The sequence below is a fragment of the Antedon bifida genome, chromosome 5 (assembly GCF_963402885.1).
Source record: "Antedon bifida chromosome 5, ecAntBifi1.1, whole genome shotgun sequence".
NCBI classification, from domain to species: Eukaryota; Metazoa; Echinodermata; class Crinoidea; order Comatulida; family Antedonidae; genus Antedon; species Antedon bifida.
In genome coordinates this window covers 4,643,041-4,750,700 of record NC_136230.1, presented here as the reverse complement: position 1 = coordinate 4,750,700, position 107,660 = coordinate 4,643,041, and the positions used below count along the sequence as shown (strand labels likewise).

General features: G+C 32.7%; 6 protein-coding genes across 8 annotated transcripts; 4 read left to right on the top strand and 2 right to left on the bottom strand.

The window, feature by feature from the left end:
• The first annotated feature begins 404 nt into the window (after positions 1-404).
• LOC144842386 (potassium channel subfamily K member 13-like) lies at positions 405-31,739 on the top strand. Its single transcript, XM_078698833.1, has 2 exons — positions 405-1,310; positions 30,177-31,739. Exons 1-2 carry the CDS (start codon positions 941-943, stop codon positions 30,797-30,799), a joined length of 993 nt encoding a protein of 330 aa, XP_078554959.1. The 5' UTR covers positions 405-940; the 3' UTR covers positions 30,800-31,739.
• Positions 31,740-42,899: 11,160 nt separating this feature from the next.
• On the top strand, positions 42,900-64,940 carry LOC144843189 (serine/threonine-protein kinase PAK 1-like). The gene is made up of 13 exons (XM_078699961.1): positions 42,900-42,984; positions 46,515-46,732; positions 52,527-52,615; positions 54,255-54,414; positions 54,906-54,967; positions 55,083-55,308; positions 56,281-56,393; positions 58,388-58,525; positions 58,638-58,730; positions 59,079-59,178; positions 59,616-59,812; positions 60,164-60,301; positions 61,081-64,940. The coding sequence occupies exons 2-13, from the start codon at positions 46,540-46,542 to the stop codon at positions 61,162-61,164; spliced, it is 1,593 nt and encodes a 530-aa protein (XP_078556087.1). The 5' UTR covers positions 42,900-42,984; positions 46,515-46,539; the 3' UTR covers positions 61,165-64,940.
• Positions 64,941-65,710: 770 nt separating this feature from the next.
• LOC144843194 (UDP-glucuronic acid decarboxylase 1-like) lies at positions 65,711-75,470 on the bottom strand. Its single transcript, XM_078699968.1, has 13 exons — positions 75,245-75,470; positions 72,646-72,685; positions 71,917-71,962; positions 71,742-71,785; positions 71,371-71,431; positions 70,892-71,072; positions 70,210-70,374; positions 69,831-69,952; positions 69,281-69,444; positions 68,974-69,034; positions 68,724-68,781; positions 68,450-68,553; positions 65,711-67,999 (listed from the first exon to the last, which is right to left on the bottom strand). Exons 1-13 carry the CDS (start codon positions 75,327-75,329, stop codon positions 67,892-67,894), a joined length of 1,239 nt encoding a protein of 412 aa, XP_078556094.1. The 5' UTR covers positions 75,330-75,470; the 3' UTR covers positions 65,711-67,891.
• Positions 66,356-89,722, top strand: LOC144843170 (structural maintenance of chromosomes protein 4-like). Of its 2 annotated transcripts, none has more exons than XM_078699904.1 (24): positions 66,356-66,374; positions 76,256-76,438; positions 76,869-77,063; positions 77,489-77,668; positions 78,238-78,402; positions 78,822-78,949; positions 79,400-79,540; positions 79,970-80,120; positions 80,466-80,630; positions 81,259-81,437; positions 81,688-81,796; positions 82,150-82,281; positions 82,580-82,741; positions 83,288-83,328; positions 83,649-83,836; positions 84,037-84,269; positions 84,606-84,729; positions 85,093-85,282; positions 85,656-85,843; positions 86,341-86,471; positions 86,713-86,895; positions 87,307-87,539; positions 88,162-88,345; positions 88,744-89,722. In XM_078699904.1, the coding sequence occupies exons 2-24, from the start codon at positions 76,280-76,282 to the stop codon at positions 88,906-88,908; spliced, it is 3,726 nt and encodes a 1,241-aa protein (XP_078556030.1). In that variant the 5' UTR covers positions 66,356-66,374; positions 76,256-76,279; the 3' UTR covers positions 88,909-89,722. The 2 variants fall into 2 exon arrangements, with proteins under 2 accessions (XP_078556030.1, XP_078556029.1); XM_078699903.1 differs by lacking the exon at positions 66,356-66,374 and adding an exon at positions 75,701-75,794.
• A 399-nt stretch (positions 89,723-90,121) lies between these two features.
• On the top strand, positions 90,122-95,252 carry LOC144843196 (zinc finger protein 330-like). Its single transcript, XM_078699970.1, has 11 exons — positions 90,122-90,214; positions 90,615-90,753; positions 91,047-91,066; positions 91,458-91,528; positions 91,888-91,967; positions 92,344-92,470; positions 92,829-92,933; positions 93,456-93,502; positions 93,751-93,868; positions 94,138-94,248; positions 94,461-95,252. The coding sequence occupies exons 2-11, from the start codon at positions 90,634-90,636 to the stop codon at positions 94,655-94,657; spliced, it is 996 nt and encodes a 331-aa protein (XP_078556096.1). The 5' UTR covers positions 90,122-90,214; positions 90,615-90,633; the 3' UTR covers positions 94,658-95,252.
• Positions 95,230-107,406, bottom strand: LOC144843185 (uncharacterized). 2 transcript variants are annotated; one of them, XM_078699953.1, is made up of 20 exons: positions 107,296-107,406; positions 104,952-105,073; positions 104,149-104,205; positions 103,371-103,450; positions 103,165-103,276; positions 102,597-102,665; positions 102,020-102,182; positions 100,609-100,691; positions 100,236-100,372; positions 100,008-100,085; positions 99,828-99,888; positions 99,147-99,264; positions 98,794-98,858; positions 98,473-98,541; positions 98,066-98,120; positions 97,786-97,829; positions 97,338-97,589; positions 96,676-96,729; positions 96,340-96,429; positions 95,230-95,993 (listed from the first exon to the last, which is right to left on the bottom strand). In XM_078699953.1, the coding sequence occupies exons 1-20, from the start codon at positions 107,378-107,380 to the stop codon at positions 95,844-95,846; spliced, it is 1,944 nt and encodes a 647-aa protein (XP_078556079.1). In that variant the 5' UTR covers positions 107,381-107,406; the 3' UTR covers positions 95,230-95,843. The 2 variants fall into 2 exon arrangements, with proteins under 2 accessions (XP_078556079.1, XP_078556080.1); XM_078699954.1 differs by lacking the exons at positions 97,786-97,829; positions 98,066-98,120.
• Between the last annotated feature and the right edge of the window lie 254 nt (positions 107,407-107,660).

Sequence of the window (107,660 nt, the reverse complement as noted above, 5' to 3'; positions counted from 1 at the left end):
ATCAAAGAGAGAAATTACCTGCGCGGAAATTTAGTTCCAATATAATATATTTCCAAGTTAAATTTTCTGCCCGATGTCATTACAAACGATATGAGGATGATTTGTAGTATTTTTTGCTGTAATTTTAGTCAGCACATACTAACAAGATCATGGTTGGTTAGCAGTGCGATGGATATTGGGTTTATCGTACGTTATCATAACGATGGCAATGTTTGATAATAATTCGTACAAAACGTTGTCGTTCGCTTTTACCCAGCGCTACAACATCATAATGTGGGTCGTCGTTGATGACGTATTGTTGTAATTACGAAGTGAGAATTGGATGTATTTACGAACGCAAAGCACTATGCCTTTATCTCGATCACCATCAATACATATTCAGTCTTACGCATTATCATAATTACTTCGTCTTCGTACTAAGCGTAGTCAACAACTGCAGCCTACTATGCACCAGAATTTCATTCTGCACGGCGGCCGTTGATGAATACTCTACCCGTCTTTTTTGGAAAAGGACAACCCATTGGAGCAGATGAGTTATCACTCTTTGCATAAATACTATGAGTAAATTAGCTACGTAGTGATGACACTTTGTGATAATAATAATAGCTGGTCGTCTGTGATGGTTACAAGGATTCTTTTTGTTATAACATGCCGCTGCATGGGAGTGGGTCTATCACACGTGATGTGAAAGCTTAGCGACAACACTACACACCAACCAAGTGCGGCTGTATGTCCTTTGTGTGTGATGAGGAAACCGTATAGGAAAGATGCTCATATTTACGAACTCGAAAATTATTATTGATCGAACAATTTAGCGTGACCTTGTAGAATTTTTTTTTGTAATTTTCAAAAGAGTCGTCGCCACTGGTTTTGTTCTGTTTCCTTAAACTGTGCAGGAAGAGAGGGACCATACACGTTCATACACGCATCTTACGTGTGTATGCTTCTATCTCTCTCAATGTCGGAAAATCGGCGCGCCCCTTTTATAGGCTGCCACAGTCAGCAGTCCGAAGACACAGCTAGATTTGTTCTATTAGCGTTTTGTATATTATGCTACTGGTTATTAGGAGCGACTGTCTTCCATATTTTAGAAAGCGATTGTGAAAAAAACGAGCGATTAAACTATACCGATACTATTGATAGGTTTTTGGATAAGTACGTTGCTACGGGGTTGGTAAATGAAACGGAACTAGAAAGACTCTTGCAGAAGAACGCATACGCTAGTAAAAAAGGACTTGTTGATTCTAAACGTCCAAGATGGGATTTTCCGGGATCATTTTATTTTGTAGGAACGGTCGTAACAACAATAGGTATGTTAATTGTTATTCTTTCATTGTGCGTTGTCACGTGAATTATGTGGTGTTCCGTTTCCGTCGTGGCCGCCGCACAGGTAGTAAATTGCAAATCACAATGGTGAAATATGTCTGTAGACACAATGTATGATGAATGTACTTAATTACACCGTTTATATGAGATTAAATGTTCACTTTGTCCTGAATAATACTATTACATGAGTACTTGTACTGCCGTCCACTTGATTATCTATTGAATCAGAGGCATACTTATAAAATAAGATATACGATAATCATCCTTATTGTGTTAAGATTGATTTTTTTTTTTGCACCTAAAAAGTGTTTTAATTTATAAAATAAAATGAGAATATTGTCTGTACAACTAAATATTACATAACATACAAGCGCAGTACACTTGCACTTTTAACCAATCAAATGCCTTAAGTCGTTATACCTCATACATTATTCATGAGGATCAGTTCATTATATTGGGAGAGTGTAATCCATTTTTTGATGTGCGAATATCCAAATCCATCTCACCCCGGCGGGCCGTGCTCGCTGTCCCTCTTTTTCCCTCTGAAATGTCGAAGAAGAAAGTTAAAAATGTAAGATATTTAATCAATAGTTTTTTTAAAATAAAGTTTGTATTTTAGTTAGACCTTTAGACACTCAGTATTTACTGTTATAAAGTCATAACATAGGCCTACCCTCTAGGCCTAAAATAAGTAAGTCTCAGCATCATGGATGGGTCTCACTCGGCATGGGCTTGGCTAGACTATCTAGATAGAGTACCGTTGTAAGGCGTAGGTAGGCCTAAAGTAGTAGTAGTAGCTATAAGCCTAGTTTAAAGATGGTAATTGTCTATCCATTAGTCAAACTTATCCTTGTGTTGTACTGTAGAGGCCCTGGAACCTCCTACCTGGACCACCTAGCTCAACTTACAACTTAGAACTAGCTAGTCTATAGTACTGTATATAGATAGTAGAGGAGTATATTATAATAATACTAATACTGTAGGCTATCATCTTGTTTAAGGATACTTAGATAATATTCATTATATTTTTCCATACATTTTTTTTATTGATAGGCTATATCTATAGGTAGCCTCACATAACACGTACACTCAAATCAATATGTGTGATGAATATGACAATAATATAGAGGCCAAGTTGGGTGCAATTTACAGAAGGCTGCAGATTCTTCCGAATCGCTTAATACTAACAGATATAATTTAAAGCACAGAATCTCACGTCTCCGTAGATGTATAAAATATTTAAATATCAACTTAACCCATAAAAATCGCTAGTAACGACGAATATTAATAACTAACAAGTTATTTACCCTAAATTGAACCAGCAGTCAGCACATAGAACTGGAATTAATCCTCATGAGATACTATCCAACCAGAGTTAGAAAATTCAGAAAAGGCAACGTCTGCCGAGTCACGTACCATAAAGCGTATATTTATAATTCTAACACGTGTATTTAACATTATACAACGGCAATAAAAGAAACGGAAATAACGAAAACGGCTATAAACAAGGTCTATAGAGAATTTCCAATCTTCGAAATGAAACTTATAATGTACAGCACACTGTGTTTGCATGCTCAGAATATCTTCGCTATCAACGTTTAATTAGATTTATAAACTCATATCTTGTTTATAATCTTTTCCAGAGATCTAATATTTTAAAGGCCTTACTTTATTATCCATTATAAAGCTTGGAATTGATTTCATTCAAGTTGAAAATTTAGATAAAACATGAGATATATACTTTAACAAGACTCTTGGATATTGTTAGTGTTCTGTATACCTGCCTAAACATACAGTATTCAACATTGATATTTATAACACACCTGATTGTATTCTTACAATTTGATTGGTTTATTTACGCATCATGTGTCATTTGGAATTGATATAAAATTGATATCTAATGGTGATAATGAATGGTTCAGCTTTCTGTAAACATTTTGAGAACTTTTGCCATGCGACGTTGACTGATCACGTTCAGAAATAAAGTAAAATTTGTTTTCCGCGCCACCTATATAACTCTTCTACTCTCTGCGTCTAAAGCTTGTACAATGCCTATTTTAATGGCTTAGCTTCTCAGCCTAGCATTCGTCAATGATTTACCATGGATAGTTTGAATAAAGTAGGTGTGTAATAAAACAAATAGTTTTTTGTTGGTTGAATGGAGACAGAGAATATTTTATGAGTTGAAAAATTGACTGGTCTATTTTTCAACTAATGAAATATTCTCACCATCCAACTCATCAACAATCATTATTTGTATCTAACCAAAATCAAAACTATTATCATTTCAAAGTCATCATCACTATTTTCATCTACAGATTGATCACCATCTGGTGAACAATGATGGTTACCATATGTAATATTTAAAATTGATTATTATTTCTATCGGATTGAAATTACAATCCCTGTTGAATAAATAACAAACTAGATTTTTGACTATGAAGTGCTATTATGGAATATACTCCATATGGTATGGCTGCTGTCTGCAGCTAGACCATATGGAAATATTGTTATTTAGTATTTCATTTTAATATATTAAACTGAATTTGTATCATCGCCATTACTTCAGGTTATGTTCATTGCTAAATGTAACCTTCCTCAACGTCCAATATATTTTTTTGATGTCATCTCCTTACCTCTATGAGCGCTCACTAGCTTAAACCTAGGCCCCAGAGCATAAACAGCCCCAATGCAAACTACCCAGTGTTGAATGGCCTCTTAATATAATAATATAAGCTCTGTCTATGTATATGAACAAAAAATGTGATATGCCAATATATGGCCATGATGATGTCATATCACTACCATATTTGGGCACATCACACATTTTTTGTCAAACTAGTTTTAGAAGTGCTGACCCTGGGGCCTTTTCTCCTGCGTTTACGTCACTGCACTTTTATTTTTACTATCATCCTCATCTTCTTTCGGTTCTTGGTTGCCACAAACCGCATCACTTTATTTCTTGTGGCTACACCACTGCTATGTCATTCACTATGATGTAACTGGATTTATTTGTACTGTCACACAAATACCATGTAATGTAATGAATACCTTTTATGTTAAATTACATAGTTATAAGTTATATACAGTATACTGTATATATATTTTTTTTCTTTTTGTGGTACTACTAATAATACTGTATATATGGTTTATAAGTATGTTAAAGAAGCTATAGGATTACTTTATATATTCAGCTAGCATCAAATTATTCTTCAACAATACTTGATACAATAATTATATACTTAAGTCAAAAATGATTGATGTATTTCCTTAAAGGCATTTTTTATTTTCTAATTTTTATAGAGAAATATTAAAAAAGAGATAATAATTAAAATGTCAAAATAATGTGTAGGTGTGCAATAATAAAGTCTTTGAACTGTCAACATTGACTTGTGAAATGACGAATAGCTAGCTTGTTAGCCTTTGAGACCGATTTACCCTAGGGAAAGACTAGCTTAGCAGTGGGAGGATTTGTAGAATGATAACCCCAGAAAAAATGTCTTCAAGTCTTAATACCGAATATGTCAAAGATAAAATTCAGTAAAAAGACAATTTTGGAAGAGAAATAATGTTTATTTTACCTCTTTACAAATTGTGTAAAGAAGTAATGTACATTTTACCTGTGTAAACACACATCCTGAAAATTTGGATAGAAAATGAATGTACATTTTACCTGTATGAACACACATCTTACAATTTGGATAGAGAATTAATGTACATTTTACCTGTGTCAACACACATCAATTTGGATAGAAACTATTTACATTTTACCTGTGCAACACATATCCTGAAAATTTAGATACAGAATTAATGTACATTTTACCTGTGTGAACACACATCTTACAATTGGATAGAGAATTAATGTTTATTTTACCTGTGTCAACACACATCTTACAAATAGAGAATATTTACATTTTACCTGTGTAAACACACATCTTAACAGTTTGGATATTGAATTAATGTATATTTTACCTGTGTAAACACACATCCTAACAATTTGGATAGAGAATTAATGTATATTTTACATGTATGAACACACATCTTAATAACAATTTGGATAGAGAATTAATGAATATTTTACCTGTGTAAACACACATCCTAAAGACTTGGATACAGAACTAATGTACATTTTACCTGTGTGAACACACATCTTACCATTGGATAGAGAATTAATGTTTATTTACCTGTGTCAACACACATCCTAAAGATTTGGATAGAGAATTAATGTACATTTTACCTGTATGAACACACATCTTACAATTTGGATAATGAATTAATGTACATTTTACCTGTGTGAACACACATCTTACCATTAGATAGAGAATAATTGTTTATTTACCTGTGTCAACACACATCTTACAAATAGAGAATATTTACATTTTACCTGTGTGAACACACATCTTACAATTTGGATAGAGAATTAATCTACATTTTACCTGTGTGAACACACTAATTATTGTGATTATCAGTAGTTTAAGGTCAAAGACAAATTAAATCTTGAGACATGCACTTGTGCACTTTGAAACCATACTCATAACAGTGGTTGTAAATTATTTCAATTTATCTAGTAGTGTAAACACATCATAATATGATGATCAATTACAGATCTAAAAATTCTATTTCGCTTGTGCGAGTACACATATTTTAATTTTGACCTATAGATCAGTCCATTTGACCTTTGTGGACACTACGCTGGACAGTAAATTTACTTAATAATTTTCTATTGTTATAATATTATTGATAATTACTACAGACCTGAACTGAATAAATTATTACAATTACTTGGGCTGTGTAAACACACATCATATTGATAATGATTTTCCATTCTAAGATTTGTCCTTTAAATGTGAATGCAGTTATACATATCAATAATAGTATTACTAGTATTATGGTTGATGTTAATTAAATGTTTTGACCTTTATGGCTCGTTGACAAGACAATGCTCCTTTTTATGTACTGAGTGTGAAAACATGTTATTGAAGGTAATTTGCAAATAAGTATGTTTATTCACAACTGTTTGCATTAGGTTCAGTTACTGGTGTGAACATATGGTAATCTTGACCATGTGAACATACTACTTACTGTAGTTTAATGTTTTTAATGGTCAGAAATTATTGTTACGAACACATACTGTAATTTGATTGTTTGATCAGAGTTCACAAAAATAAAAAGACAATTTGGCTAGAGAATTAATGTTTATTTTACCTCTTACAAATTGGGTAAAGAATGAATGTTTATTTTACCTGTGTGATCACACATCCTAAAGATTTGGATAAAGAATTAATGTACATTTTTCCTGTGTAAACACACATTTAATTTAGCATGGAATGCACTGAATATAATATAAATCGACAGGCACAGAACAAATTCTAAACCACCCTGTAATATACTGAAAATTAATTAATTTAGAAATAAAGATGAAGAAATCTGTGAGAATAGAAAAAGTCGTCCCAACCGAGATTCAAACTCAGAACCTACTGCTAGATATGCAGATGTCTAAACCATTAGACTTCCAGAGCTTTCATGATATTGTTCAAATTTGATTGGATAGCAAAGGATAGTAGTAATATTATTTTCAATTGTGTGAACACATGTTATCGAACTGTCAACACATAACTATAATGTGGACACACTTTAAAGGTCACTTTATCTATACTTAAAGAAACTGCGATTTGACCCGATTTAACTCACTAAGTAAATCAATATACCTTTCCTGTATATTGATAATAAACCTAGTCATTTCAATTGTGTGAACACATGTTATCGAACTGTCAACACATAACTATAATGTGAACACACTTTAAAGGTCTAGTCACTAAATCTATCCATACTTGATAAATCTTTCGATTTGACCCAAGTTAACTCACTCAGTAAATCAATATACCTTTGCTGTGTACTGTAATAAACCTATTCATTTCAATTGTGTGAACACATATTATCGAACTGTCAACACTTACCTATAATGTGGACACACTTATAGCTATCACCAGTTTGTCCTTAGTTAATAAATCTATCGATTTGACCATTCGCACAGTAATGGCTGTATTTCTGAAGTACCAAACTAGGTTGTGATAAATACCTATTCATTTGAATTAAAATACATAATTGAACCGATTCATTTCGATTTTGTGGACACATCAAACTGTCGAATCTTATCTACAGTATTAATGTGAACACACTTTAAGGTAATGCCGAAAACACTGTTTATACTTACTAGATATACAGTATATAATTTCACCAGATTCACCTTTAGTAGTATGAAGCAAAATTTAATAGACTGTATTTTTTAAATCACTAAAATAGAGGCAGAATCAAAATCTTTAGTTTATACAATATATCAAACATAAATTCAAAATACTCAAATGTTCTTAAATATTTTGTGAACACACTTAAAGCCAGTTTACTCTGTCCATAAATAATAAACCATTGATACAAACTTTGGTTTATAGAATATTCAACAAGTTTATTTTTATTTATACTTCATATTTTTACTATTATTATATAGGTATTATCCTTTTTGTTCACTTTGACCCAAAAATTGGATTGAAAAAAAATATTTACTCAATAAACCATAATATTATTCACAATACTTAAAATTAAGAAAAATCTCCTATCTAAGTAAATACAATTTAAGGGAAATACGTACATATTTATTGAGTTAAGTGAAATACTTAATATTTAAGGGAAAGTGTGTGAATGCAACCACAGAAGCCTATTGTCTAGAATTTTTTTTTCTGTATTAGTAAAAACATTTCATTCAGTTTAACAAAATGGCCTGGTATTAATCTAATTTGCATATTTAAAAAAACATCATATTTTTTTGTCGCATTAATTTGATAGTGTAGACAGAGCTTAACATGAATATATTTCAAGTTAGCTGGTTTACTCTGTCCATATTTTATCATTGTGGAAGGTTCTATGGAGAGTTGAAATTGATATTGATTTCTTTAAAGTTTATTAACTACAATGCCAATGCTTCATCACACTCTCAGGGTAATGGCTTTTGTTACAATTAATTAAATAATAATTAACAATAGAAATTGTGCTATCTTATATGAAGAATGCACCTAAAGAAATTTTGATTTTATTTAGTTAAACAGGTCAAAAGTCTAGATAATTATTTCTATTATGCATGGCTTCTTCTTTTATAGAAATTATACGATCTCATGGATATCAAATAGATGCCAAAATCAGTAATATTGGGTGTATACAGATAATTATTTTTTTATTAAATGATTCAATATCAAAATGAAAGTATTTCTTCTTTCTTCTTCTTTACCAAATTTAACTATCTCCCAAAAAGTTTTTTTTAAAAAGTGTAAACAAGTGCGTTAGTAATACTATTGCACGCCATGTGACCCACAATCGTCCAATCAAATGGTGATAATACCAGAATATCTACATAGGCCTATGTAGTACAATAACAATTATGACAAGAAATATGATGATTGAAAATTCTTCGGTATTTCATTTGGATTATCGTTACTAATTATTCGCGATGGAGATTTGCTGAGCTGTAAGCCGTTGAATCAAAACCAAAGTTGTTGGAGATGTATCCAGGCAACACGGAACATTGATTCTTACGAGTTGAAAGAGTCACTGATAAAAACGAGCGGAACTCGTAACAACAGTGCTCTAACTCGATGCAGGTGATTGTCCACAAAGAAATCGTATTTCTCATGAGAGTCTTTTATTGTGTTTTTCTTCCGTGGATATTTCCGTAATGTGTCGAAATCAAAAGCACTTGTATAATTAATTATTTGAGAGGAAACCTTTTGAAAGCTGTTTGTCTGAATATGACATGATAATTTTCTTTGAACCTTTTAACTGTGTAAACAAGTTTAAGATGTATGGACAGATTTGAAGTATATTCAATAAAACTGAATGATTACGAGTGTTTGGATTGTCGTGTTCTTTCGTTGATTATTAACACTCCTTGCCGGTAGCTATTTTGTCTGTAGTTAGATTATAAATATTGATTTTGATTTGTAGAGTGGGTTTTGCCGAATGCAAAACAGCTGTTTTGAATTTGAAAAGTAAATATGAGCATTATTAATTATATATACCCAGTCTCTCTGTCTAGTGATATCACATTTGCCCAATTCATTTCTGAATATGTATTTCATATAATCATTGAAAAATCCAAACATCTCTGATGTTGACACAAATTAGAAATCTGATAAATTTCTTTTTTTTAAAGAGAAAAAATGTTTAAAACATAAAAAAAAATATTAATAAACATGTGGAAATTTAAGAAATAAATTTGGAAGTTTAGCTGCATGATTGTAACCAACCCATGTGCGACTAAATACTCAAATGAGGTTCTGCACAGTGTAGAAAGATGATGTGATGATGAATCTCCTGAAATTAGAACAATATAATAACTTTGAAAACATCTTTACTGTACTTTAATCAAAGGGCAACATTCATAAAGTTTAAATCAACTTTCAATGAAAACAAGTTTGATTGACATACTGGCATTTTAATATCAAATGCTTCAATTTGCTGGCGGCACTGCCAGCCAATTTAAGAGAGAACATCCGTAATGTTATTTTTGTATCTAATTTGTCTATTGTTAATTGAATTTATAATCGTTTAAGCCAATACACTATAGTATATATTTATATTTCCATTTTAATGAGTAAACTAAAGTAATAGATTGTGAGTACAGAGGTAATAGCTGGTATTATGTGACTTTCCAAGTACCAAATGTGAAATTATATTTAACAAATGAACTAATAAAAATATTAATAAATTTTTTCTAAAGTCTTCAGCTAACTTGTCCTAGTGACGAGTTCTATTTGATTTAGAAAGATTAAAGTATATCAATATTTTGTATATTTTCTGCCTATACTTTACCAGAACAAATTGACAATAGCCTCTCTCTATGAGGAGAATATATATTTATGAAAAGAAGAAATTTAGTTTTATTGTAAAATGGAACTGTCCATGATTTTAATGAAAAAGTTATACCTTTTTAGGCTAACCACTTTATATTTTATTGATAATGATAGATAATTGTGACTTTCAACAATCTGTATTTATTATACTGTTGCATCATCGTTATATAATTTTCCACCTATTTTTTATCTGATAATAATTATTTTGTTTGCATCCAGCTTTGTTTACAATGGTGTATGTGCAATTTATCTTTTTTTTCTTACTTAACTAAAGTATTATTACATGTTTTGTGAAATTTATTTAAAGTTGAAAGCTACTGTTGAGAGTTATTCTTTACAGTAAAACGCAAAGTATTATTCCTTGTTTTTATTACATTTTGTGTTCATTTTGAGAATGAATTTATTTAAAGTTGAAAGCTAGAGAGTTATTCTTTACAGTAAAACGTACAAAGACGAGAAATGTTGACAAGATAGCATTGTAAATGTCAAAGGCGATCTTGTTTATCGTTATGGTCAGAGCAAGAGACCTAAGGATTATCGTCTTTTACGGTATAAATACTAATCCGTAGTAACGTGCTCAAAAGATCACGATAAAATATCAGAAACTTCAGTATAGATTTGAATTCTTGTTGTTCAGTTGTGAGATTAAATTTTTAACCAGATTGCATTTGAAAAATGTTATTTTATTTCACTACTTCCTTTACTATAATTATGTATATCCTTGCCATTTGATTGGTTAATTTCATATTCTGTGCCATTCATTGCAACAGTTCTATTGCACTTCCAAAGTTCTAATTTATAGTTCTATTTAATGGTTCTATTTAATGGTTCTATAATGGTTCTATTTAATGATTCTATTAATACATGGAAGGTTTTTGTAAACATTTTTAGACACGAGGCTGGTGACTATTCAAGTTCTATTGCGTGGCTAAAATTGGAACAGTCAATAAAATATTCTATTCAACTCAAATCATAATTCATCATTGTATAATTACACTGACCAACACATGGACTGAATAGTATTCCCTTGAATTATGCATATAAATACTAATAGTACAATAATTATTAAGTAATGATGGCTATTATTAATAAGGTTAAAAAAACATGTATTTGTTGATGAATAAAGCAAAGTTTTGTATTTGGAATTGCTACTAAAATAACTGCACATAGAAAACTAATTTCATTGTGTGACCTTTTTATTAAACATTTTATTGATGTGTATAATTTATTTTACCATTTATATAATGAAAAGGTAGCAGCAGAAGTACAACCAACCTTATATAATCTATTTCTTTTCTTACATATGTATTTATACTATTAGAAATTTGCTTTATATTATAATTTATATTGCGCTTGATTACATGAAAATATTCCCATATCTACATAGTTTCTTAAAAAGTATGTCTTTTTGCTTGTGTGGATGATCAATGATTTCATAAATTACACAAACCAACAGTGGTGTTGGCTTACCTGGATAAACCGATAATATTTACAGAGAGGGCTTTTCGACAATATAGCCCTCTCTCTAAATATTGTCGGTTTATCCAGGTAAGCAGGCACAAAATAGACTACATACCCTTTATATTATTAATATATGTGAAGTCCTGCTAATAATTAGCTACTATGTGCTATAAATTAACTTGTGGTGTAGCTTCGGATGTTGTATTGAGGTTGTTTTTTTTATTCTTGACGATTGAAATCTCTTCATATCCTATGCATTAAGCTACTTCAAACTCGTTATTCCTGACTAATTTTCTAAATCATATTTTGACAGTTCTTAATCTCCTTCTAAATTCTGTCTTATAGTGCTAATTTAAAAATTCTTTTCATTTCTAAAATATTCCTAAAAGCTTTGAGTAGTGCAAGGAGGTTTAAAAAATATTATATCTCTGTAAAATATTTATTGTAGCCTATTTACAAATTTTAAGAATTTAATCCACACTTTCAAAACAAAACTATAAAACTGAATATTTCACTTATAAAAGCCTTTTTCTAATAAATTTAAAATATTATATTATAGTATTAAAGATACATTGTCCTGAAAAAAATGGTTTTTTTTGTGTTGAATATGCCATTTTGATGTTCCATTAAAATAATTCACTTAGACCATAAATTGGATGGAAAAAAAAAATTATTTACCTGAAAAATTGTAATTTAAAGCAAAAAATAGTCAAATTGGCTGCCAGCCAATGGGTTTTGATTGAACTTCAGTGTTTGTTTTTTTTTTTTTATAATTAAAACCATTTTTTTTCACAATTTTTTTTCTGCGGAATTGATTAACTTTATTAAAACTACAAAATGGCCGATTTAAAATCTGATTTAATTTTTCATGATTTTGGGGGACAATATATCTTTAAACTTTCTAATATTTTGTATTTTGTATCTATTATTTTTCCTTTTTGGTTTTATTTGCCGCATCATATTTTTTCATTAATAATTTCTGGCATGACATACTGTAACATCTTATGTAAAATATAAACCATAAACAACTTGTCATCATCTTCATGTTCTAGGCTTCTATTAAATCATTTCTTTCTCCCTGGAATACTTTTAGCGGCAGCTCTATTAAATTTCTACGTTCTAGATCTATTTAACGCTTAATAACCGTCCTCATTTTATTTTTCTATCTGCATTAATTCTAAGTTAGCTTATTTCAGGTTATTATGATTTAATCTTTTGCATTATATTTTGTTCTGTTTAATCAATTTCAAATATCGAAAGGATTTGTAACTTATTCCATATTTGGAATCAGATGTTTGTTTGTCAAATTTTTCAATCTATTATGACATTCTTAAGGCTGGAGTTCTAAAATGGTAATCTTTTTCTTCTTTTTCTTTCTTCTGGATTACTAATCCATACTATATTTCCAATCTATAGCCTACTTGAATAAATCAAAATCTATGTAGTAAACTAGTGTGATGTGCCCAAATATGGTAGTGATATACCTAAATATGATGATATGACATCATCAGCGTGTCCATATATGGGCACATCACATTTTTTGTCACATAAAGTTTGATAGTGTAGACTGATCTCTTTAAATGGTTTGCACTACTCTGATGTAATTGAACTGAATGTTCAATACTGTACATTTAGAAATTTACGAAATTGCAAGTAATTTTTTGATGGGATTCGAACCCATGACTTTTAAAGTGCTATTGTTATGATGTTTCCATCTATATATGCTTGCCTTCAGAATCACCATTTCTCTTTACCACTTTTAAACCGGAAAGTCTAAAAAATGGCCTACCGGATCACAATTTTCTACAAAATGCTTCTTCTTTTCTCTGTTATTAATCAAAGAAACAAACATTTTAATTTATACCATTAGTCTATTTCTATTTTTTTATTACTAATTATGCAAAATATACATACACATACCTGTGCCTTATTGAAAACATTTTTTTAGCTTTCTGTGTGGGTATAGAAATCAGATAAAATTGTTTTTGATCATCTCTTACTTTTTTTTTCAAAATTCGTACAATCTGTTTTCCACAAATTACTTAACATACCTTTCTCTTAAATCAATCAGAAGTGGCTTAACCATAACATCTATCATTAGTCTATAGTTATGATCTATGTGCTAAAATTAATCATGATCATTGTACCGTAACATCCCTGCGAGATTGTATATTACTGAAGTGAAAGTCACAGTATAATAAAACCAATGGGCTGTGATGCAAAGCATTTCTACAGCATTACAACCATGTGTTATTAGCTGTACTCTTCAGTAGATACAGCTTAATTAACATAATACATAATTTGTTGCACTAATTATGTTAATGAAAAATTAATCAGTGTCGAAACGGCTTAATCTGTTCCGGAAGTGATACGTGTGGTTGTCTACATATTGGTTGATTTATCACTGATATATTCAGACGATGTAGGATATAAATATCGAAATTTATTTTTTATCAAACAAATGGAAAAATACGAAATTAGATGGTAAATACCTTCTTCATTCAACATTATTACTAAACAGATGAACAATGATGTATGATGTTGTTTTCAGAAAAATCTTTCCTGTATTAATCAATAAAAATAAATTCAATGTTTGTAGACCACCTGCATTTATAATATTATACCATCACCTATAATTATCTTTTATTTGTTTACTGATAATTTACATTATCAACATAATTATCATGAAAACTCTTTTTTTCTCATGCCATCTTCGTCCTTTCTACTGTATCTATTCTTTTTATCTTCTCTCTGTCAGGAGATAACAGATTTTGTTCTTTACATTCACCTTTGAGACCCTAATGAATAGCACTAAAAATAATGTTTCATAAATAGCAGTATATTTTTAGGATGCACACATTCAATCTGATAATGTTTAATTTCTCTCGATGTTCTTTCCTGTAATAGGTTTCCTTTCGCCTACAGTAATACATCACTATATTTAGAAACATCAACATCGTTATCAAGAAAACTCTTTTTCTCTCATGCCATCTTTTTCATTTCTACTATATCCTCTTCTATTCTTTAATCTTCTCCCGGTCAGGAGATAACTTTTCATAAAAATATGGCAGATTTTGTTCTTTAGATTCACATTTGAGACCCTAATGAATAACACTAAAAAGAAAATTTCATAATAGTAGTGTATATTTTTAGGATACACCGTACAATCAGTTTGATAATGTTTAATTTCTCTCGATGTTTTTTTCTCTAATAGATTTCCCTTCGCCTACAGTATTACATCACTATATTTAGAAACACTTTTGAACATTAAAAAGGCTCTACATAAACAATTAACATACATATTCAGAATATCTTTCACTGTTCTTTTCCGTAATAGATTTCCCTTCAGCCATTATAATATTGAGAAGCACTTACCTAATGAAAAGCACTAAAGTACTAGTAATTAACACATAATATTAATATCTATGATGCATAAACACTAGTTACTATGCATTATCAGAATGATTATATCCTTAATTGGTTGTATTTTTGCCACCTGTGTTCTGGAACACACCTAAGTGCATCTGGAATCTTCCCACCTCCTTCCTCCCTCAGAAATTCTCTTTCCTCCCTCAGAAATTCTCTTTCCTCTCTCAGAAATCCTGCCACCTCTTCTTCCCTCGGAAATTTCTCCCACCTCCTTCCTCCCTCAGAAATTCTCCATACATTTTCCTCCCTCAGAAATTTTCCCACCTCTTTTCTCAGAAAATTTCCCACGTCTTTCCTCCCTCAGAAATGACTCCACCTCTTTCCTCTCTCAGAAATTTCCCAACCTCTTTCTTCCCTCAGAAATTCTCCATACATTTTCCTCCCTCAGAAATCCTACCATGTCTTTCCTCCCTCAGAAATTCTCCCACCTCCTTCCTCCCTCAGAAATTCTCCCACCTCATTCCTCCCTCAGAAATTCTCCCACCTCCTTCCTCCCTCAGAAATTCCCAACCTCCTTCCTCTCGTAGAAATTCAATCCACCTCTTCCCTCCCTCAGAAATTCTCCCACGTCCTTCCTCCCTCAGAAACTCCCCCACCTCCTTCCTCCCTCAGAAATTCTCCCACATCCTTCCTCCCTCAGAAACTCCCCCACCTCCTTCCTCCCTCAGAAATTCTCCCACCTCCTTCCTCCCTCAGAAATTCTCCCACCTCATTCCTCCCTCAGAAATTCTCCCACCTCCTTCCTCCCTCAGAAATTCCCAACCTCCTTCCTCTCGTAGAAATTCCCTCCTCTTCCTCCCTCAAAAATCATGCCTGAACTGGTACACTCAAGATGGAAAGGTACAGTATTATAGCAATTAACATAATAACATCTGAAAGCATTGCTCAAGGCCTTTTGTCATATAAATGACTTAAGGTTAGACAGCTCAATGCAATGCAAATATAAATACGGTAATATCATTTCTTATGCATCTGAAAACCCTTGATTAATGCTGACTGTACTTTTCAAGCAATGCCAATATCTATTTTACATAATTCAGTATTTTATTACTCCAAGTGAGGTGAAATATTTTTATATGCAACTGTTAAATTATTTTTTCAGGTAGGCTATGAATATTTATAATATAATTTTATGATATAGTTTAATCATTTTTATGTTCATATGTTTTTTGTAGAAATAAATTCCGTATTTTATTATTCCAAGTATTTTTGTAGTATTTAAACGTCTTTCATCTGTCAACCATTGAATTATTTCTTTTTTATATATTTTTGTGTATAAGTATAGATTAGTTGATTGCCAAGTGTTTTAGGAAAAATATTTAGTTGGATTAGAAAGCACCCTCCTTTTTATAAATCTTGGATACACCACTATTTAAATTGTATTCATATTATCATACTCTGTACATAATATTAAAGCTAGTCTAGGTTTTAGACATAACAGTGGTTTTAATACATACATACAGTGAGACTTGAGGCGGGCACTGAGATTATACACTACTACACTATTGTATGCTTTCCACAAGGATGCCATGCAAGAATGCAAGCCGCATTGCGAATGAATTGACCAATCAAAAGCCATTGATTATTCCAACTGTCGTTTGTGATTGGTTGCGGCTTACATCCTTGCGTTGCATCCTAGTGGGAACCAAGCTTTAAGTACTAGTAATGTTCTTCAAAGTTTAGGTGGTAACATTTCAGCCGCAAAGCATTGTAATTTCAGTTTTATTCGCATTGTAAATATGAATGCATATAATATCTAGACAAATATGCCCACAGGGTGCTTTAGCTAAATAGGTCAATTCATCCCGTGAAAGTAGTTAATACATGATGTTATGCAAATTAACTGCGTTCTTTATGTTTCGTTTGAGAGTAAATGCATAGCAAATGTCAACTGACGCTTTTAATTATTCATAATAATGATATTTGAGATGTAACGGGGTATTATGTAGCATAAATGCGTGTGCTCTGTTGTGCAATATTGAAAATTCATTATTATTATTCAAATTCACATACAATACAATATTCGATAAAAATCCTTTAGTTTGGTTCCCACTTATACCAAGGCATGAACATATAACAATAATTTGACCAATGATGAGGAATGTTTTGATTCGCATTGGTCAAATTATTTCTGTTTTATTAAGATCTGTAGTCTTTGTTGGAACCATGCTTGAGGACTGTAATAACATGCATGTTTCTTAATGAATAAAATCCTCGTACTATAACCCAGTTGTTAAGATTGACTTCCATTATAAGATGTAATGAACAGGATTTGATTTTGTGTAAACAACTTAAAAACTCTTTTGGAATGAATGTGGTTGGTTTTCTTTATCTTTTAATTAGGCTTTCTTCCTGACATACTTGATCTCAGTACTAACAGCTATCGGCAACCAACATAATATTTGATCTGATAAATTCATGCTTCTATTGCAGAATTTCATTCAATAAATCTAGTTTAAAGCAATGTCTACACTATCAAACTTTTTGTGACAAAAAAATTTGATGTGCCCATATATGGACGACGACATGATGATGTCATATCACTACCATATTTTTGCATATCACTACCATATTTGGACACATCACATTTTTTGTCTCATAAAGTTTGATAGTGTAGACAGAGCTTTAAATTAGTTGCTTTACATGTGAATAAATCAACCCTGTTCCAATTTCTAAAAGGCTGTTTATAAGCCTGCAGATAGAAATCACCTTTAAACATTTTATTTTTTTTTTATCCAAGGTGTAAAGTCTGAAATATCAAATTACATATGTAATATCATTTCTTCTTAATCAGATGATGCTGTTGTTAAGTCACGTGACTATAATTAAAAGCTCTCATTGGTTGGAAGCAATCATGCATATCTAATCACGATTTTTGTAATCATTCCCATGTGTCTACTTCCGATGAAATAAAATTCTGTAATGTTAAAAAAGAACATTTTTAGATAGTAGATTTGAAAGCAAAATCAAAAATGTTACTGTATGTGTGTCAGTGAGTTGAGTGTGATGATTTTATCTATGTATAATAAATCATAGAAACATTACTTTACAACATTCAAAATATTTTCTATCTTTAATCATAAATATCACAAGTGCACCAAAATTGAAAAATATATTTGCCTATGGAAATTCATTTGTAGTGCATTATAATATCAGAACATTTGTTATTGATAAGTACGTATTATAACACAGCTGAGAGTACTCTTACAATTTGATTTGTTAATTATGTATCATGTGCCGTTCAGTATAATTATACTGAATGGAAAAGTGATATTTAATGGCGATAATGAATGTTACTATTGAACTTGCATAGCACAATAGTATTTTTACAAATAGCTGAACGTGCAATAGGACCATTAAATATAACGCTTTTCCATTTAATAGGAACTAATATTGAATGGTATGTGATACTAAATCCACCAATCAAATGGCAGGGATACACTCAAGTACTATTAAATTTGTAGCTGTACATTAAGCTCTGTCTATACTATCAAACTTTATGTGACAACAAAATTTGATTTGCCCATAATGGACATGATGATATTTGGGTACATCACACTTTTTTTTGTCAAACTAGTTTGATAGTGTAGACAGTGCTTTAGTTAAATATTTTAGAATTATATTGTCACCGAGTGTAAGTTTTCATATCTTAGCATTCCAATGCCGACATGCTTTCGTTCTTAACACATCGCTGAAGTTCACGTAACGTGAGTGACATATGATTGTCAATGCTTTAATCCGTGATCCTATTAAGATTGAATATATTAAAGTTTAAACGATGCCTGTGAGGCTTATAAAGTACATTCTGTATGTCAGTCTGTGGCATTTACATATTATATGGTAATCGTGGGACACCCTTTTCTCTATATATCACTCCAAATCAATGCGAATATGTAAGCGACTTTTAACTTATCAGCTACAAGGGTTTCTATTAGTTATTTTAATTTTGATCTCTATGGAATAATTATTAAGTTGTATAATACCGATGTAGCATGGTGTTATTGTTCTGGGGCATTACAATGTTGACAAAATGAAACAAATTTATACATATGTCTCGAAACAATTTATGGACTTGATAGAAACAGATGACAGGTTTTTTTCATTTCACAATTGTTAGATGAGACTTGTTTCTATGCATTTCATTGTTCAGTGTGTATATGTTTACCAAAGTTACGAAGCAACAGAGCGTAACAAACATCTGCCGATCCTTATAATCAATACTGCGCATATGATGGCCTTGAAAAAAGTTCACTTTACATCAATACGCAGGTTGGTTAATAAGCACAAAAATACACACATTTGATTCATAATTTGTGATCTCACATGATACAATTGGCGTATTTGATTGGAAACTTTGCACTCAACAGTTCAAATGGTAAATTTTTTCATAGTAAGTTGAAAAAATACTGAAAAGGAATATTCTGCGGAAAGGTCTCCAATCGAATACGCCAAATTGTAAAGTCGCTATTGTGGTTTGACAATTTGCTATATGCCTCTTCTGGTTTCGTTGGAAATCTTGATAAAGTTCATTTGTCCTCCCACCGATACGATGATTTACTTTACGTGCATTAATCTTCATTTCGAATGTTTAATGTTTGTTTGAGTAGGTGCTTAACTCCACTTTCTTTGAAGGTCAACAAAACGAAGACGTTTAAAAAAAGCACATTAAAACAATAAGAAACAGCGACCTAGATTTGAACAACAATAACATGGAAAAAGATACGATGTTGTTAAACATTGGTTCTCACTTGGACAAAATGAAACGCACCTTAAATAATTTGACCAATCACTAGGCGTGGATCATCAACCATCGCTTGTGATTGGCCAAACTCACTTGCATTGTGCTTACGTTGTTGCATTGCATCTAAGTGAGAACCAAGCTTTAGTTTATTATTTACAAGACTGGTCAATAGCTGTAGGCACCTGGTAGGGTCCAGCTTGTACCTTCAGAGGCAGTAGTGTGGGTACAGTACGCGCCTGACACAGTCTCACTGATTTCCACCTCACAGCCTACACACTGTAAACATGTATTTCATTTGCCTGCGGTTAATATAAACCATCAAACCATATTCAAATTGTTTTTATGTACTATGGCTGTTGTTGAGAAAAGTTACGTTGTGGCGTAAAAAAAATATTCAAGGATAAAATGATATTGTAGGAAATCAGAAAAATAAAATACTGATACATCACCTGTCATTTCATTTAAGAAAATATACTCACGATAATATTTTTTACCTTGGGATATTTTAGAAATATATATTTTGAAGGCCACTAATTTCTTTATTCGTTTCATGTACAATTGATATAATATCTCAAATTATCTTTCTGAAATCAAAGAGACGCAAAAAAAATATATATATATTATACGTACAACAGACATGTATAGATTATGTATATTTATATATAGTAAACTGAGTACCGATACATGAATTCAGTAAAACTAATTTGACTTCAATAACTTAAAAGCAAGCCAACACGTTTCATTGTTTCATACATCGAGATAAATTAATAACAACATTTATCAGATACTGTTTAGACTTCAAATGTTTTACGAAATGATCTTTAAGGTTTAAACACAAGATTTATGAATTGAAGGAGACAGTTATCCTAAGAATCTATAAATGAAAGGTAATGTTTGTAATAGAGAAAGATGTTCAACTGCACAATACAACTATGCGTGCTTTTACAATCAGTTTCTCAGTTCCATTCTCTTTAATTTAGAATGTAATACGTCGCATTTGGTTTGCTTTATATGAGTGTCTCCTAGCATTTATTAACATTCGATATATGATGACTGAAGGACTGTCATAACATGTCGTGGCAGGATAATCGGTTACCGTCCTGTGTTCCGAACTTTGTTCAGAGTTTTTAAATTAATGTTTTTTAATGTATACAAACTGTTGATTGATAAGTTGATTAAGTTTTTTATTTTTGTCGATAAACAAGCTTGTTGAAGAAATGTCATAACATGACATGTGATACATATGTGACACTACAGAATTTGCTATACCTTTTAATTTTTCATATTGCAAATATACATATCTCAAACAATTCATTTGAAGACATCTTCATTTCCAAGCTCATAGCAAAGGGTTTGAAGGTTCGATCAAACCCCCTTAAAATGCCCTTTGAAACTAGAGAACAGCAGCAGAAATTATGATAATAGGCATAACTAACCTTTTATTTTTGCCTCATTTAGTATAATATTGTTTCTTTATTTATATATATTTTTTTTTTAAACAAGTTTCCTGTTCTTTGGTTATTTTACTTGTTTTTTCTTTCATTTTGTGTTTCCTTTTACGTATCTTAACCATTTACTTCCTCCGTTTCAAGTTACAATATTGTAGTTAAAATATTTAAAGTAATTCCTTATCTGAGGGGCTAAGAGTAGGAAAGATGATTTGTTTGTTTTTACTTCTTGCTCATATAAAAATCTCAAAACATTATGCAATACAATTAGTAAATACAATACTGTATCATATATATATGTCAAGAATTTGAAAAAAAAGGACACGGACAAAGGATGGAAAGGGTCCAGAAAGAAAAAAGAAAAATTAACAAGAATAGATAAAAGGGAGAAAAATATATGAACATCTAAAAAATGAAAAAGTTTAAATTAGTAAATGCTGATTTTGAGTTGATCTTTCTTTAATGTACAACGTTGAATGTAGAATTTATCTTATCTCTTATCTTCTTTTTTTAAAACTTTTATTCTTCAAAACCTGTCTCCAGGACAAACCAAACTTTATTCCTATACTACCGTAACTTTTTAAATATTATAATTCCTTTTATATCTACTATAAGTGTCTGTGCGTTGCAAGGTATAGTCTGACTAATACGATATACATTTCTAAGTTCTAAGTCATGAAACGTGAAATGATTTTGTTAGAATGTAATAACTAAAAATGTATCATCTATCCTTTTATGAAACTATTTCATTTATCTATATATAGAAATAATTCGTCCCCTGGCAAAATATAGATATAGAACATTATATATTTAGAAAGTAATATTCCTTAGTTAATATAAAGTGTATAAATATCATCAGAAATTCCTATCTTGTATGTTATATTACTGTGATACATAAAATACTAATTTTTACTGTTCACACAGAAGTTTATATTATTTCAGTAAAAACATGATATATAGTAATTAGTTACTAATACTATAGTAAGTACATTTGAGAATACTTGCAAACAAATTTGTTATTTATATTGTTCTATTTGGAGATTTTTCTTTTTTATTACTTTCAATAATAAATGACTTAATTATGGTAATTGTTGAGTCTAATGTATTATCTGTTCACTTTTTTTTATTGTTTCTACTATTTCAAGAAAACCATATTTATTGATTAGTATATTTTAGTTCAGTGACAACAAGTTTATTATTTTTCTCTTTTAAGAATTGTTTGCTTCTGGCATTTAATGATAAATGACCTAATTATTGCAATTGTAGTCTAACTTTAGCATTTAGTATCTTCTTTTTTAATTGCAATGTTTTTGTTGCAGACCACATATTTTCATTATTTCATTTTATTTGGTTTTTTCATTTTTTTTTTCAAATGATGATGAACTATTAAAATAGCGATGGGATAGTAATAGCATTTTCTGAATCAGGTGTTGCTACTGGTCGTACGTCGCCCCTATTCAGATCGGGCACCTCTATTAAGAGGACACTTTTCAAGTGAAACAAACTACAGTTGTTCAGATTAGGGAAACATTGTTGGGTCATGAAAGTGTTCCTTAATAGAGCTTGTGAAATTGTGAAAGCATAACTTCAAAGCAAGTCATTAAAAAGTGATTGAAATCAATGACAAAAACATTTTTTAATAACAAATTCTTTTTGTTATTAATTTTTTAATATGCATATTTTTCACATTAATTCTTTAATATGCATATTTTTCACAATATTTTACAATAAATGTGCATTAATCACCCCAAGTATTTTGCCATCAATTATCATCAGTACGAGACGGTGCTACAAATATCCAACGTGACTGTAAATATAAAGATGCCATCAACTGAATGTTAATTGAATACATAATGAAAGATTTCTGTAATAAATGTATATTGATGCAGTAAATGTCTATCCAACTGAAAAATGTTCACCTTGATGCGTCATAAAATAAAGCAAAGTTTGAAAAAACTTTACGTACAAAGCGTGTAATGTCGTTTTACAGTACATTACAAGCATCATGTGAAATTCTACAACTTAAACTGACATTTTGTATCATAATATAAAGCAAAGTTCAAAAAAACTTTATGTACAATGCATGTAATATTTTTTCTCAGTACATCACAAACATCATGTGAATTTCTACAACATTTAAACTCACCTTTTACATCATAATATAACGCAAAGTTTAAAAAAAATTTTTTTCAGTACATAGCAAACGTCATGTGAATTTCTGCATCAGTTAAGCTCTCATTTTCATGAAAAAGTCAATCCAATAATAATTACACAATATTTTCAAGAATTCTATAAAGCATGATAAAACTAAAATTCCTATTTATGAGATAACAAAGTTTCTTCTTAATAAATGTTTTAAAACATATATTTTTTAAATTTCCTTTTAATAGAGTTGTCGTCTGAATAGGGGTGTTCGAAAGAAGGTGTTCTACTGGATTTTACAATTTATTTTTCTTAGCATGTTTTGAATACAATTAGAACCCTTCAAAATTAGGTGGTGTATATGCGTTGTGAAAGCCAAACACCAATCTCTCAATTTGGCAGAATTCAGCTTGTATTTTATACATTGCAGCAACTAAAGTGGAATAATCTTTCCAATTCTATTAAAAAAAACCACCTTTTTAAATTCTCTTTGAAAACTTTTTTTATTTTAATTTCATTTTATCCTTTGGGACAATCTCTATATAAATATGACATTAATATTTAGTCTATTTGCGCTCATACAAACTCTGTGACTTTCCTAGTCTGCCGCCTGTACAGAAAACGCTCTGTAATGTACAAAACATCAGAAATATTCTAAGACGTTTGTTTACTACAGATCGCTATTAATTCACTAACAAAGTGAATATGCTTGCCGGCGGAACGAAAGCCCTTCTATTAGATACTTATTTCATATTCGCATTTTGTGAAATTAATAATTCAGATTGAAAATCTACAGCTTAAAGCGGCATTTGATATGTTGTTTTGATTCTCAGTTTTCAGTTTGATGTCACAGGTTCAAGTCGAATCACTTTATTGATTCGACGACTCTTAGTTTACTCGGAATTTATTATAGTGTACTGAGCATGTCCACTGAGCGTGTGATTTCAATCGGTTTGAAAGATTATGTAAGGAAGAAAAATCCATTAACAGATTGTGAAACAAAGCTTAATTCACAAATAGAATCGGGAATATAATTATTCAAACTACAATTGAAAATTACATCCATAATATATATGGTATGATAGCTTAAAATTCTATTCATAATCTAACAGTGATGCCCTGTTGTAGTTGGAGATTCTTTCTTGCCTTTTTCAGGATTTAGAGGGCTAGTGTATCCCTGGTACCAGACAAATTATTGCGTTTTCATTCTTGTTCTTTCTGTATATGGTATAAAAATAAGTTAAATTCAATTGGAGATAGCAGGTTAAAATCTCACACAATCGTTTTTTTCTTACGCGACAACATATTGGAACTTGGAGAAGCGAGATATGTTTTTTATATGTTCCTAAAATAGCACTGTTGATATACGTTTGCTGTTTTTATATAAATACTGTTTCTTTATAATACAGAAATTTCAGATGTTGTTTTAGTGCCCATTTAATTTTGCTTGAAATTGTAGACAGGAGTTTTTATGAGGTAAACCTCAGTAAACCGTTAACATTATTAAATTTGCTCTCCTGGGAAATTACGAGGAAAAAAAATCCAATAAGCCTTAAAATAACCTTGATCGTATAAATAAAATGAAATGATACACTGAATTTTAGAAATTGTATATTTATCTTTGAAAAAACCTGATTTTTATATTACAAACTGCATAAAATGTACATTTGTGAAGTAATAAAAACACTGTAGTTCGTAAAGAAAAATGAATTCACGTTCTGATTTTTAGATATTTGATAAATTTCGTAGGTAGTTCAATACATCTGAACAATAATAAAGCTTCCTATATAATGCCAAGGTATGTTGCAGTATAAATAAATACAAACAAATTATCATCATATTGGTGCAGCAATTGCTAATTCCTTTGGGTTTGATTCTAACCCTAGCCATCAACACAAGCTTGGTATGAATATTAAGGCCAACTCAGACAGCACCATACAAAGAGTTGTCTTGTCATGTTTAGTGATCTTGTGGTTATGGGTTCCAACCAAGAATTACTTGATTTTTTTTTGACAAGTATTCTCAAATTTAATACTCTGGAAATTATTCTACTGCAGTAACTTTATTTCGTTACTGCAGTTATGTCTTAATTGTAGAAGTATAACTTCTTGAAATTTAGAAATAAAAAATTGCACTTAAAATTTAGACAAAATGTAGTTACTGCAGTACTGTGGAATAGTTTTTGAAATGGTACAAATTATGTCAATTTATACATAGGCCTATTTGACCAATATTAACAGTAATATTTCTTACATAAGGAACTACATAGTATTATTAATATTATTCAATGATCAATATTATATTATTGCTTAAATATTTGCAAGGTGAGGATATTAAATTTTAAGTTTGCACAAACGCTACACAGGAAAACATGTAATAAAACAATTCTAATATTTAATATTGTTATAAAACATATTATTACAATATTACAAACTTTGTAGATTTCAATACTTGAATTAAAGCATTTTTATGATGAATTTATATATTTAAAGAAAATTCATTGATTCTCATAATTACACCAAAATTGTTTAGAAATATAGTATACAAATAAAAAAAATGATATTAAATTTTTTTAATTAAAGTTGTATTATCACTAAGTCAATATCACTGCAATTAAAGCAAACAGTTCTATGAATTATTGAAATGATACATATGTTTAATTTAATGAAAATTGAATCTAAAAATATTTAAAACACATCTGAAATATCATATGTGTATGATATTGATACAGTACCTCTCCTATCTTGTACAAGTATTAATAGAAAAGGATAATACAATGTATATTAATAGTGAAAAAATAATTGAGAAACAATTTTGTTGAACAGGCCATGTTTATGTCACATAGTTATTAACTTGTTTATTTTGTCTATTTATAAGCAATAATCATTATTTTTTGTGTTTGTTTTTTTTTTTACAAAAGTGAATAACTTTATTTTATTCATCTTCCAACTATAGAGTCTACTAATTGATGCTACTAATGTTTCTGTCTGTTTTACTTTATCGTTTTGATTTAGCTTTTGCTTATTTTATTTTGTATCTCCATTGAGATCCAGCCACTGATATCCACAGCATTGTCATTTTTCCAGTGCTTATTTTATTTGTATCTCCATTAAGATCCAGCCACTGATACACACAGCATTGTCATTTTTTCAGTAATTTGCTTTTGGATTTGATTATTAAAAACATTTAAGTGGTTTATTGGTAGGAATGTCTCCATCTCAAGCACAAGAATCTTGCAGACTTCATCAAATTTTGCCACTTATTATTTCTTAATTAATTATATTAAAGTTATTGTAGATTAATAGTAGAATGTTTACGTATTAATACGGTTTAGTCTCAGTTAGAATGGATTCCACTTTAGAAGGCCTCTTACTTAATCAGCGTTAAGTTGACGCCATTAGATGAGATTTTCTTTATTACTTTTTCTAGAAACTGTAAAGTAGTTCTATGTTGTTTAATAACATTTCAAAGTTCTTTAAATTAAGAGAAATATCTTGTTTCGTTGCTTACAGTAAAGATGATTAGGTTTGTTTTATGCAATTCCAGCGCATTAAATGATTTTGCAGTAATTAGACTTTTTCATTACAATTGTTAAATGAGTTTGGCAGTGAAAGTATGTGTCAATGATGAAACTGAGAATTTAAATAAAGAAAAAATCCACTTTTAAGTGAATGTTCCCCTGATGTTATTGTGTAACTTACATTATATGCCCCTCCCACTGGTCTTTCCATACACAATCTTCTCCCCCCTCTCACCCCACCTCTGCTGTAATGTCTATACTACTAAACCTGCACTCTATGATTTAAGTAGAATTTTACCTGTATTAATTTATCATTAGTATATCATATATATAATATATACATATACACATGTCCACCAGTGTTTAACTATTAATGTTATTTCCCCCAATAGCTCCCCACCCCAAAGTCAACTCTCCCCCTTCCCATTTGCTGCAATGTCTCTACTAATGTCTCTATCAGTAGTGTATCATATATATTTATGTCACATATGTAACCGTATGTTCCACCCCATACTCAGGTGTCTTCACACACAACATCCTCCAAACACCCCCCTCCCCCATCCCCCACCCTTTTCCTGCAGCAATGTCTATACCATTTTGGTTAACCACAAACAAAATGCTATGATTTATCATAGAATTGTACCTGCACTACTCTATCATTAGTGTACCATATATACTGTTGTCACATGTCCATCAGCGTGTCCATCTCCCCCTCCCCCTTCTTGCCCTGCTACATTGTGTAATAACCTACATTCTGTGATTAACAGTAGCCGTTTAACTGGACAGTTTAATCATCAACTCTGAGTATTTTTTTCTGTGTCCATCAATCAAGTAGTTTTCACCTTTAGTGTACAACAATATACAAATCAAATGCGACCAAGACATTCAGTAAAACTTTATACTGCAGGTTTAACAGTGTTAAAATAGTGTAAATGATGATGATTCTGAATGAGCATAAAAAAAAAGAAACAAAATATTTTTACGTTTTTATTGAGCTCAGTTTTTATATTTCAGTGGGGTCAGTGGCTGTATATATTTCCATTAAATAGTATTTCACTTAACTCAATGAATATTTTCCTTCAATTGTATTCACTTAGATATGAGATTTTTTAATTTTTAAATTTTTGTTTCCCTTAGCCTAAGCGTGAATGGTGAATACGGCCACTGGCCCCTGTTTACAACACCGGTGTAGTCACTGTAGTGACATGGGTGCGAAACCCAAGTTTATCTCAGGGTTTTTTTTCACATAGTGTAAATGGAGATGGCCTCAGTGTTTAATTCTGTTTCTTTCAGCGATAGGTAGTATGAATGGCGTATATAATAAAGTATAAATAATACAGCAGCATGTGATATTCACATTACATTTACATCACAAAAACACTGTTTTTCCTAGAAACAACTCTCTTTCTATTGAATTGTTTATATTATTAAAAAAATATGAAGTATTAATATTATACACAGTTAAATTATTAATATTAATAATTACAAATGGATTTCATATTCTTGGCATTGAGTCTCTCAAAATTATTTACATTAACAGAAACTAATTTTAATTTGAGTTAATTCCACTTTGTTCCTCCGCAAGGCTTCACGTTATTTTCTCAATCTCTTAATTCATATTTCACTGTTCGCTTGTTGTGCAATAACAAATGTGGTGTGCAATTTCTAAATGTCAAGAAATGATGGGATTGCGTTCATTAGATCATCTCGTTTTGAACAATGAATTGTGGAAGCTTTCAACTATGAGTCATTTTACATCGTTAATTCGTGTTTTTTTGCTAAGATAATTCTTAGTTTAACTGATGGATGAGAATATTGTTATCTTCACATATGGCATTATCTCCCCAGTATCATCGGCAAATTCTGTATTACAGTGTCACATATGTATCACATGTGCCACCTTATATGTTAGGGTTAGAATATTTCCAATGATACAGGCATCACATGTCATACATACTTTATTATGCCTATGATACTTGATAATTATACAAGAATTTGCTAGAATAAGAAACGTCCACATACTATGATCTTTTTATTTTGGTGACAATAAAATTGTGTATTAATTCTTTTGACCAAGTGATGAGTGTGAATATTTTTAAACCCAACCAATATTCCTCTTATTAGCCACCAAAATTCAGCTCACCTAACCCATAACTATCCAACCCATATCTAATAATACAAACTTTATCCAGATATCACTACACAATGTTGACCTCTCCCTTTCAATTCCCTCCCTTTTAACCCCCTCCCTTTTAACCCCATCCCTTTTAACCCCCTCCCTTTAACCCCCTCACTTTCAATCCTCTTCCTTTCATCCCCACTCTCTTTCATCCCCTATATTTCAACTTCCTCCCTTTTAACCCCCTCCCTTTCAATTCCCCCCCCCCCTTCAACCCCTCCTATTCAACCCCCTCCCTTTCAACCCCTCCCTTTCAACCTCCTCCCTTTCAACCCCACCAACCAACGAAGTTCAGTCCATCTCTTTCAATGGCAGAAGTTACAATGTTTAAGCTTTGAATGGGATATTCTCTTTCTCAATTTTGTCTTATGAAAGAGATCACAAAATTGTGATTACAGCATGTATTACATCCTGCCGTCTACACACAGATCTAATTTAGTATGGATTTGTACAAATTAATCTCTAGTGATCAAGTGAGACACTCCATGCTAATATTCTATATAAACAAAACGTTAGTGTGTCAGCCGCATTATACTCGCTTACACGGAGACTTTTTTTGGACGGTAATCAAAGCGTACAAGTAATTAACAGTTGAGACTGTGGCATTATTAAATTTACCATGTCGTATCCAGGATAGCTTGCTATTTCGTCTGGTTTACGCTTCATATGCCTTTGTCTGAAGAACGAAAAGATAATAAATGTATAACTTAGTTATTATATCAGTTGTGGCTTGAATTTGTGGTAATTGGATTAACCTTTAGTTTTTTTATAATTAATTCAGAAGAAGTAAATTTGAGCTGTGTTTAATACATTACATAGGTTTGACATTTTGTTTGTTTGTTTGTTTCACAGGAAAGTCTCCTTTTCATTATTAAGGGACATCTTGTTTGGTCTTGAAGGTGTCCCCTAATAGAGGTTCTACTGTATGTAAATTACACAAAGCAAATTTGACAAATCTAAAAAATGATACGATGACACAAAACGATAATATGGATTACTAAACAACTTTGACATTTTTTTTTTCTTTTAGGATTTGGGATGACGACACCGTCTACCGTTTTTGGAAAAGTTGCTTTAATTATTTATGGCGTTCCAGGCTGTGCTGCCATGATTCTGTTCTTCAATCTTTTTCTCGAACGACTCATAACATTTATGGCGTTTTTAATGAAGGATTGTCATCGTCGGAAAGTCGAGAAGCGGCGCAAGACCAGAGGTATTCCCGTCGGAGATGGTCACCCGGATGATTATGAACAGGTTGATAATTGGAAGCCGTCTGTGTTTTGGGTAATGTTGTATCTTTTGATTGCAGCATCAATAATCGCTGGTTGCGCGTCCGCTATGTTTTCACACGGTGAGAAATGGTCGTATTTCGATAGCATCTATTTCTGCTTTGTTACATTCAGTACCATAGGACTAGGTGATCAGGTTACGATCCAGGGAACGGGATACGAGAACCCGGTCTTGTATTCACTTGGAAGTTTCTTTTTTATGATCGCCGGAGCATGCTGCGTTTATTCAATGTATATGGTTGGTTCAATCGTCATCAAGATGTGTTTAACATGGATTTTACTAAAACTTAATTGTATTCAAAAGGTGCAGAGCATACCACAGACAATGTCGCCTCCTGTGAACTCAGCTGGTACAAGAGTATAGTGGCTTGTGTATGTCACATTTTTTTTACTGTGGCAGCATATATATTACTTTCATACAGTGGCTATTCTTTCGACACAATGTATTGTTTATGCATTAAGAATTATAGTAGGAGTTTGAATGCATCAAGGAGCCCCAAAGCTGTCGGAACAATAACTACAATTTAAACTAATTCTTTTGTTTCGCAACCCAGTTAAATTTTTAATTGTTTATGCATATTGCATTGTGGGATAGTAGTCGATAACTGCAGAACATTAATTTACACCATAAATTACAACTTTGTGATTTCATTACACTAGTTTTTGTTATGTAGCACCATCAACGGCTGTTTAGATTTTTTTTCTCGAAACTAGAGTCAGCTCAAGTATAAGTATGACACGCCATGTGTGCCAAAATGTTTTTTTAAAACAAATATTACTAGCGAACCTATGACTACGATATGGAAAAGCTGCATAATATTAATGAAAAAAGACAAACTATCAATGAATGGTACATTAACATTAATACACTTCCCACGCTACACATCATGTTAATAACAGTACATATTGCTTGTGAGAAACAAGCGTTGACAGAGCGTGGATTGCGAAACCAGGGAAATTACCAACAGCTTAAAACTGAAAGAAAGTTTCTTCCATTGCATTTTAATTCTGCAAAAACGTTTGGTGAATTTTGGTAATATGGATTTTGTAGATTAACTATTAATATCAAATTCCTAAATGCAAGATTAAATTATAGGAGTCTTTAATTTCAGTGAACTTTATTCATATTTTGAAAAAAGTTCAAACCATAAGGGATGATATTTCTCTTTAATAATATGTATATACAGTATACATCACAGTGGCAGATCCAGAGACTGGTAGGGGAAATCCCTTGCTCCACCCCCATACTGATTTGTAACAATGATATTACAGAATCCCTATTAAGGGTGTGGAACCTTGGAGACGTAACAAAGTGTATCCTTATTGGGGGTGTCACTGAATAGGGGTGTCCTAAAGAAGCGGTTCCACTGTATTTAAAATTATTAATACTATATACAGCCTTGCCACCGGTTCTCGTCAGATCACCAAAGTTAAGCAATGGCCTGGTTAGAGCTTGTTTATTATGCCTCAGACGTATTGGCTTATGCCTCTCGTCTGGTTACTGATACTGATATTACGTTAAGGTGGGCACTGGACGAGAGAAGTCCTTGATTAATGATAGAACCAACCAAGGTGCTTTAAAAAGTCCTGGCTTAGTTTCACCCATCATTCAGGTGAATGTAAGACTAATTGACATTAGCCAAAATACAATTATTATTATTGTTATTATTATTATTATTTATACATATTATCAGTTTTAAGTCTTTGGATCTGCCATTGTATCTTTTAGTTTTTAATTAATTAAATTTAATTAATTTCAGTGCTTCTCTTACATTATTGTGTGAAAGGTAGTATTGTTTTATTGCAACTGGTAAAATATATTTCTTGGCTTTGATTAAAAATATCTATGTTTTTTATAAACTAATATTAATAGGTATATAAATATTCACAAGAAAGAATGAACTTTTCCCTGATTTTACTGTATATATGTGTAATATTTATAATTCAATTTCTAAACTTCTTATAATAGAGTTTTGATTAATAATACTGAGCTGCTACTAATTAAAATAGTTTTTAAACTAATTTTAAACTCTATTAAAATTCAGCAGGAATTTTTTAATCATAAAGTATTTGCTCTGTGATTTTAATAAAGCATTATGTTAGAATATTAATTTACTAACATAGAAGTAGGGAGGCTTATCAAGTCTTGTAAGTATATACATACAGTAGAGGGAAATCGCATATAGCCAGAATTTTTCCACAAAAGGGCACTTTTTTCTATCAAAGGGGAAAAAATCATTGTACTGTAGTTATTAAGAATATTTATCATCACTTCTGGTCTATAGTTGGCAAATAGGAACTTCAGAAGAAAGGAGGTTTGTTTGAACCCTCCTGGCTAATGGCTTCTTGAGAACTTTATTAAGGAGTCACCTTTGGGACCCAGCTGCAAAGTGTCCTCTTCATATAAGTGTCTCCTGAATAATAGGGGTTAAGCCATAGAGTTATGACATATATGGCCTTTCATTCCTTTCACTGTCAAGTGTCCCCTTAATAGAGGTTTCCTCTTAATATGGGTTGTTTATAGAGTTATGACATATATGGCCTTTCATTCCTTTCACTGTCAAGTGTCCCCTTAATAGAGGTTTCCTCTTAATATGGGTTGTTTATAGGGTTATGACATATATGGCCTTTCATTCCTTTCACTGACAAGTGTCCCCTTAATAGAGGTTTCATCTTAATATGGGTTGTTTATAGAGTTATGACATATATGGCCTCTCATACCATTCACTGGAAAGTGTCCCCTCAATATGGGTGTCCCCTTAATAGAGGTTTCCTCTTAATGTGGGTTGTTTATAGAGTTATGGCATATATGGCCTCTCATACCATTCACTGGAAAGTGTCCCCTTAATAGGGGTGTCCCCTTAATAGAGGTTTCCTCTTAATGTGAGTTGTTTATAGAGTTATGACATATATGGCCTCTCATACCATTTACTGGAAAGTGTCCCCTTAGTAGGGGTGTCCCCTTAATAGAGGTTTCCTCTTAGTGTGGGTTGTTTATAGAGTTATGACATATATGGCCTCTCATACCATTCACTGGAAGGTGTCCCCTTAATAGGGGTGTCCCCTTAATAGAGGTTTCCTCTTAATGTGGGTTGTTTATAGAGTTATGGCATATATGGCCTCTCATACCATTCACTGGAAGGTGTCCCCTTAATAGGGGTGTCCCCTTAATAGAGGTTTCCTCTTAATATGGGTTGTTTATAGAGTTATGGCATATATGGCCTCTCATACCATTCACTGGAAGGTGTCCAATTAATAGGGGTGTCCACTTAATAGAGGTGTCCCGGTATTCTACTGTATACAACTTTCATTTACTTAAGAATTATAAATATTTAAATGTTTAAAGAACTATTTCAGTGGATTCTTCTGTAGACAAACCTTTACATATCTTTTTGTATATAACTACTGTATATTTCAATGTGATACATACTGTATAATTAACACTGTATTAAGCTTTAAATGTGTGTTCATTCTATTAAAAAAACCAGTGCCGGTCTCAAGCAATCATTCAATATATATTATAAAATGTTTTTTATTCAATATGCTTGATAAAAATAATGAAAAAAAAAATAGAAAATAAGAATTTGTTATGCAAGTGCATGCTAGATAGCAATACAGTATGATTGAGATGGAGACATTGTATTTTTGGTGTTCCTATTTGATTCAGATTTAATCCCATGCTGTCTAAGATTTAATCCCATGCTGCCTATCATCACCCAGGTGAATATTGGGTACGATGATGGAAGTAGTTACCTGTAACTTTAAATTTTATAGGTTGTGGTAATTTTCATATACAGGGACAAAATCACGAGAGACTCCTGTGGCCATATCCATCAATCACACTTGCGTGAGATACATTTCGCTTAAATACCACTATTTCACTTAAGTCAATACATATTTAAGGATTTCACTTAGGTGGTATTCACTTAGATAGGAGCATTTTTACATTTTTAAGGGTGTGTTCCCTTAAGTGTTTCCCTTAATTTTTTTGCTTTGTGAATATGGCATAAAATTTACTAGAAATATCTGGCCGGGAGCTGACAATCCTGACACCAGATCATCTTATTCTTAATTCTGTATGTAGTACGCACAAGTTTGGAGGAAAGGTTATGAGCCATACTCCATACTTGGATGAATTTTATAGAATGAATGAATATCAATACCAAAGCTCTTTCTTATTACAGTAGCTGCTGCTAAAAGACCACACAAACTTTGATCCTAAAAGACACCTTAAAACGCTTGGTTCCTAACAGCGACGCAATGCAACCGACGCAACGTCAGGAAATGCTCTTCTAATAATTGTGTTTTCCCCCGCCTGCGTAAAATCAAACCTGCGATATTTGCAGCATTATTGCGTCGTCGGTTCCCACTTGTGATTACGCAATACAGCACTTTGCGTCAATACGTCGCTGCATTGCGTTCTAGTGGGAACCACGCACAAGGGATCATGTCAACATTATTCTACTGCAGTAACTACATTTTGTTACTGCTGTAATGCATGATTTTAGTTTGTGTCAAGATTATAAGTCAGCAGTCTCTGATACAATAAACAATGTGATTACTCCAAAAAAGGCTTTATTGGGCAATACATCACTTTGCGTCGATTCGTCGCTGCGTTGCGTTCTAGTGGGAACCACGCTTTAGAGTAACCATACTTATGCAGAATCAATCACATTCATTTGTTGTTTAATTTTAAAATAACAATGAATTTGATGATGTTCTTTTGTGTGAGCTTTAACAATATGTATTGTTTTATAGGAATAGTATTCGGATCTTATATGCTGTGTCTACACTATCAAACTTTATGTGACAACAAATTTGATGTGCCCATATATGGACACGATGATGTCATATCACTACCATATTTGGTCACATCACAATTTTGTTGTCAAACTAGTTTGATAGTGACGTTTTTATAGATTCTTAAAGAAGAGATAATTCCAAATGATGAGGTGTTGTGGTCTTATATTATGTCTGCTTTAACAAGGAGGAGGCATGGGTCCGAGTTTCTGCAGGGTCGCATATATTTCATAATTTGAGATACTGAGGTTCTGTATTGTATATTATAAAAGCTTTAGTACTAATGGTACGAACACGAATGCGCACTTTACTGTGTTAAACTTGGTTCTCACTAAAGCTTGGTCCCCACTAGCGACGCGACGTAACGCAATCTACGCAACGTAAGAAAATGCCCTTCCAATCATTGTGTTTGCCCCCGCCTGCGTGAAATCAAACCTGCGATATTTGCAGCACTATTGCGTCGTCGGTTCCCACTTGTGTTTACGCAATACAACACTTTGCGTCGATACGTCGCTGCGTTGCGTTCTAGTGGGAATCAAGCTTTAAACACGCAGTATTAGTTGCTTGTCAGTGATCAAATTGCTTGCATTATGCTACTACTAGGCCTAGTGGGAACCAAGCTTTATTGGCACGTGACATGCATAAACATTGTGGGTGTGGCCAAAAGTTCAGTATACACTTATAGAAGATTTGAATTAAAATATGATTAAAACATATCTATTGGAATCTGGTTGATTATGTCTTTTTAAAATTATACTATAGTTTGTTTTCAAATATTTTAAAGGGAATAATTAAAAAGTGATCCAAAACTGTTATCCATACTTTTATCAAACTATTACAATATTGTATTTTCTATTCTAAGTACGGTAAAAATGTCTTTATATATAAAGATATATATATATATAAGTTATTGGCCTTTTATCCGAAACATATTTCTATGTAGAGTTATCCAAAAAGTTCAAAGGAAATATGGTGAGTGTGTAATATAATTTGACTTATATTTAATATATATTATGACTGTATTACACTATATGAAAAAATAAATTTCAAGCACCAAAATGGGGTTACGGAATCTCCTCCATTCCATGGAATGCTTGCTTCTTGAAAATCCTTGTATATTCATTACATAACCTTTATTTGACATTCAATCGTGTATTTGATACACTCTTAATTAAGTGTTTTCAATTTTTATTTTATAAATACATTTATGATCTAATTTATGGTTTTATGTGGGTTAAAGTAATAAAATGCACAAAACATCTCAAACGTGTAAATGTGCCTTTCATTTAATGTGCATTTTCGGTCTCGTTTCATTCGAAGAGTAGTCATCAATATAAGTGTGCTGTTTGTTGCATCTTCATGAATATTCATAAGTTGGCGCTTAAAGATTTATTGTCCCTCTGAAAAATAATTTTTTAACATTTTTGTTGTTGAATATGCCATTTCAATGTCACATAATAGTTATTGACTGAAAAAATGTATTTACCTGAAAAAAATGGAATTTAAAGCAAAAAATGGTCAAATTGGCTGCCAACCAATGAATTTTTGGTTGAATTTAACCATTTATCATGTTATTTCATAAGTGAAAACATTATTTTTTTCCATTTTTATTTTACGGAAGTGATTCACTTTATTAAAAATACAAAATAACCTATTCAAAGTCTGATTTAATTAATCTTCATTTTTCATGTTTTTGGAGGACAATATATCTTTAAGTATACTCTACACTAGCAAACTTTACTACTATACCAATTTTTTGGTTGCAAAGTGTTGCAGAGTTTTAAAACTACCAAAATTGTTCGCTCAAGTTTGCAAACTAAAGTTTCCTAGTGTAGACTTAATTTGCAAGCGTGTTTTCTGCGGTTTGCAGAAGTTTACCGACTGGTCTACACTAACTTTGGAAAACTTTTTCTTGACAACTCGGAGTTTTCTCGAGTTTGCAAAGTAAAGTTTGCCAAATGGGCTTTATGTTCAGAGTATGTAACAAATGATATAGTATGATGCTAGTCGTGTTCGTGTATGTTGCAAATTACTAGAGTGTCTGTTATTGTTAGCGAACTTTACCAACGCCTAATGTTTGCGAAATCCAGAGTTTGCCACTGTTTGTGAGAAGTTATTTAACATTCTGTTCTTGAGGCTATCATTTTTCTCCACTTGCAGAATCACATGACTAAAAATACTGTGATTTTTATTGGCTGAGTTCAAACTAGTTTGTCAGGAAGGGGAATAGGCCTAATAACTTAACTTCTGACAAACTACTGTAGATTCTCTCTTCTTCTTCTCTTCTTCACAAGCGTTGCTTTTTTGGATTTTACTCCTCTTTGTTGTATAAAAAACCGATAATTGAAAATAAGATAGGAGAATACATAGCAGCATAACGTTGATTGAATTCTTGTTAATTCAATACGATTATACGGTACCTATTCATAGATTAAGATAATCATTCATAAATCGTATCCAAAGAAAATGATTGCAAGGGTTACGATATTACGAAGCCGCACAAGTAAATTCTGTGGTTTAAACTAAGCTATTAAAACGACAATAAACATTCGCTAAATACCAATATTTATCGAAACGACAAGCACTCGGCTTTAAGGCCCAATTAAAACGACAATAAAATGTAGAGGATAATTTATACGATTTCTATGGGTAGTTGATACAAGACAGAAGACACAAACGAATGTTCTACTTACGTAAGACATGATTTAATGATTGTCTAACTGCTCTAGATTTAATGACCCAAGTAAGAAACAAACAACTATTTTGTTTTGCTAAGGAAAAAAAATATTCATTATAAGAAACAAAAGAACATTAAAAGCTAATATGAAGTTTTATCATTACCAAAAAAATGATTCATTATAAAAAAACAAAGTAATATTAAGTCAATATTAAGTTGTATCACTAGGCCTACCAAGTAAGGATAATGAAAAAAAAGATTCATTATAAAAAAAAACCAGAACATTAAACGCTAATATGAAGTTGTATCATTACCAAAAAAATAATTCAAAATAAAAAGCAAAGTAACATTAAGTCAATATTAATTGTATCAATACTACGGATAATGAAAAAAAAGGATTCATTATAAAAAAAACTAAAGAAACATATGAAAGCTAATATGAAGTTGTATCATTACCAGAAAACGATTCATTATAAAAAAACAAAGTAACATTAAGTCAATATTAAGTAAGGATAATGAATTAACATTATAGTGAAACATGTACGATAATACGCTATCATCAGTACTTAACATGTACGATGTGCTATCAGCGAACACGAAATTAAACTAATCATTTTAACCGTGTTATTATTAAGTAATGATTTAGACAAACTACATGATACTACTCTTCCCTGATACAACCATTGAGTCATTATTATTACTCCGTGTTATAACTAATGAACACCGTGTAGCAGCAAAATAAAATTTAAAGAAATTTGCAATATCACATAATGTTTAGTTTGCGCCAAATAATTCACAGAGACGACGTAAGAATGAGATAAAAATCCGTCCTCTATGTACAGAACTATTGACCAATCAGAAAGCACATAATCTATCATTACCCATCACACGGCGAAATAATGTAGAAAAGAAAACTGTATGCTTAACCACGATCACAAGTGAAGTACACCTGGATTAATGTTCTCATTCTCGTTCAATGACCTAGCCCAGAGTTATAGAAATGAATACCGTATTAAGTGTGATTACAAATAATTACAGTGAAAAACCTCGTTTAAATATTTTTACAATTACTACATCAGCTATAAAGATCAATCAGTCTGTTTGGAATATGATGTTTGACAGAAATCGTTTAAATGAGCTTAGCAGACGACACGAAGAAACTGAAGGAGTACGCGCAACGCGAATAATTGACCAATCACAAGCGACGGATTCATCCAACCTTATTATTGGCCAAATGAATTCACATAGTCGAAGCCTGGGAAGTATTTTATGCCTTTTTTTGTTAGTGGCAACTAAACCGCTGTGGTAGTCATTGAAAATAAGCGTTATTTGGCTTCAGGTGATAACAAAGTGAGATATCTTGGGTAAATTAACTGAGCTTAGGCTTCAATCGTAAATTTACCGAGCAACTTGGCATACTAGAATTTAGCTATGGATTTCTTCTCTGTTTAGATTATTTGTGCAGCTGAAATTGATTCGAAAGCTGGAAAGGTTTTAACGATCTCTTTGTGGACATCGGCGGTGCACGAAGTCATCAGAAGTTCCGACAAACATTATTTTTTGTAATTAAGAATGGAATGCTCAATGTAGATTTTCAGACTGGAACATTCCATGTAGATTCTCAAAATGGAACGTTCCATGCAGAGTCTCAGACATGAAGATTGTCAGAATGGAACATTCCATGCAAATTGTCAGAATGGAACGTTCCTTACAGATTGGAAAGCTGAGAGCAAAAACAAAATCAAAACCAAGCCAAAGCCAAACAAAAATAAGATCACGTCTAAAAAGGAATGTTCTACAAAATGCATCTAACACTTTAAAATGTTTAGTTAAAATCCAACAAGATACAACTTACGGATTAATGACGCTTCGTAAAGCTTAATTATTTTGATGCTTAAGAAGCGACGTATTCTATTAATTAAAAGAACGTTGTAAAACCATTACAATATTTTAGGAGTAATTACAAATACTCTTAGTATATACTACTGTATTAGTCAGAAACGCTATGAGACGTCCTCAAACGTCTTTGGTTTTTGAAAAAGAAAAAAAAAGAAACACTATGAGCTTAAAATTGAGCAATTTAAAAACATTGCGTCATTGTAAATAATTTTTTTTACCAGTCAGCGCGAAAATGTGTTTTTGTAAGGCCTACTGTATTCGTATGTCGTTTTAACTAATCTTTTAGAAAAATTAATAATGACAAAGTTGGTCTGTTTTAATACTCAGAACGTTTTCTTTTTCACTTCCCTCGTATAGCAGGAACAATTTTAATTTTAATTAGCAATAATTGATATCGATCTGAATTCTCAGAACATATTTTTGTACTGCAATTGTTGACGTGTGAATATTCCGTGCTTCATCTTCCTTTATAAAAAAAAAAAAGAAGAAAGAAAAAACTTCATTCATTATACCTGAATCTTCTCTATCTCCAGTTGTTTAATTCTCAGAACATATTTTTGTACTGCAATTGTTGACGTGTAAATATTCCGGGCTTCATCTTCCTTTATAAAAAAAAAGAAGAAAGAAAAAACTTATCTTCATTCATATACCTAAATCTTCTCTATCTCCAGTTGTTTAATTCTCAGAACATATTTTTGTACTGCAATTGTTGACGTGTGAATATTCCGCGCTTAATCTTCCTTAATTTATAAACAAAAAAAGAAGAAAGAAAAAACTTATCTTCATTCATATACCTAAATCTTCTCCAGTTGTTTAATTCTCAGAACATATTTTTGTACTGCAGTGATTGATGTAATTTTTCAGCATTTTTTGTTGTTGTTGTAAAAAAAAGTGTTTTCAGTCTTATTTTATTGATTTGATTCAGTGATTCAGAGACGATGCTATTATTTTCCAAAATATTCAATACTAAACGGTTTTCTAAATTCTGGTTATGCTCAAATCTAGCATTTTAAAATGACTATTTTTAGGCTATTTAGACTGATATCGATCGAACAAATTTCAACCTTTTCACTGCTTCGAAAAAAAATGATCCTTTAGTTATAAGGAGTAGTATACTGATGATATTATAACGACGGAAAACTTCCGTTTAAAAGAATAATGTTGTCAGTGCTTTTGTGTGTATGGTGATGGATCACGAAACAAAACAGACCTAAGATAGATCACATTCTTCGCACTGCAACCCTGTCATATACATCATATCGAACAATACAATCGTGTCATGATTCCCCTTAATGTACGTCAATTTATTATGTAAGATATACAATACATTCGTGATCACGTGATTGCTATACTTATTAGCACTGCATCTTGTAAAGATGCGCGTGTTTCGAGCGCGGCAATTACGCAGCAAAGGCGCCAAATTGAAGGGTTTGATAAATGAGATTGGTAATTACAAACTCGATAATGAGTCTGGTCTGAAGTGTTGGAGCCGTTATTGATTTCTTACGGGTTACGTCACAGATATGAAAATCAGTGACATCATTTCACACATTATGGAACGAATGAATTAAGTAATTCACACGTTCGCGTTATCAGGTAATCACAAACTATTACTTTTCATTAAAGCGTAATTCCCACTAGGACGCAACGTAAGGACGTAAACATAACGTAAATGATTTGACAAATCACCACCGATAGAGTATCCGAACTATCGCTTGTCATTGGTCAACACGCTTGTGTTGCGTTTACGTCCTTGCGTAAAGCTTGGTTCCCACTAGCGACGCCGACGTAACGCAATCTACGCAACGTAAGAAAATGCCCTTCCAATCATTGTGTTTGCCCCCGCCTGCGTGAAATCAAATCTGCGATTTTTACAGCACTTGCGTCGTCGGTTCCCACTTGCGATTACGCAATACAACACTGTGCGTCAATACGTCGCTGCGTTACGTTGCGTTGCGTTCTAGTGGGAACCACGCTTTACGAATAGACCATCTGTTCAGATACCAATTTGTCACAGAAATTTTCAGCGCAGACGGCGCTATATCTTTGAATTAGATCGTCAAGTTTTGCAATGAACTACAAATATTGAAATGATTTTCCGTACATTTGATTAAAAGTAACTTGTGATATTCAGACGACTTGATGATGACGAATTTTATTCTCTTTTGTGGTGATGGTGTTTCTATTTCATTTGTTCCGCTATACTTTTTTACCAATACGGTACGTTACACACTTGTTTTAAAACCGAAAAACAAATCATCAGCTATCTATGTACTATACTGTATTTTTAGTCTGGGCTCCAGACGGAGTTTTGTCTTAATATTGGTAAAAAGATAAATATTTTTGCACATATGATGGCATTTCATACGTGTATTACTTCAGTTTTATTTTCAGACAAAAATCAAAACTACGACGTGTGGAATGACATAAAAAAGACAATAAATACAGAGAGCAAGTCTACTGTACTTATGCATATTTCAAAGTGTGAAGATTATTTGTGTCTAGCGCCATCTATTTTTTTTGTGAAGGAAATGAAATGATTCTTATTTACTTCCGGGACTTAAATGTACAAAGTTGTCTAACAATAGATCACATCCACCTAAGTACGCAAGTGACGTCATTTTCCAAATAAGGTTTGTAACGAAAACGGGAACGAAAAGTACAGTATATGAAAACAAAACATTTAATTGAATACATCACAAAAACGTATTAATTATCTGCATTGCATATTTATTTGTTAGAAAGTATTTGATATTGTGTATATAGATAAAAAAAAAAAGGAAAATTATGAAAAGGGAGTATAATATGGAAAATAAATGTGAATATTTACAAATATTATACCATACTGATTTAATTGTAGTCAAATTGTATGGATGGCAAGAGAAAAATAACGAAAAACGAATAAGGGGAAAAGAAAGATTAAATAAAAGGCTATCAATGAATAAATAACAGGTTGGTTGAATTCGTAAATAAATAAATTCAGACGAAATTCGCAAACGAAGTACCAAACATGTGCACACACCCACCCTCTCTGTGGGTCATCTTCACTTTATACTGGATATGAAATAATAAAAGACCACCAGAGCGTGAAGCCCTTTGGTTCAGCAGGCAAGAGGCTGACTTTAATATTGTCGCTGTTTGTACTACAAGTACCCTGATTGTTCCGTTTCTAGGTATGTTCTAATTTATTTGGTGTTATTTACTGTATATGTACATGTTGATATGGTTAAATTATACCTTAGATATAGCTTAATATGACAAAATATGTCTGGAAAGTCCACAAGATCTTCCCAGGCTTCGACTATGTGATTTCATGCCAGCGGATCCGCTGTGTTGTTTGGTGGTGTTCACGAAGCCTGATGAAAATCCTTTTTCTGAGCCTACTTCCTGCTTAGGTGAAGGAAGCGATCATTAGCTGTGCCTCAAATACGGTGTTTTTAGAATAGTATTATACACATGGGAAGTAACCTATAACCGATTATGATTCTGTTTCCTTACAGAATAAGTTTAATCAACTTTAATCCTATTTTGTCTATATGATGATAATAAATATTCTATTTTTAGCCACCATATCAAACAAAATGATCGTTCAAGGCTTCAACAAAATGAGTCATGCAGTTGTTTTTGGCCACATGTATAAACATTAAATTACCAACACCACAACACATCAATCATGTTGCTAATTTAAACTTTACCAATTTAAATTTAGCTTTAACTTAGATCGTACTACAATAAGATACAATGTTGTTGCAAACTGAAGATTTCAAATATGTTTCAGAAAATATTATTGAATAAAATTCCTGGAGAAAAAAAAAATTCTAGACAATGTAATGCTCAAGTTTGATTCAGAGAGGATTATGACGATGATTTAAGTTTGATATTAGGAGGCGGATGATGCCCAAATACGCCATGAACAGATAATGAACAAATATCCAATATCTTACTGTATTACATGTGTAATTTAAATATAAATCTGGTCTAATGCACTTTCAAATTTACAGTTTGTAATATACTGTATACCTGTATTCTGTATATTTGGTATCTTTATTTCAATTTAAACATCAAAAACAATAAAAACAAAATATAACAACCAATGGGTTGGCCATGGCAACCAAATGGTTGAATTGGAGTATTCCCTTATAATCTTCAAAAAATTGGCAGACAAGAAAATACAATAAGATGATTGCCAGGTGACTCGCACCCAAGTGCGCCATTCACGATAGTTTACCATGTGTGTGATCATAGTGATATGAACAAATAATATATCTATGGTGTAATGCAACACAATTTCACTCTTAATTAAAGATCAACAGAAGTAAGACTGTTAACCACTGATTTTAATATTTTTATCTTTATATATTAATTGCTATTTTTATTAGGCAGGAAATGCCACCATAACATTCTAAAGTTTTATTTCAGTGAAGATAAAAAAAACTACATTCTTTTCCATTACAATACAATCATATACAATACAATATTCTATTGACATTTATTCCAAAGCTCTTCCTTTAATGATTGTTTGATTTTTAGAATTCACTAGACCATTGACAATAATAATTGTATTGAAAGTAAGAAGACATGGTACGGTATCCTGCAACAGGAACCAAGTAAATTAAAAATAGGATATCATTATTTTGAAAATAACGATCTAGGAGACTCCTATTGTACTGTAGTAATTGGATTATTAATATTAGCATAGAGATCTGGAATTTTTGAGAGGATACTTAAGTTGTGTGAGTACTATAACTTTAATTATGGTCTCCTGATATTTTATACAACCTGATGAAGTATATCAATTTATGTTAGTCAGCCTCATTCACATACGATATCATGTCTTGTAATGTAAAATCTGCCCTGGGCTGGAAAATCTATCTTTTGTGCCTGATGGGCTAGTCTTCTAAAAAAAAACACCTATTTTTAATTAACAGTAGTTTTATAATTTTAATATTATTTATTTTTATATACTGTATTTTTAATATTTTTTTAACTGATTTTGAAAAATGAATATATAATAAATATATTACTAATTAAATAAGTTGCCAATTTTTGAAATACTGTACTGTATAAAAAAATCTTTTATTGTATTTTAAATTGTATGTTTTTAGTAAGTCAAACTTAAATCCCTTATCTAGCAGATCTGCCCTTGCATTTAGCAAATGAGTCACTCAGTATGTCAGAGAGTTGGTTGTCTGCCAGAAACGTATAGCGTAGCTAAAATATTAAATTATTTACATTCCCAAAGACGATTGCAACGCAATCATACTGGATAACGTTATTGCGATTATAAATTTGGATTTACGGTAACCATGCAAAGTAACTTTTCAACGCTTTATAGGTAGGACTGCATGTTTTGATCCCGTATCACAGCATTTTGTAAAAGTCATTCAGGCTTGCGTTTACAAATTACGTTTGGCAGGAGAGGTTAGAGTTGCAGACTGTACGCGGCAAGTTAGGAAATGGGGTAAAGGTTGTAGACCTAAAAGTCATCGTGTCATCGGACAGGATTTTTCAACTTTTTGCCAATCCCATTTTGCTCACAACTACTGTGTAGTAAGACTCAGTTTTAAATACAGTACAGTGGATTCTCTCCTTTGATACGAACCCTATTTAGGAGACACCCTAAGTTGAATACATTCCAGTGAAAAAACAGCCAACCCCTATTCAGTGGACATTCCTATTAAGGGGACACTTTGTGACGTCTTGGAGGTGTCCCCTTAAGGCCAATTTACACAGACGATCGATAACAATAAGAAAACCATGTAGCTTGTTCCACATAGAATATAGAATATATATCTATCCTGAGCATAATATGTATCTATCCTGAGCAGAACTCGCCAGTCCTCTCCACGGTTGAGTAAATGGTCATAAGGAATTCTATATTTTTATTACAGTTACCGCTCGTCTTAGTAAATTGGCCTTTAATTGGGTTTCTACTATAGATAACAAAATAGAGAATAATTCTGAACATATACTATACCATGCAGATATTACTAGACACTGTACTGGTACAGTGTTGCCCAGTATCAAACGAGTCAAAGAATTTACTTATAAATTATATTTTCTGAAAATTATTTCAGTTGGTTTGCACTGTATGTATTTGTTACATTGTTCACATTATGGCTTGATGTGAACATAATTAAAGCAATTTAATTGTGTTTTATTTTCATTTCATGGTGAATAATAAGGCAATCATAACATGTATATTACAGTAGCATTATACTGTAAATAGTGTTAAAACTAAAAAATCCACGCTGCTATATACCATTCATAGTTTTAAAGTCACCAAAGTCTTCTTGGATAAGGACTTAAAACTGGAGGTCCAATTGTGTTTTATTTTCATTTCATGGTAAATAATGAGGCAATCATAACATGAATGTACAGTAGCATTATAAACAGTGTTAAAACTAAATAAATCCACGCTGCTATTAATACTGTACCATTCATGGTGTTAAAGTCACCAAAGTCTTCTCGGATAAGGACTTAAAACTGTAGGTACACATCTTGCTCATGTGCACTTTAAAGAACCCAGTACATCTTTCGGAAGAGTAGGGGGTTACACCTGTGTACTGGTCCATTCAGCCCCAGTCGTTGTGGACAGACGAACGGACGCCGTTTGGTGGCAGCACTCAACAGAAAGGGACACTTACTGTACTGTACAGGTTACGTCACAGGTTATTCATTTATGTTATTCTTTCTTTTTCAGAACCGTGGTACTTGAGGTATCCTCCATGTTCAACGGTGGCGGTAGAATGGATAGTGATGAAACTCCTCCGGCGCCCCCTCTCAGGATAACTAGTACCCTGGGGAAGGATGCCAAGTTGGACGGCAATAATATGAAACCCCTACCAAACACACCAGCAGAGGAAAAGAAAGAAAGTAAAAAGAAATTAAAATTCTGGCACCAACGCAGCGATGATAAAAGTAAGTCATGAACTGTTTTAATTTATCTATATTATGATTTTGTTCATGAAGAAAACTCATTAATTACCAACCCACAACCCCTCTGGGGTTTACAATGTAGTGTACAACATACTCAATTTCAGTCATGTTGATACATTATTACACCAACCCCAATCCGCCTTCCTGGGTGTGAATCAAATGTAGTTTAAAACCTTCGCAGTATACAATATTGCAGCCATTTTGATACCCTTTGTGTATGAATGTGTACAATAGCAACAAATTGTATACCACAAACATCCAAATTGGGAGGAAATGTGGCAATTAACCCCCACTTTGGCCGCTACATTGGATCCAATATGGTGGATACTGTAATGTTCAAATTTCATATAAAACATTACTTAATACAGTTGCATTTTGATACTCCATGCACATATAGTTGCGTGTAGTATAAAAATGTGTAACAAATATCCTAAGTGAAGAAAATTGGGGCATTTAAACCCCAATTTGGCCGCTAAATTAGATCCAAGATGGCAGATAATGTTCAAATGTCATAAACATTACCAGTTACAGTACAATTGCAGTCATAATATACTGTACAGTAGATAGAAAGCAACAAAATTAAAGCTCTGTCTACACTATCAAACTTTACTACTGTATATGTGACATAAAAATGTAATGTACCCATATATGGACATGATGATGTCATATCACTACCATATTTGGGCATATCACTACCATATTTGGGTACATCACACTCTTTTTGGATGGATGGATGGATGCGTGTAGTAGGGAAAATGTGTAATGACAAACAACCCTACAAAATCTCTCTGTTATAATGTAGATAGGAAGCAACAAGATTAAGATATAGTTTTGTAACAGGAAGGAAGCCACCGAGTGACAGATTCAGTCTTTGTACTACATCTGTTGACGATCAAAAATGTTTTGTCAAAAACTTTCGTTTGTCAAAGTTTTTTTTTTTATAGAATTGATTCATAAAAAGAAGCATAAAAGGCGGCAATCCTAGAATAAAAAAAAAACTCTGATCTCAGTTAAAATTGCAGACTGTCAGTGTCACTTTACTTTTGTTTTTAGTAGTCATTTGAAATTAAAATTTGTAATGAAATACGTATTTGCTTAGTATCAAGTTGCTTGAAATGAATCCTACTTTACTACAGGGTAGTTCCAAGAAAGGTCATGACCTCGTGAATTTTATAAAAATATGTATTTGTTCATTTCTTTTTTGTGTAAAATTATAATGAATATTTCATATTTTCAAAGTAGAGGAAAATAATGGATATTGCAATACTAGCAATTATTTTATAGTTCATGTTGAAAGAAACATTTTTGTTTTCAGATTGCATGACCTTTTGACCTTTCTATGGAATTGTTGATTTAAAACGGTATTTAGCCAACTGTGCTACTCTACTATAGGACAGTACAGTACTTTAAATTTTTCATGTACAGAATTGCCTCTTTCAAAATGAATTTATGTTAAATACTGTTTAATATTACTGAATATTTGATATTTTGCAACATTCACTGTTATGTAGAACTAACCATTTGAAAATATTCCGTTATTCCGAAACTGGTTATTCATTAATCTTCCTTGAGCTGTCGCAATGAACGAAAAAACAGTGTCGTAAGAGGTGGCTTCCATTCCACTAATTTTGTCCTGGTTCAGACCTATGTAGTACGCTGCGTATGATATGGAAGCATAACTACGTAGGTATGAACAGGCCCTAAGATACCCTAGATAGTATAACACATACGGTAATCTGAATACCACACATGAAGAAGTGCGTTGACATATTATTATGAATTTCCAAGTATATAATGATCCAGTTTTGCATTGATAACCCATACACAGTACTCTAAAGCTCTGTCTACACTATCAAACTACTGTAGTTTGACAAAAAAAAGTATGATGTGCCCAAATATGGTCAGGATATGCGCAAATATGGTAGTGGTATGATATCATCATGTCCATATATGGGCACATCACATTTTTTTGTCACATAAAGTTTGATAGTGTAGACAGAACTTAATAAGCTACAGATTCAACAATGTATAGCTAGCATCAATATCAAGGTCAAAATGTAATATTCTCAAAATGCATTACACAGTATAGTACATACATTACATATAGTATGCAACTAATATGCAATTTCATGGAAATAGTGTTTGAATTGCCAATCTGTAATATTATGAGTTTTCCAATCTACTGATATTTTCGCTTTTTCAACAAAGGCATTAGGTGAATAGAGTCTTTTAATGTTATATATAAAAAACTAGATTGGATAACACTGAATAAAGAAGTACATTTTGTACTTGGAAAATTGCGAAGTATAGTATATATACTATATTATTAAATGTTTGTTTATTTGCACGATAATGTTATGGCTCGTTCAAAATTGAAATGTATGTGTGCTACTGATTAACGTGCACGCTTTTATTATATTCCAAATAAACACAGATGAGAAACTTCAGAACCATTCAAGTTCATAATCGGGACAGCCTATCCCAAACTTATACATTCAACCACAGTGTGCGTCACGCACACACAGTGCTACAGCAACAGTTACGCATAAATACTACATTTCCTCTCTCGTAATTTCATTGTCACCCCTTTTATATTTATGGTAGGTATGTATCATCAATGTTGATGATGTCACAAACCCATACAGTAATAAAATATAAAGCTCTGTCTACACTATCAAACTAGTTTGACAAAAAAAAGTGTGATGTACCCAAATATGGTATTGATATGCCCAAATATGGTAGTGATGTGACATTATATTCATATATGGGCACATCACATTTTGTTGTCACATAAAGTTTGATAGTGTAGACATAGCTTTAGTTATCTAATCTACAGTATCTTCAATATGGGCTAAAATATTAATTAGAACTCAATCTGTTAATCTCTGCATTTTGGCAATTATTTTCGCCCAGTTTAAGAGTGTTGGATTTAAAGGGGGATTCTGGGTTTAAAATTGCTTTTAAATATCGTTTATTTATTAAATAAAAAATATTATAACAATATAGACATGTCAGAATGAAGAAGTAATAACGAGAAATTAAAAAATTAAATTTTATATACATTTTAGGGTAAATTCATGGAAAGTCTGTTTTTCAGCAGCTTAGGGAAGCTCATTAATATTCATGAGATATTCACAAAATCACGTCATCAGTGGATTCCAAACTCGCGACGTCAAGCTTGTACGTTGTGTTTGTCAACTTGCATCTCTAGCTCTCTCCCCTGTCAAACGACGACCACCCGATCATTGTGAAATACATTTTTTGTAGATTTTCTAAGCTAGGCCTAAAGTGTAATAATAACAGTAGTAGCATATATTTATTTGACATTTAATGAAATACAAAATTTACTAGTACAGATTTACGGAGTCATAAATTATACTATTTTTATACCTCGAATAGTACAGATCGTATATCGGCTTCACGTACTAGGCTAGGCCTAGCCTAAATCATTTTATTCATGGGTGAGAGCCATTTCTGACTAGGGATTCCATGCCACGATGGCTACGTTAAAACATCGGGGCCATCATGGGCCTAGCTAGCCTACTACTAAACGATTGGCCCATAAATAACAAAACTCAGTGGATTCCAAACCCATCCTATCAACCAAACTCCTAAACAATCTAAGCCTAAAACGTTCTACAAAATCGGCTATAAATATTGAGGCAAAACGAGGTCCGATCGCCTTCCGCACGTATGGTGTCCCGATCGTCTAATAAGTAGGCCTAAAATAGGCCTAGTTTACTCTCCAAAAAAGCGGATACTGCATCAAGCAAGTAGACCAGGTAGTAGGAAGGAGACCTAGCCGATCCGGCCCAGTTAAAAATTGAGCTAGCTAGTGTAGTAGACCCTATGCGAATTGATACTTCCAGGCCTTTTACTATAGGCTACACTTTTTAAAATTAGCAATACTTATGTTTACAAATATTCCAACTCTCTCATTCGAGCTATATTATCTATACCATTCCGGTAGGTCGAGTCGACCTTCAATCAAATACTGTACATCGTTCATGTTGTGATTATAGACGGGGCATACTCGACCCGACCAGTTTGGTATTGTATATTGTATCTGCTTATCACGTGACGATGCCAGGCATGGGCAGAGAGTGAGCACGTGTATCGTCGTCTCGCTCTCCTCGCTCAGGAATGTATACGTTACGCTTCATTGATTTTGAAAGCTTTCCCTAAGTCAGTGCGAAAATCGGCAAACGTAAAGTGCAAACATATCTAATTTTTCACTGTTTTGATGGATTTTCATAAAAAATTGACTTTATAAATGGGAAGACCGACTAAAATTACATCAGATAAGTATAATTTTACAAAAGTAATTGATATGGTTAATGATAACGAGTCGTCGGAAGATTGACCATTTCACGAATTTCCTATTCTGTAACCACAGTGTGATTTTGCCGTAGCTGCACTTGTAATCTGGCCTCATTTCACAGCCTTCGTTCTGCTTCACTGGGCGCTTATATAAATTGAAACTTTTACCGTTCAAGAGAAAAACAAATATATTTTACATTTTTTGCTATTCATTTTAAACCCGGAACCCCCCTTTAATACAGTAATTGGAAATAATAAAATATTCCATGAGACAATATTATTATTAAAACACTGAGTGTGGCAGGAAATGGCCAAATTAGATGAAGATTATGTTACTCATTGCCTCGTGGAATGCCCCTAGAATCACGACGACAGAATTTGTTATGAAAAAGTCCCCAACTTCTGTACGAAAAGAAATATCGCGTCCAGAACAATGAGTTATCAGTAGTAAAATTGGCATACTTTTAGGTTTAGAATATAATTAATTCCATTTCGAGTTACATTAATTAGATTTTCTTTTAATGAATGTTCTGTGTTGATTGTTGGAATATCTTTAAAAATAAGCCAAAAGGATGAACAAATTATAGTTTGTAGTAGTGTTTGAGAAAAAAAAGTTTGTTCTGCAATCAATCAAGTATAGATTGAGACACTGTTCAACCTTGGTGAGCTGTCTCTGGTGTTTGCTTATTGATTACAAATTACTCTTATACCTTGCACATCACTGAAACCTGTTTTAATGAAATAGAGTGATGGATAACAACAGCCCAACATTCACTATTCAATTTAGGGATGGTAGACAAGGAGATTATAATCTACGATGAGGGGGAATGTGTATTCAGTCCATGTGTCACAATCGTTAAATTACTACTGTCCAAAAACAAAAGCTTAATATTGGTGGAATACAGTAAAAGCAGTGCCACCAGGTCAAAACAAGTGTCCATTTAATGGAAAATGTCCCTATTGTTTATTAAAAACTTTTCCTAGAGTTTGACCACTGATATACTGTACAGTAACTTTTAGGGGATAACTACAGTAGTACGTAATTTGCCATATTTCAATGTGTTTCAATAGTGAAAAATTTCTAATTTAAAACAAAATATATACTTTTGTCTTGTGCTTATGTTATAAGGCTCTGTCTAAACTATCAAACGTTATGTGACAACAAATCTGATTTGCCTATATATGGACATGATGATGTCATATCACTATCATATTTGGGCATATCACTACCATATTTGGCCACATCACACTTTTTTGATAGTGTAAACTTTAAAATGTTATGGCTTTAAAAATGATTACATGCTATTGTTAAAAGCACTTGACATCCTACAAGGAAAAAACAGATTAAGGATAAAGAAATAATAAAGTTAAAGACAAGGAATAAGAAAAAAAAAAAAAATAAGGATGTGATTTTTTTTTAGTAATTTTAACATTTCTTCTTTTTTTGTTTTCACAGGTAATAAAACAAGACCACAAATCTCCCTACCCACAAGTTTTGAACACACGGTACATGTTGGATTCGACATTGTCACGGGTGAATTCACAGTAAGTATACATTTAAATAGTCTATATCCTCACAGAGCAACCACTGTCTGTCGAAAGCCTTTTACGAATGTCATTCACACAATCGCAGCATCTCACCTGTAATTTATTTATAAGAAATTTCCACCATTAAAACATTACTTAATGCGTGGAAATGTTATAACTAATGTATTTATCATGTTTTGTTCAATTATTTATTATTTCTGAATGTTTTTAGTATGACTCATAATTCCATTATGTCAAAACAAATTTATTGAGTCCATAAATATAATTCTTGTCATTTGCAGGGCAAGTCCCCTTCTCCCAGAGGTGTCTTATTAAGGAACGAAATAGCGCTATAATTTTTAATTGAAATGTTGAATTTTCTAGTACAATGCCAGTCTAAAAATCCTAAAATGAATATTTTATTTATATTTACAGTGGCAGTTTTTGAAATAAAGACAGTTTTTGGGAAAAATTGTTTTTATTGGTTTCTATACTATGAAAGCATAATATATTCATTGTTCTAAGAATTCAAAGTTCATTTTGAAAATACTTGGAATAAAAAACATTTTATAGTGCATGTGACAATATGTAAAGTACCTGGTATACTCAAATTATTATTAATACTAAATACTTAATTTATGCCTATTCAAATGATATATTTTCCTGGAAACAAAACACAAAATATGCTACCCTGGATTGCTTTAGTTAAAGAATGAGCTCTTTGCTGCAAACCAAATCCCCAGGGGCCAGCTGCGCCGCCTGCAGGACTATTTATGTAAATTAGATGAGACATAGTCAATTACTAAAGTTTGCCTAGCCATGCCGTAATATTTCAAGGTATCGCAAGATAGGCTTAGTAATGGTATAGTAAGCTACCAGTTTTTAATGTCTAATGGAAATGTCAAATCTCGGCCATTTTTAATATTATGATTAAATTTGATTTAAAATGCCAGCATGGATCAATCAATCAATACATTTTAAAAACATACATAAATACAGTATGAAAGACATAAAATTAAATATTGCTTTAGAGCAACCAAAAAATATATAAGCAGTACCATCCAATAAGTAGTTTAATTTCAAAATGTTAAATATAAAAATCGCCTATTAATAATCTGAGGTACCTTCACCTAAATATAATAAACATAAAAGTGGTAGAAATTATTTAAAGCTCTGTCTACACTATCAAAATTTATGTGACAAAACAATTTGATGTGCCCATATATAGACAATGACATGATGATGTCATATCACTACCATATTTAAGTATCGCTACTATATTTAGGCACATCACACTTTTTTTGTCAAACTAGTTTGATAGTATAGACAGAGCTTTATAAATATTTGTCATTTAATAATGACACATCTCTATAATGATTACAGTTACTATAATTAAATTCTGTTTTGTTTTCAAATTATCACTTATGCTAAAAATATTCTTATTTATGCATGATATTACTTTTACTTTATTCATCCTTGTTGAAATATAAAGAAAAAAATCCGAAAGATGTCGATAATGAGATAAAAAGGAAACACATTAAAACTCAAAATAAGCTTGATGAAAGTGTACCTTAAGATTTACGAGAAATACAAAAGTATCATATTAACTATTATATAAAAAAAATCATTAAAAAACATTGTTTTTATCATTTTTCAGGGGATGCCGGAACATTGGGCAAAACTGCTAACGATGGCAAACATCACAAAAAATGAACAACAGAAGAATCCACAAGCTGTGTTGGACGTGCTTAACTTCTACGACTCGTCTAAACAAGGCGTCAACGAAAAGTTTATGATGTCAAATGTAAAAGTTGTTAGTAAGTAGTAATTTTTGCAAATTCTGTCATTTTTTAATAAGAGAATGTGAGCTCGAATACAACCTGTTATTTATTCATGTTTACAGGCATCCGGTAATTGTTTTTGTAGTGGAAGATGTTGTTTTTAGGAATTGTATCCACTACAGAAGTGCATACAAATCTATTTTGCTAAGTTAAGGCCAATTTACACATACGAGCGGTAACTGTAATAAAAGTATAGAATCTATGTTATTCCTTATGACCAATTACACACAACGCAGAGCAGATGGGTGGTTTCCGCTCGGGATAGATACAGATTCTACGGTGGACAAGCTATGCGGTTTTCTGCTTACTGTTACCGCTCATCTGTGTAAATTGACCTTTGCTAAGAATAAAGTTTGTTGTTACTATTATAAGCTTTGTCCACCCAGTTTGACTTTAACCTATGACCTTGCATAAAGTGAACAGACTCTGTTATTTTGTATTATTGAAAAAACATGATTATTTTTCAGCCACAGCGAAGAAGAATGCTGGAAGCATAGAAGACACATTAAGCTCTGTCTCAATATCAGAGGTATGATACATTGACTTTTAAAATCAAAAAAAATCTTTAAATAGTAATATTATTATTAATTTGAAATGGAAGATATAAAGTTATATTTCAAATATGTTTCTTTTTTTTTTTACAGAAACCAAGTAAAGCTTCTGTAGAGGATGATGATAATGAATCCGAAGCTCCTCCTCCAGTGGCACCAAGGCCCGAGCACACGCGTTCAAAATACTACTCGCGCATCGAAACACCTCCACAGCCGGCTGAACCAAAAACGCCGCCAGCAGCACAAACTCCGATGGAGAGAACTCGAGAAAAACAAAAGAAGAAGAAGATGAGTGATGAGGAAATTCTTGAAAGATTAAGTAAGTCTGTCTGTCAGTCCATTATTCTCTGCTCGTGGGGTTTCAGAGCTCTAGTAAAAGATTAAGCAAGTCTGTCTGTCTGTCAGTCCATTATTCTCTGCTCGTGGGGTTTTATAGCTCTAGTAAAAACTTTCTGTTCCAAGGTAGTGATGTCATTCATTGGAAATCGGAAGCTTCTTAATGTATTCATTGAGGAGAAGGGTTCTATTTTTAGAAACCCATTTGACATGATGGCAAACCGTGCTGGTGGGTGTCAGGGTTCTAGTAAAAACCTCTAGGTCGGAGGTCATCGCAAATCGAAAGCTTCGTAATGTATTGATTGAGAAGAAGGGTTCTATTTTTAGAAACCCATTTGAAATGATGACAAACCCTGCTGGTGCATTGTTCAGTCTTGTTAATATTCTCAGAAATATATTTCATTATGAAAGGGATTTTCATGATAATTACATTTGGTTATGAGATATGCTGATTAACATTTAATGAGATAAACATATTATACATCAAATTAACCTCATTTTAATGTCACCATATCACTATGTTTTAGGAGGTTCCAATGCGACTAAAGGGGTGTTATATATGTGTATAAATTTCCAAAAAATTTCCCATGAAAAGAATGAGGGGCAATATGCATTTTAACACTATGGCCAACCCCTATTCATGAACAATGGTTGGGTTCCGTAAATGTCTTAATAGGAGTTTTACTGTAGTTGGCAAGGTCCATTATTAAAGGGGTGAGGTTTCCAAAATCATTTGGTAAAGAATTGTAATACAATAACTATAATACGGCCATAGCCAATTCATGGACAATTGGTTGGGTTCTGAAGATGTCATATACTAAATAGGAGTTTTACTGTACTTGGCAAGGTCCATTATTATAAGGGTGAGGATTCCAAAATCACTAAAGAATTTTAAAACAATAAACTATGATACAATTATGATTTTCGTTATAATAACTTTTTTCTGTTTTGGCAGGGTCTATTGTGAGTGTAGGTGATCCTAAAAAGAAGTACACAAAATTTGAGAAGATAGGACAAGGTGCGTCTGGGGTGGTGTACACAGCAATCGAAATTGCTACTGGAAACGAAGTAAGTAGGCCTACAATCATGCTAATCTCTTTGTGCACCTTTGGTATGAATCCACTTCTCCTCATCGTCCTTGACGTCCTGCTTAAACTTAAAATAAAATTTAGATATAATATGTACTTATTAAACTAAATAAATTAACTGATAACATTATATTAACATTACTGTAGAACCCCTTCGTTTGGACACCCCTATTAAGGGACACTTTCTCATGTAATGAATAAGGAGCAAATTATAATCATTAATGATACTGACTGATAAATGTCAATATATATATATAAGCCCCAATGGTCTAATGGTTAGGACGTATCAATATCATATCAAGCAGAGGGTTCCAGGTTCGAATCTCGGTTGGCGCGACTTGTTATCATTCTCACAGATTTCCTCATCTTTATTGTTTTAAATTAATTAATTAAATTTCAGTATATCACACCGGGCGGTTTAGAATTTATTATGTGCCTGTGATGTTTATATAATTTATTTATATTTATAATTTGTTCCTTTTTATTATTCTTTCTATAATGTAGAGCTTTTGGTTTAGTAGCAGATAGAAATGAAACATGCATTTTAACAGTTTATTATTGATTGATTTATACACAGAGAAATGTCCAAGACACTTACGACTGGTCACTATCATTCAATACATTATTTACTTCCATTAACTTCTAACAATTCCCACAAATTAGAATAACTATTCAGGCCCTTGGCGCCGTCGGCATTCATACATCTTGCAATCTCTCCCTGGGGTGTCTTATCAATCTTGTGCTGGAGGAACAGTATCTATGCAAGCCGAATATCAATCAATGTCGGCCTAGCTTTAGAGCACACAGAATATGTTAAGCAGTTTGGAATATAACTTACTTTTTATGTCTTATCTTCTCAAACATCCTCTAAATTTAAATATAATGACATTCATAATTTGTGTTTTATTAAAAGTCAATTTGAAGATTGTATCAATGAATAAATAACATAAAACAAACTTTCTTAATGCTCTGTCTACACTATCAAACTTGTGCCCAAATATGGTAGTGATATACCCAAATATGGTAGTGATATGACATCATCATGTCCATATATGGGCACATCACATTTTTATTGTCACATAGTTTGATAGTGTAGACAGAGCTTAAGATGGTACAGGGCATTATGTTCTTCTTGTTAAATCAATGGTATCTCTGCTGGGCATTGTAATAAGTATCAAATTAAATAAAAATTGGCTGACCTGGTGATTTTAATGAAATGAAATAATATTAAAATGTAATATTACAGCATAATAAACTGCACTATTGCACAGTTATATATTGTTAATATGCTGGAGTTCCATAGGTGTGGCATGGTGTTTTATAATTGGAAATGAAGATTCAGCATACATTTGTAAAGTACCATTCAATCCTGTGTGTGGTGTCAGTACCCTTAGATAAACAAATAGTCATAGTATCGTTATTTGTCCATTTAAAAATTAACAGAAATTTGTTTTGGAAACTGGCATATCATATATATTATATTAAAACAGTTACAATTGCACCAACACAGATAAGCACTACAACAACACAAAAAAAAGAAAATTCTCTGATAAAAAGCTGCTAAAAAATAAAAAATTACTTATTATAATTATTATTCAATATTGCACTTTATGAGTGAGTGAATGCCATAGCCATTTTAACATCGGCAAGGGTTCGAGCCTCACCCCCTCCCTGGTTCTGGTGGTAGAACGAGTCTTTTCGGATAATAACTATAAGCTGTAGGTCCAGTGTACACACCTGGCTCATGTGCACTTTAAAGCACCTAGTACATCTTTCGAGAGGAGTAGGGGGTTACCCCGGTGTACTAGTATACACACAGCCACTGTCACACACAGACTCATAACTCATCAAGAGGGCCTCTTGATTGTCAGCATACGCTGTTTGGAGTCATCCTCTATAAATAAGGTGAAAAATAAAATATGATGATTAAAATAAGTTTAATTATGTATGCTTTATTCAATTTGTTATTTGTAGGTTGCAATCAAGCAGATGAACTTACAACAGCAACCGAAGAAAGAGTTGATTATTAATGAAATTCTTGTGATGCGAGAGAATAAGAATCCAAATATAGTCAACTATGTAGACAGCTACCTCGTAGCTGAGGAATTGTGGGTAAGTCCATGCATACAGACTTTTTTTGTTTTGGTCTGAATGTAATGTTTAGATTGAATGTGTTTAAAGATAGATCTTCACAATCCTGATGGGAAATTGTCTATTATTTAAGGTTGTAATGGAATTTCTTGCGGGTGGCTCCCTCACAGATGTCGTCACAGAAACCTGTATGGATGAAGGTCAAATCGCAAGTGTATGTAGAGAAGTAAGCAGAATTTATTTATTTATTAGTTATAACTAACTTAGTTACTAGCCTTCTATCTGATGGTAAATAGCCCTCTATGTGAAGGGCCTTATTTAACTTAGCCCACTAAAGTCTTAGTCCCAATAATAATATCCTGGATTTATATAGCGCCTAATGTTGTGAAACATTATTACCCCAGTCATTTTTTTGGATCAAACACTTATGGAAAAGTTTCGATATGCCCAAATATGGTAATGATATGATGTCATCATGTACATATATATGGGCACATCACATAAAGTTTAATAGTGTAGACAGAGCTTAAGAAAACCGCAGTAACAATATTTTGTTTTTTGTTGCTCTTTACAGTGTTTGCAGGCTTTACAGTTCTTACATGAGAATGGTGTGATCCACAGAGATATTAAGAGTGATAATATACTGTTAGGAATGGATGGAAATGTCAAATTAAGTATGTATTACATTTTTGTAATAGATTTCTGAATCAATAAGTAGCAATCTTCTTTACAATTTGCACCATCATCATCTATTTAGCACAGTGTCATGAGCATTAAAATCATATCAACATAGTCATAATCATTGTTAATGTTATTGTGCATCATTTTACTAATCATGGCCATACTGCATTGAAACACCTGTTCTCGTAAGATCACCAAAGTTTTGCCTCGTCCTTCAGATGGGATGTAAAGCCGTTAGTGCCGTTTAAATATAGTGCACATTAAAGAACCTGGTACACCTCCCAGTGTGTTGATCTGGTAGGCACTGCACTGCTGGCTGCGGAGGTTCTAATCCAAATTTCCTCAGTTTTCAGTTAAGCTTGAGGACCAGAATAAATACTTTTTTAAAAATTCTGCTTCTTAATCGTGTAATTATTCTATCCTTTTGCAGCTGATTTTGGTTTTTGCGCCCAAATAACTCCAGAAAACAGCAAGAGAACCACAATGGTAGGCACACCCTACTGGATGGCTCCAGAGGTGGTTACAAGGAAGCAATATGGGCCTAAGGTTGACATATGGAGTCTAGGTATCATGGCCATTGAGATGATTGAGGGTGAACCACCATATCTGAATGAAAACCCTCTAAGAGTAAGTATATTTGATAGAACATGGCCAGGATATTTCAGGGGGTTCTTTTTTGCCGAAAAAGGGCCAAGCATGAGACTAGTGAAGGGAAGATTATATTAGGCCTAGCATATTATATTAGGCCTAGCATATTATATTAGGCCTAGCATATTATATTAGGCCTAGCATATTAGTAGATGCCTGCTGGCTAGCCTTGGTAGAGTTGGCTACAAAATTGTCATGAGCTATGATAGGCCGATGTACTAGCACTTTCAATGCTGGTCTGTAGTTTGAAAAAGGAACTTCAGGAAAAAGAGGCTTGTTTGAACACCTGCATAGATATAGGATTTTATTTATCATTCTTTTTTGTTGTAGGCACTATATTTGATAGCAACGAATGGCACTCCGGAAATTCAACATCCGGACAAGCTAACGCCAGTATTTCGTGACTTTCTGTCGAAATGTTTGGATATGGACGTAGACAAGCGTGCATCAAGTGGAGAACTTTTACAGGTATTACATTTATTTTTACTGAGATCAAACAGGATTAAAGACACTGGACCTGCAATTTTTGACGTTTTGTAAAAATAATACATATATATTACTTTAAAAACATTAAACCAGGTCATTCCTTATCTTAAATGTAAAAAGAGAAAAACTATGCACTACCTAATTAGCTCGAGTCGAATGTCCTCTCGTGGACGGTCTTATATCTAGCTGGATAGGTTCATATAGTATTTATTTTTACATAAAATGTAGTGTTTGACCTTAAATTAGGTTAAAAAAAACAGAGGTCTAGTATCTTTAAACAGCAATGAAAGAATAAATGATACTTTCGTCATATTTTTTTTTCCACTGTTAAACAAGACTTTAAAAATAAATTAGAACAAGGGACTGCTTAATTAAATAAAAGTTGAGTGAGGAGTATTTTCTTGAAAACCTCACTGTACTATTTACTTGGCTTTGCTCGTTGACTAGAATAGTCAATATAATAACATTTCTCCCCATTTAATTTGTAAAGATTCATTATTTGTGTACTATTGTTGTATACTGTTCTTGTAGCCGTCTTCTTCTGAAGACACATGACCATCATTGACAGATACATAGTATCACCTGACTTCACTGCTGATGTACTCGAGATCTACGTTTATACCATGCTATACACTTTTATTTTGATTTTTAATTTATATAACATTGAGAATAAGAGTTACGTTATTTATTACAATATTTATTTGTATATATATATATTTTTATTATATTGTATATACTAAATTGTATTTTCTTAATTTCAGCACCCATTTCTTAGGAAATCTAAGCCACTTCTAAGTTTGGTGCCATTAATCTTGGCTGCAAAAGAAACCCTCAAGCAACACTGATGCTCTAGGAGTGCTTTTCATTGAGATACTTGGTCAAGTAACACAAACCGGTAAATCAAGATGGCTGCCGGCATGTTGTTTTATATGGCAAGATTGCCAGGTTTATTAGTATAATTATTTAAATTTCTGGCAATAGTTTATGTACAAAATATGGAATTCATATGTGGTAAAATAATATTGCCGTACTTTTGTAGTACTGTTTCTTTGCAGATAATATTTAGGTGAAAGTTTGCCTAGAAATAGATAATTCATTAAAATAAAAAACAAAACAATACAAAGAAACCAAAAACCACCTAAATATTCAGGCCTATACTTAATGTCTGATTTCACTATTATGTTTTATCTATCGGAATCCATGCACTGTATCTATTCAAATTTAATGAGGTTTTAAATTCCATTTATTTGGTCCAAATTTATTCCCAGGCAATCTTAATTATGACCCAAAATTTTAGATGAACTTTAACCTTATTTATTTAGATACACAATAATTATATTAAAATTCAAGTTTTTCTTATTTTAATTGGAACAATATTCACATAGTGACATTTCATTCAAATATATGATGTCAATTGTCATTGTCAAGTGGACATTTCTATTTTGAGTTTGTGACCAAGATTCCATCTAACCAAAATTTACTTTAATACAACAAACACATTTTTTAAATACAGTTTGATTTTTAAATTTGTAATTATTTATTAATTCACATTTTTTTCCCCAGAATAAATAATACATGCATTTTTTTAAAGTAACTTTAAAATCAGTTGGAATTAATTTGGTGTTTTCTTATTATTTATAGATTTAATCATTTCTTTTGTGCCAAATTATTAACAGTAAAATAATGAGATTGATCTCAAAAATACTTAATTACTTATTTGTATACTAACATTGTTTAACAGTCAATGTTTTGTGTTGTTAATCTGTGTTAGTTTTAAAAAAACTTGATATTGTTATTTTGATAGTCACACATTTGTTTTTGGTGTCCACATCGCCAGAACATTCACTTTTTATTGCTAACAATTTTGAAATATTTTTATAAATCGGCTGAACTTTGCCCTTCATGAACAGAGTAGTATAATTGAAGATACAATTATATATTGTACTGTATTGATTTGTAAGAAATAAGTGTCATAATGGCTAATGAATATACATTATACAGGTGAACACTAACTTTAATAAGTTCTTTTTTCTTGAGATCAACTAACAATGTATTAAGATAATTATTGGTACTCTTAATTTGTATGTGACCAAAACTATACTTGCCCATTGTATTAAACAATGTTGAGTAATTATTTAGGTTAAGTTTCAAAATTTAGAAGCTGCCACGATAGATATTTACATTTAACTGGACTGACCATTAAAAAAATATGTATCATGCATCGTAAAATGAACATGATTTTTTGTGTGTTTATTTACAATGTTTACGAAAATTACAGCTCTGATTAAAATCCACCTATAATAAATATGTCTTCCTGAATATCAACAACCTTCCTGGCAACAGTTGCTTAGTTACCATTCATCCACCAAGTCACATGATGTAAATACAGTCTTAGTTTAGTTTAATATAATATAAAGTTCTAATTTTTTTTACAGTTTACTTTTTTTTGGATAATTTTTGGAGTTATTTTTTGTAGATTTATAATTCTTTATCAATTTGTATGGTTTATATCGTATATGAGATACTAGTAAGTATTTACATTATTGCGGTGCCAAATTTTGTTCACTGTGATTTTTCCCAACAAATTATTATTACTTACAAATATAATTATATGTTGTCTTATTGTATCGGTAACGTTTAATTGAAAATAGTTTTATAGAATTACTTCACAATTAAATTCATAAACGCACTGATATGCATAACTGAACAAATAACTCTGATTAATAATATTCAAATCCTTAATTGTTAAAATGAATAATTCAATAGTAGTTGATCTATACAAGTACTGTATATATGCGCATTTTATTCAATAGCAAGTATCAGGGGCGGTCGCAGGACTAATTTAAGGGGGTTGCCCAAAGAGTCCAGGGCTGTTTGGACACTGTGTATTTAAGTCAGCAGTTAATTAAAACCAGAATTTCCAAAATTCATTAAAAAATATTCTCCTCCAGCCCTGAACTTCGATAACGTTATATGGATAAACTATTTGATGAAATGGGATCTAAATTTTATTTTAGTATGAAATTTAGGGTGTTGCCCGGGCCACTAGGGCAATACCCCTGAGTCCGCCCCTGAGTATAGTGATTTTTAATCATTGTTTATGTATACTACAGTGCTGGACGCTTTCTGATACAAATTGTAAAGAATAATTTTCTTATTTGGTTCCCTACCCCTCCCAACTATTACCGTATATATAATTTGACAGTCCTAGTTATTCTTACTTAAGTGTTTATTTAACTCAACCCAACTTAAACTGTCAAATTCTTTTTAAAAAATGACCTTATATAGTAATGATGTATATATAATATCCATATTTGGTATGATTATTGCACCATGCTTAGTAGAGATGATTTACATTATTTGAAAACAAAAAATTAAATCTGAAATTACCCAAGATATATTTTTTATGTTTTTTTGTGTAAATTAATTGTTACTTACCGATTGTTTTATATTTAATGTTTTTTTTTAGGTTTAAAGTTGTTTATGTAAGAATTTATGATAAGATATAATTGAATGACTTGTATTTGTAAGTACTATTGTCAGTAATAGTATTATAGTAAATGTTTATTTAACATTAAGGATTAAAATATCAGTAGAATTGAATGTAATAATGTTTCTTTTCTAGTCTTTTTATGTAATAACACATCCGTTATATAAATATCTATATACATAGTTAATTAATTGGTAACAATCTTTAACAGGTTTTTGATCTATTGAATCATTTAATAATTTGTTTTTAGGATTAAGTTTTGATTTAAGAAATGATAACGTGGCATTCATTATTTGATAGTTATGTGATATTCATGATCTGGTACACATAATCATGTGATGTCATATTTATCATGTGATGTCATCATCATACTCATCATGTGAGTCATAATTCTGTGATAATACTTAGGTGTATACCTGTCAACTTCAGAGGGTAAACAATTGCAAATTTACAGCATATCAGGGATTTTTTCACCTCTTTGTACAAATTACAAATAGCACAAAATATTAAGAATGAAAATATTTATATCTTTAAACAATCTATTGTGATTTAATTTGTTTTTATAAATTAAAATTAAATTAATTAATTAAATCTTGGTCGGTCAAAGGGGAAAAAAAGTAGTATACTGCATATTGGTAAAGTTGGCAGGTATGCATATGATGTCATCCTTACTGTGTGATGTCATACTTATTGTGTGATGTCATACTTAATGTGTGATGTCATACTTATTGTGTGATGTCATGCTAATCACTGTATGATGTCATATTTATGTGTGATGCCATACTAATTGTGTGATGTCATACTTATTGTGTGATGTCATGCTTATTTTGTGATGTCACACATATAACTGTGTGATGTCATAGATATACTGTATGATGTCATACATCTACTGTATGATGTCATACATATCACTGTATGATGTCATACTAATTGTGTGATGTCATACTAATGGTTGCGTGATGTCATACTCATGACATGATCATTTCATCACAATATAAATAAGGATTTTTTTTTTTCAAATAGTCATGTGATAATCATATGAAAAGTATATGTATAATTGTGAGTAGAAACAGAAGTGTAAAGGGAAGTCTCATAAAATTAACCATAAGATTTAAAATGTTTGGAATTTCATTTTGTTTCCCTCGTTTTGTTACATACACCAACATTTACTTCAGTGAATAATAGCTGCACATGTTTTGGTTTATGCAAATTTCACATAAAATTATAATTTAACATAACACACCGTATCACCTACATAAGGTGTATTATGTATAGAGGATCACCCAGACTTTAATGGACAATCGAATGGTAAGGAAGTATGAAGATGAAGTATTCATTTTAATAATTGGGCAAATGTAATTTGAGAATACTTGTGAAAAAATGTGCAAGTAATTCCTGGGTGGGTCTCGAACACACAACCTCCAGATCACTAGCCTGGCGTTCATACCTCTAGACCACTGAGCTTGCACTGATAGCTAGGGGTTAGATTCGAGCCCAAGAAAGTAGCGGGTTAATTAATTGTGTAAATAATTTATTATTAACCCAGTGGTGTAACACAGTGGGCAAAGGCCACTGGTTTAGCACTACTAAGAGGCTCTCCAACGCTGGGTAGTTGGACTGTTCATGCTCTGGGCCCTGGGTTTATCATAGCTGTTACGCCACTGCATTAATGGTATATCACAGCACTTTAAGCTAATGTTTTTTGTAGTTCCTATAATATGCCACGTACACAGTTGTGGGTTACACTCTTCATTCTCTAAATGTATGTATCTGTTATTTTTTAAGTTTAACAACTACTGTACGCTCATCGCGGCTTTCCCCTAGATGTGTAGATGCATTGCAGTAAATAGAGCACAGAGATAAATACAGAATTATTTTATTAACCAAGACATTTTATACAAAACCATATTTTATTAATACGTTATTACTTCTTCGTAAACATTATGATGTTAGGCCTTGTATTCTAACTTAAAAACAGACAGGATGGCAATACTCCACTTCATTTGTATCCGAGTATATAGGACAATTATCATACACCACCTATCTTAGAAATAGTGACAGTCTTCATACAGCATGGGGCATCATTAACATTGCAAAATAAGGTATTTTTTTTGTTCACAATTATACTGTATGACACTGACAGTACATACACAAACTTACTCATACTTATTTGTTTTCTTGTATTGGTTCAACAAAAAAGAAAATGATTTACTCACTTCTTAACTGAACTGGTAACAAGTATATTTATTGGTTGTCTATTTAGTACTATAATCTTAAATATAAATTGAAGACGTTGTTCTTGTTCATCTAATCAATTACAATTGTTTGCTACAAGATTTGCAGTAATTGCTGATGTTCTGTGTCTTGAATTCTATATGTTTTATTTAGGTATAAAACTATATTTTTAGAACATGTTAGGCCTTGTATTCTAATTTAAACAGACAGGATGTCAATACTTCACTTCATTTGTATCTGAGTATATATGACAATTATCATACACCACCTATCTTAGAAATAGTGACTGTCTTCATACAGGATGGGGCATCAGTAACATTGCAAAATAAGGTATTTTTTTTTTCTCACAATTATACACTTACCTACATACCTACATTGTGACTGTGTATTTCAGTTTAAGACTAGGCTTATATTTTTTAGCTATATTTTTTTAGGACCTCAAAGTACCCTGTTGATCTGCACCCGTACCCTGGAATCTAAATACTCCAAAAATGTACCCAATTTTAATTCCTTATATTAGTCTAAGCATGTTATTTGCTGTTAGTGAATTCTAATCACTATACCAATTGGTGAAAATTCAATCATAAGACATTATGCTCTACAAAACTTGCAATTAGTGAGACTAAAATCCTAGCACCACACATGAATTGAACCCAGACCCTGGAGATTGGTAGGCAAGGATCTTACGACCAAGCTACAACTCTACTCTAAATATAACCAAGTACAGAAAATGATTTTTTCCAAATCACCCATTGTAAAAGATATAAGAAAGTTAATGTTTTCAAATATTACAAATACCGGTGCAGTATAAAACAAAGATACAATTTATCAAATAAATTTCTTCTACATATAATCTATATACAAAGAAAATATCTGCCAATGTCAGTTAGCTATAAACAGTGTTCCTACAAGGTATTATATTCATGTTTACTGCAATTTAAACATACAGTACTGTACATACAAAATAATAATAATCAAGTGTGATGCATATAAATAGTTTTTCATCAATGGCGATTCAAATCAATTCATAGATTGGGTTTTTAAAATACAAAATACATATAAAATCAAATTTCTACAGCTACTATTATAAGGATGTTTAAAAAAATATCTCTTAAATCACTATAAATTAGTAATGTTTTTCCTAATATTCTGTAATATATTTTGCAGAGAGAGCACCATTACAGTGGAATGACAAGATAGTTAGGTCAGTAACAATAGACATGTTTCCTATGTTAACCTTTGACCTATTTAGGGGAGAGGATGTACTAATGGACGGTTAACATGTGCAATATCAATATCAATAAGAACCATTACCTATCCACAAATGTCACATTCTAAGGACATCTCATCCTAAGACAGCCCCCACCCACTTCTTCTCCACTCATCATGAGTATATATTTATACCTAAATCCTCAGTACTATATTTCGTGCTAGTTCCTTCCTCTTTTTTCTCTAACCATATTCCCATCTTTCTCTTCAAACCATTCATTTTTACAATAAATATTGATATAGAATAAATTGTGATATCAATAAATTGTGATATCAATATATATTGATATAAAAATAAATGTTGATATCAATAAATATTGATAAAAAATAAATTTTGATATCAATAAACACTGATATCAATAAATATTGATAAAAATAAATGTTGATATCAATAAATATTGATAAAAAATAAATTTTGATAACAATAAACACTGATATCAATAAATATTGATAACAAATAAATATTGATGAAATAATAAATGTTGATATCAATAAATACCGATGTCAATATATATTGATATCAATAAATTCTGATATCAATAAATATTGATGTGAATAAATATCATCAATTTAATGTTCTACTTGTGAGCATCTCGTAAAAACTTTGGCTGCCACATCTTTTCACTGTGTTTGAGTTCGGTTCGGAAATATGCCACTGTTTTTGAGATCCCCTCTTCAAGCGGTACCTAAAGACAGAAAAACATACAAGTCCAACATTAATGGCAGTTGTCATGAGGGCTAGAAGGATTACATAAATTACCCCCACTTGTCATGAGCATTAACTAGCAGGGTTACCTTCTTAAAATAAATTACCCCACTTGTTGATATATATACGGCGAATAAGTGAAGGCATGAATGCGATAGAAATGGATTGGACATGTGTTATGAATGGAGGATAGCTGCCATTGTATGACAGCTTTAACATGGTGTTCAGAAGGGAGGAGAAAAATTGGACGTTCGAAAACCACACGGAGACGGATGGTAGAATAAGAGAGAACAGAGCTGGGATGGAAATCATAGAACCAAGCCAAACCTGTTGCCAGGGTCCGGGTACGTTGGCCAAGTAATCTTGCAGCCTTATGGGCCAAAGGGTCCGAAGAGGATAGGTAGGTAGTTGATATACTACTGATACTGACCTGTGGTTCCCAGCCCAATAGCTTCTTGGCTTTGCTGATATCTGGTTTTCTTTTCTTGGGGTCATCTTCTGCTGCTTCTTTATGTACTATCTCACTAGTTCCTCCTGATAGAAAATAATATATTGAAATCTCGTAGGTAAATTTAAATGGCGTGAAATTGATTAACGACATATATAGAATCTTTCCATATTGTTTTCAGTAATAAACATTTATGTCTAAATTTATGCTTAGAATTGAAGGTGTATTGGCGAGGGTCATCATAACCATTACTTACCCACAAAAGTTTTAATTATTTTAGCAAATTCCAAAATGGTGTGTTCGTCTGGATTTCCCTGAAAAAGAAAGTAAAACCCTTTTAAATATTATTTATAAAAAGTTATTGCACAGTGCAGTAATTACTGTTTGTATAGCCAATGATCAAGACTATTGAGGGCACTATTGTTGACAAATAGTGTCAAGGCAAGCTTCCCAAAATAGTGTGCCTTAGGAAGTTGTGCAATATGATAAAAATTAAATATACTTACTATATTTACAGGACTTGAAACCTCACTATTCATTAATTTTATAAGTCCATCAACTAAATCTCTATAAAAATGAAATTAATAACTGAATTTTAGATAAAAATCAGAAAAAACAAAGTGGTTTATTCGGCATTGAGTTTTAATTTCTTTAAAGCTCTGTCTAAACTATCAAACTAGTGTGATGTGATCAAATATGGCAGTGATATGCCCAAATATGGTAATGATACAACATCATCATGTCCATATATGGGCACATCATATTTTTGTCACATAAAGTTTAATAGTGTAACATATACATATAACAACTTACGTAACATATTGAAATGAGCGCGTCTGTGTTCCCGTTCCATATATGGTGATGGGGTCACCCTGCAGTGCCTGCATTATGAAGTTACTGACAACACGTCCATCAGCCATGTGCATACGTGGGCCAAATGTGTTAAATATTCTGGCAACTCTTACTTCTACATTTTCCTTTATTTGAGAGAATAGATAAAAAAGTATTTTAATATATATGTACTTTTTAATATAATATCAAGGCTGTAGTGAGAGGTTAAAAACAAACGAGGCAAAGATGCTTTAAATATAATTATCTATATAAAATATGATGATCTATGCTGGGGAATTAGGTGGGTGTGAAAATTCCTCATGCTTGCCTTGAATATGTATTTTTAATATTTTATTTATTTATTTATTCGGTATATAAAAAACAAAAAAAACAATCCCAAAGGGCAAACATGTGATTTACAATACATGACAATTAAATAAAAAAGGAAAAAATATACTGAGTTATTATAATTATCAAAACTATCAACAACTTCGTAAATCAATTATAAAATTTGAAATGAAATTAATCAAACCTGTTTGGCGTAAGCGTAACACATGGTTTCAGCTACTCGCTTGCCCTCATCGTAACATGCCCTTGGTCCAATTGGATTTACATGACCCCAATACTCCTCTGTTTGCGGATGTTGCTCTGGATCTGTGTGCATTTGAAATAACAACATTTTTTGGTAAAGTATTATTTTAATATTGGTAAATATTTGATTAACTCTCAAACTGCATTAAGATTTCACTATCAAACATTACGTGACAGAAAAATGTGATGTGCCCATAAATGGACTTTGACGATGTCATATCACTACCATATTTGGGCATATCACTACCAAATTTGGCCACATCAAACATTTTTCATAGTGTAGACAGAGCTTTATACTACTACTACTACCAATCTATTACCTCCATAGACTTCAGATGTTGATGCGAGCAGTAGCCTAGCCTTGACACGCTTTGCCAGGCCTAGCATGTTCAACGTCCCCATTGAGTTAGTCTTGATAGTTTTAATAGGATTATACATGTAGTGAGGTGGCGATGCTGGAGACGCAAGATGGTAGATCTGGTCAACTGTAACAAATAATAATAATTAATTACGTTTTTATAGTGCTAATTTTAAATATCAGTGCTCATGGCACTGTGGACTAAGATATAACACTTTTCAACTTTATGCTTCTCATTTAAGGGTCACTAATGCCAACTCTAGCACTCCTCCATCTGTCCATGACAGTGTCTGTACGTGAACTAGTACAGTCGGGTAACCCCTACTCGTCTTGAAAGATGGTACTAGGTTGTTTAAACCCACTGTCTAAAGACCAATTTACACAGACGAGCGGTAACGGTAAGCGGAAAACTGTGTAGCTTGTCCCACATAGAATCTGTATCTATCCTGAGCGGAAATCGCCCATCCGCTCTGCAATTTGTGTAAATGGTCATAAGGAATAACATAGATTCTATATTTTTATTAACGTTAATTGACTTGGCCACTCACTAAAAAGAAAAAAATATAAACCATCGCACTGTACACATAGTATAATATTCGAGTGGCCATGTATGTGACATATTGATGCAAAGTTCATAACAATACCTTCAATCAAGAGTGGTTCCACGATGTCATGGTTGATTAACTCAAAATTATTATGTCCCAACCAATGCTCAACATTACGTTTACGCCCGGTGAAGAAGTTATCAGCGACGGTCACCTCATGCCCCTCCATCATTAACCGGTCAACAAGATGGGAGCCAACAAATCCTGACCCACCAGTAATCTAATGGGTTAAAAATGAAAAGAGAACAGTCAAATATTGACTTAAAAAACACAAATTAAGGAGACTTTGATTTTGAATTTGTTATTTAATTATTATCAGTGGCTGTGATGTACTAGTACACCGGGGTAACCCCACCCCCTACTCGTCTCGAAAGATGTACTAGGTTCTTTAAAGTGCACATGAGCTAGATTTATACACTGGACCCAGAGTTTATAGTCCTTATTCGAGAAGACTTGTTCTACCACCAGAACCATGGAGCGAGTGAGCCCTTGCCGATACAGTATATTCAACTACTCACCAGTATTCGTTTACGATCTTTTTCTGTAAGGAACTTCACTTCTGGATATTTTCGAGTAGTTCTAAGAAAACAAAATAATTCAAAATCTTATTACAAGTTTACTAAGTGCGATTGTAGGAATTTTTAAATGAGGGAACACTAAAATTAATAGTCATTGTAGCTGTCAAAGGGGGAGTGCGCGTTCAAAGTGCTACCTCCCTGGATCTGCCCCTGGTTTATTAGGATAATCTAAAATGTAATAGGTTTGGCTATGCTTTAATATATAGATTGTTTTCATGACAATTTGGGGTGGCGTTACTGTATATACTTGGGTGGGCTTATACCCGAGTCCGTTCAGTATACAACACAATGCTGGTCTCCATGTTACTTACTTATTTTCCATTTCTTTGATCTTGTCAACCAGTGGCTGAACAATCTGTAAAAATTATAATTATTAGTAAAAAATATAACATTTTTAATTAAAGTTCTTAATATCACCACATTTACTAATAGTTATGATTAGCATATTACAACAAATATAATATAAAATATTTTTTTAAATCATACCTTTCTTATTTCTTGTTCAATATCTGAATCATCCATCCCTCTTTCTCTGCAAATTAAACAAAACAATAATATTTATTCTTATATAACGCATATAAGCAAGCTCTCAATGCACTGCACATTATTACCACGGTCATTTTTTGGATCAAACGCGTATGGAAACATACTCCGATAATAATGCAGCTAGTAATCAGTTGTGTCTTGATCTAACCGGTACCCATTTTATACACCTGGGTGGAGAGAGGCAAATGTAAGTAAAGTGTCTTGCCTAAGGATACAAGCAATGCGGTGAGAGTTGGATTCGAACCATGATCTCACGTTCAGTAATCCATCGTCCAACACACTGTACCACATATCCTCAAATACAATGCTAACAAGTGTTTTTCTTACTGTATGTAATGTATGTTATCATTTATTGTAGATATTATGAGATTAAGCAACAAATGTTAAGATTTTTTAGGATTAGTGTAATTATAGTCTCATTATTTATATTATTTATGAGATTAACTGGATTAAGGTCAATTTACACAGACAAGTCATAACAGTAAGCAGAAAACCGCGTAGCTTGTCCCACATAGAATCTGTATCTATCCTGAGTGGAAACCGCCCGTCCTCTCTGCGTTTTGTGTAAATAGTCATAAGTAATAACATAGTTTCTATATCTTTATTACCGTTACCGCTCGTCTGTGTAAATTTGTCTTAAGTGTTTAAAAAACCACACTTGAATCTTACCTTGAAGATACTCCTGTTTTGCCAACTCCACAACACACACCTGGAAGGAAATATAAAAGGAAATAACTACAGTACTATTAGTGTAAGAAACAAAAGCAATTAATATCAATCAAAACACATTAATTACAATATGTTTAACATTCTGCTACACAATTACCATAATTGATACCAAACTAAAACAGAACTGCTTAAACAAAGAGAAAAGTAAAAACAATTTAGCTTTAAAAACAATATTGATGTGACCTTTTTTGGTCACAAACAAAACCTGCTGTAATTCAATAAATATATAATAAGACGAGTTTACTGAATTAATCAAAAAGCACTCCTCAGTGGCAGGTCCAGGATTTTGAAATGGGGAGGGGTGTGGGTTATCAGAAATGCCTAAAAGGGCCAGCTGAGACCTCACTACCACCACCTTGAATCTACTAATGCTACTTCAAACAGTCATCAAGGTAACTGCTTAGAAAACTTCAGAACTTGATAATTTGGCAGGGATGCCATTGAATAGACTTTAGTTGAGAACTGCAAATGAAAATAAAATTAAAAGAAAACAAAATACATTGTTAAAGAAAAATAATGCTAAAAAAGGAGTGAGAATGACCCCATGATAGAGTCAAAACGTTCCTCCTTTTTGTAGCGTTATTTTTCTTTTAAAAAATAAATTTTGTGGGGTTTATTCTGGATTTCCTTATAGAAACAAACTTACCTTTCTATCTTAAAAAAGCTGAACAAAAAGTATATTTTACTCACTTCAAGTACCAGTGATATAATGATTATTTTTATCAAAATGCTTGCTACAATAACTACCCATTATATTTAATTAAGCAAAAAAAAAATGTTTAATTTATGAAATAAATTATTATGTAAATTTAAAATGCAGTAATTCTTGCAACCCTTTATATTAAATTATAATATATATTACAGATTATCATATCTGAAACATATTTTAATTATTATATCCTATTGTTCAAATCGTTTGAAAAATAAGATAATTACAATAAATTACCACAAGCACAATATAAAATTGATTCCACTAATTTAAATTGCATTTTTAAATTCTTAAATTTACATATTGAAATGAAATATAATAGTAATTTATTCACAGAATATATATTAAAATAAACCAAGTAAGCCAGCCAATCCGGATAATCATAGAGATATTATATAATATCTCTATGGAATAATGTACTGTGCAGTACATTTTTTACTACAAAACATTAACATGTGATATTAACTCTAATATTTATTGTTACTACCTGATTCTTTTAAACAATCGTCTGTAGAATCACAAGTTTGCGGTTCATTCTCATTCGCGTCCGTTTTAGACTTTAGTCCCGAGACGTTCGCACATCGACACAGCATTTATATTATCGAAACTCAATATGATCAGTCCGACAAACCGAAATAAACGATTTAAATCCATGTTTTTGCTAATTAATAAATACTGGTTTCAATAGCACACACTGGATATGTACTGACAGTACACGTCTACACCTATTTAAATACTATATATACTTGTGAATACAACACAAGCATTCAACCGTAGTAAGGGATATTCATTCAATATACAATTGAGTACATAGTGATACTATACAAATTACAAAAGAGTATTAGTGGTTTATTAAGAACTGTAAACCACATAATTCAATTTAAGACTAATCTACAAGGTTAAGCTATCCTTACCGGTATAAACGTATGAACATGTATATATGAATCCAAAGGCAAAATACTGAAAAAATGACAATATTGTGGGTATCAGTGGCTGGATCTCAATGGAGATACAAATAAAATAAGCACTGAAAAAATGACAATGCTGTGGGTATCTGTTGCTGGATCTCAGTGGAGGGATACAAAAAAAGTGCGAAAAGCTAAATCAAAACGATAAAGTAAAAGTTAGCAGAGCTTTCAGGCAACACTAGCACTTCATCATTTTTTTTATTAATTATTGTTCCTCCAGAAATTAATACAGAATAAAAAGATATTTTTGGTCTGAAATTTTTAAAAATCATGATTATAATTTATTTAGATTTATATAACCTGAATTTGGTGATCTTTATATTCATTTCGTTTAATTAGATAATCATTCATTATTTGTTCACTTATTTTCAGAGTGGAAATTCTTTTTTCACTGGCAAATATAAAATACCTATTTATTTAGTTATTCAACTTTGTTTTACAAGGTTAGCTCTAACCATCATGGAGGTATAACACCTCCATGCTCTAACACAACTGACTTGAAGTGAAGAGGCCCACAATACAAAAATATACAAACGACATTCAAATATAAAGATACAAGAGGATTCATAAAAATTAAAAGTCTCAAACATATTTAAAAAAAGTTAAAATGCATACATGTACAATAAATTAGAAAAATATTAAAATTCATTAAAAACCTATAATTAATAAACAACGTTAGCATTTGGTGCAGCAGTTAGTAGGGATTTCTTAAAATTAGGGCCACATTAACCAATTAAAAAAAGTAGTCTTGGCTGGTATATAGATGTGTAAACAAGATCTTAAAAAAATATTAGTATTTTATGATAAAACATACTGTAAGTGTAATATACAAACTGATCAATAATAATTATAGTATGCCTACCTATGATGATAGCAGACAGCAATCCTGTGAACAAGACATATTTAAAACGTTTCATACACATGCTTACAGTCGACGATGCAACCATTTTAAAATGGTTTCAAAACCTCGCCTTTTATGTAACTGTACTTAAACGTTTGGGAAATGTAAATATCTTTTATATATATTTTGTTTGCAAAGCTTTGAATGAGAACAATTTTCTACACACAGACTGTTTTCCATGTTTTGTGTCTGTGCAATGACCCGTGTCGGCCCGGCTGCTATTTGCCAATTTCAAAAAAATTACTTTTGTGAATAAACATATGCTGCAGTATTCAAATACTTATTTACACTAAGCAAATTACTTAATAATTTTTATTTTGTATTTATTTTATTTTTATTCAATTGTGTAGTCAGAAGCATATGTTACTGCTTTTTTAGATTTATTTCAAAATGATTAGTAGACTAAAACCATTGTCCAATCAAAATACCAGCCTGACACTGGCGGATTTTTTTGTAGCGCCTTTTTTACGTTTATTTTGAAAAAGTTCGTCTTGTTTTTTCACTGATTTTGGTAAGCTTCGTGCTTCAACTGTTCAGTTACTTAGATTATCTATAATCAATTATTATTATAGCCTTTAGTAAATATAGATGCGTAATATTTTATTGATGTTAAAAGACAGTTATGTGTATGTAGGCTAGGCCTATCCCACGGATGACACGACGATCGACTGAAGTGATGAGACGACCGGTGTATCGTCTTCCTCGGCTGCTGTTGTTGGTACTAAGACGATTGGGCCCATTTTCTCCCACTTGTAATAGTAATTTCTAGATCAAGGCTACTATACTAAAAACTATAATATACAGACAACAACAATTAAATAAATTAAAAAATCTTTGAACAGTATACATTTGACTGATTTATATAATAATGATAATATAATTTTGCACAATTTTTTAGGTAGGCCTAGGCTAGAGGGCCCCAATGTCTTTATTTTAAACAATATTTTGTTTTATAATATTTCTCCTTCATAGGCATAGTCTGTGTTTCAGCTCACGATGGAGATAAATGGTGATGGTGATGGAACAACTGATGTTCCTATGGAGGACTCGCCACCATCAGCAAATAGTGCTACACCACGACTCATGATAACAAAGATTGAAAATGACAATTTCAAATCATATGCTGGCAAAGTTGTCCTTGGACCATTCCATAAAGTATTGATTTTTATCTGATTTTGTGTTCTATTAGAAAACTTGTGAATACAACTTAATTTATATAATTACAAAATATATAATACTAAATAATATATAATCAAATTTATCAACCTTCAAATTCCTTGATACTCTTATAAATTTTACTTTATTTTCCAGTGTACAAAATATATACATTTACAGGTATAATATTATGCATTGAATGCAAATAAAAAATGTACTAACACCGTTTCTGGTGAATTGTAGAAAAGCTATATCACTATGACCAGTATCGCTATTTGTAAGGTTCTAACAAATTAATTTGTCTTTTTAATTATTGATAAATTCATAAACTATGCACAAAACATACAAACTCTGATGCTATTGTAATAGTTATTTAAAAAGATATTTTTTGTTATTTGTACCATCTTATTAAATCACATTTATTTTTTAGAGTTTCTCGTGTATAGTTGGTCCAAATGGAAGTGGCAAATCCAACGTCATAGATGCGATGTTGTTTGTGTTTGGTTACCGTGCTGCGAAAATCAGATCAAAGAAAATATCTGTGTTAATCCACAAATCTGATAAGTTCCCCAATCTTAATAGTTGCACCGTTGCTGTCCACTTCCAGAAGATTGTAGACTTTGGTGTAAGTTTAAAGCTCTGTCTACACTATCAAACTAGTTTGACATCAAATGTGTAATGTGCCCAAATATGGTAGTAATATGAAATCATGTCCATATTTGTGCACATCAAATTTTGTTGTCACATCAAGTTTGATAGTGTAGACAGGGCTTTATACTATAGTTCATATGTATTTTTTTCTGTCAATAGTAATTATTAAGTAATATGGCAGACCAGACCTACAGTAGAAACAAGACTACAAATTTATATTGCATTAAAAAAAAAAAGCATTCAATAACATACAGTATAACTTTAACCAACGTTAAATAATGGTTTGATAATATCTATTCTAGACAACCGGCAACACATCGATTGACCTGACCTAGGTTGGTCGTTGGTTGCTACAAATCGCAAGCTCCCTATTAAGATTTGCATTATTTATATCTTTAGCCTGGTGAAGACGAATACAATATTGTGCCAGGATCTCAGTTCATTGTCTCTCGTACCGCATTCAAAGACAGCACCAGTCAGTATCACCTTGACGGCAAACGGGTGCAGTTTAAGGAAGTGTCCGTTAAGCTACGAGAAAGTGGAGTTGACTTGGATCACAACAGGTTTCTAATCTTACAAGTAAGTTCTAAAGCTCTGTCTACACTACAGTATCAAACTTTATGTGAGGAAAAAAAAGTGTTATTTTCCCATATATGGACATGATGTTATATCACTAACATATTTGGGAATATCACTACCGTATTTGGGCACATCGCACTTTTTTGTCATACTAATTTAATAGTGTAAACAGAACTTAATATATTAATTTCATGTTTTAAAACTTGCTAAGACACTTTTATTGGTAACAACATTTTCACTCTTTCTAAATAAAAAAATCACATGAACAGGCACAGGCCAGAGAATTTTATTGTTACCTGATCGAGGCAGCTCTCAGCAGATGGAAATGAAGAAAGAAGAAAAGTAAATAACTTTGACCAAGAATACATTCTTTTTCTTTCCCCTTCAACATGCAGTAGTTACTGTAACCTTTACGCCTTGTCTACACTATCAAACTTTATGTGACAAAAAAATGAAAACACTTTTTTTGTAAAAATAGATTGATAATGTAGACAAAGCTTTAGAATTCAATTTATTAAAAAAAAGAAAGAAGAAAATCCGGCTAAAAATTGTGAATGTCTTTTCTGTAGGGTGAGGTTGAACAGATATCATTGATGAAACCTAAGGCATTGACAGACCATGAAGAGGGCATGCTAGAGTATCTGGAGGACATCATTGGCAGTAACGTTCATAAGGAACCTATTGAAGAGCTCAGCAAGAAGGTTGAGGAACTCAATGAAGAGAGAGGAGAGAAGGTGAGCATGTTATTATGTTTTCATTCCATTTAATTTGCCGGGAAATATGAAGCAAGGCAAACAAAATCAGGAATAGGAGAGGCCTAAAGAATATACCTGAATATTCCAAAAATGTGTTCCAATAAATTGGAAAATCGGTTTCTTAAGCTCTGTCTACACTATCAAACCTTATGTGACATATATGGACATGTTACATGATGATGTTATATCACTGCCATATTTGGGCATATCACTACCATATTTGGCCACATCACACTTTTTTTGTAAAACTAGTTTGATAGTGTAGACAGAGCTTTAGGTTCAAAGTGAATCTTCTTCCATAATAAAAGATATCAATTCAAATGTATAAATACCTATGCTACAGTTAGAGACAGTAAATGTCTTAATGTCACCGTTAAATGAATGTTTGTTTATTTTAGTTGAGTCGAGTGAAAGCAGTAGAAACCGAAATGAACCAGCTAGAAGAACCGATGAAAGAAGCAGAGGAGTTCTTACGCAGTGAGAATGAGATTACTCATAAGAAAAACAAACTTTTCCAAAGACATATGTAAGTTGTCTTTGCCATTGACAGTACTACAGGTGATACCATATTTTTGTGGGTATAATCCTAATTTAAGTCTGATGCCATTACCTACTTTATGTCTGATCCCACTCTCTACTTTATGTCTGATCCCACTCCCTACTTTATGTCTGATCCCACTCCCTACTTTATGTCTGATCCCATTCCCTACTTTATGTCTGATCCCACTCCCTACTTTATGTCTTATTTTGCAAACAGGCAAAAGTATTGACTTTTGGTATAGATGTAGGCCTCTCTCTAGCCAGTTCAGATGAGTTTTTACAAGAAATGCTTATCAATAATTTTGTTACTGAACCACGGTTTCCCTGGATATATTTCCACCCCGCAAAGTTGGCCAAATTTTGTGTTCTAGGTGGGTGGGTTAAAATCTCTATACTGTAGTGAGCATAAATCATAGAGATATACATGTTTTTTTAGACATGATTGTTCAGAAGTATGTAAGGAGGTTGAAACAAAGAAGACAGAAGTCGATGAAAATATGAAAACAATACAAGACAACCTGAAACAACTGACAGATGACAATGCAATCAAAGGAAAAGATCATAAGAAACTATTTAAGTAAGTCAACATTTTAAATTAGTTACAATGCCAGTTATCCCTAAACCTAGTGAACTAATTTTAACCAGAAATGGTATAGAACAATTGAATCCCTACCTTTATTGTATACGTATGTATGTATGTATGGCCATTATACCAATCTTACTTTAAGTCATGTATGGACATGATGATGTCATATCACTACCATATTTGGGCGCATTACAGTTTGATAGTGTAGACAGAGCTTTAAATATAAGCATTTCACTTTAATTAATATTGGGGTATGTTTTTTTTGACTAACTATGTATATTGTCAGATTGTCCCAGCTTGCTTAGATGGACCTTCAGAAGGAATGGTCCAACAATGTACTGGCCTGGTTACCCTTGGCTTGGATGATGAATAATAATTTATTTTTTTTTTATTTTTTTATTTCTTAATTTTTAAATAAAGGAAATATGAAAAATTATCAGAAGAAGCCAGTAAAAGAAAAGAAGAATTTGCTGAATTTGAAAGACATGATCTTAAATGTAGAGAAGACTTAAAATACACGAAAGAAAAACAAAAGAAATTAATAAAAGCTTTGGAAAAAGAAAGAACGAAGGTAAATCCTGATGAAAAAATAAATGGAAAATCATACTATAATGCTCAGTTCTCAAGAACTTTGTGCTCTTAAGGCTTTTAAACTATGTATTTAAATTCACAATGAATTGTGTTTTTGTAAATACTCTAGCAGTCCTGATTATATGTAAATGAGAAGTCATACTAATGCTCAGTTCTCAACAACTTTGTGCTCCAAAGGCTCTTAAACTGTGCATTTAAGTACATTAACTAACTGAATAATGACTAAATCATTAAGTTAGGCAAAAGTGGAGACAAATATAGTAATCACTTTCGGTACTAATGATAAAGTTGAGTAATTCACCTATTATTGGAATTATTTTTCTAGTTGGAAGATCTGCGTGGCGGATCCACAGAAAATGAGCAAACAATTGATGAGATGAAAGAAAAGAAGGAAAAGCTGGAAAGTCAATTAAAGAAGGAAGAGGACAAAATGAGTGAAATCATGGAATCCTTGAAGGGAGCAACGAAAGATTTACAGGAAGAGAAAGAGGTAAATTATGAAGAGAATAGTATTAAAAGTAAAAATAAACTTGTAAATAGTCGAGTCGAGTGGCCGAGCGATTAAGGCAGGGGTGCTGCAAACCATAGGCTTAGCTATACAATCGGCACAGGTTCAAGGCACTCCTCGACCACTGTTCTGGTGGGGGTAGAACAAATCTTTTTTGGATAAGGACTTACATGTTATGTTGTTGATTCTTGTGCTGACCTAGAATCCACCACAACTGTGCCCAGGAGGTGAAAAAGAGCATCATAATGTTTCTGCATGCTTACAATGAATTAGATCATAAGTTGTTGCAAATCAAAAGCTCCATTGCATCAAACTTTGACACTGATAGTATGGCTACTACTCTTAAGCTCTGTCTTCACTATCAACATTTTTAGTGACAAAAAAATGTGATGTGATGTCATATCACTACCATATTTGGGCATATTACTACCATATTTGGGTACATCAAACTTTTTTTGTCAAACTAGTTTGATAGTCTAGACAGAGATTTTTCTTATTGCTTTTTAAAAGAATAGTGAATCAATGAATGCTTGTAACTAACTATATTATTTTTTAGCATGCTGATTCAATAATTATTTATGTATTGTTATTGTTTTTTAATTTATTTCAGAAAAAGGAGAAGGAATTGACGGGTATGCAGGATGGATTGAATCAAGCAAAGTCTGGTAAATCTGAAGCTGACTCCAGACTTCACATACAGCAAGAAAAAGTGGAAGATTTAAAAGGCAAATTGGAAAATATAAAGACTAGTTTGGAAATGGCAAGCAAGGTCTTAGAAGAAAGAAAAAGGTTTGCTTTTTGGCTTTATGTTATTCATGTTATGTGCCCATATATGGACATGATGATGTCCTATCACTACCATATTTGGACATATCACTACCATATTTGGGCACATCACACTTTTTTGTCAAACTAGTTTAATGGTGTAGACAGAGCTTTAGAATAGAAGAAATGAACTCTGATTTAAGTAAATTCATAGTGTCTAGATAATTACAAACATCCATTGTTTATACCAGTTTATCTTAAATTATTCTTGTAGCTCTGTTGAAGATCTTGAGGTAGAAGTTCCACAGATGGAAAAACAACTTGAAGAATCTAAGCAACAACTTGCTAAAGTTAGAGAGGCAGATGCTAAAGCGTATGAAAAGGTAAACCATATAATATACATAACCAGTCATCATGTGATTAGACAATCACATGACTTGAGAATCACATTATGTTTAAAGCTCTATCTACACTATCAAACTTTATGTGACAAAAAAATGTGATGTGCTCATATATGGATATGATGATGTCATATCACTACCATATTTGGGCATATCACTTCCATATTTGGGCACATCGCATTTTTCACATGAAGTCTGATAGTGTAGACAGAGTTCAATAAAAAAAATTGCATCACAGAAAACTCTAAAGGAGTGCAATTTGTATAGGTCATGAATATATTAATAATATTTCGTAAATCTACTGCAAGTTTTCAATGATTATTCTTCTTCTGCAGTTCAAAGACTACTCAGTGAAAGTTGGAGAAGCACAGAATTCTTTGCAGTCGTTCAATAACAGAGGAGCGGTGTTGACTGCCCTCATGAGGGAGAAGAATAACGGCAACATACCAGGAATCTATGGACGATTGGTAAGCCAATGTTTGTATGTATTACTAAAGGTTTTTTCCCCTTTCGTCACAAGATAAGATTTCAATTGATTGTGCAAGACTTAATGTAGAAACCTCAACTCTATAATAGGGATTTTTTAATTGGAGAGAATGTCCACAAAGTTTAGGGCCGTAGCTTAGACAACGTGAAAATCTAATATCAAATTCTCTCCAACACCATATATTTAGGGCTGTCTGTCAATCTGGTTTCAAATTTCGCTTAATAATGAAATGTTTAAGAATTTTAACAAAAGGTTTTTCTATTTGTAAATGTGTATAGGGTGATCTTGGTTCAATAAATGAGAAATACGATGTTGCTATTTCCACTGCTTGTGGGGCATTAGATTACATTGTAGCTGACAACTTGGAAACAGCTGAGACAAGTGTGAAGTTCTTGCGCGACCATAATGTAGGGCGAGCAACATTCATTGGCTTAGACAAGGTATGATGTCATTTACGTTTTTCTCTTTCTCATCATTTTTACATTCTACAGCTCACTATGTCGGTCGGTCGCTTGGTCGGTAAACACTAACTTGAGCACGCGACTCCAGCCATGTATATGGCCTTGTTTAGTTAAAAGTAACTGAAAGGTAGAATATCAATCTAAAGCTATGTCTACACTACCAAACTTTATGTGACAAAAAAAGTGTGAGGTGCCCATATATGGACATGATGATGTCATATCACTACCATATTTGGGTATATCACTACCATATTTGTGCACATCACACTTTTTTTGTCAAACTAGTTTGATAGTGCAGATAGAGCTTTATGCTTATACTTTTTTTCATAATCCTTCATTATGGTGTAGTGGGTTGTCAAATAACTTCATAGGTCTAAACCGCCCATAACGTAAATGCAAAATACAGATTATCATATCAATGTATTTTTAATTACATATTTATTACCTTTATATATAATTTATAATTATATATATATAATTAATTATATACAAATTATGTTGTATTATTTTAATTTCATATTTTAGATGGCTCATTTACAAAAAGCATCTTGCACCAAAATAACAACGTAAGTATGAAACAAAGTTAAAATGCAGACCAACTCAAACAGCATCGTACGACGAGGCCTGGCGAAACATCTGAGTTGAATCCCGATGAGATGAGTCATCTTAAAATAGCGTTGGGCGGAGTTTTTAGGTCGTTGTTAGAAATTTAAACATGTTCAATTTTCTCCCGACGAGACGACTCATGCTTCGTCGTACGACGCTGTCTGAACTGCCTTTTAGATTACTGGTAATCCTAATATAATGATATAACTTATTTACTACAAACATGTTTTTTTTTCTTTCATACTTTTAAATTTTTATTTATTGATTGATTATATTTTAGGCCAGAGAATGTTCCCAGGTTATATGATCTTATAAAACCCAAGAATGATATTTTCAAGACAGCATTTTACTATGGTATTGGTAACACACTAGTTGCAAATGATCTTGATCAAGCAACTAGGATTGGGCTCCAAGGAACAAAGCGCCATCGTGTGGTCACGTTACAAGGGCAACTTATCGAAACATCAGGTAGGCTTGTTTGCTTGGACTTGTCAATATAAGCCTCATAGTTTTTAGAATATTGTTATATTGCAGTTCTTCTATTAAAATGAGGCTTGTGTGGGGACTTGATTTTCACTAAGCCCATTTTTTCACTGGACATTGTATGACAAACTACATCAATCCCTGCTTAGTTTCACAATGTATTTTACACTCTCGCTTCTAATTAGGTACTTTAAGCGGTGGCGGTAAACAGGTGTCGAGAGGACGAATGGGTTGCAAGATGGTGACGGATGTCACTCCTGAGAAGTTGGCTTCTATGAAGAAAGAGTTGGAAGACATTAAAAATGAATCTCAAAAACACAAACAAGAACTGAGGCGTCTGGAAGAAGAGGTTAGCCATCTAGATAAGATTCTGGTTCAGAAGAGGCTAACACTCAAGAAACACATGATGGACATCGATGTGAGTAGATATATTTGTGGGTGATATATTAAACATCTGATAAACCATTAAGTTTGGAAGTATTGGCAGAGCAAAAAAAAAACTTGAATTAGCTGTACTTGAAGTCCTCTACTATTTCATTTGTCACTCCAGCATCTGCTATCTTCCTCACTCCTTCACCTGCTTTCTTCCTCACTCCTTCACCTGCTTTCTTCCTCACTCCTTCACTTGCTTTCTTCCTCACTCCTTCAACTGCTATCTTCTCATTTCTCACCCTGTTTCCTTCCGCACTTCCTTTGTCAAAACCAATTGTATCCATGTTATATAATAATTATTCTTTTGTAATATTTCATTTAGTTCAAAGCCAAACATGAAGCAACTTTGAAAGAGCAAATGAAGGAAGCAGAGATAGAATACAGCGAGGTTATGAAGAACACTGACTTCAAGACCTTGGAGAAAAATGCAAAGAAATTTGGTGATGGTAAGATAAAAAATTATAATATAAACAATTATAATTTAAAATAAATATATTTTGACATCACAAATAATATGCAAAAAAATGAGAGGAAAAAACAAATAAAAGATGTTTTTTTTTTTAAATTATGCAACACACCTTCTGTGCTGACACAAACTTAAACATGAGAAAATTTTCCGATTGATCAAAATCAAACCGGTTATGTGTACTGGCGTTCCTGCTCCCAAAACTCGCACTGATAAAGAAAGTCTATCCGTGGTGACTAATAGAATTGCCCCGGCTTTAGTTTATCGAACTTTGACATTTTTATTAGAAATGAACTTATGAACTAGACATATAGTTATATTGATTTGTTTCCATCACTTGCAGCTTATGACAAAGTGTATTCCAGCTATGCAAAAGTAGAAGATCAGGTGAAGAGCCTTCATGACAAGATAATGGAGGTGGGCAACAGTAAAGTAAAGCCACAACAAACAAAACTGAACAAACTTATTAAGGAGATAGAAGAGGCTAATAATGCTGCTCTTAAGGCTCAAGTGGCCATCAAAAACTCCAAGAAGTAAGTATATGTCAAATGTATATTTGTTACATATGTAAATGGGTATTTCTCACAATATGTAAATGTATATTTGTCACAATATGTAAATGTGTATTTCTCACAATATGTAAATGTATATTTGTCACAATATGTAAATGTGTATTTCTCACAATATGTAAATGTGTATTTCTCACAATATGTAAATGTGTATTTCTCGCAATATGTAAATGTATATTTGTCACAATATGTAAATGTATATTTGTCATATGTAAATGTATATTTGTCGCATATATAAATGTATTTGTCACATACAGTATTTCACATGTCAACAAAATGAACCTTCAAATTTGGTATAAGTATTTTTGTGTATTATTTTATCAAATTTTTTTTAAAGGAATATTAAGAGAGCAGAAGACAAAATAGGCTCAATGGAAAAGGAAGAAGAAGAGAATGCGGAGTCAGTGAAGACGATTGAAGCCGAGTTTAAACGTCTGGAGGATGACGCGACTCGTGTTTTACAAGCATTCCGTGAAGTTGAGGAACGAATGAAAGATATGCAAGACGCACTGGAGTTCAGCAAACGTATGTTATTTAGCATTTAATTGGTTTTGAACGGTTTTTCTAAAGCTCTGTCTACACCATCAAATTTATGTGACAAAAATGTGTGATGTGCCCATATATGGACATGATGATGTCATATCACTACCATATTTGGACACCTTTTTGTCCAACTAGTTTGATAGTGTAGACAGAGCTTGAAGATAAGCAAAACTTTTTTATGCGTACCCTGTTCTCTGCTAGTAAACAATTTGAAGTGCATATTTTGAGTCCCAAATGCTTCAAAACAATAAGAGGGTACTGAACATTGTATATGCTTACAACTAAAACCAAGCATTGTTGTGATAGCTACCACATCTACCACCCAATTCCAAAAATAGATTTATTTGTGGCAGCAATCTCAAAATATCACAACACCAGTTGGTTTATAGTCTAGTTCTGATTTTTATTTTTTCCAACTCCAAATCATTAATAGTTCATTAAATATTGATTAAAATTGATAAGCAATTTATTCTTTATAGAGGAATTGGCAAAATTGCAAGAAGAAGAGAATAAGTTGAAGGCAAAAGAACTTGAGGTGAAGTATGATCTGGAAAAATATGTGGATCTTTTGAAAGAGAATCAACATAAAATGAAGCACTGGAAGAAAGAGGTAAATTTTTTTGATTACTCTGTAATATAAATAATATTGTTAGTCACTCTTAGGCGCTGTGTACACTATCAAACTTTATGTTGATGTAAAAAATGGTGTAAAATGTGATGTGATTCCATCATATCATTACCATATTTAGATACTTATTTGTCAAACTAGTTTGATAGTGTAGACAAACTTTACTTTACTTGTTTCTGGCATATTACTAATTGATACATGATTACTTATGATTGATGTTTAGATCCAAAAGCTAACGCTTCACAAGATGTTAGGCCAAGAGGAAGAAGAGAAATTGGAAGAGTTAACAGAAGAACAACTGGATGATGTAAATGCAGAGGCAGTGCAGTTTGAGATCACGGTATTGGAAGAAAAGTTGGCAGGAATGAAACCTAACCTTGCTGCCATACAGCAGTACAAGAAAAAGGTAATGGTACCCTAATATTTTACAGTAGAACCCCCCTTTGCAGGGCCGTAGTCACCATTAGGGTTGGTAAGGTTTCAACCTGACCACTTTTTCACAGAAAACCTTGTTACTTGAACCGAGAGTGTTTCCTTTTCCTGTGACAACTGCACAACTTTATTTCTTGTGGCTACATCTCTGCTTTAGGACACTTATTCTAGAGACATCTTTGTAAAGGTGGCACTTTCCCATGAAGGAAAATACAAGTTTTACCACTGACCAAGCCCTATTAAGGGGACACTTTTTTGGGTGTGGTTGAATAGGGTTTTTGGAAATTTACAAAGCTTTTCTCACTATACATCAGATTTCCGCAGTACTGTATTTAATTGAGTACATTTTTTTTTACTTCATTAATTGTTGATGTTTACTTTTCAGGAAGAAGCGTACCTTCAGAGAGTCGGGGAGTACGATGAACTTACTGAAAACCGTAACAAAGCGCGGCGCGATCTTGAGGAAAAGAGGAAACAGCGTCTTGACATGTTCATGAAAGGATTCAGTGCCATCAACGAATACCTGAAAGAGATGTACCAGATGATCACACTAGGTGGAGATGCAGAACTTGAGCTGGTTGATAGCTTGGATCCATTCTCAGAAGGAATTGTCTTCAGGTGAGTTTTATAGGGGTCTTTGGAGTGGGTGCTATTTGAGTTGTTGAAAGCTATTTAAGCATCAAGGTCCATTCCTCAGATGAACTTAATGGGTCTTTAGTATTCTACACCAAGAGTGGGACATGAGGTTATAGTATAGAGTACTTATCCCGACTTATATCCTTTTCACATCTGTTGTAGTAAGTTGTAACCAGGTTTGCATAGTGTGAATACAATTCTGTGGAAAAACACACTGTTGAGAGACCTGTTTTTGTTTGGAGATGTTCCGAGTTCTTACTGCGCTCACATGTATTGCCCTGGTATTAAACTGACCAATCATAGTAATCAAATAGTGTGCAACTATGATCTCCTTCCGAGATTTCTCAGGATTCGCGTGTGCGTGTATGAAAACGTGTAATAAATCGGGAGATCAAACCTGATTACAAGTTGTTAAAAAGTTCTAACAATTTATGTAGATGTGAAACGGGTATTATAGAAATCAATGCCTTAACGGAACACAATCCATGACATTTTCTATTCAGCAATTTAAATGAAATTTTTAACTCTTTAATAATAATAGCGATTTTTATGATTATATTGAACATGGATAGCAGTCAATAAATATTGAACTTTTATTTTTCAGTGTTCGGCCTCCAAAGAAGAGTTGGAAACAGATATGCAACTTGTCGGGTGGCGAGAAGACGCTAAGTTCGCTATCATTGGTGTTTGCACTTCATCAGTTCAAACCAAACCCACTTTATGTGATGGACGAGATAGATGCTGCCCTCGACTTTAAAAACGTCTCAATCGTTGGTCATTATATTACAGTAAGTGTGAAGCTCTGTGTACACTATCAAACTAGTTTGACAAAAAAATTGTGATGTGCCCAAATATGGTAGTGATATGCCTAAATATGGTAGTGATATGCCTAAATATGGGAGTAATATGACATCATCATGTCCATATATATGGACACATCACATTTTTTTGTCACATAAAGTAGCGAGAGGTTAAAACAGACAAGGCAAAGATGCTTTAAATATAATTATTAATATAAATAAAATATGATGATCTCTGCTAGCTAATTGGGGTAGTGAGAAAATTGAAATCTGTCTCATGCTGATTACGGCCCTGCTACCACAAACTTTTATATCTACGTATTGATTTCCCCATGCAAACAATAAACAGAAATTAAAAACAATTTTCAAATTGTGATTTGTTTCAGGAAAGAACAAAGAACGCACAGTTTATTGTCATTTCGTTGAGGAACAACATGTTTGAGCTAGCTGATCGATTGGTTGGAATTTACAAGATCGACAACTGTTCACGGACAGTGGCTATCAACCCTAAAAAACTGGCAGGAGTTGCTGAAGTAACTGCCGAGGCCTAGCTTTTGTAATTTTGACTATGTAGACAAACATTTTGTACTGTATGTAAATATCTCTTGTACCATTACTTTAATAAGAACACTGTGGATGTTTTTTTTTACTTACTGCACATAACTAAAAATGGAGGACAAAAGCCCCAAATACTGTTTATGTTGCTGTGATTGAAAAATTGAAACACTGGTTCTCGTCAGATCAAGTTAAGCAACATTGTATTGGGCCTGGTTACATTCTGGATGGGAGACCATCTATGAATAGCGGCAGGTGCTGTATACCAGAGGGTGATACTGATTGCATCCTTAGGCAAGATGCTTTACTCTCATTGCCTCGTCCTTCGGATGGGATGTAAAGCCGTTGGTCCCATGTACATATAGCGCACGTTAAAGAACTTGGTATACTATTTGGAAAAGAGTAGAGGATCATCTCCCGGTGCACTGCTGCTGCTTTGAATGTTTGTTAATATTTGCGTGGATTTTGTAATCAGGAACTGTAAATCAAATTAAATATATTTTAAAACAACGAAACATAAATCGCCATCAGATATCTGCACTGTAAAGAATTAAGCTCTGTCTTCACTATCAAACTTTATATGACAAAAAAATGTGATGTGCCTATATACTGTATATACATGATGATGTCATATCATACTATCAAACTGTATGTGACAACAAAATATAATGTGTCCATATATGGACACTACCATATTTGGGCATATTTGTCAACTAGTTTGATAGTGTAGACAGGGCCTTAGAATATGTAAGGTAGTTTGTACAGATGTCCTTTGAATATTAAATGACATATTGTGTGTCAAAAAAAAAAGTTTGGTGTATTTATTAATATTCTATAAAGCGTATGCATAGATAATATACAGTAATTACCAGAGGCAGATCCAGGGAAAAGGGTCCTCACCTTAAAGCTCTGTCTACAACATTTATGTGACAAAAAAAAATTGATGTGCCCATATATAGACATGATGACGTCATATCATTACCATATTTGGGCACGTCACACTTTTTTGTTTAGTTTGGCAGTGTGGACTTAGCTTAGAAGTATTTTCTATAACAATCTCCCATATGTACTAATTTATGTACACTTTATTTATTGTACTGGACTGGTATTACTATTAATATTATACGCAATATTAAATTTCTCAACGTCCCCATGACATTCTTGCGCAATTTATAAATTCGCGCATCATTTTAATTACCAATAATCACCGTGTGGTGGCGTGTGGTACCGGTGGTTCCCGACGTCTGAAACTTCCAGGTGTGGACGTACGTGTTTTCTTCTGTGTTTTGTAAGCTAAAAAAGGTATTGTACATTTCAAAAACAAATAGGAAAATGTCATATTTGTGTTATATGAAATTGTGTTATATTAAAGTATTGTATTTGTTAAAATTGAGACAGGCTGCTCTCTGTGTACACATACGGCCTAGAGATCACCACAATTGGCAATTGAGTAGTGCCTGGAATCTGAGGAATATATAAGGTTATGGGCCTAGGCCTAGTAGTAAAATAAGTTGTCAATAATATAATACTATATTGTATGAAATTATGCGTAGAATTTAATGCTACATGCAAAAATCATAATGTTTGATTCCTGTATATTATTTTTTCTGTTTTGATTTGAAAATAGAATTTTGTTAATGATTTTTTAATGATTGTTTTAATGATTGTTTATCTTTTAAGTTTTATTTTCATAAATAAACAGGGATCGGGTACTGTTCAAAATGCCAAAGAAAAAAACTGGTGCTCGTAAAAAAGCCGAGAAACAGAGAGAGAGGCAGAAAGGAATACGAGCAGGAAATGAAGCTAAGAGTATTGTTGAGTGGCCATGCAACTTTACAATGGTAAAGCTCTGTCTACACTATCAAACTTTATGTGACAACAAAATGTGATATATACCTATGGACATGATGATCTCGTATCACTACCAATATTTGGGCATATCACTTCCGTATTTGGGGAGTATGTCACACTTTTTATGTCAAACTAGTTTGATAGTGTAGACAGAGCTTAAAATTAAAGATAAGACAATTAATATGATTTAGATTAAAGTACTTAAATATAGTAAAAGACAAACTGGAGTAGAAGAATTTGCTGACTGTTATTTATTTTGTACCTTTTTTCTTTTGTTTTCTAGGAATGTGACAAGTGTAAAAGGTAACTAATAAAATATTTCCATTTTATCATGTTTTAAATTATTTTCAAAATAAAACAAATACTGAGGCTATGACATCTATTTCATTTTATTTAATATAAATAATACAGAAAAATTGGTTGTAAAATTGTGAAATCCATAACCATGACTAAAGCTCTGTCTACACTATCAAACTTTATGCGATGTGCCCATATATGGACACGATGATGTCATATTACTATCATATTTGAGCACATCACACTTTTTTGTCAAGCTAGTTTGATAGTGTAGACATAGCAGTGCTCACTTTGCTACTCCCAGTCTACAAAGTCAGCTAAACAATGCAAATATACTGAACTATGCTGAAACTGCATAAATTATATGTTGAGTAAAATGTTCTTTTATTTTTCAAAGGCGACAGAAGAATCGTGCATTCTGCTATTTTTGTCAGTCGATACAGAAACTGCCAGTATGTGCGCATTGTGGTAGGAATTGAAATTTTGAATTATTAACATACAGTCATAGAATAATGCCATTAACCTTTCAATTTATATACATAAACATATTCTGTTTTAAAGCACTGTACACTTAAAACAATGTTCTTATTTTATGCCTTTTATATATATATCTCTGATGATGGGCTATGCCCGAATCATTTTGTGTTAATACATTTTATATATTGAGGCAGTTTAAACTTGATTTTTATTTTTGATTTACTTCCCATGTAGTTCCGGCCACCCACAACATTTTAAGTTTGTTGACTATGTATCATTTCTCAGTTAAGTAGATTCCAGATATTCCATCATCCCATTTTATTTCACCATTTATTTTTTGTTTTTTTTAGGTAAAACTAAATGTATGCAGAAATCTGGGGATTGTGTAGTAAAACATCCAGGAAACTTTGCGGTTGGCTTGGCAATGGTGGTAAATAATTTATATATTTTTCATTCATTACTATTTTCAGTAAATTATGGATTGTTGCAAAGCTAAGAGTTGGTCTCTCTTTTGAACACAGTACCTATACCTAATAAAAATTAAATACTAAAAAATATATAGATTAAATGGTTTTTTTTTTAATTGAATCAATTTTGAATACGCTGCTTACAGTACATGGCATTTATTTGTTCAATATTAGAAATTGGTTTTTTGTACACCACAGCTCGAACATTATAATACAAGGTGGAACTAGTCATAAAGCTCTACTTATTAGTTTCTCTAGCACAGGAACTTTTTTATATAAATTTTCAAATGTTCAAGTTTTTCTAAATAAATTGAAATTACTGTAACATTGATTTTATAGGGAGCCATTTGTGATTTCTGTGAAGCATTTGTCTGCCACGGTCGTAAATGTTTAACCACTCATGCATGTGAATGTCCTATTGCTGATGCAGAGTGTATAGAATGTGACCGTGGAGTTTGGATCCATGGTAAGGCTTTTGTTTATATATATATAATATAATTCCCTCGGGGGAGCTCAAATGTTATAATACACCTCTAAAGCTTTGTCTACACTATCAAACTAGTTTGACAAAAAAAGTGTGATATGCACAAATATGGTGGTGATATGACATCATCATGTCCATATATGGGCACATCACATTTTGTTGTCACATAAAGTTTGATAGTGTAGACAGAGCTTTATGTATCTGTTATCTGTATAGTATAGACCATGTTATATGCTGTGAACTTTTAGCTATACACAAATACAAACTTATATCAGTGGAATTGATTCATTATCATTCATGATTCCCATTTATATTCATTATTTATTTTCATGTTTTTTAGGTGGTAGAATATTTAAGTGTTCGTTTTGCGGTGAACATTTGTGTGAAGATGATCAGTTTGAGCATCAAGCTAGCTGTCAGGTGTTAGATGCTGAATCATACAAATGTAAGCAAATATCAGTTAGTTTCTTAATTAAGGATCATCAAGATCTTCCTTCTTCTTCTTCCATTTAGGAGCAAACTTCTTTGTTAAAGGCTACTGCTCCACTGGCTCTGGCTTTTGCAAGTTGTATGCGTATAATAAATCAACCAATATCACACAAGGATCATATAGCATAAACATTACTAATAAAATATATGGGTTAGATATGTTTTCGCTCAATCCTGTATCAGGGTGGGATTAATCTTTTGTCGGTGTAGACTTAAATGTTTGTCACGGTGGGCCTAATCTTTTGTCATGGTGGGCTTAAACCTGCATCAGACTGGGCTTAATTCTGCATCAGGGTGGAGGTAGGCTTTTATCAGGATGGGTTTAATCATCTCTGGGTGGACTTTTATCGAAGTTTTTTGTGAAGATGGGCTTTTTTCTTTGTCACAGTTCCAGGCTTAATTACATGTGGTCTTATATGTTTCATTATCTAGCTGTGAAATATGAATTTTATTTAATTTTTAATTATCTATCTTCTAGGTCTTTCATGCAATAAACTTGGTCAGTACTCATGTTTGCGGTGTAAGGTAAGAAGTATTGAATAAATTAAATTATGAAGTTTGATCTGAACGGCTGCAGCAAACATGTTATTTGAAATTTTAACATCGCAGTAGGTGCATCACAATATATGAAAATATCAATTCGTGCGCGATGCATTCTGGTATTTATAACAGGCTGCTTAAATTATTAGAATCAACTTATTTTTCACATTTAGTTTTCAATTTCAGGATATTTTTATGAGTTGATTATCATTTCCATTTAACCTTTTTCTTAGATCTGTTATTGTGAAGATCATATTCGAAGAAAGGGTTTCAAATATGAAAAAATGACTTCTATTCCATGTCCTAAGTGTGGTTATGATACGAAAGAGACCAAGGATCTAAGCATGTCAAGTAAGTATGAATAATAAAAATGCTATCAAATTTTTGTGCACCACATATGGACATGATGATGTTATATCACTACCATATTTGGGCATATCACCACCACCATATTTGGGCACATTACACTTTTTTGTCAAACTAGTTTGATTGTGTAGACAGAGCTTAAGATATTGAAAACACCTTCAAGAGTGTTTTGCAGTAAGAGCACAAAAGAGTAATTTATCATTATTTTGTAGATTATTCTGAATGCATTTTATTAAGTATTTTGTTTTATTTAGCACGTAGAATTGATTTTGGTCGTCAACAAACCGGTGGTGGCTATGGAGATGATGATGACGATTATGGAGGCGGGGGCGGTTATTTCTCCTATGGTGCTTCATCCTACGGAGGTAATACTGATATATTAAGATGACAAGTATATTTTTATAGTCAAGTCCTCTGAATAGAGTTTAGTCACAGTGTTAAAAGATATATTTCCCCTCATTAATATCATGGGGAAGTGTCTCTTAATAGGGGTCTCCCTAATAGACAAGTGTATTTGGAAGTAGATTATAAACTACTGTACCATTTTAAATAAAAATAAATGTCTTTATTATTTCAGGTGGAGGTGCATTTAGTTACGGTGGTGCTAGTAATGTAGATGATGACGATGATAATGAAGATGACGACGAGGAAGAAGAGGAAGACGATGATGAAGATGATGATGATGTTGAAGAAGATGAAGATGGGTTATCTAATCCATTATCCAGCTTAAACATCGGTCCCACTTATGCATCATCCAAGTCTCAGTATAAATGAAGGTGATCAGATTTATTGTGCGGTTAATATTTAGTCAAAACCAAAATCTCTCTCTTCAATAAATTCTTTTATCAACTCTTTACCTAAACATACAGTTATCTGTAGTTATCATATACCACAAAATGGTCGACACAGTGCCATATATTTTTACAAGCTACAAGGCACAAATTCATTTGTAACTTTCAAATTACTGAATAAAAGTTAAACCTTAAGCTCTGTCTACACTATCAAAGTTTATGTGACAAAAACATGTGATGTGCCCATATATGGACATGGTGATGTCATATCACTACCATATTTGGGCACATCACACTTTTTGTCAAATTTTTTTGACAGTGTATTTAATGCCGTTGTAAAAAGAAGTACTGATTCAAAGCTAGCATTTAAACTAAGGGAGCCAAGATAAGGTCAGCATATTAAAAATAATGTGTAGTGTATACTATCGTCCTTTGTCAAAGATTTAAACAAGGGAACGCAAAAAGAACAAACATACAGTAACTATTACTGCCTCTCAATAAGTAGTAATTAAAAGTTTTAATACAATAAAATATAATGTTTATTTATTTTGTAGTATTCTAATTTCCAGAAAGATTTATTTAAACAAACAAACAAAAAATGTTCTTAACCCAAGCTTAATTCATCTGAAATCATATTTTCACTTTATTTTTAACAACTGGAACAGACATTCTCAACTTTATTGTTATTTCCTTTTGTTAAAACACATGATGTATTGGAGCTGTAGCTTGGTGGTGCTTGCCTTCCAATCTCAAGGTCCAGATTTCAATCCTGACCTAGTGCCAAGTTTGTAACTCACAACTATTTCAACTCCACTCCCAAAGCCTCAAATGATACCTAGTTTATAAGCACGATAAATAATGAAATAAGTTTATCTATCATGTAATTGACGAGTTACTCACTGTTGGATGCGTATGAAATAAAAATATACTATATTATACATTTAATAAACACATTCAGCATAAATACAACACATTTATTTTCTTCGAAAGTTGAGTAAACATTATAGCACTTCTGTTTTTAAGAACATTGACAAAAATGACTTCATTTTCTTTCTCTATTGCTGGCTATGTATACATTGTAGTCAATGCTTTGGCCTGTGAGAGTTTATAGTACTTCTGTTTTTAAGAACATTGACAAAAATGACTTCATTTTCTTTCGCTGTTGCTGGCTATGTATACATTGTAGTCAATGCTTTGGCCTGTGATTGTTTAGTTCTTTGTTCAGCCATTCGTTCCATTAATACACTTTTATAGTTCTGCCATGTCTCTTGAGCTCCAATTTGGTTACTTGCGTCTTCCTCACTCATCCAATCTCGGATCTATAGATATGAATTGTTTTTATAGCTCATTACAAGAGGATTTTATGTTTTTGTTTGTTATGTTTGGTTACGTACAATGTCATGGTTGAATGATCATATTTCCTATGCATTCCCAATACCAAGGTATAATAGGGCTTCTTTAAATAACATTTATACAGTAGAATTTCCTTCTTTAGGACAAAACTATCTCAAACAAAAGTTTTTCTATATTAAGTGTACACTTTATTCGGTCCTGTAGATGTCCCCTTAATAGAGGTTCTACTCTAGTTTGAGACCTACCAGAGATCATATATCACTATCCAGAATATTATGTTCCATCCATTTTGTTATCAAAGTGGTAACTTACCAACATATCAATCCGTAACATTGTAGGTGTGTTTGCGTTATTCTTGAAAAACCGTTTGTTTATAGCAACAATCTCAGCACCTTCACTCCACTATCAAAGAAACAAGCAATGTACTTTTAATTCATATTTTGTTCCTATATTATGCTGTGTTAGCCCTTCTCAGGAACACAACTAATAAAGACATTCTGTATTTAATGCAGTCAAAATTTGTGGCAAGGATTCCAAGAATTTGGAAAAGTATTGAAGTCTGGATTTTACAAAGACTGTCTGATTCTTAAATCGTTTGAGTTATTTAACAAGTTTTATAGAAGGATGGTTTATAAAATGTTCACTTACCACAGCAATACATGAACGTTCAGAAGATTTACCACTCTGGAGATCATTCAGTCCCTGATTTTAAATGGAAAAATAATTTACAATTTATTTATTTTTATATTAATAGTTGTTATATCATTTTAGCAGTGTTAAGAAAGTCTGTTTGGGAATTTAAAAAGTTTGGCTGTTTGAAGAAAACTATGGTCTGTGTTTTCAGAGAAAATATGTTAGTTTGGGTCACTCTAACTGTAGTAAAACAGAGGACACCTTCGAGACCTAACATCACAGGAAAGTGTCCCCTTTATAGTGGTGTCCTAACGAAACTGTGTTATTTTGTTTGCTTTAGGCATATGTGGTCAAGGATTACCAATAGTAAATGAATCACTGTCCTATCAAATAGGTGGTACAGGAGCTATTTCGTGAACCAGTTCACCAGCGTAACTCTCTATTCGTTTCAAATGATGAACTGGGTTCTTTAAAGTGCACATGGGGAAACAGTGTACACTGGACCTACTGTTTATAGTCCTTATTCGAGAAGACTTGTTCCACCACCAGAACTAGGAGCGAGTCAGCCTCAAACCCATGCCGATATTGTTGGCTTTTTAGGTACAGTAAACGGCGCCACTGTCTTAACCGCTCGACCATTTTACTCAATACTGTATACAAATATTATTATATCTTACAAATATGTCTCCTTGTCGTAAGGTATCAACTTGTATATAGGCCAACCGTTCTTGTACGTGATTTACACGCTTTGGTTGGCTTGCTCTGGAGGATAATTCTGTTCTTGACCGCTGTGTCATAAATGACAAGTTTTGGTTCAAATCTTTTGAGCGGTTAAACGTCCCAGAATTCGGTTCAACGAGAGCTAATGCCGGCATGTCGATTGTTGAATGAATGCTTTCTCTGTGTTTTACCCTAGATCTGTAATTTTGCTAAATATTAAAAAATAAATTTAAGTAATTATTTTGATAGCAAAGTTGGCGGATGCTAGAAATTCAGGAATACTGTACTTGATTTTTAGATAGCGTTGTATTTTTATAGAATTGTATCTAATTTGGCATAGTGAAATTTTGTTATGCTTTACTTTCTAAAGTTATTTAAAGAAATTTTATGAATGACGTTCTGTACCTGCAATGTTGAAACCTTGTCACTGTCTTCTGCTAAACTTTGCTCTAAACAATTAATAGATTTTAAACTTAGTCTTTAGTTTTTTTGGATTGAATTCAGTAATATTGGATTGAAATGTTTTCTTGAATTTTGTACAATATTGGATAAACTACTATTACACCTTTGATATAATTATTACTATACAAAATGCAGGAATCAACCTAATTCCTTCTTTTTCTTTCTTTCTTCCTTCCTTCCTTTATATGGATGTCAAGAGTTAAAATAATGTCAAAATACATACCATGCTGAGATGTGGCACTACTAGAATTACTTGATATATTGCAGTCGTTTGGTTTCTAAAGAAAAGTTGTGAAAAGACAGAAAAGAAATGCGAACATTTGTATCTCGAATTTATCACCAATTGATTGAGTTAATGATATACAGGTTCCTCTATAATTGGATATATTGTACTATTGTTGTATATGTTCACCATACAAATTGCATCTATAGATAATACAGACAACACTGTACTAGAACCCACTTCTTTGCGACACTCCTATTAAGGGGAAACGTTCCTGAAAACGAATGAGGGGAAATACACATACACATACAACCCCTAAGGGACACTTTTTAGCTCCCTTAATAGGATTCTACTGAAAATCAATTTGCAGAGTTTAAATGAAAGGAGGTATGATGTTGAAAACTTACCTGAAGTCCTAATGTGTTGCGATGTTGATTTAGATGTGATTTACTGTCAGTGGAATCTGCTTTCGGGATCTGGAAAAGTTGGAAATCAATTGTTAAAGTTTGCCAAAGTTCATGTATCGTCAGAAATGACTGGGCTGTAGCAACCAGTACGGTTGGTAAGGGTTTTTTTTTATAGAGGCCTTTGGCAACCTTGTGGCCCTCACACAAATTGTCTCTTGCGATCACCGCACCACTTTATTTCTCGTAGCTACGCCATTGAATGGAGATCGTTGGATCCTCCTATTATATTATAGTATAGTATAGTACAAAGGCATGTCTCACCTGAGGCAGAACAAAGTTCGTCTGACCGCTGAGAACCATTTTCTTCCAACTTGTTCCTAGCATTGCTGCAAAACAAAAAATCAAAACGTTACCAAAACTCTTGAAATTTACAGACCTCACGAACACACAGCTACTTACCTGGATGCTTAGAAGAGAAACTCAGTAGGGCTCGTGAGTCAGAGATGTTATTATATATTCCAAGATAGGATGTATGACATTCATTTATTTTAACTGCAGTAATTTGTCTTTGTCTATAACAGTTCTTATTTAGGGTTAGAATGTGTGATAGCTATGTCTTATTTGGCCACTCAATTTAGGAATATTATTTCTAGATTTGAATGATCAATGTTTACCATCTGCGTGAGAAGATGTCTTGACATATCCCAACTTGTTGATGCCCTGTCTGCTGTTACATCGTCTGTCTTTGGACACATCCGTCACCCATTGTTTTCGTATGCATTTACAGGAGCCCTAAGAGAAACAAAATATTATGTGGATAAAAAAGACCCGATTGGGATCCCCGAAAAGACCCGATTGTGATCCTCGGAAAGACCCGATTGTGATCCTCGGAAAGCCCCCATTGTGATTCTCGGAAAGACCCCATTGTGATCCTCGGAAAGACCCCATTGTGATCCTCGGAAAGATCCCATTGTGATCCTCGGAAAGACCCCATATTGTGATCCTCGGAAATACCCCATATTGTGATCCTCGGAAAAACCCCATTGTGATCCTCGGAAAGATCCCATTGTGATCCTCGGAAAGATCCCATTGTGATCCTCGAAAGACCCATTGTGATCCTTGGAAAGACCCCATATTGTGATCCTCGGAAAGACCCCATTGTGATCCTCGGAAAGACCCCATATTGTGATCCTCGGAAAGACCCCATTGTGATCCTCGGAAATACCCCATTGTGGTGATAGAAAAATATGATAGATACAAAAAAGTTATGTATACTGCACTGTAATAGAGATAATGATGCACTAACAAACAGACCGACTGAATGAATAACCGAAAGTAATGTTATTTCTACTTACGGATTTTACAATAAATACGTCTCTGGTTTGATTGGTATCATCCACAATCAGTTTATCAGGACTAAAAAAAATGTAATTTGTATATGATGAAAAATTAAGTTTTTTCAATATTTGGTGAAATCGTTAAGAATATATTTATATAAACATAAACGTATGGGTTGTATGAGATGTTTTACCTACCTGTAATACTTATATTGTATCGCTTCTGGGTGCTCATGAAAAATTTCAATTGGAAAATCTTTAAATAAATCTACGGATCTAGAAAAGAAATAAGGTACAGTACAAACATATCGTGTTTACCTATCCAGTAATAAAGGCTGATTTTAGTTGTGCAACGTGCTGTACTAAACACAAAAAAATAGCAATCCAATTTTAGGAGTAATTTGGGTGGTAAAATTTTAGCCTTACCGTAAGAATTCTATCGGTGGCCCTAATATTGTATTTCTTAATTCGAAATAATCTTGTTTCTCAAGCACCAGAACTTCAACCATGCCTTTACAAACAAGACTGCATTGTCGGAGCCATTGGTGTTCAAGTTCTTCTCCCTTTTAAATTAACGTAACAAATAATTTATTCAACAGTTTTGGTGTAAAAATGTTCCCTTAATAGGAGGAGTGTCCCAAATGATGGGCTCTACTACTGTAATTAAAGATTAATCGGTCTGTTAAAAAACTGTAGGTCTACTGAAATGCTATGAATTTTAAGAAATCGTATTATTAATCTTAGAGAAGACCATACCATTATTATTGTGGGGGTTATTAAATCGTACAAGTTGACTTACATCTGTACAGCTGCCTTTACGTAAGGTTGCCATCACTTTGTTGATCACCCCGCTTTGTAATTTATATTGATGAATAAGTTGCACTACGAAAAGAAAATGTTTAAGCATTAAATTTATTTCATTCATTCATTATTTATTCAATGGTATGTAGGCCACTGGCCCAAGTACAATAATAGCAAATAATACATATTATAACATTTAAGTACATTTACCAGGTTATTGATTATCATTACTAGGCCTATACTTTCTATCTCTTACTCTCTTCGTATATACGGGTTTTTTTTAAATGTATTTATTACAGTAATCCTAATGTAACTAGTTTTTAGTGGGCCTCCTATCACAATCCCCCTGGAGTTTATTGAAGATCCCTTTCATCTTCTTTAAATGTGTTAATCCTTCTTTCTTTTGTGTATTGTTTTGATGAGATGAATAAAGAGGTTGAGTTGATCCCCCACCCTATCCCCAAAATTGTGCATGTACTTCTGAACTACTGCCATCCGTGCACCGTCACTCCCTTGCTTGTTTGTGACCTCACTCCTAACCTTTCCGCAATTTCCATACACTAGAAACCTAAAGCTCTGTCTACACTATCAAACTTTATCCGAAAAAAAATCTGTAATAATATATATGGACATGATGATATTGTATCACTACCATATGTGGGCATATATCACTACCATATTTGAGCATATCACTACCATATTTGGGCACACCGCACTTTTTTTTGTCGAACTAGTTTGATAGTGTAGACTATGAATTTATTATGTCAACGATAAACATCAAAGTGTACAATCAAATGTATTGACACATGAATCATACGAAGTCAAGAGAATAATCAATAGGCAATTAATTTCAATTATCGGTCGGTAGAATTTATTTAGAAAAATACTTGAGTAGGAGAGTACGCCTACCTGCCTACTCAACCATAGATATCGATTTTCCAATTTAATGACATTTAACGAGTAAATACAAATAGAATGAATGTTTTCATTATTCATAAGTACACTTGATTTTAATCAACAAACATGAAATCAAATCAATTACGTCACTGCGTACGTAAGTAAAACATATATTTAGGCATAGAGATATTATAATATTATAATATCTCTATGATTTAGGGAATAGTTTCCTTCTCAGACGAAATCCTTTCATATCAGGTTTAGAAATAAAAACACCAATTTAGTGTCAGATGGTATCGTTTTCCAATAATAACAATATAGTAGAACCACTTTTAAGGGGACACCTTCAGGACCCCAAAACAAAGTGTCCTCTTTAATAGGGGTTGGTTTGGCCGTACTGTTAACAAAGTTCGTTCGTTTTACGGGAGAGTGTCCCTTAATAGGAGTGTTCCAAAGGAGGAGGTCTAGGATAGTGTGGATGAGGGTAGTTATTGGTATTTTTTGTCACTTACCTCTTCCGGATATGACGTAATAAAATCTATCTGGTACCCTCCCTTGAAATGCTATGATTCGACCGTCGTCATAGCAATCGTAACCAATGTGACGCGCGAGGTCTTCCTCGACTCTACTCGAGAACATAGTGAACGCTTTTGTTGCTCGTAGATAGTAAATTATCTGAAATGCATATCAAATTTGTTATTAAACTAATAAAACACATCGTCAATAAAGAATAACATTATTATGGTAATCGGGAGCTTTTCGTTAACCTACGACTTATGTAAATTATGCATTACGTCATTTGTCGATGATAATTATTAATTATAAATAATTCATTTAAGTAGTTTATATCAGCTGCTGCTTTTACGGAGTTTTCCGAGAGCTTTTTCAACTTTTTTCAACTTTCGTGAACTGAACTTCCGACAGCATAATAAAATTAAAATAAACTTGAGCTTGATAAAAAACAATTTTTTGCAAACATGTTTCGTTTTTACACCGAACAACATCATCAGTGCAATGAAATACGGTCTTAGACGTTCTAGTTATATATACCTTTATACAGGTAATTATAAATAAGATAGGCCTACTCACTTTTCTTATTTCTTTTTCCTTTCTATGTTCCGGTAAATTTGTTAAATATAGTTGTAATTCCAAGGCAACCTAAACAAAGAATTTGTCAATAAACATTTTAATTTATAGGTTAGAAGAATATTTAGCCATGTCATAAAATGATAGTTCGAGATACGTTGTACAATGGTCTAAAGCGTGGTTCCCACGCAACGCTACGACGCAACAGTGCTGCAAACATCGCAGGTTTGATTTCACGCAGGCGGGGGCAAACACAATTATTGGAAGGGCATTTTCTTACGTTGCGTTACGTTGCGTTGCTAGTGGGAACCAAGCTTTAAGCTTGGTTCCCACTAGGACACAACGCAAGGACGTAGTCGCAACGCAAGCGAGTTGGCCAATGACAAGCGACAGTTGGAATAATCCATCGCTTGTGATTGGTCAAATCACTTTTTGATTACGTTCTTGCGTTGCGTCCTAGTGGAAACCAAGCTTTACGAGCACTTTCAGAATGCGACAGGCTACGTCTTTTTAATTTCGACGGCGTCATACTCTACATTTTGATACATAATAACAAGAAAAAACAACGTACACTACTTTTGAAGTTGGCAGACCTTACCGTCTGCAAGTTGGTGGCAAACGTCTCGCTTCTGTTGCCACCTTCCCCGTTGGTTCGACTCGCTTTCTTCTTCGTATTGAAATACCTATCAAAGATGTATAAAGACACAAGTTAAGGCTGTTTTTAAAACGGGAAACTAAGTTCATAGATTAGAAGTAACAAGGAAAATAAGTACCCACTTTTTTCTCATCCTAAACGCTCTTGTTAAGATGATTACAAGACATGTGGCTGAACGAAAACGAAGTAACGCTTTTCGATGCTAAAAAGATAGAAAAAATAAATAAAGTTATAAAATAAAGTTATTTGAAATGTTAAAGTTGCTACATTATATTACGTGTACTGAATTATGTACTGTCAGTGCTGACAAAAGTTGCTGAAGACATCAGCAAATCTGGCGGTAGTTGGTACTCTCATTAGCATAAGCTTAAAATCGTTTTTGACACATTCGGGACGTTATAATGAAAGTGTCCCCTGAATAGGATTTACTGTTTATGAGTGTGCTTTCTCATTCATTTTGTTTTAACATTTTCTTTTACTCTATCCATTAAAATGCTTTCAATTATTCGTCCCTTTCCGATAGTTCTCTGTTTTATTTATTTGAGGGGGAGTGAGTGACCAAGTGGTTAAGACAGTGGAACCGTAATCCATAGTCATAACATCGGCAAGGGTTCGAGGCTGCTCAGTTCCGTGGTTCTGGTGGTAGAACGAGTCTTCTCGGATAAGGACTATAAACGATAGGTCCAGTGTACACACATGGCACTCATACAGTAGTACATCTTTCGAGACGAGTAGGGGGTTACCACTGTAGATACAGTCACTACTTTAAAGTAGGCCTTCTTTATAGTAGGCATCATAGTAGGCATAGTTGCAAAATCTTCAGCTTGTTGAAGGCGGAAACTTAATAAGAAGAAGATCTCAATCAATATAAATGACACGGGGCTAAATCGAAATTCTAACCTTCCTTTGTCTGCTCCGGATACGTTTGAAAGTATCAGGTGTGATGGTACAGAACTCCTAGAAGATACAGAAGGACAAGATTCATGTTTCACATCCATTATGGAGTAATAATAACCATCAGCAGGTGTTTTTGGTTGTAATTGAAATTAACCATGAGTTAGTTAGCATTATAGCTTAACCTGCACTTTTAAGACATTTGTAGTGAAGTGTGTTTTTGAGCACTATCACCTGTCACACAAGAATGATTTAATCAATGCATTGGTTTTAGGATGTGGCCATATATGGACATGATGATGTCATATCACTACCATATTTGGGCATATCACTACCGTATTTGGGTACATCACACTTTTTTGTCAAACTTGTTTGATAGTGTAGACAGTGCTTTATAGAGGTTATCAGAGGTACTGATACATGCGTTTCGGAGGAATGCACCTGCGCAGAGACGTAGACCTGAACCCTGTTGCTCAGTACGACACAGTACCGTTACTACATCAACAATACCGACCCTATTGGTTAAGCTTGATTCCAACTAGGACGTAAGCGAAACGTAAGTAACTTGACCAATCACAAGCGATAGATTATCCGAACAGTCGCTTGTCATTGGTCAATTCGGTTGCGTTGCGCTTACGTCCTTGCGTTGCGTCCTAGTGGTAACCAAGCTTTAATAATAGTGTATAAATAGTAGGCCTACGAAACGAATATTTAGGCTTACGAAACGAACATTTTGCTTAGGTGATTTTGGGAGGAGAGATTTGAAGAATGCAAAGCCAAAACTATTAGTAGTGCTACACTATACTTACCCTGACTTTTTCTCGCATTGGACTACCCATTCTTTCCATTGCATTTTCAACACTCTTTTTTGGTGTTACCATATCGGTCACCTCCATCAGCCGCTTTTCTATGGTTTCCATGGCATCGTCATCTAAAATAATTGGAGAAAATGTGATAATTCTATCTATTCTATTTTCACATACAAAGATGCGCAAAAAACAAAATACAAATCCGCGACTTTCCATCTTTTTTTGTAAATTACCTCTTTCGATAATTGACGCAAAAACAAAACAAAAAAAAACAATTTACAAACCAGAACTCGAAGAATATCCGTTAGATATTCGGGTTAAAATGTTTATAGAGTTATCCATGTTGCTTGAATAAAGAGAAAACGATTTCGACGATGACGTTTTAAATCGTTAGCTTCGTTTTATAATTTCCATTAAATTGTCCATCTTCTCAACGTTAATTCTCATCTTATTTGATTATAGACTTAGATGTAGGCTAATTATGTAAGTGCTTCTTCATGACAAAGTTCGGATGTAAGCATTCGCAACTGATGTAGGCCTACTATTCGAATATCTGCTTTTACACATTAGATACAAAACGATGCTGTATAAGTATTGAACAACGTAGACGTTCCAAAAAAATATAAAACTGTACTTTTTCTTAAAAGCCGTTATAATTCTCTATATTGTGCTTGCGTCGGGTGTCGTAGTTCAATTGCTTTTAGTTTCAATCGTTTCAAAACGTCCGGAAAGCGTTTCTTATCGTTTCCTATCGGTAATTTGACATAAAAGAAGAAAAAGACGAAACGAACACCGGTTAAAGCAACGATTTTTGTCAGTAAAAAGCGAAATGAAGCAGTGGTATTTCACAATTGAATTGCGTTGCACAGAAGTACTGACGTCCTATTCGTTGTAAGGCAATTCTGTAACTGATCTTCGATATTAATTCCATTGAATAAGCTAATGAATTACATTTGAATAATAACTGAATTGTTTTCACGAATCTGTCCTGTTCAAACATTCGTGACGTCAGTGGGCGTTATGTTACGCGTGCTAATATCAAGTTGTAAAGTCGTATTCGCGCTCTTTTAATTATCGTCTGTTTAAAGCAATTTGACGACAACACAGAAAATCAATACGTCACAACCTATTAACATAAAGTTGGTCACGGAATAATCAGTAGCATTGATTTAATATAAACGGTTTGACTATGATTGAAACACATTCAATGATCATTTTTATACAAATAATGTTGGGCGATGACGTCACGAACTGTAATGACGAATTAATTTAGTCAATTGCAGACGATCGTTTGACATATCAGCTGGGTCCTGATCGATTTTTAAGAAGAAAACTATACTTTTCTGTCATTTTTTTTAGTGCGTATGACATTTGTGTTTGAAGTCAAATAAAATATGTATTAATTATAAAGTTATCGATAAACATTATAGCTATACTAGAAGCATCTTTATTTTAGAGTTTCAAGATTGTGGACGTGAAAAAAAAATGTTTGGTTGTGTTTCCCTAGTCTGGGTTCCATACGGAGTTTTGGCACATATGGCGTTTCATACGTGTACTACAGACTTGGGGCAAGTCTAGTGTTTCCCTTGCTGGACGAGTAGCGTCCTAATTAATGGAGATTTTTTCTCTATTTCTGTAGGCCTATATCTGCAGGCAGCACATTGGGAGATGAATACAGTTGGAACGTTACGATTCCACTCGGCGTAGACTGCCTACTACATCACTGCTAGCATCATAGAGATATTCTCTACTCTATAATATCATATACGGTAGTTCACGAACTTAAAATATCATTGCGCATATGGAACGGAAATGTTCGATCTACTTGTCAGAGAATTTTTTTTTACAGGAGAAGATACATTCGACCGCTTTGTCCTAAATGATCGCTTGATTTGGCGCGGAAATTAAAGCAGTGATTGTTTTAATTGGACTGAGGAAATGTAACTCCACCGAAATGATATCCATCTACACCTGCCGAACTACAGACAACTTAGGTGATACTAGCTAATTTCTCGTTTATTGCATATTACCTATATAGTACAAGTGTGCGATGTATCACCATAGAAAATTCATATTAAATGCAAAGTCCCGTATGCTGTTGTAGGAAAGTTACCGTATTGAATTTTCATCTGGGGGAACGGGTATAAGCTCACCTCTCGTACTTCGATCATTTAAGCCTCCTAGTCTATCAAACTTTATGTGACACAAAAATATATTATATATATATTTAAGCATATATCATATTTGGGCACAATACACTTTTTTGTCAAACTAGTTTGTTAGTGTACACAGAGCTTTAGGCAATGTCTGTGACCAGCTACGGGATATAAGAGCAAATACTCACATCCCTCTCTTTGACCACGCCCTTCTTGCCACCATCGTCTGAAATGAGCCCTGTACGCCCCGGCGTCGAATATTGCTTCATCCATCCACAGGTCACCCTGTTCTCTCAGCCTATATTCTTGCAATGAAAATCGATATGCTTAATAATACTAAAGGCTAAATATATTTTAATTCAAAAGCAAATATTTATACTGAATTCAATTGCTAGGCTCGTGATATGCCTTGTCACACAGCGGGACTTGCTATAACCCTCATCTATATGGTTATGTACGGTATCACACTCATTCCGGAGTTTACGATGAATGTTTTTATCCCTTGTACTAAACTAATATAACTCTGAAGAATTTTAGAGATATTAAATACTAC

Bases quoted from the DNA above. Each gene is read 5' to 3' on its own strand.
- LOC144843185 (XM_078699953.1), bottom strand. From the start codon at position 107,380: ATGGATGAAGCAATATTCGACGCCGGGGCGTACAGGGCTCATTTCAGA. The intron at 102,183-102,596 runs GTGAGTAGGCCT...TATGCATTTCAG, and splicing joins AGGAAAAAGAAATAAGAAAA to ATAATTTACTATCTACGAGC. The intron at 96,430-96,675 runs GTAAGTGAACAT...TTTCTTTGATAG, and splicing joins AACGTTCATGTATTGCTGTG to TGGAGTGAAGGTGCTGAGAT.
- LOC144843194 (XM_078699968.1), bottom strand. From the start codon at position 75,329: ATGGTTGCATCGTCGACTGTAAGCATGTGTATGAAACGTTTTAAATAT. The intron at 71,432-71,741 runs GTAAGTAACATG...TTGTTTTCTTAG, and splicing joins ATCAAAGAAATGGAAAATAA to AACTACTCGAAAATATCCAG. The intron at 68,782-68,973 runs GTAAGTATATTT...TTTCTTTTTCAG, and splicing joins TTTCAAGTCCTGTAAATATA to GGAAATCCAGACGAACACAC.
- LOC144843170 (XM_078699904.1), top strand. From the start codon at position 76,280: ATGGAGATAAATGGTGATGGTGATGGAACAACTGATGTTCCTATGGAG. The intron at 78,950-79,399 runs GTAAGTTGTCTT...ATGTTTTTTTAG, and splicing joins AAACTTTTCCAAAGACATAT to ACATGATTGTTCAGAAGTAT. The intron at 80,631-81,258 runs GTAAATTATGAA...AATTTATTTCAG, and splicing joins ATTTACAGGAAGAGAAAGAG to AAAAAGGAGAAGGAATTGAC.
- LOC144842386 (XM_078698833.1), top strand. From the start codon at position 941: ATGCTTCTATCTCTCTCAATGTCGGAAAATCGGCGCGCCCCTTTTATA. The intron at 1,311-30,176 runs GTATGTTAATTG...TTTTTCTTTTAG, and splicing joins AACGGTCGTAACAACAATAG to GATTTGGGATGACGACACCG.
- LOC144843189 (XM_078699961.1), top strand. From the start codon at position 46,540: ATGTTCAACGGTGGCGGTAGAATGGATAGTGATGAAACTCCTCCGGCG. The intron at 54,415-54,905 runs GTAAGTAGTAAT...ATTATTTTTCAG, and splicing joins GTCAAATGTAAAAGTTGTTA to CCACAGCGAAGAAGAATGCT. The intron at 58,731-59,078 runs GTAAGCAGAATT...TGCTCTTTACAG, and splicing joins TCGCAAGTGTATGTAGAGAA to TGTTTGCAGGCTTTACAGTT.
- LOC144843196 (XM_078699970.1), top strand. From the start codon at position 90,634: ATGCCAAAGAAAAAAACTGGTGCTCGTAAAAAAGCCGAGAAACAGAGA. The intron at 91,968-92,343 runs GTAAATAATTTA...TTGATTTTATAG, and splicing joins CGGTTGGCTTGGCAATGGTG to GGAGCCATTTGTGATTTCTG. The intron at 93,869-94,137 runs GTAAGTATGAAT...TGTTTTATTTAG, and splicing joins CAAGGATCTAAGCATGTCAA to CACGTAGAATTGATTTTGGT.